The 144,179-nt window shown below is 43.5% G+C and overlaps 1 protein-coding gene and 1 long non-coding RNA gene across 4 annotated transcripts; one reads left to right on the plus strand and one right to left on the minus strand.

The window, feature by feature from the left end:
- The first annotated feature begins 9,019 nt into the window (after positions 1–9,019).
- On the plus strand, positions 9,020–93,044 carry stk40 (serine/threonine kinase 40). 3 transcript variants are annotated; one of them, XM_055656077.1, is made up of 11 exons: positions 9,020–9,246; positions 31,362–31,488; positions 36,887–36,972; positions 38,592–38,732; positions 40,054–40,275; positions 43,058–43,110; positions 59,632–59,747; positions 70,676–70,820; positions 78,346–78,465; positions 83,413–83,497; positions 88,711–93,044. In XM_055656077.1, the coding sequence occupies exons 1-11, from the start codon at positions 9,106–9,108 to the stop codon at positions 88,924–88,926; spliced, it is 1,452 nt and encodes a 483-aa protein (XP_055512052.1). In that variant the 5' UTR covers positions 9,020–9,105; the 3' UTR covers positions 88,927–93,044. The 3 variants fall into 3 exon arrangements, with proteins under 3 accessions (XP_055512052.1, XP_055512053.1, XP_055512054.1); XM_055656078.1 differs by lacking the exon at positions 9,020–9,246 and adding an exon at positions 10,900–11,172; XM_055656079.1 differs by lacking the exon at positions 9,020–9,246 and adding an exon at positions 10,900–11,065.
- Positions 93,045–113,314: 20,270 nt separating this feature from the next.
- LOC129709618 (uncharacterized) lies at positions 113,315–125,325 on the minus strand. Its single transcript, XR_008725533.1, has 2 exons — positions 124,474–125,325; positions 113,315–113,875 (listed from the first exon to the last, which is right to left on the minus strand). It is a non-coding gene; the product is annotated as an uncharacterized LOC129709618 (long non-coding RNA).
- Positions 125,326–144,179: the final 18,854 nt, after the last annotated feature.

Genomic DNA, 144,179 nt, shown 5'->3' on the forward strand with positions numbered 1-144,179 from the left:
TTTACTAGCATTTGGCAATGCAAGTATTTGATTAGATACTTCTAATCTCCCATCAGGCAAAAGGGAGATGTGAAAAGGAAGTGTGAAAACGCACACCCATAGATTCGGGGACAGTTTCTTCCCAGCAGCTATCAGGCAACGGGATCATCCTACCTCAACCAGAGAGCAGTGCTGAACTACTCTCTACCTCATTGATGACCCTCGGACTATCCTTGATTGGACTTTGCTGGCTTTACCTTGCACTAAACATTATTCCCTTATCATGTATCTATACAGTGAAATGGATCGAATGTAATCATGTGTTTTCTTTCTGCTGACTGGGGTTAGCATGTAACAAAAGCTTTTCACTGTACCTCGGTACACATGACCATAAACTGAACTGAATTGACTGAACTTATTAAATGGTGTGAGTTTCTGCTTCATCACCGCTTCAGGCAGTGTGTTCTGAAAAATCACATTAAAAACGACGTGATGTATGCTATTATTCTGGAATGAACTATTTGTTTTACATTATGTAATCTTTGAATTACTTTTTTCTGCATCTTGTACTGTAATGGAAATGAAGTGCTGGAGTAACTCAGTGGGTCAGGCGGCATCTGTGAAGGACAAGGACCAGTGACATTTCGGGTCATGATCCCCAGGGCTTTGTGTTCGACATAAGATTCCAGCAACTGCGTACAGTTGTGGCCTCCTAATCTGAGGAAAGACATTCTTGCCATAGAGGGAGTACAGAGAAGGTTCACCAGACTGATTCCTGGGATGTCAGGACTTTCATATGAAGAAAGACTGGATAGACTCGGTTTGTACTCGCTAGAATTTAGAAGATTGAGGGGGGATCTTATAGAAACTTACAAAATTCTTAAGGGGTTGGACAGGCTAGATGCAGGAAGATTGTTTCCGATGTTGGGGAAGTCCAGAACAAGGGGTCACAGCTTAAGGATAAGGGGGAAATCTTTTAGGACCGAGATGAGGAAAACATTTTTCATACAGAGAGTGGTGAATCTCTGGAATTCTCTGCCACAGAAGGTAGTTGAGGCCAGTTCATTGGCTATATTTAAGAGGGAGTTAGATATGGCCCTTGTGGCTAAAGGGACCAGGGGGTATGGAGAGAAGGCAGGTACAGGATACTGAGTTGGATGATCAGCCATGATCATATTGAATGGCGGTGCAGGCTCGAAGGGCCAAATGGCCTACGCCTGCACCTATTTTCTATGTTTCTATGTAGTTCCTTGTGTCTCCACTACTATGGACATACTTTTAAAATTATTTTAAAATTATATTTCTGCACTGAACACTAGATTTTTATGCACGGCCCTCTGTCTTTTACAATATTAGATGTAATTGATGCATAATTTAGACACAGTTTGTTTTCTTGGTGTGTTTGTCTATGTGCCCGTAATGCTGCTGCAAGCGAGATGTTTCATGTACCTGTCCCTCATTGTACACATGCACATGACAATAAACCTGAACTCAAACTTGAGGTTCACACAAAAAAACAAGATTCATTTCTACTGAGAAATAGGTGTCACAGACAAGGTTTGAATTGATTGAAAAGGCGGTGGTGAGCCACTGATCGAGGATACTCTTGTCCATTAACAATGCTACTGGAGAGTAGACAGACGTCTTACCTCAAATCTGGAGAACTTCTTAATGCCAGGGTGACCTAAGCCATTCTCACATAAATGCTGGCCTGACAATGGGGATCATGCTTTAATGGGAAAAGATGGTGTGGGAGAGGTAACCCATGACTTTGTGTTTCTTGCATTTGCTTTTTCAAGGATAATAAAGGCCATTGGAGCAAAGAAGCTATAAGTTCTACACCTTCTTGAATTGGAAATATATTGCCAGTTCTTCTTTGTTGCTGCTCCATCCACATTGCAATGGTGGGGGGGGGGGGGGGGGGGGGGGGGGGGGGGGGGATATGACCCCAGAGGGGGGCACATAAATGGCAAGAGTACTTTATTAAAAGACAGGTGTGAACATTACTGACTATATCACTATTGAATGTATAAACAAGGATATGTGGATTGTGGTTGACAAAAAAAGACACTAAGTGCTGGAGAATCTCAGCGGGTCAGGCAGCATCTCAGCACTGACACTGCTTGACCTGTTGAGTTACTCCAGCACTTTTTCAAGAGAGAGTTAGATAGATCTCTTGAAGATAGAGGAGTGAAGGGACATGGGGAGAAGGCAGGAACGGGGTACTGATTGTGGATGATCAGCCATGATCACAGTGAATGGCGGTGCTGGCTCGAAGGGCCGAATGGCCTACTCTTGCACCTATTGTCTATTGTCTATTTGTGTCTACTATTGAATGTCCAATCTGAGAATGTGTCAAGAGATTTTGCAGGGTTTTGTTTGTATATATTGTTGAATTTGAACAAAATTTAATTTTGAAATTGAAAAACAGACGCTAGGTTTGTAGGTTAATTGGCGACAGTAAATTGCCCCTAGTGTGTAGGATGTGAAAGTGGGATAACATGGAACTCGTATGCATGGGTGATCAATGGTCGGTGGGGACACGGAGGGCCGACAGGGCTTTTTCCATGCTGCATCTCTAAACTAAACTAAACCAAAGCATCGTAGATTTTGTCATTTTGGCTCCTGTTGCTTCTTTGGGTTTACATATTGTTCTAAAGGGTGGGTAGAGACCAGGATTACAAAGTCTGGGTAAATGTAGATGAAGGAAGGAAAAGTTGTCATGTTTCATACCAGAGAAGTTCCAAATGCATGGCGGGCATCTCTGCAACCAAGGCTGGCATTCACTTGAACCATAACTGAAAATGAAAAATTGTAAACCAGCACCTGCAGTTTGTTATGCCTAGAACTATGTCGCTCTGGTTGATGGAAGAATCTCCGATGCCTTCCAATTTGACCAGAGAGCTTGAGGAAAACACAAAGTGCTGGAGTAATTCAACGGGTCAGGCTGCATCTGGAGGGAATGGACAGATGTTACTTTGGGCTGGAACCCTTCCACAGACTCAGGAATTCTCCAAATACCTCAATTCCATCTTGTTTTCCCTCATCCAGTGCTTTCTGATCTACATCCGAGACACCTCACATACACTTCAATACCTTTCCATTCCTAGAACCCCGTTGCCTCAGCTTTACCATGGATGTTCATCCCTTAACATCCCCATTCCCCTCCAGAAAGGTCTTAGGGCCCTTTAGTTCTTGCCAGAACAGAGACCCAATTATTTTCCTCAACTAACACTCTCCTCTGCCTGGAGGAACTAACATACTCACAGGTAGTCAAAAGTGCTGGAGAAACTCAGCGGGTGCAGCAGCATCTATGGAGCGAAGGAAATAGGCAACGTTTCGTCCCGAAACGTTGCCTATTTCCTTCGCTCCATAGATGCTGCTGCACCCGTTGAGTTTCTCCAGCACTTATGTCTACCTTCGATTTTCCAGCATCTGCAGTTCCTTCTTAATAACTTATCCTCACCCTCACCAACCTCTCATTTGAATCCTCTCGTTTTCCTCAGGAATATCCAGGGCACTGTTGATCACAGGAATGTCTATCCTTGTGAATCCTCTCAATTATGTTTTTAAATGTCTTCTGGTTTAGCTTTCAAGGAAGACATTATATACTTATTTTCCAACCGCGATCATCCCGATGGTATGCCGCACAATTCAGCTTTGAGCCTGGGAGCAAGTTGAAAGCTCGCTGGATTTTGTTTACACGAATAATAGTTCTTTGTGCAACGGAGAAAAGAGAGGCATAAAAATGTAAGAAAAGATGAAAATAAGTAGGTGTGTTTCTGGAGCAACAAAATAGTCTTGCTAGTGATTCACGTTCCCCAGTCATTAATTTGTGGTTGAGCTACAACATATAATAACAGGCATGCTACAGCATATCTCAATGGGCTTAAAGGTCACTGCGCACAGTCAGAGGTCTTTAGATGTGGCTGAAACTCTCCCACATCCAAAATATGCCATGCTGCAAAGCCTGATTGAGTCAATTTGGTTATCAGTTTGGGCGTTGGACTATGTTTAGAGCCTGAATTGTCCCCTATCAACGATTACAGGCTATGTGCGGTTAACTTACTTATTCCCTTATTCTTATCGTGGTTTTCAAATTAGTCTGTACTGAGATGATAATACTCCAGTAGGAGTAAATGTCCATCAGAGTCTAAATCTGTAATGTCAATTACCAATTGTCAATTTAGCTCTGTATGGTTTGATATCTCGTCAGTACCTGTACTATGTTTCTGAGACTGAATTATCTATATTACTAAAACTCTGTTCTTGACCGGTTTCGGCTTTCTGTGCTGCGGTTTCTGAGAGTACGCCGCCACCTACGGCCGTCATTTTTGGCCACCTCGCTCAGAGCCCCCCTCCGCCGCGTATGTGCCGAGGATTTTTCCCGTCGATGAAAATTGACAGAGATATTAATGTCTTTACAACATTCCCCATTCTCTCTGCTGCCCCTGCTGGAGGGAGGGGGAGCGACTATAAAACCAGGAAGTGGTGTGCCTCAATCAGTCTCTGCAAGTGGTGTGCCTCAATCAGAGCTTTGAATGACACTGACAAATGTCTACAGCACGGTGAGTACCCTTAATTTGGTTTGAAAATGAAAATATGGTTAAAGGTAAAAAAAAGCACTGCCTGCTAATGGTTGTTTGGGTGTGGGTTGAAGTAAAAAGGCACTCTCTCTCTCTCTCCCCCCCCCCCTCCTCTCCTCTCCTCCCCCCCCCTCCCCTCCCCCCCCCCCCCCTCCCCTCTCCCCCCCCCCTCTCCCCTCCCCCCCCCCTCTCCTCTCCCCGATCCCTCTTCTCTCCTCCCCCCCCCTCTCCTCCTCCCCCTCCCTCTCCTACCCCCTCCCCCCTCCTCTCCCCCCCTCTCCTCCCCCTCCCTCCTCCTCCTCTCTCCCCCCCCCCCTCTCTCCTCCCCCCTCTCCCCTCCTCTTTCCCCCCTCTCTCTCTCTCTCTCCCCCCCCTCCTCCCCTCCATTAGCGTGAGTGCGGGGGGGGGGGTAGTTAGTGTGTGACGCTGCATGCCGCCCCCCCACATTGGGGGAACAGACCCAACGGGTCTGCAGTTGGTCTAGTATTTATCTATAAATTTACAGTTTTTCTTCAGGCCAAGAATGGAATGAATGAGGACAACTCAGATCATAACGTGTATCTCCTTTAGTCACTGAACGATCCTATTTATCATGGAATTTTCTCCGTTTAATTTCTTCATTCAGAATTCATTGGTTTACAAATAGAAGTAAAACCATTTATTTCCTTTTGCCATAACCTTATTGAATCAGCAGGATCGCATACCATCAGTTCTGTGCTTAGTTGCTTTAAATCAGAGTGTGTGCATTTCCAGGACACTTTTGATCACAGGAATGTCTATCATGAACATTCTCAATTATACTTTGAAGTGTCTTCTGGTGTGGTCTCACTTAAAATCTCACTTAAAGACTTGAGCACAAAAGCTAGGCTGACCCAGTGAAGTACTAGAGAGTTATATGGACACTTGGGAACTCAAAGGTTCAGGCCACATCTGTTCCTCCAGCACTTTGTGGTTTACTGAAGAATGATGTTGTATCGGAGATATGGTTGCAATAGAAAGACTGCATTTGGCATCTGAGGAAATGTAGAAGATTCCACTGCATAATTTTAGCAGGAGCAGGAAAGTTACCTCTGTGTTCTGCCCATGACCTCCAACATAAACCAAGACCCATCAACATAAAGTCATGATCATACTGGAGACCTTGCAGTGGGCAAATCACCTTTAAAAATTGACGTCTTCAAAAATATTTCACAGGTGATAAAGTGCTTTGGGGATATTCTGATGGTATAAAACTATCGGCTGGACACCAGATAACAATTAGTGGCAGGAATTTTTGCTAATCTTTACCTTGCCTCCTTCAGTGCCTGGTGTAACATGTCTGTGAAGCAATCCCATGATAGATTGGTAGAACCATGAACTTGCCTCTGTAGCATTCATTACTATATTGGTATGTGTATACACTGAATTGTATTGTTTACAGAGTGCTATGCAAAGTAAGAATTTAATTGTTCTGTCTTGGTTATAAATGAGAATAAAACATGCTTGACCCCTGACTCTTGATATAGGGCCATGTTCAGCAGGGTGTATTCATCAATAGTCAGTCAATGTTAAAGAATCATGGCTTTGCTCTCCACTGTCGCACAAACCCAGACACCAGGAGAGATTGAGCTAAAGTCCTCTCTATCCCTCCCGCTTGACGAAGAGCAACCAGGCCAGTTCAGAACCCGATGGATGCATTTAATTTATCATTCATGTGGGGTCAGTAGGGGAGGTTGCTCTTCTAAACCACATAGTAAAAGTGTAGGAATGGACTTTCCTCACTGTAAGAACCCCACCTCTGCTTCTTGAACAGAAGGCCTCTGCAATACCATAATTTTACCAAGTAACTTAATGGGTTGACATGAGTTTTCTCTTTCGTTCAATTTGGTTTAATGGTTCGATTGTACTTGACTGTCACATGTGCGTAGGTACAGTGACATTTCTTTTATGCATGCAGTTCAGTAAAAATCTTACTAAATGCAGGCACACTAGACATGCAGCATGGAGACAGGCCCTTTGGCCTACTGACCATTCATCTCCCATTCACACTCGTTCAATATTATTCCACTTTTGCATCCACTCCCTGCACACTGGGGGCAATTGTACAGAGGCCAATTGACTTGCACATCTTTCGGATGTAGTAGGAAACTGGAGCACCCAGAGGAAACACCATGCAGTCACAGGGAGAAAGTGCAAACTCCACACAGACAGCACCTGAGGTCAGGATTGAACATGGGTCTCTGGCGCTGTGAGATAGCAACTCTACCGCTGCGCCACCGTGCTGCCAAGAAGTAGGATTGTGGAAACGAATCGGCTAAATTGGGTAAATATAGTTAATTTAGTGTTATGGCTATTGATTTTTAGAGTTATGCCTGTGATTATCAATGAATGGATAGAATGGCGTGACAAGCATGAGGGATTAATTAGTCTACTCGCATTCTGACATTCTAAGTTGACTACTTACTCAATCATTAGTTCTTTTAATAGCTTTTTATTGCCTTACATATTCTTTTTTTCAATTTTTAATAAATATTTTCTCTTTACTTTAAGCAAGCTTACCTAAATGGACTTTAGCAGGGCCTTTGACAAGATCTTGCATGGTAAACTAGTCCAGAAGATTAGATCACATGGGCCTGTTTCCATTCTGTGTTACACTATGACTTTCTGGTACTTGTTTATCTGTTTATACTAGAAGTGAACTAGAAGATGTATACAGCATGTAAACAGGTCCGAAGATAGACACAAAATGCTGGAGTAACTCAGCGGGACAGGCAGCATCTCTGGAGAGAAAGAATGGGTGACGGTTCAGGTCAAGACCCTTCTTCAGAACTGGACTGAATCTCAGTCTGAAGAAGGGTCTCAACCCGAAAAGTAATCTATTCACACTGACAGTGGCGCTATGCCACATTAGTTGTAGAAGGGAGTAGCTTGTGATACAACCACTTGATTGCTGCAAACCATTAGCGTTATAGTCATGGAGTCATACCAATGTGTCCCATTTACACCAGTCACACCTGCCTGCATTTGGCATTATTTAAAAAAAATTCTCCAAGAAAATGAAACATTTATGATCTGAAATGTGAAATTCCGATTGCAATTCAGAGGGGGGTATTTTCAAACAAGAATTGGCATTACAAGCCAAGTAGTATTAGGTCAGCTGATAAGAAAACAGATCAAATTAAAAAAAAAAAAAGACCATTAAAAGCAAAGGCTTAAAGAGATTAGGAATTTTTGGAGTTTTCTTTAATGCATCCATTTTGCAGGTTCTGGTCATTGCTGGTGAGCCATGCAGTGATCGTGTGTTCCGGTGAAGGCGCTATGAACACGGCAGCCAGCCAACAGCCGCTTATCCTTTTCTTTCTGTTTTCACTTTTAATTTAAACTTCTTGTGTACCTTGTGTGTTGTCGGCAGAACAATTTCCCTCCGGGAATAAATAAAGTTGTATCGTATCCGATCGTATAAAGTTGAGGTGCTTAAGATGATGGAAGAACCTGATGAGGTAGAGAAATGCTATTTCTCCTGGTGGGAAATGGAGAACAATGAAGGAGAACCTTTAGGTAATAACTTGGTTATTCGGTGGAGATATTACAACAATTTAATATTTTCAGAAGTTAATGAAAATCTGCAAGTTGAGTCAATGTCTCTTCCTCTAAAAAGTAATTGTAGTTACAGTCATTATAAATCAAAGCTTGTATTAATAAATTATCGATTATGGTCAATACGATATTTGGAATCGAGGCAGGTAAAAAGTCAGTCAATTTTATTTATATAGCACATTTAAAAACAACTCACGTTGATCAAAGTGCTGTATATCAGTGCAGGTACTAATGTGCTACATACAATGGTACACAGACCCAATAGGGCTTTAAATACAGAATAACCAAATGCTGTTAAATTGCAGAATTGTGTTTTTATTTTTGTTTTGCAACTTCCACTATATTTTATTTTTGAACGCAGCTTCCATTGTTACCCTTGATGACTATATTGGAAGAGCTGATATCATTTTCACACCTTACACTTGTTCACACTTTACAGCCCCATGGAAACAAGCCCATTGGCTGAACGAGACCACACCAACCATTGATCTGCAGATGCTGGTTTACACCGAAGATAAGACGCACAATGCTGGAAAAACTCGGGTCAGGCAGCATCTATGGAGACAAGAAATGGGTGAAGTTTCAGGTTGAGAGTCCAGTCCATACACTTTAATATATAATATTAGTAAGTATTAGATAATATCAAATCCATCCATTAAAATGTGTTGACACATATAAGCTCGACCCCAGTGTCTGGGCTTGCACACAGCCTGCCTTGCAGTTCCAACAGGTTTCCGTTTTCAAATGCTGTATTTATCCAATGGTTATTTGATCTACCTGTTTTGTGGGGGTGGGCATAGTTGTTAAAGTCTCGCAGCTGACTGGATTGGTTCTCACTGTGTAACATCTCAGGATTGCCCATTGGCTGCGGGCGTCTGCTCTCTGGGTTGGCTGCGTGTCATCTGTGTGTGTGAGTGCTTTGTAACTAACTACCTGGTCAAAGGGAGGAAATGTGAGCGGATTCATGCGGCATCGCACACGCAAGGAAAATATCTGCGACCTTTCTAAGCCTCAGCAGACCTTGAGGGATCACGGAAAAAAATGGAAACACTGTCAAATGTCTGTGTCTAGACTCCAGCAAGCGCGGCGAGAGCGGCTCGTGGTGGTAGGTACAACAAACATTTCACCTTTCAACGCTTTGTGTTGTGTGTGTCTCTGTGTGGGAGGGGGAATTTGACTAATCTGCAAATATCTCAACCGGCTCAAATCGTGCAAGTTATTTATAAAAACAGTAGACGTTTGAGGTCGCGGCTGTTGTAGAAATCGTGAAATTTCCCCGATTCCCATCTTTTTCTCAACCACCCATATACAAACAAAGTTCCCATTCCGTTTAAAAGTTTTAAAGATGCAAATTACAACTTTAAAAAAAAACTAATTTTAATTCGCATGGATCTGGAAAACGAATGTGAACGAGGTTGGGACGAATTTCCCCCCATGAACATTATTTTAAAATCTGTTAAAGCGAAGTTTAAAAAGACCGTCGCTGACAACGTGGTGAGAGGTGTATCACGAAAACACTGCACCTCATTGTGACCGAATCGATATTTCATCACAATTCAGCCCATTCAATAGCGCTTGCGAGGAGGTATTAAACGTTAAATCAACCTTTAAATGATCCAATGTAAATATTAAGCGAAGGGCTTGTGGTTTTATACCTTGGTTAACATTAAGTATCGATTTTAATCGGAATTGCAATTGCTGTCTCTAGGCTACCAAACATACTTGAGTACAGTTATGAACTTTTTTTCCGTGACATTCACTGTATCCATGAAAAATTAGAACAGCACGGACAAGAACAGGCCCTTCGGCCCACAATGTCCGTACCGAATTTAATCCCAAAATAAACTAATCTCTCCCTGCACATATACCACATCTCTCCATTCCCTCCATATCAACATGTCTATCTAAAAGCCACTTAAACACTATTATCGTGTCTGCCTTCACCACTAACCCTGTCAGCGGGTCCCATGCACCCACCACCTGTGTGTAAAATAAATTGAAAAAAGTACAACTTTAAACTTTTCCCCATCTTAAAGCTACGCCCTATCGTCTTTGACATTTCCACCCTGGGTAAAAAAAGCCTGACTGTCTGTTCTGTCTGTATAAATTGCCTGGTTAAAGATGCTGATTCCCAGAATGAAAGGGTCAAATGCAAACTCTATTCCAGGCTGCTCCTGTCTTACTGCTATATTAAGACAGCAAATGGGAGTATAAGCCCACATTCATAAATCCCTGAAACTCGATGAAATGATTTTAAGTGCACCTCAATTGCAAATTAATGCATTCAATTAACATTTTGCAAAGGTGTAAAATGAGCTCAGCATGGTTTATTGTGTTTAAAACTGCGCATTGAGTAATTTAAATGCACAGGGCATCCTCGCAGCGCTTTCCCAGGTCTATTTCGGGAGAAGCAAATGCCCGCCCTCCTGGTCGTTATCCACCCGTGATTGGGTGAGTTCGCTGTCAAACTGCTCCATAGGTCCCGCCCCCGGGCCAATATACGCCTGTAATTGGGTGAAACCGGTATCAATCTGCAGCCCAGAAAGCCACAACCCTTCGGTTTGACCACCTGATTGGATGAGGCCGCTGTCAGTCCGTGGCCATGTCCCGCCCCAAATCCCATACTCGCCTCCGATTGGGTACTGTTGCTGTCAGTCTACAGCCGAGGAAGTCCCGCCCCGGAGCACCGGGCCGCTATTGGCTGTTCAGAGGGGGTCGCCCCGTCAATCAGAGGGGAGGGGGCGGGTCCAGTTCGTGTGCGTGCGTCACGTCCGTTGCCAGGCCGGGGGCTCGGGAGCAGCGGACGAAGCCGTGAGGGGATGGCGTCCACCGCCGACATCAACGCCGCCTCTCCCTCCGCGCCGCCTCCGCATGGATCCGCACTCCTTCTGCCCGCCGATCACCTCTAGTCGCAGGAGCGTTCGGTAAACGAGGGCCCGGCGGACAGATCGGATTAGACCGGACTGGTAGAGGGAGCCGCGGGCCTGGAATGAGTGGCGAGGAGCGGCGGTAGGGGGCAGGGGGAGCCGAGGTGAGGCGGTGGGAGAGGGAGAGGGCGGTCTGGGGAAGGAGGGGGGTTCGTGTCACCGCCGCTGCAGCTGACTGTCCCCCTCCCCCGCAGCTGACTCTCTGCAGCTGACTCCCCCCCCCACTGAAGCCTCCCCCCCCCCCTTGCAGCTGACTCCCCCCCCCCTTGCAGCTGACTCCCCCCTCACCCTTGCAGCCCCCACTCCCCCCCCCCTTGCAGCTGACTCCCCCCCCCCCCTTGCAGAGCTGACCCCCCCCCCCCCTTGCAGCCCCCCCCCCCCCCCCCCCCTTGCAGCCCCCCCCCCCCCCCCCCCCCCACCCTTGCAGCTGACTCCCCCCCCCCCCACCCTTGCAGCTCCCCCCCCACCTTGCAGCTGACCCCCCCCCCCCCCCACCCTTGCAGCTGACCCCCCCCCCACCCTTGCAGCTGACCCCCCCCCCCCACCTTGCAGCCCTCCCCCCACCCTTGCAGCTGACTCCCCCCCCCCCACCCTTTGCAGCCCCCCCCCCCCCTTGCAGCCCCCCCCCCCACCCTTGCAGCTGACCCCCCCCCCCCCCCCACCCTTGCAGCTGACTGCCCCCCCCCACCCTTGTGGATGTCTTCCCCCTCCCTCCCCACCTTGCGGCTGACTACCCCTCCCCACCCGTGGCTGGTTGAGCCCCCCCACCCTTATTGCTGACGCCCCCCTTTCCCCACCCATGCCCTGACTGACCCCCTCTGGTGTGTCCCCCTCCCCCAGTGCCCTAGGCTGGCCAGCATTCAAACCCCCCATCCCATGTCTCCTTTTTTTGTCATTGACAGCTCTCCTGGCTCACTCCCTGGGCATGTTTCTCACTGTGACAAAACATACCATTGCCAGTCCCTGCCTCCTTGTTCTTCTGCCAGCTCCAGCTCATCTTTCATTATGGTTTGCTGTGACCTCTCCTAATTAATATGTACTTTGAAATTGAATAATTTTGTATGTTGAATTTAATTGAAAGCGGAGAAGAATTAATGCAAGGCCAACATAATTAAAGCAGGTCTGCATTGAATCTTTCTTTGGTCTATAAATCCAGAGAGACAACCTTTGGAGAGACAACCTTTGGAGTGAGGGTGGTTCTTGTATCCGATGAATTCAAGTCAAATTTATCACATGCGCAAGTACGGTGATACAAAGGTGTGATGGAAAATCTTTCTTGCAGCAGCATCACGGGCACTTAGATTCAGACAAAGATGTAGAAACAAATTATATGTAAAAATTATTACAGAAAGTTAACTGCAACACAAGCCATTAGTGTGAAGCACTTTTAGAAAAAATGTTCATGATAGTGCAAGATATGGGTCATTGCGGTGGAAGGAATCCTACCTCAACAATGGAACATTACGGACCACGACTGGTGTCACCATGGATAAACATGGAACTACAAATGCTGGCTAATACAAAAAAAGGCACAGTACTGGAGTAACTCAGCTGGTCAGGTAGCATATCTGGAGAACACAAAGTGACATTTCGGATCAGGACTCTTCAGTCTAAAGAAGGGAGCTGACCCGCAACGTCGCCTATAGACTCTTCTCAGTGTTTTGCAATAATGTCTAGTTTTTTTTTTGGGGTACAATTTTTTAGAAACTTTGTTTTTGTGTACCAGTCTATATAAAACAGCTGCAAACACAATTTTTCAAGGACTTGATGGTGTAGCATAATATCTGTTCCTGAACCTGATGGTATGGGACACCAGGCTCCTGTACCTCCTGCTGGATGGTTGCAGTGAGATTTATGGTATGGGAGAGCTGTAACTACCATTTATTAGTGCATTTCTATTTATCAGCTATTATGGATATGTATCTGTATGAATATGTATGGCTATTGGCTCTCAGTCCTCTCAAATTGGATGGTCTCTTATTTTGTGGCAATGTAAGACGGAAGAGGGGCTTGCGTGCATTTGTGCGATCTCCTGATAGTCTCAGATGCTCACAGAGACAGTGTTAATTGTGCAATAAAGGGGGTGAACTTTTTCAGAGGAGTACCGTATTTCCCGGCAGAGAAGATGCTATTTTTTACCTGAAAATAAGGCCGTGCGTCTTGGAGGCCGAAGGTTAGATTGTTAGCCAAGAAAGATAGACTTGGTTATCCCTCAGTACAGAGGCGCAACCGATGGAGGTGGTGGTTGGCGGGTAGCTACTGGGGGAAGACTGGCTGCTGCGTCTCTCTCTCTCTCTTTTTTTTTCTCTCTTTTTTTTTTTCTTTTTTTTTCTCTCTCTTTTTTTTCTCTCTCTTTTTTTTTTCTCTCTCTTTTTCTCTCTCTCTTCTCTTTCCCCCCCCCCCCCCCCCCCCTCAAAATGGGGTTGTGTCTGCGACGCAGGTGCGTCTTAATTGCCGGTAACTACTGGTAGTTGAATCGAGGCTGCTTTGCACTTACAAATGAACATTAAATTGCAGGCTTCTATTTTAAAGATGAGCAGGGAGTTATCCCCGGTTTCCTGCATTCCATTTTTCCATTTATTCATTAACTTCATGAAAATGTTATTTGGTCAATATGGTTTGCATGAGCTTGCTTTGTGCTAAATGGCTGCCATGTTACAACAGTGACAACTGTTAAATACTTTTCATTCACAATAAAGTGTTTTAGGGCACCTTGAAGGGAAGATGAATACATTTCAAAACACTTGCAGATGAAGGGCATTGACGTGGGCCTATTTCAGATCACTGAAGTCTGGTCTATATCTGCTGTCCCATTTGTAGTTGAAAGCAGTGAATGACATAGAGTGACAGGTGCAATCTGAGTCCAACCTCAAAATACCATTGGAATATCAGGGCTTAATGATAGACTCCATAATTTGTCTTTTAGGAGCCCTTAAAATGAGATTTGTTTATTACGATTTTTCCCGATCCGGGTATAAAATTTGTTTTTAGATGTTTTATAGAACCATGGGCATTTTATTGATAGGGTATTATGGTTTGTGTCTGGATAAACATTTTTCACAAATGTACATAGTGGTATTTGGATTATCTACTGAGTGTTACGCCATTGCAAATACTATCTTATTTACATTGGCATTAGCTTCCATCTCTGGATTTGATGAGGGAGTTTTATTTGGAAGAATAAAGAAGGAATGTCTGTAATGCCTTTATAAACTTGGGGCATTGGCTGAGTGCATTGTATTCAGTCAAGTCATTTTTATGCAAACTGCAAATATCCTAAATAATGAGTCAATGAGAAAGAAAATTGATTTTCACATGCACTGTAGTTTTCTTTATTTGTAATTCACCAGCTTTGTGATGATAAACTATCTTTATGGTTCATCTGATCAATTTTTAGAGATTAACGTGGATATTAATTTTAGAATTTACATCAAGTAAAATCCAATGTGTTTTATGCTTGTGAATCTTTTTTTACTTAATCTTATCTATACTTCACCATGGTTGTAAATGGTATCTATAGTATTAGGCTCAATTTGTATGTGTGGTAGCAGGTACCATATCTCTTCCATGCTAGAAAAAGATTAAGTTGGTCTTCTGACAGGGAGAGTTAATATGTTCCCATGATTTGACTGCTTCCAGTTAGCAGGAGGGATTATTAATGTAATGACCTAGACCAGCAAATTAACTTTTACTGAGTATTGCTGTCTTTCCAGCTCGATGTATTGGTTTCAGGGAACTCAAAAGGAGGTGGAAATTAAAGATTCTGTACAAACAGGACCATAAAAGGAAGAGTGTTATAGGATGACACCAGTAGTCACAACCTTTCTTCCTTGCATGTGAAGCAGCAATTAATGTAAATCTTAAAGTTTGGTATATTGTTCACTATGTGCTCTCCACTTATTTGGAGGGGTGGAAGATTGCAACCTTCACGTGGTCTGTCCTGTTTCAATGAATGTAATCAGCCCGGCGTGCACAATCAAATAAGATCAAATAGAACAAGTTGCCTTACAACTTTAGGCTGTGCACGCCATACGCAAGAAGAAGACTTATTTGGAGAAACCCAAACATGGATTGGATTGGGTGGTTGCTTTGCTGAATACCTCTGTTCAGTTCACCTGTCACTTTTATCTCACTCACATTCTGACCCCCTAACTGGCCTTTTCCATTTCTTCAGCGGTGACCAACGTAAACTCGAGCAGTATTTCATTTTCCATCAGGGCATCTCATAGCCCTTGTGTCTCAATTTCAGGTTAACACCTTTTCCCCCCATTCTCTCTCCAAAGATGTGTCTGGCTGTATCTTTCTGCTTTAATTTGATTATTTTTCTCGTGTCTCTTTACTATTTTTGGGATAAATGTTACCTTGATGATTTTAGTCTACATCGGGGGTCGGCAACCTAGTTCTGCACAAGGGCCAGGACGCATGTCTGTGAGTGGATGGTGGGCCACATCTATCGCGTGCACACATGGATCCCGCCCCGAATGGCAGGCATCAAATCACTTGTTCACATAGATCCCGCCGCTTCGAGGACGCCACCCGGAGCACTGGCCCTAGATACGAGCGCTCACGAACATGGCGCTCCTACGGACCATTGCCTTGGCTCTGTCCTGAAGGCGGTGGATCAAATACTCACACCCACTCATCCCCGGTCTATTGACAGCCCCAATTCCAACATTGAAGCCCAGACGCATAAGGTGCGTGGCCCTGCCGGCGGCTTTATGCAGGTTGCGGTACAGCCAGAGCTCGGTGCTGCTCCGCTATTGCGGCCGCCAGCGCAGGCCTCCTTCCGTTGCTGCGCCCTCAGCCCAGGAGGTACCGGAGATGAAAGAAGTCTGTGGGCCGGATAATCACGGAGGGAAAAATACGCCTGTGGGCCGGATGATTTTGGGTTACGGGCCGCCTTTGGCCCGGGTGCCGTAGGTTGCTGACTCGTGGTCTACATCCTATCTCTGGCATAACCTCTGTTCTGTTGAAATTCATTCCTAATTCTTTCTCACTTTTCCAATAACAACCAATGCTTGACCTGAAATATTAATTCTGCTTTTCTCCCAATGGATACAGCTGACTGACATTACCTGTTTTATTTACAACCTTTTTTCATTTGACTTGGTTGAACTTTCACATGAAGAGCTCCTTTTAAACTGCCTTTCATAACTCCGCGCAAGGATCTCTGTGGTCTCTTTACATTGTCCTTATGAAATTTCTAATTTTATACTGCTTTCTACAATGTAGTTGAAGTCAATTTGGTGACTTACAGCAGTTGGCACGGTGCTTATTGCCTAATTAGACCAGCTATTGTATATTTTATGTACAGAAAATCAGACTGGAAATTTAAAACATCCATCCCCCTGCTTTTGTAAGATCATAATTCAAAGAATTGGAAGCTTCCTCCAGTCTCGACGGATCAGAGACTTAAAAATAGCATTATATTAAAGTGAGCCAAGTCTGAGGAATTTACCTTGCTTTGTCATTTCTTCGAGATTGCCTTCACATTTAAATGGGTGGGACCCTAACTGCCATTTTTGATTGCAATTATGCAATTTAAAATAATTACTTGGTGTTTTGCGGCATAATTTTTGTCTGAATCCAAGGGATGACAATGTAAATGTCTAGATATTTTGACTGGTGGAGAATCTTGAGAGAACATACCTGCAAAATAGGGGGCTGAGGTACATAAATGTTCCTTTTCTGAGAGACTGGTGAATCTCTGGGATTCCGTGCCCCTGATAAATGTGGGGGGATGCATCTGATCACATTTAATGGTGGGGTAGGTCTGAGGGGGCCAGTTGACTTCTTGTTTGTTCCTATTTCACAATGAAAGTTTCTTGCATATTACAAGTCACTAGTAAGCATGTTTTTTGTTTCTTTTAGCATTTGGCAACTTCTGCCTTCAATCATTACTTTTATAAAGCACTTTTCATGATGTCCGAAACTCCCAAAATAGTTTCCAGTCACTGATATGCATCTGAAGTGTTCAGTAACATTGTGCAAAAGCAAATAGGATAATGACTGAGGAATCAGTTTTGGTGATAATGCAACACCATTGGACTGGAATGTCTCTTCACATGTTGCCTGATTAGTTGAGTAGTTTTAGATACTGTATTGTATTTGGTGCTTTTTGTATTTTTACTTTGAATGTCCAGTATTGCAATATTTTCCTTTAGGATAACCTGCGTTAGTGCTTTAAATACCATATAGATATAACTGGATACACCTTTCCCTCGCTTTCCCTGCTGTTGTCTGGAATCATGATTATTTATTTGAGCCAACAGGCTATACGGTATTTAAACTCCTATTTAAACAGATTGTGATTGATAATGAAGCTGCCATAGAGCAAATGTACCCAATTCAGATGTGGCGTAAGCTTATCTGAAGGTTCGAGCAACAGTAGCCAGCATAGGTGTAAGCTAGTGAGGTGGATGTTCCTGGACTGCATATATGGATGTTCATATCTACAGTGCCCTCCATAATGTTTGGGCAAAAGATTTGCCTCTGTACTCCACAATTTGAGATTTGTAATAGAAAAAAAAAATCTAGTGAGGTGGATGTTCCTAGACTGCATATATGGATGTTCACATCTACAGTGCCCTCCATAATGTTTGGGCAAAAGATTTGCCAGGCCTGTATTGCTCCATCAATTTGAGATTTTGTAATCAGCCTAAAAAAAAATGCACATGTGGTTCAGAAGTGCACAAGATTGTGAGATTTTTTAGCTTTGAAAAAAAACTCCTCTGTTTTTAGCAGTATGTTTGGGGATTTCACTGCTGTAGAAAATTACATGCAGTGCTATTTGTATTACTTGAGCAGATAGGATGAAGATACACCCCAGAATTCAGGGCAGCCATCAATGAGGATTTGGGTACCTTCAGCAGTAATGTAACAACCCCAAATCATGGTGTGCTTTGGATTTGGGCTGTTGCATATCCTTTGCACTTGCCATCACTGTTATTCTTTGTCTCATCTGAAATTGTGGTCTGCGCAAACTTCATGGACATTTTTGCGGCACCAGTGGTTTGCATCTGGTGCAGTCTCTGTTTTCTGGTGATGCTCTGCAGACAGCGGCCTGACAAATTGCACCTGATTCCTGAAGATCTTTGAGCTATGCTTGTTTTAGAGAGGGGCTTCTTGTCACCTGTGGAGTTTTCTACTCAGCCTATAAACCAGGCATGCTCTTCTTTGGGTTCAGATCAGGTGATTGACTTGGCCACTCAAGAATTGATGATTTTTTAGCTTTCAAAAACTCCTCTGTTGCTTTAGCAGTATGTTTGGGATCATTGTCTTGCTGTAGAATGAACTGCCAGCCAATGAGTTTTGAGAAGCCATGTGTATTAACATTTGAGCACCCCGAAATAGGATGACTAGTATAAATGTTGTTGTAATTTCTTCATGGTGAAATGCTTTATTAAAACTATGTGCACATCAGCATTTTCTATACAAATCTCAATCAAGGAGTAGTGAGCAAATAAATAAACAATTTAGTCCCAAACATTATGGATGCACTGTAGTCCGAATAACAACCCCATTTGCCTGCAAGTCCTATGGGTTTCATGGGATGAAGGGCCTGGTGGCAGTGAAATCTCTGTTGGAAATCTTCAGTTGTGTTTGTGCTGTGAAATCCTTAGTGAAATCTCTTTCACTAAATCTGCAATTTAAAGGGTATTTAGGTTCCTCTTTCACTGTAGCAGAAATCTCTAACCATATATGCAAATGTTACTGCAATAGGGAGGTCGTTGAATTTGCTTGTGGCTTAGAAAGGGGCCTTTGCTGACACATTGGCACTGCTGACCACCCTATGCACTTAGAATTAGACAGAGTTTTGACAAGACGTAGAATAAAACTCACTAAACTCCAAGGAAGTATACTCACCGGCAACCCAGGGTAACAAGATCCCAAGCTTGGTGAAAAGCTTATCTTTGTTCAGCTCATCACAAGTTGGGGTTAGGAGGGAGAGATAGATCAGCCATGATTGAATGGCAGAGTGGCCTAATTCTACTCCTATCACTTATGATCTGATGCAATAAGAATAGTGAGAACATTCTTGCTTGCAAATCAATATGGTGATAAGTTTCACTGTTTCCAAATATTCAACTTGATATTTATTTGCTGCCTTTACCAGGCTGCAGACTGCTTGCATGTAGAGCATTTTTATTTTATAGAGGTGAGCATCTGGTTGATCTACACCAGGTATGGTAGATTGGGATTGGTTGAGAGAAAATGAAGAAGTAAATTTGTAAATCATGCTTGAAAATAACTCTAATATTGCTGGTCTGAAATAAAAATACTGTAATTGCCATTGAATCCAGCAGCATCTGCAGAAAGAATAGGTCATGATTTTGTCTTAGTCTTTTCATAACGACTTACTCAAAATATCCAAATTATAATTTTGTCATATCGTACTGAGTTTTGAGTTTTATTTTATTATTCGTTTGCTTTTGGAAGCAGAGCAGTGCTCCTTTGAAGTTGCTGCTTAATTTAGAATGATAGTATATGGCATAATATTATTGTGGCAGTTTTAGGAGGTGGTAAGATGTGAAATCTGAGTCATTCAGCCATAAGGGTGACAGTGATGTCACTTGTGGCACCTATTTAAACAGAGCTTCCTGGTACTAAACATGGAGATACCGTGGTTATCTTGTTGATAAACTTGAGCTATTTATCTCTTGAAATGTGTTCTATGTAAGGTACATGCTCCCTCGCCCACCCCTTCCCCATTGCAGCATTAATAGCTATTGTTTTAATATTGTTATTTTTCTATAAAAGAAAATCAAAAGTGCAGATGCTGAATGTCTGAAATAAAAGCGAAGTACAACGGGATCTGGGGGTCTGTCAATGAAAGGAAGCATGCAGGTATAACAGGCAGTGAAGTAAGCGAATGGGATGCTGGCCTTCATAACAAGAGGAGTTGAGTATAGGAGCAAAGAGGTCCATCTGCAATTGTACAGGACCCTAGTGAGACCACGCCTGGAGTATTGTGTGCAGTTTTGGTCCCCTAATTTGAGGAAGGACATTCTTGCTATTGAGGGAATGCAGGGCAATGTGCACTGAAGTTACAAGGAGGCTTAAAAGGGATATGGACAAGTTCAGGGACGGTGCAAGGACATGGCAGATAAAAAAGTTAAAACATTTTTTTGCCTTTTATTCCATCTGCTGTATCTTTACCCATTCCGTTAAACTGTCCAGATCTCCCTGAAGCACCTCTTCACCCCCCCTCATAGACTGATATTTCCTCTTAGTGTAGTACCATGGAATGTAACCTGGACAAAAGTGAGGACATGCACTTGTAGAAGACCGATGGGGGAACTCATTGAAACATACAAGTTCCTAAGGGGTTTGACACAGTCACTGTGGAATTTTCTTCTCTTGCTTGGGTGGGTTGTCTAAAACTTAGTGTTGGGGTCAACCATTCAAGATGGTAATTGGCTTCACCCAGATAGTTGTGTGACTTTGGGCAGCTCTTTCCAAGAGGGCTGTGGAGACCTTTACAATATTAAGGAAATTGAGAGAGAAGAGGGGTGAGTGGAAGTGCTGAGGTAAAGTCGGCCATGATTGTGCTGAATGGTGGAGCAGGCATGAAGGGTGGAATGATTTAGACTAACTTGTATTCTGATTTTACTGTCTTTTGCTGTCACCATCAACACCTTGCACAGCCTTTAAAGGACATATGTCGTGTGCTGCTGGGTATTTATAGATGTATGCAGTATAAATAGTTTACATACCCATGTTCAAATGTTACTGAAAACATAATGACACAATGAATGGGTATGATTGGATGCCAGTTACCTCCTGGAAAGCTGCTCATTTTCTTTCAGAATAAAAACTGGTCATGTAAGCATTAAACTATTGTAGCATCTGGTTCCAAATTGATATTTATATGACTATAATTATATATAATTATAACACTCTACTTTATGTGAAGCTTTGGGATAGTTCAGTGCTTACTGTTTCATGAAGGAAAATACTTTTATGTTGTAAAAGTGATGAAGTAACTTGACATCTGGCAGCATCTGTGGAGGGAATGGACAGGCAAAGTTTTGGGTCAGGACTGTTCTGAAGACTGAAGAAGATTCCATTATCTGCAGTTCCTTTGTGTCATATTTATATGGTACCTTGCAGACACTCAATGTAAAGCGGTTTACAAAATTGAAGTGCAGGGCTTGCAGTTAATTTGTATGAAGCAAAATCTCACACACAACATTGCAATAATGTTCTGATAATTTGGGTGATATTGATTGAGAAATAAGTACTTTCCTGCAGAAGGGGAAAACCATCCTCCCCTCTCTTCAAAATGAGTGAGACTGAATAGTACTTGCGATGTTTGTTTTAAAAAAAAAAAAAAAAAAAAATTTGGAGAGACCAACTTTTTTGGGGAGGATTTCACCTTCATCCCTTCCTATACCCTATGTTGGCTTAAAGCAAGCAGGAAGGGACAAGGTTGAATTTGTGAAAGTAAGTATTCATTTACATTTTGTTTCTCTGGTTGAGAACTGGTTGGGCAGCACGATGGCGCAGCAATAGAGTTGCTGCCTTATGGGCCTGTCCCACTGGCGATTTTTTTTTTTTTGGAGGACTACAGGTGACTGCTGCAAAATTTTCAACACGTTGAACATTTTTCGGCGACAGTGGTGACAGTTTTTGCAGTCGTAGGTTTACGTCGGTGTTGACGTAGGTTGTCGCCAAGTGTCACAGTTGAATTCCATTAAAACTAGTCCCTGGCAGTCGCCCAAAGAGTCGCCTTATTGGGACAGGCCCATTACAGCCCTTGCAGTGCTGTCTGTACGGAGATTGTACGTTCTCCCCGTAACCGCATGTGTTTTCTCTGAGATCTTTGGTATCCTGCCACACTCCAAAAACGTACAGGTTTGTAGGTTAATTGGCTTGGTAAAGTGTAAATTGTCCGTAATGTGTGGTGGTGAGAGTTACTGTGCGGGGATTGCTGGTCGGTGCGGGCTCAGTGGGCCGAAGGGCCTGTTTCCACGCTGTATCTCTGAACTAAACTAAACTATTTGAACTCAAAATTATATTGTGTTGAAATTAGAGTACATGGTATCGTGGGTAGGGTACTGACATTGATAGAAAATTGGTTGGCAAACAGGAAACAAAGTGTAGGGATTAACGGGTCCCTTTCAGAATGGCAGGCAGTGACTAGTGGGGTACCGCAAGGATTGGTGCTGCGACCGCAGCTATTTACAATATACATTAATGATTTAGATGAAGGGATTAAAAGTAGCATTAGCAAATTTGCAGATGACACAAAGCTGGGTGGCAGTGTGAACTGTGAGGAGGATGATACGAGGATGTAGGGTGACTTGGACTTGTTGGGCGAGTGGGCAGATGCATGGGAGAAGGCAGGAACGGGGTACTGATTGTGGTTGATCAGCGATGATCACAGTGAATGGCGGTGCTGGCTCGAAGGGTTAAATGGCCTACTCCTGCACCTATTGTCTATTGAAATTATATTGTACACGTACAGAAAATGCTGTATGCACTCAAATAGGTTTCATTCATTTAATTTCAATCTAATTTTTATTTTCTTTCTATTTACGTTGTAGTCATCACTAAATTTTCCAGTTAATGCTCAGTTTTAAGTTAAAAAAATTATTAACAATGTGCAGTTACCGTTCTGAATCTGTAGCACTGAATAATGGAATTGATCCCGAGCACTTTCAGTCTCAGGAACAGCCATGTTTAGTTTCTGGGCCCATTTCTCCCACCATCTTCCCTCCTCCTTTCCCCTCATTTCCCATCTCAGAGTGCTCTATTCCCTATTTGCCCCCCACTCTTTCCCTTCCCCTTGTCTCCTCCCATCCACATCCTTCTCTGCTTTACATTTTACTCTGCTCTTCATCTGGCACACTTAAATCCTTTTCACCTCTTACCTTTGTCACTGCTCTGCACCTGTCAATCCCCCCCCCCCCCCCCCAACTATAATCACCGTGCCAGGTTTCCTCCCGCCCTTCTTCCCTTTTCTAGCCTTCTATTTCCCCCCCCACTGCAAGAAGGGTCCCGACCTGAAATGTCGCCTGTCCATTCCGTCCTCAAATGCTGTCCGACCACCTGTAGCGCTTTGAGCTTTAACCATGATTCCATCATCTGTCTTTTCTTGTCTCCTGTTTACATTACCTATTAAGTTGAAAGATCATATTGTAAAATAACGTACGTGCTGTGCTGCGATTGCATTTAGAAATACCTGTTTTCGTCTGTGATAAATTTTCACTTGATAATTTAATGCCGTTTATTTTTGTGTGGGTTTGTAGTAGTTGATTAAAGGTTTTCAGTTTCAAAGAATTGCCACATCCACTATGCCTTCTGGTAGAGGTATGGGTATGTATTATTGCTTTGATGAAGCTGCAGCTGCATGCTTGCTTATGAATCTTGATTCTGGCTGCAGTAATTTACAGGTATCTGATATTACTCTCTTTCTTGTGAAGATGTGAATGATCTCCAGAAGTAGATAATGACTTCCCCCAGTATTTAATCTTTTGATTGTTTTGTGGTTAAATGAGATTGTGTATGCATTGCTACAAAGATGATGGGCTGATCCAGCCAGTAGTTATAAATAATGCCCTCAACGATTTTCAGGATATACTCCTGCAAAGTTGAGATTGCTGGCAAGGCTATACTTGCCTTGAGAATGTTGATGAGGCTTTTTTTCATGATGAGCTGATGCCTTCGTGGAAATGTGGGGACTGAAGTCTGGCAAGACTTGTGATAAATTCCAAGCAGTGTTAACTAAAGATATTTTTAAGACTCTTGTTTACTTTTTCACACTGCAAATCACTGGCTTCCATAAATTATTCTTCAATATTACAGAATGATGTTAATATTTTGAGATATGTTTGAATAATGTACGAAGGAGTTCCTCTTCTGTTATGTTAATGTGCTTCAGGGTTAGAGATAGACAATCATAATATTCAGATGTTAACGGTACAATAAACCAAATCAATGAAGGTGACAGATTTGTTTCCCTGTTCAGGTCGATCAGTGCAGCTGTGGAGGTATTCGGGTTGTGCATTGTGTGGAAGTGGAAGGAAGTTGAGCAGGATATTGAAATGTCTTCATGATGAATAGCCATTGATGCTTGTACTCTGGACTTGTGTCTGAGGAATGGTCATCTTGGGACTTTCATGACTATTCCTTGGTAGCCTATTAATACCCCAGCGCAATTTTACTTCACTTTACACTGCAGTATAGTAGATTTTCCAGTCAACTCCGTTTAAGAAGAGTGGGAAACAGACAAACGCTCAAGACCTGCTCTAGCCACAAACCTGCACTTTTCTCGACTTCTAATACATATCCCAACTCCAGCTACAGCTGACCCACAATCCATGCAGTGGCTGCAGCCTGTCTCTGACCGCACGTCCCTATTACACTCCAGCTCTCATTCTGCACCAGGTGTGCCACACACTGAACTATTAGGACTTTTGAACACTTGGGTGTTGAATTATCAAATTTCTACTTCAATGCATTTCATTACTTTTATGAATAGTGAATGAAATTCATGTTTCGTACAATTCTGTATCTAACACCATTTGAGTAAAATTTAGTGTCTGAGCTTATTTAGATTTGTGGAAATGGTTATTATCCTGACCTTTGACTGAGTATGATCCAGTTTATTTTTGATTTGGTTAGTAAAATATTTCTGTGGTAAAGTATATTGTAGGCATCCTTTTGTGGGCAAATGAGTTGCTTTAAATGAGCTTGAAACGCTGCTGTTCTTAAAAAAGAAAAATTATGTGGTTCCTGAGGATTGACTTCACAATGTGACTCATCAAAAGCAGTTTCTTTGAATTTAGAGTCAGTCATACAGCATGGAAATAAGACCTTTGGTCCATTGCATCTGCCAGCCATCAAAAGCCGATCAATTCCAATTTTATTTTCCAGCAGTCTGCTTTCTATATATCATGGTTCATGTTATCTATGCCCTTTATTCATTTTATTTATCTCGTTTAGGTCACACCTCAGATTTCCTTGTTCCTAGGCAAAGAAATGGCCTCTGTAGTCTCACCTTTGTAGCGGAAACACTCCATCCCAGCCAACATCTTGATAAATCATCTCCGCGCCCTCGAGTTCACTCATATTCTTCCAACATTGTGGCAAACAAAATTGCATATGATACTTCAGCTGCGGCCTAACTAATATTTAATATAGTGATTTTATATAATGTTTCATGCCATGATCTTGCTACTTTTATGCTTAGAGCTTATAAAATGATAGAGAGAGAGCGCGAGAGAGAGAGAGCGCGAGAGAGAGAGAGAGAGAGAGAGCGCGCGAGAGAAAGAGATATTAAAATAGGCTCCTTCTATGCTCTGTTATAATAGTCTGATGAAATCTCTCCCCTACGCAACACTATCTTTGGTTAATTTTTCATCAGATTTATTTGCTTTCATCTGTTTCAATAATGTTCTTGGCTGGTTCATTTAAACATCTATTTGAATTCTTCATATTTACTATTTGCATTTGCTGTTTCATAGTTGCTGGTTAGAATGTCAATTTCCATGCATGAGCTTTTCCATGATTGATAGGAGGTGGTGGATGTCTGGATAGTTTACTATCTTGTTTTTGTGGCTTAAATCTAATTCCTTTCTAGTTCTGTCTTTTAATGGTGTTCAATTTGAAGTGTTTTGGATAAAGAGAGGTCAGTTGTCAGTGTGATTGCTTCTGAAACGGTGGTTTTGTTTGGTGCCAAATCCCTTTTAAAACTGCTATTTTGCACGTTTCCTCTTGTATGTCTAAATTGTGAGTGATGGATATATATTTAGAATCCGAAGGACCGTCGTGTCTCTTTACATGAATGATGAAAAATTGATCTATAGGTAACGCAATTGATGAAGGCAAATGGTGTACCGTGCTTTATTCTTATTCTCATATCATCTTACAATAAAGATGTCCTGCAAAGGCTCAGACAGGGCTCTGGTGAGAGCGTACCTGTAATATCGTTACAGGTTTGCTCTACTGATCTAAAAAAGAGAATATAATGGCGGAAGTGCGAAGAAGCTTCGGCAGGTTGATTGCTGTAAACTTTAGAGACACAGTGTGGAAACAGGCCCTTCGGCCCACCGAGTCTGAGCCGACCGGTGATCATCCCGCACACTGTCACTATCCTACACACGAGGGACAATTTGTAATTTACTGAGCCCATTTAACTTTTAAACATGTATGTCCTTAGTGTGGGAGAAAACCGGAGCACCTGGAGAAAACTCCCATGGTCACAGGGAGAACTCCGTAAAGACTGCATCCATAGTTGGGATCAAACCTGGGTCTCTGGCGCTGTAAGGCAGCATTCTACTGCAGCGCCACTGTGCCAGCCCCAAGCAGTGGCTTTGTCATGTGAGATGAGATGAAGAAGACTGCGTTAATACTCTAAAGATAAATCCTTTCTTTGCCTTGAGGGAAGTAATTTTTGGAATTCTCTTTTCAAGAGGGCTGTGGAGACTTAATTGCTTTATATATTCAAGTGAGATAAAGAGGTAGATTATTAGGTATTAAGAGAATCAAGGAACATGGGATCATTGAAGGCGAGTGCTGCTTAGATAAAAACTAATGCTGTGATCTTATTGAATGCTCGAGCATCGGATTTTTTTCAGGCCAATTCTCGAGAACAGTTTTACCTTTGTATCCAAACCGTGTTATGCAGCATTGATCTTGACAATGGCTTTGAATTGACTGCTTACTGGGTTGGGGGTGGTTATGTGAACATAGTAACATAATAAATAGAGGCAGGCATTGTCCATGTGGCCCTTCAAGCTTGTTCTGCCATTCAGTCTGATCTCATCTGAAGTAGACACAAAATGCTGGAGTCTCTGGAGAGAAGGAATGGGTGACATTTCAGGTCGAGACCCTTCTTCAGATTGTCTACCTTCGATTCAAGCCAGCATCTGCAGTTCTTTCCTACACGTGATCTCACCTGATCTCAGCCTTAGCTCCATTTTCCTTCCTGTTCCCATAATTCTTATTTCTCTTGTAATCCAAAAAATCTATTTTGGGCTCTGAATATATTTAATAGTTGGCCCACCATAACTCTGGAGGGGTAGAGGTTTCCATTGTCACCCCAATCCAGTACATCAGGACTAGCATTTGTTTATTGTGAAAGAATTCTGAGTTGGCTTCCAAAGTCAGCTTGATTAGTAATTAGTAGCGCCCTGATGTCAGGGAAATACATTTAAATTAATGAAACACTGAAGTTGTATTCTGCATTTCAATATCTTGTAATGAATCGAAACAACCTCTGTTCAAGAGCTTTTCATCTTCTGGGATAAACAAATTATACTGTCTTTTCACGCGCCTGTTGAATGGAATGAATCATTCCATGTTCGATGGACAGCTCGGCTGGAGGTTTAATAAAATATTTAATTATTGCTGTCTCTGAAATAAATGATTAAACAATGCCTCAACAAACTTAACTTGAATTAAGTCAATCAGATTAGTGATTAACTGATTATTGCATGAGCATTACCCAACTCCCAAATCAGACAATCTATTCCATTCTGTAATCAGAAGAGGTTACCAGGCGGATAGACAGATGTTTCTAGGATATCCTCACCACCTCCCTGGACAATATCATGGCTCCACTGACCCTTCGGTATCAGTCACCCTTCACTGGTCAGGTTGGGGACGTGGTGTCGCTGGGTACCTAAACCATTGCTCAGGAACACATGGTATCCCAGCATAACGGACAGAAATGGCACACAGCCTTGTAGACCACTCACCCACGTGTCCTGTGTCAATCACCGGAGAAGTTGTAGAACTGAAGTAGTAGCAAGTCATCTTTGATCATGAGTCGCTCAAGAAGAAATTGGATGATAGTAAATCTGGTGAATTACTTAGACTAATATCCATCTGTGAATGACAAAAAATACTTTTTAACAGTTTAAATCAGTATATTAGGTTGGATAAGATTTTTTTTGGAGCTATGTCAAAGTATAAACATTTGTCCCACTGCAATTGTCTGATGCTGGATGTGCAGGAATGATTTTTTTCACTGTAACGAGTACAAATCATTAGAGTAGTTCCTTTTATGACCGCTACCATTTTTTGATTGATAGAGATTTTGGCTTTACAATGACATATTACACTCATGAAGTTCTCTATTCCATTGTAATTGTGAACATAATCTTGGATTTGTACCCCCTTCTCCTTTGTCTGTCTAAAATTTTATTCTCACATTGAATAACTTCTCCTTTAACTACACTCACTTCCTTTAGATTAAAGGTGTAACTGTGGGAATGTGTGACCAATCTATTCCTGTCACTTTGGGAAATGTGTGGCACATTTGTTCAATCCTTGCAAGTTGCTCTCAACACTGTCCAGTCCATTGATTAATTTTCAGTCACTTTAATTTTGTAGCGAACTCATCAGATTCATCACTTTGATGCCAGTCTCCACATTGCTCTCATTTTCAGCTGGTTTATCTTCCCCTTCCTTTCTTGAATTCCCCATTTCCATTTCAAGGCACAGGTTAGTGACCATTGTCCACTAAGTTCTCCTGCTCTCGGCTACCTTGACCACTATTTCTCGCCCTCCTTGTGAAGATTGTTGCTTTTCCGCAGTCTCTGTTGTGTCTGTTCTGATGTTACCACCATCCATGCAAATTATGCGGACATGTTTTTCCTTGATTAATTTACCCCCACCCTCCTCCATAGTCAGACAGACGGCTCTTAACCATATCTGCTCAATTTCCCACAGTTCTATTATCGTTCCTTTCCTCCCACCACAGTGACTGGAGTTTCCTTTGTCCCTGGCCTGGTATTTTCCCTTGTCTTTATTGCCCATTCCATTCCTGCTTTATTTTTCCGGTTCAGTTTGCTGTCTCTACTGATATCCGTTTTCCTCAGAGCACCTTCTCATGCAACAGCAAGCTGTGGAAACTTTATATACCACCTTACCTACTGTCCAGAGATCCAAGCCCTCTTTCCAGATGAAGTAGCAGTTTATTTGTACTTAAAATTGATCTACTGCATTTGGTTCTTGCAGTGTATCAAATTATATGAATCTATCTCACAATGGAAGAATCCACAGGCAGATTGGTTGACCACTGCAGAACATCTTAACTAATTTTGCAAGGTGAATCTGAGCCTGCAGTTGCTTCCCAATTTTTAATTCTCCATACTTTTACCACTGCTCCAGCCTCTTAGAGCATTATTTATGCAAATGGAGGAGCACCTCATCTTACAAGTTTGCATGTTTTAGGGCTTAGCATTGAATTGCACGGTTTCAGATAATCGAACAAGCTACTCTTTCATCTCCTGCTTTGATTTTTTTCGCCTCATTTGGTATTGAAGATTTCATTCATTGCTTTCTATTTACATCTTTAAACAAAAGTAGTGGCTTTCAGCCAGACAGACTGTAAATTCTATAATCTGGAGTAAAAAAAAACAAACAGCTGGAGGAGCATTGCATATTGTGCAGTCTCTGTGTTGCTCGGTCCACCAATCATTTACTGATCCACGTCTCACTTTCCCCTCTTTATATACAACCTTCAGCCTCCCCTCTCATTCCTAAAGTAGGATTTTGACCAAAACATTGGTAATTCCTTTCCCTTCACAGATGCTGCTCGATCCACTGTGTTACAATGGCAGTTTGATTTTTTTTTATTTCAGCTGGTATCACCATATTATTCAGTTTAAACTAGTGTCTGCCCTATCACTGACCCGTTTTGTTCTCTCCTCTGCTCGTATTTAAAACAATTAGATTCTGTTGCATTTCTAACTTTTGAGTTCTGATAAGTTATCGTGCTGAAATGTTAACGGTCTCCCCCACTCCACAAAGACACTGTCAGACATTTCTACTTTCAACATTTTCTGTTTATATAATTGCATGTCTGTCTTGGAATATTTTAATTGAATCATTGATCACACAAAAGGCACAGAATTAATGTAAATCAAAACTGCAGATGGTCAAAGTCAGAAAGAAATGCAGTTTACATTCCAGGTGAACGCGAAGTGTCTTCGACCAGAAAGATTAAGACCCTTTGTCTTTGACCTGATAATTTAGTTAATTTGTTTATCACTATTCTCCTGACCTGATGAATGGTTCCAGCATGTTGTGTTTTTATTATTAACTTACTATAGTTGACATTTGTTGCCTCTCCCTCTGAAATATTAAAGTTGCAATATATAAGACATTTCCAGCGAGCTGTACCATCTTTTCCACAGTAAAATGGTGGAAATAATAACTTAATCCACCTCCGAGGAGTAGGTGGAAAAATTTCAGTGCCAATTTGTTCTTCCCATCTTCCCTTCTACTTCCTTTTTGTCTTCACCAACCTCCTCATTCTTCCTATCTCTCTCGCTCTCTCTCCCCTTTATTTTAAGATGCAATGTAGATTTTTAAAACCACCACTGAACTCAAATGTTTTGTCAGAAATTGGGACGTACAAATATGGTAAACATTTGATTGCTTACAAAGGTTTAGTTTAGTTTAGAGATACAGCGCGGAAACAGGCCCTTTGTCTCACCTAGTCCGCACCGACCAGCGATCCCCGCACATTAACACTATCCTACACACATTAGGGACAAATTGCACTCATACCCAGGTAATTTACCTACATACCTGTACGTCTTTGGAGTGTGGAAGGAAACCGAAGATCTCGGAGAAAGCCCACGTGGACACGGGGAGAACGTACAAATTGTGTACAGACAGCACCTGTAGTCGGGATTGAACCCGGGTCTCCGGTGCTGCAAGCGATGTAAGGCAGCAACTCTACTGCTGCTCCACCGTGCTGCACTTTTAAAGCTTTTTTAAAACTCGGAATTTCTTAGTGAGGTAAACTATCTGCTTATATTTTGTCTTTATATTTGTAATAAGCTGCCTTTTAATGGTAAAGAAAGAACAGTGAGATGCACAATATGATTTAAGAAAGCAAGAATCTTGCATATTAAAGAAAATTGCTTTGGCATAAATACATATTTGTAGAAGGCAAGCTTCTCAGTAGCTTCTTGGATTTCTTTACTGAAAGCTAGTGTTTTCCTCCCACTGAATTTACAGTGACACAACTCGTTTCTCAGGATTTAAAAAAAAATCTATGTAAAGTGCTTTGGACACATTAACATGAAGGAGATTCTAAGCTGATTACTCACTTGTTTTCCCTATCTGGGAATCGTTTTTTTTTCATGCACACTAGCATCACGTCTCACACCCACTACTTTTAGAAGCTGGTAAGTAACAACATTCCTTTCGAGTGGGGAATAATTACACAATATCTATAAACTCCTGAGCAGCTCAACTGGTTATTTGTCTAAAAATGTCGATTGATTAGTTGGTTCTTGACCAGTAAATGGCTGTTTGTTTTCCCTAGAATTGGAGGAGGAAGATGAAGAGGCGAGCGGTAGACAGAGGAGCCGGCGAATCTTCAGCACAGTCCAAAGCTCTTTGCACAGGGATCGCTGGGACCAACAGTAAAAGGGCTGGGCCATTCATCCTCGGTGAGTTCCTTCAGTTAGAAACCTTCCGTGAGGGGGAAATGCTCTTTAGCCATTGAATATTTATTTGTACCACTTCTCTCATTATGAGCTTGTGTACGACTAAATTCAAGTACTTCTCTTGCTTTGTGCCTCCTCTGATGCTAGGTGCTGGATGTTAGCAAATTCATCCTCTTGTGTTTCGTTCAATCGTGCATTTAACTGCCCCGGGCGCTTTCGGGAGTTGGATTGCAATGAGGAATAGGATCTTGATTTTCCCAGTCGTATTCAGTAGTTCATGGCAGATTCCATTTGCAGCCTGGTGCACTGAAACTAATCACACCTGGTTAAGATTCAGTGCATTAAATCTGCAACATTTGTTTCTGTGGCTGGGTGACCAAACAGTTTTTGTCATTTGAGAAGCTAATGTGAAAATTGACAAGCAATTTTACTCCTGAATTTTACCCAGAGGCTGATGTGGGAAAATTACTGAAAGCACCCTCTCTCCAACCTCTTCAGCTGGGGGGGGGGGGGGGGGGGGGGGGGGAGGGGGGTGCAAATGAAATTGTATCTTTGTACAGATGATTTTCAATTCAGCAGGGGGAATTGCTTCAGCTGAATGCTCCTTCCAAAACAATATAAACACAATGGTGGGACTCATTTCAGTGGATAATAATGGTTGCTGCATCTCGTGATAAGGCATTTGCATCCATCTTCAGCCAGAAGTACGAAGTTTATGCATAGAATGGTACAGCACAGGAACAGGCTCTTAGGCCCACCATGTCTCTGAAAGTACACAAAATTGCTGGAGAAACTCAGCGGGTGCAGCAGCATCTATGGAGCAAAGGAAATGGGCGACGTTTCGGGCCGAAGCCCTTCTTCAGACTGTTGGGGGGGGTGGGGGGGAGAAGGAAGGAAAAAGGGAGAAGGAGGTGCCCGAGGGCGGGGGCATGGGAGGAGACAGCTCGAGGGTTAAGGAAGGGGAGGAGACAGCAAGGGCTAACAAAATTGGGAGAATTCAACGTTAATGCCATCAGGATGCAAACTGCCCAGGCGGAATATGAGGTGCTGTTCCTCCAATTTCCGGTGTTGCTCACTCTGGCAATGGAGGAGACGCAGGACAGAGAGGTCGGATTGGGAATGGGAGGGGAGTTGAAGTGCTGAGCCACCGGGAGTTCAGGTAGGTTCTTGCGGACTGAACGGAGGTGTTCGGCAAAACGATCGCCCAACCTACGCTTAGTCTCCCCGATGTAGATCAGCTGACATCTAGAGCAGCGGATGCAGTAGATGAGGTTGGAGGAGATACAGGTGAACCTTTGTCGCACCTGGAACGACTGCTTGGGTCCTTGAATGGAGTCGAGGGGGGAGGTGAAGGGACAGGTGTGGTATTTCTTGCGGTTGCAACGGAAAGTGCCCGGGGAGGAGGAGGTACGGGAGGGAAGGGAAGAATTGACAAGGGAGTTGCGGAGGGAGCGGTCTTTGCGGAAGGCAGACATGGGGGGAGATGGGAAGATGTGGCGAGTGGTGGGGTCACGTTGGAGGTGGCGGAAATGGCGGAGGATTATGTGTTGTATTTGCCGGCTGGTGGGGTGAAAGGTGAGGACCAGGGGGACTCTGCCTTTGTTGCGAGAGCGGGGATAGGGAGAGAGAGCAGTGTTGCGTGGTATGGTTGAGACCCTGGTGCGAGCCTCATCTATGGTGGCGGAGGGGAATCCCCGTTCCCTGAAGAACGAGGACATTTCCGATGCCCTGGTATGGAATGTCTCATCCTAGGAACAGATGCGGCGTAGGCGGAGGAATTGGGAGTAGGGGGCAGGGTGGGAAGACGTGTAGTCCAGATAGCCATGTGAGTCAGTTGGTTTGTAGTGTATGTCGGTCAGAAGTCTGTCCCCTGCGATGGAGATGGTGAGGTCAAGGAATGGTAGGGAAGTGTCAGAAATGGTCCAGGTGTATTGGCGTGCCGGATGGAAGTTGGTGGTAAAGTGGATGAAGTCAGTCAGTTGTGTGTAGGTGCAGGAGGTGGCCCCAAAGCAGTCGTCAATGTAACGGAGGTAGAGGTCGGGGATGGGGCCCTGGTACGTACTGAACAAGGATTGTTCGACGTACCCGACAAAGAGGCAGGCGTAACTGGGGCCCATGCGTGTGCCCATAGCTACGCCTTGTGTTTGGAGGAAATGGGAGGAGTCAAACGTAAAGTTGTTGAGGGTGAGGACCAACTCCGCTAGGCGGAGGAGAGTGTCAGTGGCTGGGTATAGGTTGCTCCTCTGGTCGAGGAAGAACCGAGGGGCTTTGAGGCCATCCTGATGGGGGATGGAGGTGTAGAGTGACTGGACATCCATGGTGAAGATGAGGGGGTGAGGGCCTAGAGAGTGGAATGCATGGAGGCGGCGGAGAGTGTCTGAGGTGTCTAGAACATAGGTGGGAAGGGATTTGACCAAGGGGGATAGTATGGAGTCAAGGTATGTGGAGATGAGTTCGGTGGGGCACGAACAGGCAGAGACAATGGGTCTGCTGGGAGAGCCGGGTTGTGCTGAACATGATTCCAAGTTAAACTAATCTCTGCCTGCAAGTGATCCATATCCCTCCATTCAATGCATATCAAGGAACTTACCTAAAAAGCCTTTAAAATGCCACAATTGCATCTGCTTCTACCACAACTCCCGGCTGCACAATCCAGGCATTTCACCACTCTTTTAAAAAAACGAACTTACCTCGCATGTCTCCTTAAATATCCCCCGCCCCGACCTTAAAGCATTGCCTTCTCGTTGTTGGCTTCTACCTGGGAAGAAGGTTATGACTATCAACCCCATCTATGCCTCTAATCATTTTACATTAGGTATTCCTTCAGCATCTGATGCTCCAGAGAAATCAATCGAAGCTGGTCTAACCTCCCCTTCTGGGGAATACCCTCTAATCCTGGCAGTATTCTGGTAAACCTGCACCCCTCACCGAAGCATCCATCTTGTCTTCCTACTGAGCAAACTGAGATTCTCAACTGAAAAGCCAATTCACAAACCATTTGACGATCTATGTAAACAGCAGGAAAGAGCAGAGTCCACTGGCACAACAAAAGAATATGGCATCAAGCTACATCCCAGCTGTTGTGCTGAATATTTGTTTCAGCCAAGCTTTGCCTCCTGCTGAGCAATTCCTGTACAGTTACAACATTGGCTTCCATCCAGCATGGAAGATTGCCCAGATGTATCCTGGCTGCAAAAAGCAGAACAAAGCCAATCTGGTTAATTAACATCTTAATCGTGGAAGTAGTTGTTTGATACTGTTATCAAGTAGGACTAACTCACTATTCACTGGGTTTGGATTTTATCAGGATTGCCTAGCTCCAAGCATTATTGTAGCCTAGGTCTAAATATTGACAAAGTCTAAATTCCCAAAATAAATTGAGAGGCACTTTAGTTTAGTTTAGAGATACAACACGGAAACAGATCCTTCAGCACTGACCCGCAATGCCCTCACATTAACACTACCCTACACCCACTAGGAACTAATTTTACATTTACCAAGCCAATTAACCTACAAACATGAACTTCTTTGGAGTGTGGAAGGAAACTGAAGTTCTTGGTGAAAACCCATGCGGTCATGGAGAGAACGTACAAACTACGTACAGACAGCGCCCGTAGTCGGGGTCGAACCTGGGACTCCGGCGCTGCATTCGCTGTAAGGCAGCAACTCTACCGCTGTGCCACCGTGACTGCCCTACCGTCCATGATAACATTGCAGCGTTTGAACAAGGATCAAATCAGTGAAAATGGAGAGTAGAAAGCTTCACAGTTGGAAGCATACTTAAGTGGATTGTTATGATTATTGGAGGACTATCATCCCATCCCCAAGACATTCACTGCAAATTCCTTGGCATTTTCCTGAGCACAGCTACGTTCAACTGGTACTTCAATGAACTTCCCCCATCGTAAGTTAAATAGTGTAGAAGCTGGCACATTATTAATTTCCAGGCATAATTCCTCAGATGTGAAATAGCCTATGCCTGCTTGCAGTCAGATGTAGACTGCATTTAGACATAGATTGATAGTGAGTAGTAAGTTACACTGATATTGTGCAAGTCCTCGGCAATCATTATGTCAACAATTACTTTGCTTTGCCATTCAAATGCATTATCTGGCTCGGGTTATAATTGACAAGAATGTCACTGGGATATGCACATAAATTCTATAGTTAAATTGTTTGGTCAGGCGCTGAGTAACGCGGACAGAACTTCCCATGCCTGCAGCATTACAGGTGATTTATGTCCTAAAGTCAAAATTTGCCACCATCTACATATTTCTGGGCAGGGGTGTTATTAAAAATATACTCCTTGTTCAGATGAGTGCAGCTATGACAACGCATGTAGCTTGACAACTTCCAGTAACAAGCAGGCTGCTTGATTGAAATCCAATCACTCAACCTAAACATTCAGTGGTTCTCCCACCAGAGTGCAAAAACTGCAATGTGACCCCAACAGCAAATTACACCACAGATATTCAAGCCAATTACTTCAGCGCTCACAGAAAGAAGGACATAGATAGTCGAGGAATGGACACATTGCCACTTGTTTATCTCTAGTAAACTGGTACACCTCCATTTCCTGATTTGGAAATGCATTGCAGTTCCTTCACTAGTGTGATTTAAGTCCTGGAGCTCCCAAGCTTGATCACCAGAAGGACTTTATTGTTTGAGGTTGTGTCTCATTTAAGAGGGCATATTTAGTTTGTGATAAGTACTGATCTCTGTCATGTCTTGTGACTCGAATAAAGATTAATAATCTATTTTCCTTGTGGAAATACAGATCTAATTTGGCAGAAAATGGCTGAATTTGATGCTCAATCTATGGTATTTAGCAGAATAATTGTAAATCTATACCAACTGTAGCTCCTGGGATAGGGAGGAGAAAATCATCTTGCCATTGGCCTCTGATGTGTCTCAAATAAACGCTGCTGTAAGATCTTGGATGATATTCAGGTTGATTATCAAATGTAGTAATGCAGTTTGCAAAACCTGTGGTGTCACAGAATTTGAGGGCAGCCTTTGTTGTCTGAGAAACTGATTGCTTTCAAGAGTGGGGGAAAGAAATGTATCCTGATTAGTTATTTAAACACTTCTGCACTGATATTTTTCCAGGAATGTTTGAACTAAATGACGCACCTTGCCTTGTATTGAGGATTGGAAATTGGGCTTTGGTCTCCAGCTGCATGTTTTTATGGTTTTATTCAGTGATTCAAGCGATTAGTCATACTGAGCTGTTCCCAGCAGGCTCCCACTTAATATACAAAATAACCTTGATTTTTAACATCAGCCCTGCACATTAGGGAAGTCTTTTATGCAATTGTTAGTCATAGGTCTTCCACTAACTTGAAAAGAATCTCCAGGGAATGCTTTTTTTCTTTTTAAATCATTTTATTTTCTTGATCAGGTCCTCGTTTAGGAAATTCACCTGTTCAGAGCATTGTTCAGTGTTTGGCGAGGAAAGATGGAACAGATGACTTCTATCAATTAAAAGTGAGTAAAACTTGCCTGGTAACATTTTACAAAATATTACCCAATAAACTGAAGGATATACTTGCATTTAAAAAAAAAAAAGTGTCCTTTATTAAAAATGAATCAGACCAGTATTTTTAATTGTGTTGCAAAAAAGTGATTTTCTTAAACTGCATTCACCTGAACTAAAAATGGCTAACTGCACAACCGGAGTGTCAAGGCTTTTAAAGATATCCTAAGAGGTACTTTGGGAATTAAGTATTACACATTTGTCACTGTCACCGGCACTAATAATTTTGGAAGTCTTCTTCTTCTTGCGTATGGCGTGCACAATCTAAAGTTGTAGGAAAACTTGTTCTATTTGATCTTCTTTGATTGTGCACGCCAGGTTGATTGCATTTGTCGAAACAGGGCAGACCACGTGAAGGTTGCAATCTCCCACCCCATTTTGGAAGTAAGTTAACAGTATTGGTAATTCGCTTCAAAGCTAAATGGTCCAGTGAGGCTAACATTAAAGCCCACGGCATTTTTTTTTAACAGCTAGGCCTTTATAATCCCTGGCCAGAAGGGATAGTCATGGGAGGCTTCACTTCAATCACTGGCATTTGTTTATCATTATATTCCATTGAATAGCTAACAGATTCAAATTATTCATAAGCTCTTGTATACATTTCTGTACTACTACTTCCTTCCCTCCACCATCTCCTCACTCCCACCTCTACAAACATTGAAAGTATACTTAGTTGAGGATTGAAGAATGCAACTGAGCTTGCACTTGGTGCTGTCAACATGTGCAGATGTGTTTGTTGTCTAGATCCTGTAGGATGACTGACTATTGAAGTGAGATAAGAGGCCGTGTCATTTAAAGTGCAGTAATGTAGGGTCCTGTTGGAAATCTATAAATGTGAGTGCAGTTTTAAAAGCATGTTATTATATTGCACTTAATTTGGCCTCCCAATTTCTATTCCTTCACCTGAAAATTGCAGTTTTCATTTCATTTCATTTCATCCAAGTTGTGCTGCAGTTTTCCTTTCTCCAGCATTGTGTATTAATGATTATCATGTCGGTTTCTTCAATCAACTGGTTTGCAAAACCTTTTAAGAACTTGTGAGATAACAAGCACACAGGTAAATGTTGACTTGGCAATTAGGCTGGAAAGCTGATCGGTGACTTTGAAACAGTCATGTTTTTATTGATTGAAGGAGCTCAAATGCCCCTATGGTCTACTAGCGTTTTTCTTAAGTATGATTGATAGAAGCAAACGGTGAAAAAGTTAGACTGTTTTCCACATGGGTTTTAAGGGATAGTAAATGGAGAAAGCTGGGGAATAACATTAATGCTGATGACTTCAATATTGTTGGCACAAGTCTGATTCCAAAGGTCACACACTGCAGAATTTATGACTGTTTTGATAGACGTGTGGAGTGACAAAAAGTTGTTGCCTCGAGTCAACGAGCTTGTTTGTTTTATATGTTAATAGCCTTGTGATTTTTTCCCCCCCCTTATATCTGACTGGAAAACCTAGTGTGCGTTTGTTTAGTAAATATTTTTGCTAGATGTCTAGGTATACATAAATGAATACACTCTGATTGGATTCTGATTTTTGCAAAAGCTTTGCTCAACCTTCGCTTCTACTTTAGATTCTGACTCTTGAGGACAGAGGTGAAGGAATGGAAACTCAGGAAGAAAGACAAGGAAAGATGCTTTTACATACAGAGTACTCCCTTCTGTCCCTGCTTCACAGTCAAGATGGAGTGGTGCATCACCATGGGCTATTTCAGGTAAAGCACAATGCAGGAGCACCCTCAGTAGACTTGTTGATCATTCAAATGCTTCTGGCAATATCGCCTATTGCCTTTTAAAAATTTTCTTGCAAACATTTTTTTGTTTAAGCCAGTATAAATTTGACAAAGTTCCATCATGCAGTAAAATATTAAGTGTGACCATTGGTTCATGTTTATGTGTATGCTTCCAAGTGTATGCTTCCAAGAAACCAGGCAGGATGCAGAAATTAATTTTAACTCCATCTACTCCCAAATCCCTTCTTGTGGCAAATGTTTATCAGGTGGGCGTCTGCCTAGTCAAGCAATTAACCATTGCTAGTTCACAAATTATGAACTGAATTTGTCAGGAATGCAAATTTGACATACTCTAATCTATGTTAGTCAGTGAAATTAATGCCTAAGGGCACATTTCCTTGGAAACCAAATCGATGTTTTCTTCAAATTATTATTTCCTCGATTAGGCTGGTTCCATCTGATTCTGGTTTACTGTGACGAGGGATCTGGGAGCAGATTTGTTAATGTGACTAATCTGGTAAACACATGGAAACATAAACATGAACCAATGCAAAGTAGTGCTAGAAATGCCATGTCAAGGTAACGCACTTTAAAAGTTATGTCTACCGGTAGTTTATCATTTTCTACACTTAAAGCAGAGATGATCTTATCCACATGCCATACAAAAGAGTATAATGTGTATCAATTGTGTGCAGATATAAAAGGACGTGAAAATTTGGGGATTTTAAATTGTCGGTTCTATACATGAATACAATTAAACCGTACGCAAGTATAATAGGTAGAGTGAAGAGAAAAATTGAATATTGTCAGTACAGCTGCAAATACTGAGTTTCCAAAGAGTGGAGCCATTGTGTTGGGATAATAGGTGGTCCTTTTCTGGGTCCAGCACTCAAAGAGTCACTCTGGTGCCATCTTGCCATCGATCACATTCATTTTTTTCAACAAGCAACAGTATCAGAACTTCTATAACATTTCAATCAAGGCATTTTTACTGTTGCTTCAATCGTAAAGTAATACTGTTAACTGAAAGGAGAACGGTTTCATAAATAACAGTGTAAAAGTATTTGCAGCCTGGAAAGCAGAGTTTGTTCGCGTATGTGGTGAGCCCGTGAGCGTCAAAAAGTGTGGAAGGAAAGTACATTTGTGTTTTTTCAGTAAATGAAAATAGGTGATCCTTACCAGTTTACAATTGTAAAGTCTATTTTTATTCACAGATATTATCAGGCTATAAGCAGAGAGAGACCCAGTGTTTCAGAATAAGTTAAATTACATGTGCTATTTCTGTGCATTTACCCTTTTACAGGACAGGGCTGTTGTGGAAGAGTTTGAATCAAACAAGATTATAAGGCGGATGAAGAAAAGAATCTGTTTAGTTCTGGACTGCCTCTGCGCCCATGACTTCAGTGACAAAACTGCTGATCTCATCAATCTACAGCATTACGTCATTAAAGAGAAGAGGCTGAGTGAACGTGAAACAATTGCAATATTTTATGATGTGGTACGGGTAGTGGAAGCTTTACACAAGGTAAGGGGATGTTGGCATTTAAAAAAAATTTGCAGTGGTGATATTTGTTGGAGAGGGCAAATTTTCATTGGTGTATGTCTATGGCACTCTGAGCAAGGTTCCTCAAGAATGCAATCCTCTGATTACCGGTGTAGTATTGGGCTGGGCTTGGGGGGGGTTAGGCTGGTAGGCTGCTAATTTGGTACAGTTATTTTAGAAAGATTCAAAGGCTAGATCAAGTAATTTCAGGGTAGACAGCCTTGCGTTTCAGTCGTGGTAAAAACTTAGATTAAAAAGGAAGATACCCATAACGTTGACCATACGGCTATTTAGAAAAGCATAGTGATTAGAAAAACTGAGAATTGAAGATTCAGGAAGGCAGTCAATGTAGGTATGTTTAGTCCACCGTGGCTGAGCATAATAATTGTGTGTGATTTTTTGTTTGAGGGGGCGTTTGCAAAGAATCCACATGTTCAGCCTAGTAAATCATATTTTGGAAAGAATTATTAGTCAATGGGTAAAATTTGAAGGAAAGTCATGTTCGCAGCCCCAGGGTTTTATAAACTGACGATTGGAACCTTATTTTTAACATTTAGTAAATTTATTGTTTGCAATGAGTCTTTTTGGGCATTTGAGGGTAAATATCAATTATTAAACCAGCGCGCATTTAAGTGTGGGAAATACTTTAATTGAAGATTGACCCAGCCATTTCACCGTTGTAAATGAGATAAAAATCACTTTACGGCTATGCAGTCTGGTGGCCCGTAGGATTTTGTTTAGGCAAGCATCAAGGAATGCAACAAATGCAAACAGTGACTGGTAAGATAAATAGAAAAACTCAATTAATAGATGGACAAGGAGAGAGACAATTGAAGATATCAGGAAGGGATAGTCAATGTTAAGAAGGTAAAATAAGAAGCTTTCCTTCACTATCTGATGTCTAAAATGTAGGTGTTTCAGCTTTCCTTCACTATCTTATGTCTAAAATGTAGGTGTTTCAATAATATCTATAGCATTGGCAGGAATTTCTATTGCTTTGCATGTAAATATTGTTTCCTGAATTAATTGCCAAATGTCCAGTTTTAATTTTAATATCTCTCTTTTTCGGGAGCCTATCTGTAGAGGGAATACATGTTATACCTTGCATTCTTTTACATAATGCAATTTAACACATAGGTTTAAACAAAGAAAAACTAGTGGTCCAGTTTATCCAAGGTAGCTATTGTGGAGCATTTATGAATCTAATTTAAAACCCATTTCACGCTGCGGTAAATAGGTGTAGTTTTAAAAAGGTGTTTGGGAGTCAGTCAGGTGCATCTTTTGAGTTGTCTGTAATGGTTGTCCAGATTCAGGGTCAGAATTTAATGGCAGTAATTTAACTTTCCAACTTTTTACTGACTTAATCAGCTTCGTATGGCTATCAATTGCTGAAGCTTATCATAAGAATGGCACTGGAAAGTAGTATTTGGTCTATCAAGTTCAGCCTGCCATTTTATCCAGCTTAAACTGCATTTCCTGGATTCCATGAGCACACTTTATTTAACTCCACTATAGGAATTAACAGATCATTCAAATCTTTCTTATTACTTGATAGAAAATCACCTTAACATTTGGAAAGGAGAGAGGGAGCAGTGTAACTAAGAGTAAACATAATTCTGCTGCCATTTTAAACTCTTTGTGTTTCAATCTAAAGTTGTGTGTTTTCAGAATGGCTTGCATAAACTGATCAGCATATCACTAAGCAGACAATATTTCATAAATCAGTGTGATCACAATGTTTTGGAACAAAACTTTGCGGTATGAAAATAATCCTTGATATGCTTGATATTATTGCAGTTTCAGAACTGCTGCAGAAAATAGAGTTAGCAAAATAATCTTACTTTTACTATAATCATAAAGTGCTTAAATTATGTGGGATGTTGCTATATTGGGAGTCAGAAGCCAGCTGCTTGGTGAACTGAGTTACTGACATAATACATGTAGTTTTCAATTGAGTTGGAAGCTGGTAAGGTGTATATCTAGATTCTGAGCAAAAAAGACTACTAAATGACCTGAGGAAAGCGAGATTATTTCTACAGAATCACAGTGAGAGGGTAGTTATCTCAAATGCACATGATCTCCCTGTCATTTATAGTGAGTGGTAGCAACACATTGACTCGAACATCTGTAACTGGAAATAATGTTGTCATAACAGCTTTTTAAAAATTCCTATTAAGCTTAATGTTAAGTCTCTCAAAGTCTGTAAACTAGCAATTAGTAGAGACTCTGGAAAAGGTCATTATTGCAGACAGTTGATGTTATACTAGGTAAAGTAGCTTGGGTCTTATGAGTTGCACAAATAATCCAGTTTAAGCAAACGGAAACTGGGATGTGATGTCTGATCTTCTTATGCTCTCCATACCTGCCGATTTGCTTCTCATCTTCTCCAGAATAAATGAGAAAGGATCAATAATAATTCTGTTAAAAAGAAATATGCTATTGCTTATATTTTCACTGTCGTTGGAATTTGGAATATGACTTTGCCCAACTTGCTACTCTTGAAATTCCTTCTCATTGTGTCCACCCACCCCATGGCCATAACCACATCTCCACCAAAATGGTGTGTCGTTTAGAAAGCCTTGAAAGCATACCAAATGTTCTTGGAATATTTTGACAAAGTAATATTTAAAAATATCGTACCACCAATAGTCCCTTTGCTTATGAATCTCGACCGATTGTCGGTCATTATCTTTAGTTCTCTGGCCTATTGAAGGCTGCTCTCTCACAGAAAGTAATCTACTTTTCTCCTTTTCTGTTACTGTAGAAGAACATTGTGCATAGGGATCTGAAGCTGGGGAACATGGTGCTAAATAAAAGGTAAGCTGAGACTGATTTTATTCCCTCGATTTTTGAAGTTGTGTTATTATACTATTCTGTTCTCAATAGATGAGTATTAATGCAGAGGCCTGGGACATATAACTGTTTGAGAGATTAATGTCAATATTAATGTTCTTGAATAATTATAGGACCATGCTGTTACCTCTTTTCTACCAATTTGCATTGTCTCAGATCTCATCCCCACTGAATTTATATTTACTTTCAATAGTACCTATAGCCTTTCTATTTGTTGTTATCCATTTAATAATAGATTGGGATAGCTTTGTAATACAGACCTATACACCAAACACCTTGGGGGTAATATTACTTAAAATAATATCTATTTAATAACAACAGTAGTCTAAAGCAGGTTTTGATTCTTATAACCTGGCCCCAATTTAATGTACACACTGCAATTCACTGCTTTTATTATTTGGCAATTTAAAGCTTTATTTTTCTGCAGACTGAAATAACCAGTTGCATCAGAATCGGTTTGAGTCATCCAGGAGGCATTAGTAACTCATCACCTTGGCAGTGATACGCTTCCTGATAATCAAGCAGCAAACATAACCTTGGAAGCATAACTTTGTGTGCCAATTTCATCAGCTTGTATTTGGCGAAAGGATTTTTGAGATTACAGTAGGAAACCTGAGAGCTAGAAATCTCCGGTTCAATCAGGTGCTGCACATGCATCCCTGGTCAGTGAAAGGAAGTGCAGTCCCATCATTTTTCATTTAAAGTGCTACGTATCTACCTTCACCCACTACCATTCATAGAGTATACATTATAGCTTTACAATGGGAATATTAGGCCAGATTGTGCAGCAAACCATGGAGTTACCCGGCAGTTGAATCGCCAGCCACCCACTCGCTCCACAGCTAGGAGCTGAAACTCCTGTCCTTGGTGCTGACAGGTAGCTTGCCAAGAATATTTGATGCACCTGATATATAATACACACACGGAACGTTTTTTTCTCTCGTGCATTATATTGTTCACAGTGTACTCTGTTTACATATTCTGTTGTGCTGCAGCAAGTAAGAATTTCATTGTTCTATCTGGGACATATGACAATAAAACACTCTTGACTGTTGACCATAACTGATTTTAAGCACTATCTGCCATTTCATAATTTGTGCTCCTGCCTATTCTGTCATTTATAATGTTGCTTTAAACAGATCAGATTTTCACACTTCTACATAAATGACAATTGCTTGCTGTGAATCCCGCTGTCCTGTCTAACACAGAATAAATGTCTTATTCACAAAGAGTGAAATCTGTGTATGCAGAGAGATGAAGTATTGAATTGATTCAATGATTGATTGAAAGATAGGGCATGGAAGTGAGTCCCTTGGTCACCAAACCCACCCGTTCACGTTAGTTCTATGTTGTCCCATTTTGCGTCCACTCCTTGCACACTTGGGGCAATTTACAGAGATCAATTGGCCTACAAACCTGCATGTCTTTGGGATATGGGACGAAACTGGAGCATCTGAGGAAACCCACACAGTCACAGGGAGTGAGTATAAACTCCACACTGACTGCACCTGAGGTCAGGATCGAATTCCGGTCTGGCGTGATGAGGTAACAGCTCTATAGTTGCAGCACAGTGATGCCCTCTGCTTCTAACCACAACCATTTAAATGGGTTAATGCAAACCATTTTAATTTTGTAATGCTTCATTAAAAATCTTATTATTGAAGGATGCAAGTGATCTTTTGAAAGCATGAATTTAAAAACCTCTCGACGCAAGTAACTGCAAATGCTGGTTTACAAAAAAGGCTATGTGCTGGAGTAACTCAGTGGGTCAGGCAACATCCCTGGAAAACATCCCTAGGTGACGTTTGGGTCGGTTCCCTTCGGACTGAGGTGGTGGGTTGGGGGGGGGGGGGGGATCCTGGAAGAAAGCACTAAACACTATTTTCCATGAATTGTCAGAGTGCAATTGTGCTCTCACTATAGTGTTGTGGTGGGCTACAGATTTGAATTCTTGTATGTAGCGAGAGGCTGGAGAAAGTCGGGAAAAGGGAGTGCTGCTTTAATGAGGAAGTTGCAAGGTTAAAGTTTATGTTGTCATCCAAAGGGAGTGTCTCTTCCAGTATTCATTATAAACAGACAATGTAATTTGGTGAAGAAACCATATTTGCGTGATTCATGCTGAGTAAAGTGTGTAATATGATGAGGCCTGCTCATACTTTATAATTTTTGATAAAGTGGCAGTGAATGTCCGATGCGTACTGTGTGTACATTATGGCTGTGCATTATTGTGCTTTATTTTTCTTAATGCAAATGCCACTTTCAGTTTAAATGACCGTGGGGTGAGAGAAAGGGAAGTAATCCGAGTTCTCAATGCCGAGATTAATTTAAGCATGTTGGGATCGAAGTGAGAATCTATTGTTGCAGTGTACACGAGAACACAAGGTAGGCCTTCAAGCCTGCCCCACCATTTAATCTGATCCTAGCCGATCAGTGGTAAACTTGACTCCTCTTCTGTACCATTTCTCATTGTTCTTCTGTTCCTCGATCTATCGAATATTTATCCACCTCGACTTCAAATGCTTCTGGTGCATCACCTGCTGGGACAGAACATTCCAGATATTCACCCCTTCTGTGAGAAGAAATGTCAATAAACATTTTTAAAGGATCTGCCCCTTGTTCGAGTCTACTTCACTAGTTAAAAAGCCCCCCTCGTGTTTGAACAAAGTCAGCCCTCCATCTTCTAAACTCAAAGGGATAAAGGCCCAAACTATTTTGTCTCTCTTGGCTATTTGCGTAATGGAAATTTGCCCTTACAGAATTCACTATGCATAAATCTGAGATACAGACTAAAAACATTAGCTCTTACAAACTTTATGTGGGGGGTAAAAAAGATATATAAACACTTTTTTTTCCAACTTTGATTACTTGTTGCATGCTTAGGTCATCAGCATTGAGTTAAGGAAAATTGCAACATAGCCAACAGGACTATTTGAAAAATATGATACGGCTAGTATTAAGGACAGGATTTTGTCTCACCAGAGTGCCTGAGATGGGGAAACCAGGAACTTATTAACTGGTAACATTTTTGGCACTATGAACACCAAATGCATGCTCCCACCTATCTCAGACACCAAGTGCTCTGTTTCAGATTGTTGCTGCCAATCTCAGCAGTGTGTCTTGGTAGAATTGGTGATATTGCCAACAAGTTGATCAGAAGATGAGCAATTAGATGCCCGTTCTTGTTTGCCAGTGCGTTGATAAGGAAACTCCTTATGCAAAAGTGTTGGCAGACATGGCCATCGTTGTCAACAAGACTTCTGGCTCGTACTATTCCTCAGTGCATGAGGAGCACCAGCAGCCAGAGGTATGTCGGGAATAGCTACAAGTATCTGGGCTTCAGGATGGTCCTCTGGGCCCGGAATTGAAATATTGCTTTGATGTATTACCATTAAAACTTTGAAGATTCTTTGGTGTAAAAGTAGAAAGGTCCTGTTCCCAACAATGATTTGCTTTGTTCCCCCAGTAAATGACCTTTTTTTTTCTTGACACAGCAAATTTTGTCAAACATATTTCTGCTGTGGTTTTTTTGTGTTGGCCCATGAACTTGAAGCTTCCTGTCAAAGCCTTGTTGAAATATTTCAAAGTAGTTCACACACTGAATTTGACTCGGTGACTTTGATGTAGACAAACAATGTCTTCAGACTGAGCTCTTTGCTGGGAAATGTTTACAGTTATTTTACTTTCTTTACTCCCTCTCTGTCCCTGACTGCTTGAATTTTCCCCAAAGTTCTACTTTTACTGATGAATACTTTGGTGGAGTATATCTGAAAGAGCCGTAATCTATTATTTTGAGTTAACTGTAAAACAGCATGGGATCTCTGTCCTCCTTCTGAAGGCAATTAGATTTTTTTTAAATCTGGAAAGTGTGAAATTTAAATTATCTTTGAAAAATGCTTGCACTATAGAAAGCAGGTCCAACACTGTGTCATTTGGCTGTTCGTTGTTGAAAATCAATTTTAATACCACACCTATCGGTATATATTGTCTCTGTTTCCCTATCTCCTACCCCTCAATGTAGTTATTAAAACTAAGTGGCATTGACATTACAGAAAAAGTATTTAACAGTGGATTCTTTCTGGGCTGCCTTTAAACCATGGATACTTAATGGCATGGAATTGGTGTTGTGAGGTTGGGAGAAAGAGCAGCGTGGTTATAGAGGTGTGGAGTAATAATCCAGTGAATGTGTTAAACCCCATGGCTGCTTGGATCAAGGTTACGTGATCAGGAAGCTTTTGTGGTGGTACTGCCATCTTATTATTGGGGGAAATGGACCTATTCTGATAACTCCACTGCATGACTCATCTGCATTATCCATTGATCAAACCTAGAATCTATGGCTCAGTATAATGTTTCACTTTGTTTTAAATGTGAAACAAATAGTGACTGTAAATTGTGACTGCATATGATGTAATTACGTCTACTTCTTTCCTTCCTGTCTAAACTGTTCCCTTCCCCCACATTCGCCCCCAAGAGAGAATTTGCTGACCTATTTAAACAAAGTTCAGTGTGTGTGTGTTTTCTCCCCATCTTGCATGCATACATGGATATTCATGCATACATAAGTATTCTTATGTAAGTTAGTCTATAGATCTGGAAACAATGAACCTTAAATGAATGTGTAGGAAAGAACTGCAGATGCTGGTTAAAATCAAAGGTAGACACAAAATGCTGGAGTACCTCAGCGGGACAGGCAGCATCTCTGGAAAATATGGATGGGTGACATTGTGGCTCAAGACCCTTCTTCAACTGGCTGGTTGTGTGATCTCTGGAGAGAAGGAATGGGTAACGTTTCAGGTCGAGACCCTTCTTCAGACTGATCTTTTTGGGTTGAGACCCATCTTCAAAGTCACCCATTCCTTCTCTCCAGAAATACTGCCTGTCCTGCTGAATTATTCCAGCATTTTGTGTCTACCTTCAACCTTAAATGAAATGCGTGCATGTTATAAATTCTGTGCTGTTCTCTTGTAACTCTGGCTTCATGCACATCCCATTGTTTGAGTTGGATTTGATGTGGAGTTTGTCTGTGTGCCTCAAACATTTTCATGTTTGGCATATATTGTTGAATCGATTTTTTGGAAAGTCCCATGTGTGCCGAAATTCTAAATATTTGTGATTTGTTTGCCAATTAAACCTACCTTGAAGATACAAAGTAAGACACAAACTGCTGGAGTAACTCAGCAGGTCAGGCAGCATCTCTGGAAAATATGGATGGGTGACATTGTGGCTCGAGATCCTTCTTCAACTGGCTAGTGGTGTGATTGCGTTGAAGGTGGCAGGAATGTCGGAGGATGATGCGCTGAATATGGAGGCTGGTTGGATGAAAAATAGGACCAAGGGAACTCTTAGCATCTTCTATCTGGGAGGAAGAGGCGAACTACAGGACACAGGAGACACTGGTGAGGGTTCCATCTATGAGAGCAGGGGAATCAATTTTTACTAAAGATAGAGGACATCTTGGATGTCTTAGACGAGATAGCCTCATTGTGGGAGCAGAAGTGGCAGGAACTGAAAATTTGAGAATAGGAGATAGCGTCCTTGCAAGAGGCAGGGTGGGAGGAGGAGAAGCACGGATAACTGGGAGTGGTATGTTTGTTGTAGACATCAGTTGATAGTGTGACCCCCGTGATGGAGACAGGTCAAGAAATGGGAGCTAGTTGTCAGATAGTCCAAGTGAAATTGAGTGCAGAGTGAAAGTTAGTGATAAAATTAAAGTTATCATTGAGGTCTGCACGGGTGCTAGAGGTAGTCCAATGCAGTCAGCAATGTAGTGGAGAAAGTGTTGGGGGATGGTGCCAATGTACTTTTGTACAAGGACTGTTCGACATAACCAACAAAAAGTCAGACATAGCTGGGACCCATGCGAGTGCCCATAACTACATCTTTAACTTGAAGAAAGTGAGAGAAGTCAAAGAGTAGTTGTTGGGGCTGAGAACAAATTCCACCAAGCAAAGGAGAGTGTTAGTCGGGGAAATCTGATTAGGTCTCTGGTTCAGGAAGAACTGGAGGGCCTTCAGGTTGGGGGTGGAGGTGTAAAGGGACTGGATGTTCATGGTACAGATGAGGCAATGTGTTAGATAGGCACTGGACAGATAGGCAAGTAAGTAGGCAAAATACACTTACAAAAGTAACTAACTTTGTTTAGTTATTAACGTTAGTTTACTATGATACTCGCATTGCCTCTTGATTTAACATGTAATTTCCCTCCTGGGACAAATAAAGTTCTATCGTATCGTAACTAACTCACATGGATCAACAGTGCATTTTTTAGTAGAGGGAGTAGATCTAGTTATAGTTCCTTTTGATTAGCCTATGGCACGTAAGTGCATATTTTAGATGGTGTAATCTAATACAGGTTCTCTGAAATTTCTCGTAAATTATTCCTCAATTTCCCATCTGTACCAGAATCTTGTGGAAATATGAATTTAGCTTAAGGCTAATGCTCTATATTTGGTGCAAGTTACTATTGTGCTAAAAGGTGAGTCATATTTAATTACAGCCATGTGTGGGTTCAGTTCCTTCGTAATACCTACCTGTTCCAGCCTTTGGGTGGGGTTGGAGATATTTGGAAAAAACAGTGTAGAATAGTTCAGTAGATTTCTCCTCTCTTAGGAAATGCTGCAATAAATTGGTCGTCTGGGCATGGTGCAAAGTAATGCAGGCAAACCCCCACTTTAAAGCTGTTCGTGTTATGGAAAATCACCAATCACAACCCAAAAGTCTGTGATACTGAATACTGTTTTCTTATAGGGAATTTATGTGGGGAAAAAATGCAAAGCAAACATTTCATTTTTGTGCTTTTTCACTCTCTACTTGAAGTATGCACTCATAATGTGGGTTTATCTTAGAATGATAGGTTCACTTTGTCCAGCAGTTTTGTCCATGCTTACGATGTTTGAAACAGCACCAGCAAGTGTAAGTGCAAGCTGTACACCTAAACAACCACTGTTCTGACATGCATTTAAAAGTGTATGTCCCTATTCCAACTGAAGGCTGTAAGGTGATGAGCACCTCTATTTACTTTTTTGTGTCTTCAAATACAGCTGTGAGAACTTTGCTTTGCAATCTGACAAGACAATCTCTTAGGTGATCTTTCACCATAAGCCTGCAGCTGCCGTATTTATTACACAAGAGAAAATCATCCCATAGGAACACATCCCTACTTGTAACATGGAATTCAATGACAAATATGATTTTGCGGAAGATCACTATACATTTTTCTAGCAATGCAATTCTCCTAATGAGAAGGGTTACCAGGTACTTGCAGTGTTGATGCTCAGATAGTATTTGGTAGATGCTGGTCTCCTGCTTTAACATGTTGGTGTATATGTTGGATAAAGTTTATCCTTCAATCCCAAGCATCTAACAAAATATCTTGTGTGTAATATAAGACTGGTGTCAGTAGGGTAAGATAGTATATGATTATGATTACTGATTCTCCTTCACATGGAGGCTCTATACCTGTGGAAGGCTCTATATCCATAAGCATCAGTACTGCAGAATGCACAGCTCGGACTACACCCGTGAGCACAGCTGAGTACGAATGGATTTTTAAAATTATTTTGAACTATAGCCAGTATCTGCAAAGTTTATATTTGTCGACCTTAATTGTCATTAAATTGGATGGTTTCCAAGGTCATTTCAGAGGCAGTTTGAATTAACTGCGTTACTGTGAGCTTGAAGTTGTTTAAGAGGCCAGGCGAGATTTAAAAAAAATCTTCACTGAAGGAAGTTTTGGGGTTATCATTGCTGCTGCCAGGTATTTAACTCCATATTTAGCTACTTTAAATTCCTCAGCTGCCTTGGTGGGATTTAAACTCTTGAATCTGGATGGATCCCAAAAAGCACATCCATTATGCCAGCATTTTCCAAAGAGGTCATTATGTGTCTGGGTTTAAAAAAAAAAAAAAAAAAATTCTTCACATTTTATAATTGAAGCATCTGTAAAATTTCCTGGATGAATTTTAATTTTCTCCAATTTTTTCTGCATTGGTTTTGATTCTGTCTTTCATCTGGCCTGGTAATTAAAATGTTCCCAATGGATTTCTGTTGTGAATAGGGAACTTAAAGTTTTTAATGGCGTGTTGGAAGCAGCCAATTTCTGAAGTGGAACATTGGCTTAATGCTGAATCTTTGAATTTGTGCAAATACTGCTTCTTTACAAATGTGTTATAAAAACTGTTGTTTGACATGTACCTAATATCCAAAATGCCAGCTCTCAAATGTTGGTTAGCAAAGTTCCAGCAAACTAGACTTTCAATGTGAAAGCATTCTATTTAACTTGCATTATTTAATGTTTTCAGTTTATGAATGCTGTTCCAAATATATTAACTTAAACGGATTGTGCAAAAGTAGTCGGATTAAAGACTCTTTGCAGTATGTTTTGCACTTAGTTGTGGAGTCAAGTGAGAAAGATTAGAGGCCAAAAAAACATTCTAAATTTGCATTCTTGTTCTTGAAGTGAAGGAAATATGAAAGCATATACATTTCAACTCTTTCCTCTTTTCCTCTCTCACACCCACTCCTTTTTTTCATTCCTCTCTGCATCTTGGTTCTATCCACCTCCTTCACATACATTTCACTAACTGGCTCAGCTGCTTCTTATGGGCCTATCCCACATTGGCTGTCAGTTACGCGACAGGTCGGTGGCGCGCAAAGATTTCGTTCAGGACGAAGTCCACTCCACACCACTCCATGTGCCCGTCCCGCGCTACCCACGCGCTACCAGGTCGCGTAAATGACGCGCGAATGACAGCCAAGTGGGACAGGCCCTTTACTCGCCAAGTTCGGGTTTTATGTACCATTTGCTTCTCGTCTAAAAGTTCGCATTATGAATTTCCTTACTTATCAAATTGCATCACTGGTCGTCTTTGTTCCTGCTTAACTACCTAGCTACCTCTACTTTCACCCTCCCCTCCTACTGGCCCGGTCTCAGCACTTCCCCTCTTCTTGTTGTACTGGCTAAATAGTCCCTCTCCGCATATCTTTGATTCGGGGTTTTTATTTAAAATTTACAATTGATAATTCCTCTTTCACTCCCTGCCCACAGATGTTGCTTGAACTGCTGAGTTCCTCCAGCAGATTGCCTGTTCAAACATTTTGTCTCCCTGGCTCTTCTCCACACTTTTCTGACACTTTTCTAAAACTTAAAACATGTTTGGTTACCATCTTTTAGTAAATTTTCTTTCCTTTCCTGATTTCTTATCACCATCTGCTCCATCTGCCATTGGCACATTGGCCTCATTACTCACATCAGAAGTAATGATTCTCAGTCCTGGATCAATGCCTAAGGAGAATAAGATCCTGTTCTCAACATCCTCCTTATTTAGAAATGCTCCTTGGCATTGTTTCCTTCTCCCGAAGTGGTGTCACTATCGAGTCTTCTACTTTTGCCATCTTATCATCCTCAGTTTCCAAGCCCTCATCGTCTGACAGAAACTTCAGCTACCTCTTGCACTATGGACGCTTCTGCCTACATTTTCCACTTTGCTCATCTATTCATCTTGAAAAGTCGCTTTGTAACAGTGTATATTTATAGTGTCTTGTATATAATTAAACACTCCAGGATTCTTCAGTGAGTATCATTGGCAAAATTTGACGAGCTGATGTGCAGTTAGCACATGTAACCTGAATCCCTGTCCAAAAGAGGAGTTTGGAGTAATGAAGTTGGACATGTTTTTAGCAAACTCAAGTGTGTGGCTTGAAGAATCCTCTCCAATAGCTTCCTAACTGACGTGAGGCTCACCGGCCAATAATTCCCTGGATTCACTCTACTTCCCTTCTTAAAGGAACAAAATTAGCTACTAACCAGTTCTCCGTGACCCCACCTGTTGTTAGAGCAGACACAAAAATATCAGTCAAATGTCCCACAGTCTCGTCTCTTACCCTCTTCTCAATAACCTGGGATATTTCCCATCAGCTCCTGTGGATTTATCTATGTTCACGCACTTAATTCCACAACACTATCTCCTCCTTAATCTCTAACTGTCCTTGCATATTGGTATTCCCCCTGATCTCACTGACCTCCATGTCCTTGGTGAAAACAGATGGAAAGTATAACACCTCGCCTACACCCCCAGCCTTCTTCCCTCATTTATCCTTGTGGTCCTACCTTCTCTCTGGTTATTCTCTTGTTTTAATAAACTTTGGGAATTTCTTTAAGCCGACTCACCAAAGTCATTTTGAGGCCCCTTTTAGCCCTCCATATCGCTCACTTGAGTTCTTTCCTCTTTTCTATATATTACTCAAAGGCCATGTCTGATACCAACTTCTTAAATCGTGCATGCACTTCCCTTTTTCATTTTGACCAAATTTACAACTTCTTTGGTCATTCAAGGTATCCTTACTTTGCCATCTTTATCCCTCCTTACTGAAACATGTTACTTGGGGAATGGTCCTAATCAATGCATTCCTGTAATTCCTTCACTTAAAAAGTTTAATTTTCACTAAAATTCCAATGCCATTTGTACTTGTGCTCAAGTTGCAATTCCAGGACATATTGCCATCATGGAGATTGTTGTTGTCATGTGGCACTATTTTGTGCAAAATAGCTTTGTGTGAAAGTTGTCTAGCAGTACTAAATATTACATGTCCCCCAAGCAATTATTGCAAGCTATATCTATTAGTAAAGTGTATACATTTAATGAAAGTTAAAAAAAGGTGAATGTTTGGACATTGGCCATTAATTAAATCCTCCTGTATCAATGAACAATCTTTAATGTAGATGAAATAAATGTACTACACAAACTGTTGCAGCTGGAGGTGGATTATATGTTACATCAGATTGTAACGGAAAGAATGGGGAAAGTGTTAAGTGTGTAATGAGAAGATTAGGGACACGTGCTGAGTTTGATAATGGTCCAGGAAAATGAGTGATCATTTTGGCAGGACAAGGAGTAGGGTGATGAATCTGCTGTAAATCCTGGAATCTTCGAGGCCAGCCGTGGCACATTTTTAATATCTTTGGAGAATGAGAAACCTGCATAATCACCTTGCAGAGGGGCAGTAAATACAAGGAATATGGTGGCAGAAAATATTCTCTGAAACATTAGATGTAAATGAGCTGGGGCTCTTTTGACTTTTAGACTTTTAGAGATATATTGTGGAAACAGGCCCTTCGACCCACTGAGTCCACGTCGATCAGCGATCTCCCCCTACGCTCTAGCACTGTCTTACACACTGGGGACAATTTACAATTTTTCTACCAAAGCCAAATAACCTACAAACCTGTACATCTTTGTAGTGTGGGAGGAAACCGGAGCATCCGGAGAAAACCCATGCAGTTACAGGGAGAACGTATAAACTCCGTACTGACAACACTTGGATCGGGATAGTCGCGATCGAACCCTGGTCTCTGCTTCGGTCAGGCAGCAACTCAACCACTGCGCCCCTGGGGCTGATGTCAAAGCTGCTCAAGGCTTCAAGTCAGTTAAACATCACCTTGTTTTTCTGCTTGGAGATAATGACTGAAGTTGAATCGCTATTAATCTTTTATTTGGCGAATTTGCTGAGTTGCAGGATAGATTTAATGACCATTCTTTAATGACCTGGCAATCTATCAAGATTCCTGGTGTGTCACAGCTCTTCCAAGGTCACATTATGTTGTTTCTTTTGATTGAACAATATTGTGTAAAGTTTAACGTGGGTAAGGACCCTCCTCCATTGACAGTACTCCTGGACATAAAGTTAACATCAAGGAAGTTTCAGCCAACATCAACCCAGCATTTTTACTTGCAAAACTTCATTGTTATACTCAGGGACCAGGATACTGTTTCTGCATTTAGGACTTGCAACCCTTGATGTGTCATTTTTGAGTCAAACAGCATTTCAGAAATTTGGATGAGGTATAATATGAAAGCCATATAACTATACAATGCCTCCTAGAATAAAGCGATCAATGCAACATTAAATAGTATATGAAGGTCATTTTGGGCAGTGTGTACATACATGGCTCCTATGTTTATGAATTGGAAACATTTTAGAAAACCAATTGTCGGGTTGGCAGATGTTGTTGGGTATGAGTCAGGAGTGTTTAATTGTTAACATGTACAGATAAGGGAACAATAAAATAATTTCTTGCAGCGGCATAACAGACCTGCAAACAGTACTCATAATATAATAAACAAAGAATTTTAATTCCCAGTATTCGTGCCAAAAGCCTGAATCTGTAGTGCGACTGAGACAGTTCATAGTTTGTAGTGTTGTTGAGCCTGATGGTGTTGGGAAGAAGCTGGTCTTGTATCTGGAGGTTACGGTTTTCAGACTTCAATACCACGTCACCATGGTCGGAGTGAAATTAGAGCGTGGCTGGGTTGGTGTGGGTCCTTGATGATGCTGCCTTGAGGTGCTCCCGTGCAATGGTGATTGAGGAGGAAGTGTTGTCAATTTGTACCAATTGTGGTCTGTTGATGGGGAAGTCAACGATGCAATTCCATTGGGATGCGCAGACACCCAGTTCTGAGCTTTATAACGGGTTTGGAGGGAGTGATGGTGTTGATTGCCGAGCTGTTATCAATAAACAAGAGCCAGATGTAAGTGTTCATATTGTCTAAGTGGTCCAAGTTCTTGCTAAGGTAGGAGCTGATATATGCCATTAATGAGCCTCAAAGCATTTTGTCACCACAGATGTCAATCCCACCAGTTGATAGTCATTATGGCATGTCACCTTGTTATTCTTGGGCACCAGTATTACTGATCTCAGACCTCAATAGAGGTTGAAGATGTCTGCAAAAACTCTCGCTAGATCGTTCATGCAGGAATTGAGAATGCGGCCAGGTACATCATCAGGTCCAGGCACTTTCTGCGGATTCGCCCACATGAAGATCTTCATATGTCGTCTTTGCTGACTGAGATTACCATGCTATGGGGCCCGAGAAGCCACATCAGTGTTTATCCTTTCGGAGTGTCATAGAATGCATTGAGTTCATCAGGAGTGATGCCTCACTTTCACCATGCGGTTTCCAGTTGGAGGAAGTGATGGCATGCAAGCTCCACCATGGCTGCCGAACATCTGTCTCATCCTCCAATTTCGAGCAAAAATGTATTTTTGCCTTTCTGATAGATTTACAGATGCGGTACTTGAACTTCCTGTATGAACCTGCGTTGCCAGACTTCAATGCCCAAAATCTGGTCTTTAGAAGATTGCCAACTTCGTAGTTCAACCAAGATTTCTGATTGGGGAACACTCATTGATTTGGTGGGAACACTTTACCACACACTTCCCCGCGAAGTCGGAGACAACCGTGGTGTATTTGTTGATGTCAGTGGCCGCCTCCTGGAACATCACCCAGTCTTCCAATTCTACAGTAATCGCAGTTTTTCCACTGCCTTTCCTGTCATGGTCTTCACCGCTGGAGCTTTGCTCTTCAGTCTGTGCCCAAACCAAGAAGGAGCACAGCCAAGTGGTCAGATTTCCCAAAGTGAGGCCGAGAGATGAAGTGATCTTTGGTCTATATGAAGAAATAGACCAGGAAAATGTTACTGGACTCCCGTACCAAAGGAAGATCTGTTGGAACTTGAGTAACAGATCATGAAGAAAAAAATAGTTTGTGACAAAGCTGCACAAAAAGGTGGTCACGGAGGAAAGGCTTTGGAGATATTTGTTCTCATTTTGAGCAAATGATAGCTATTTCTAAAGATGAAAACATTTGTAGGCAAATGCAGGAATGGAATACAAATACAAAATGGAAACAGAAAATTCTGGAACCCGTTGCAAATCAAACAACGCCTGCAAAAGAGAACCAGATTATTGCACTGTCAAATCTTTTATTGATGTGCAGTATTTTCCCAGCATTGTTTTCATTTAAAGATAATGATCCCGATATTGGCACTGTGTGAATGATGGAAAATGCTCCAAGAAATTATAAGAAGAGATGGCGTCCATATTTCCAGTAACAGTATCTTTCATTCTTATTCATCGGCCACCCAGACACCCAACATTGCGAGCTGCTTTAAACTCGGATTTAAATCTCCATCTTCTGAACACCAGTAATCACATCTTGTTCTCCCCACCGCCACCTATTCATGCAAAGCTACTGCTATCACTTGGATTTGATAATATGAAATAGGACAAAGAGGCAGGCCTTTGGAACCAAGAGCCTTCTGATGGCTGATCCAATTGCATCTCAACTCCATGTACCCGCTTACCCGTGCTAAACTTTTTGCCTGTTTACTTGTCAATAATCAAAATATCGCTGCCTTAAAAATTATTTTAAAAGGTAATTTTTGAGGAAGAGCTTTCTAAAGACATCCATTGAAAGATAAAATATTACCTCTCTGAGAGAATGGAGCAGCTGGGCTTGTAGACTTTGGAGTTTAGAAGGATGAGAGGTGTTCATTGAGACATATAAGATTGTTTAGGGTTTGGACACGCTAGAGGCAGGAAACATGTTCCCGATGTGGGGGGAGTCCGGAACCAGGGGCCACAGTTTAAGAATAAGGAGTAAGCCATTTAGAACTGAGACGAAGAAACACTTTTTCTCACAGTGGTGAGTCTGTGGAATTCTCTGCCTCGGAGGGCGGTGGAGGCAGGTTCTCTGGATGCTTTCAAGAGAGAGCTAGATAGGGCTCTTATAAATAGTGGAGTCAGGGGATATGGGGAGAAGGTAGGAACGGGGTACTGATTGGGGATGATCAGCCATGATCACATTGAATGGCGGTGCTGGCTTGAAGGCCGAATGGCCTACTCCTGCACCTATTGTCTATTATCTACCTAAATGAGCCACTGTTAATTCTAAAGAGTCCTTTAGTTCAAAATCCTCCTTCCTGCTATGACATCTGGGATCTTGTATCACTTTGTGACCCACCCCCACCCTCTCCCTCCTCACTCCATTCTCCTGCCTTAGGTGCCTCAGGTGTCATAACATCCGGCACCTGAACTAATCAAGAATCTACCTATCTCTACCTTAAAAATATCCACTGACTTGGCCTCCACAGCCTTCTGTAGCAAATAATTCCACAGATTCCCCACATTCTGACACAATAAATGTTTCCTCATCTCCTTCCTAAAAGAATACTAGCTTCCTTTAATTCAGAGGCTATGCCCTCTAATCCTAGACTCTCCCACTAGTGGAAACATCTTCTCCACATCCACTCTATCCAACCCTTTCACTATTCTGTATGTTTCATGAGGACCCCCCCTCATTCATGTAAACTCCAGCGAATACATGCCCAGTGCTGACAAACATTCATTATAGGCTAACCTACTAATTCCTGGGATCATTCTTATAAACCTCCTCTGGACCCTCTCCAGAGCCAGCACATCCTTCCTCTGATGGGGTGCCCACAATTGCTCACAATATTCCAAATGCGGCCTTACCATCGCCTTATAGAGCCTCAACATTACATCGCTATTTTTGTATACAAGCCCTCCTGGAATAAATGCTAGCAATGAGTTTGCTTTCTTTACAACCGATTCGACTTGCAGATTAACATTTTGGGAATCCTGCACCAGTACTTGCAAGTCCCTTTGCACCTCCGACCTCTGGATTATCAACCCATTCGGAAAATAGTCTACACCTTTATTCCTATTACCAAAATGCATGACTCCACACTTAGCTACACTATATTCCATCTGCCTCTTCGCTGCCCACTCTGCCAACCTGTCCTTCTGCAGAGTCCCTGCTTTCTCTACACTACCTGCCCCTCCACCTATTTTCGTATCAACCGCACACTTTGCCACAAAGCCTTTAATCCCCCTCATCCAAAACATTAATATACAACGTGAAGAGTAGCGGCCCCAGCACTAACCCTTGCGGAACTCCACTAGTTACTGGCAGCCAACCAGAAAAAGCCCCCTTTATTGCCACTCTTTGTCTTCTGTCATCCAGCCAACCTGCTATCCATGCTAGTATTTGCCCTTTGATACCGTGGGCTCTCCTCTTCCTAAGCAGCCTAACATGTGGCACTTTATCGAAGGCTTTCGCAAAATCTAAGTAAACAACATCTACTAATTCTCCTTTCCATCCTTCACTCTGTTCTGCTATTTACTTCAAAGAATCTCAGTAAATTTGTCGAGCAAATGGGCTTTTCAACTTTTGCTGTGTTAAAAACAAACTGCTGATGGAACTTTATGGGCCAAGCAGTATCTGAGGAAGGAAATGGACAAGAAATAGAAACCAGTCTTTTCAGAGGAAAGTTGTGTTTTTGGACACTTATGGGAGGGTGTTGGCTCTAACTGAAAGTAGTATTATTAATACTACATCAATTCAGCAACTTCTCAGCTTTGCAATTCTTAACTTGTATTCTCCAGAAACAAGGGCAAATATGCATAATATAATTGGAAGCAGCTTCTCTATCAGCAGAGTTGCTTTGTTACATTGTTTAATGACCTAGTTTACTGAATTAAAATTCTAGTTAGAAATTAATGGATTAATTGTACCTATGTAGCAACTTTTAATATGTTACATTTTTTTTACTGCCCTTTTTCTCAACCCAAAATGCCTGACGAGTATTGATATGCACACTAATTTGTTTTGTTCTTGCTTGCAGGACCCATAGAATCACCATCACAAACTTCTGTCTTGGAAAGCATCTAGTTAGTGAGGATGATTTACTCAAAGATCAGCGAGGGAGTCCTGCCTACATCAGCCCTGATGTATTGAGTGGTGAGCGCCCAATTCTGATTATTTCAGACTGTTGACAAGGGAATGGGTGAAATCATAGAGTGATACAGTGTGGAAACAGGCCAATCGGCCCAACTTGCCAACACCGCCAACATGTCCCAGTTACACTCGTCCCACCTGCCCACATTTAGTCCATATCCCTCCAAACCTGTCCATGTACCTATCTAACTGTTTCTTAAATGTTGGAATAGTTCCTGCCTCAACTACCTCCTCTGGCAGCTTGATCCATACATCCACCACCCTTTCACCACTGTGAAAAAGTTACCCCTCATTCCTATTAACTCTTTTCCCCTTCACCTTAAACCTATGGTTCTTGATTCACCTAGATCACTAAGGCTAACTGTGTTCTTGCTGAGCACATAATTGTGAGACAGGAACACTTCTAGTTTCTCTACTCTTGTGTTTGTTCTTGCATTGTCCATTTTGTTCAGCTCTTTCTGAAATCTTTCAGTGTCTTGAATGCTTAAGATCTTATGACAATAATTCCTAAATGAGGGATGGTCGTTAGTCGGAAGGATAGATTAGTCGAAAGTGGACTGTTTTCTTTGGAGTGAGTAATGGCTGAGGAGAGATTTAATAAATGTAAATAAAATTATGATTCTGAACAATGAATGGTGGGAGGCTGTTCTCTTTGGAGTCTTCGAGCAGATGAAGTCACAGGTACAAAATAAAGTGAAAGAAAGTCATGACAAAAGGAAAAAAACATTTTACATTTTTTGGAATATGGATTGCACTGCCTGCAGGTTGGCTGGAGACATGGCGGCTGCCATTTTGGCATCCAAGAGGGAATTGGATGAGTTTCTGGTGAAATAAATTAAAGAGTCAAGAGTGTTTTACTGTCATATGTCCCGGACGGGACAATGAAACTCATACTAGCTGCAGCACAGCAGAATATGTAAACATTGTACATAACGAGAAGCGAAAGAAAAAATAACAAAGATAGAGCGAATAACAAATAATAATATAGTCTTTTGCAGTTCAGAGCTCATAGCTTATTCAAGAGTTCAGTCTTTCCTTGGAACATCACAGAGGACACTATCAAGGTGTCCTATTTTAGGCCAACATAAACATTACAATTCGTCAGTATAAAAATTCTCATCCTATCACTGATGCTCACAATTTCACACTGCTTCACTTAAAAAAAAAAAACAGGGAAAAACACATCATTGTTAAGCAGGTAACGCAATTGAAAAAGAGTTCAGAGTCTTTCCTTTGAACATCACAGAATAGCCTGATGGCTGTGGGGAAGAAGCTGTTCTTGAACCTGGACGTTACAATCTTCAGGCTCCTGTACCTTCTTCCTGATGGCAGTGTGTAGCCAGGATGGTGTGGGTCCTTGATGGTTTTGGCTGCCTTTTTGAGGCAGCGACTACGATAGACCCCTTCGACAGTGGGGATGTCAAAGCCGGTGATGGACTGGGCAGTGGTCACAACTTTTTGTAGTATTTTCCGCAGAACAGAGTAATGTTCAAGAGATGGAATAGTTAAATTGCTTTAATGGAGAGATGGCACAGATACAATGTGATGAATAACCACTTCCTGTGCTGTAACCGTCCTATGCAAGTGCGATTACTTATGATTCCTTGAAATTCAGATTCTGAAATCTACCATGTCGACATCTGCAGAAAAATAAAAAGAAATTGGCCAGCAACAATCTCCAACAACAAAAAAACTCCCTCAACTTCAGTGGCACAGAACAGGGTCCCCTATATGTCCATGTCTTGTAGGACACTATTGAAGTGATAGTGGAAATGTGCTGTTTATGCCTCTCAACATGTGCTGTTTATCCCTCTCAACAGAAGTGATTTGTGGAAATGTGCTGTTTATGCTGTTATACTTCCTGATATCTGTTCTTGATTGTCAGAGCGAGAACTGTGATGGAAAATGTGCAGCATGAGCACCTTGCACATTGCTCACTGGTTGTTTTTCTCATCAGTCTTGGTTCAGTTACATGGTTGCAAAAATAGATTGATTTCCCAACCTGGTCTCTTGATTTATGATGGAAAATTTCATTGAAGTATAGAACCTACTGAATGTTGGTTATAGAAAAGATCTTGGCTGATGATCACAATAGTCTAACTGGAACCAGTTTAGTTATTTATCCTTGGAAGCTGGAATAATCCAAGTCACTTACTCAGCGGTATGCAAGCATGTGGAAATACGCTTTGATCTCTTAATCATTCCATGCATTGTTGCACATAAAGTGCAGGAAATATTCAGCAGGTTAGACAACATCTGTGGAGAGAAACTGTTACAGATTGAGTTGATGATATTTCATCAAAACCCTTAAACAAAAATCTGCACTGTTTTGATTTGGGACTTTGCTTCTTAGGATTTAACCAAAATTAACTGACACAGAGCATAAACATGTAGCTGAAGAAGGTTCCCTGGAGTTCTGACATGACAAAGCTACTAAGTGTTCTCTTCTCCCCTCTCTCTCCCTCTGCCCCCAACCCCTTGTGCATTTTGACAAAATATTGAATTAGCAAATGTTTATAACATGGTTAGAAAATAACTTTCTAACTTAATGTGCATCGTCTGGGTAGATAAATACTTTTGAAGTTAAAAACCCTGTAAACTCCCGATTCAGTCTTGATCTCTGTGCTTAATTGATATCAGCTAAGGTACAAGTTAGGATGCCATGCTTATGGGCTGGAGTGAAGGTTAGTCCTAATTATTGGATTCCATTGGCAAACACATGGACCGTCTGTAAGCTACTAAGTTTTGTTCCTCTGGTTAAAAAGAACAGGCTAATTTTTGTGGCAGTGCTGCAAAAAAATAAGGCTTATTACCGGAGGTCCACAGCCACTCCAGAGACCATAATGAAGCAAGGAATTTGCAGCTGTATAATTCTAGAAGTTGCTGTGCAGGAATAGTTAACTCGTCTCCTTTGTAAATGCTCTACATGAACTGTCTGTTCCCTGAATTTATCTTCTATTACACCTCTGGCTAGCTTCCATAGAAACTTAGAAACATAGAAATTAGCTGCAGGAGTAGGCCATTCGGCCCTTCGAGCCTGCACCGCCATTCAATATGATCATGGCAGATCATCCAACTCAGTAACCCGTACCTGCCTTCTCTGCATACCCTCTGATCCCCTTAGCCACAAGGGCCACATCTACCTCCCTCCTAAATATAGCCAATGAACTGGCCTCAACTACCTTCTGTGGCAGAGAGTTCCAGAGATTCACCACTCTCTGTGTGAAAAAAGTTCTTCTCATCTCGGTTTTAAAGGATTTCCCCTTATCCTTAAGCTGTGACCCCTTGTCCTGGACTTCCCCAGCATCAGGAACAATCTTCCTGCATCTAGCCTGTCCAATCCCGTAAGAATTTTGTAAGTTTCTATAAGATCCCCTCTCAATCTCCTAAATTCTAAGATATAAACCAAGTATATCCAGTCTTTCTTCATAAGACAGTCCTGACATCCCAGGAATCAGTCTGGTGAACCTTCTCTGCACTCCCTCTATGGCAATAATGTCCTTCCTCAGATTTGGAGACCAAAACTGTACGCAATACTCCAGGTGTGGTCTCACCAAGACCCTGTACAACTACAGTAGAACCTCCCTGCTCCTATACTCAAATCCTTTTGCAATGAAAGCTAACATACCATTCACTTTCTTTACTGCCTGCTGCACCTGCATGCCTACCTTCAATGACTGGTGTACCATGACACCCAGGTCTCGCTGCATCTCCCCCTTTCCCAATCTGCCACCATTTAGATAATAGTCTGCTTTCCTGTTTTTGCCACCAAAATGGATAACCTCACATTTATCCACATTATACTGCATCTGCCAAACATTTGCCCACTCACCCAGCCTATCCAAGTCACCTTGCAGTCTCCTAGCATCCTCCTCACAGCTAACACTGCCCCCCCAGCTTAGTGTCATCCGCAAACTTGGAGATATTGCCTTCAATTCCCTCCCTGTGGAAAAGGAATGTTATTCCAAAGGTGTCAAAGGTCTTTTATTGTCACGTGTACCAGTTAAGGTACAATGATATTCAACATTTTCAAGGAAAGATGCAAAATGCTGACTTAACTCAGTGGGTCGAGCAGTATCCCTGGAGAACATGGATAGGTGATGTTTCGGGTCCCATTCTCCAGGGATGCTGCCTGGCTCACTGAGTTCCTCCAGCATTTTGTCTTTCCTTTGTAAACTAGCATCTGCAGTGTTCTGTTGGTTCTGTTATTTCCAACTTTGATTTATCTCCTAGATATGGGCTAATCTTTGGGATACAAGCATTCTCCAGCTTCCACTGGGTTCACTTGTTATTTCTCTCCACCATGAATGCAATATGTGGAGGTATCAATTGTGTTTGTTCTCTTGAAAGGCTACTTTGAACTGAAACTAACATTAATACCAGATGAGGGATAATCTTCACCCATAGTGCGGTGTGTTGCCCTTCCTTCTATTCAGTGAAATTTGAAGTTGTGAAATACATATTCACACGACAAAAAAAAGTTACCCTGTTTTGATGTTCCTGTTTTATTTCTCTTTAACTTCAGAAATGAGTTGTGATTCACGTGCTATCTCATGCTGATGATTGGGGCCATATAAACCACAAAACCATCAGCTCTCCCATCATTTTTGGAATTAATTTGCATCATAAATAGCATTGGTAAATTGCAGTAATTTATTCCTGCCCTGGTTTTTCAAGGATAAATTTTCCTGTTAAAGCGAAACTTGACCTCTCAAGTTGTTCCAGTTCAATATTAAGCTGATATTGCCTTTCCACTGTATGTGCAGATTGCTTCAAGACATCCAAGTTTCTTTGCCTTCCGGCACTTTTCTCTCCTTTTTCGCCATCTTTAGTGAAAGCTCATGAAGATAATTAAGTGACCTCTGGCCCCAATATTTATTTCCCTCCTTTAATTTGAATTACGTCATGGCTCATCAATGTTATAACTTATTTATTAATCCAGCTGAATATTTTTCCTTCTCCTGCCGATCGCCTAACCTCACTTTTCCAACTTGCCCAAGAACCAATATCCATTTTCCCCTCCCATGTTTTTTCCAGCCCAATTTTCAACGTCTTGATTCAAACTTCCCACATCAAGAAGTGAAGCTTTGAAGCATGTGGATCTTGAAGCTGATTATGGCTCATGGATTTTCACTTCCAGAGTACTATGAATTGCTCCGACCATTGTGGGCTCCACCTTTCCTTTATCATCTTCCCTGGCTTTGATTTGTTCTTTTCATGCCTTTCATTAATTTGTTCTTTGTACCTTTACACACTTCTAGTTTCCCTCTCCCTTGACCCTCAGTCTGAAGAAGGGTCTCGACCCGAAAGATCACCTATTCCTTTTCTCTAGAGATGCTGTCTGACCCGCTGAGTTACTCCAGCATTTAATGATTATCCTTTTAAGAAGGCATTTAATCAAGTTCCCTATGGTAGGCTTTCCCAGAAGATTATGGTAAATGTGATCCATGGTCATGGCTTGGATTGAGAATATACCCATAGAAGATGGGGTAATAGTGGAATGAATGAGACTCTGCAGTTTCCATCAAAAACAATAAGCGTTGCCACTTAAAAATTCTTGCCAGACATGAGAATCTTTCCCTATTGGGCACAAACAAAATCTCTCAATGGAAGCTTTGATTTAAATGCCTAATGCTTTATGTAAATCTTAAATATTGTTCCCTTCAATAAGTTTTTTGAGATCTGGTCACCTCAGGAAAGCAAGGATATTTTGCCTATCTCAATTCACCCTTGAAGTAGTGGCGAGCCTCAACAATAGAAACATAGAAACATAGAAATTAGGTGCAGGAGTAGGCCATTCGGCCCTTCGAGCCTGCACCGCCATTCAATATGATCATGGCTGATCATCCAACTCAGTATCCCGTACCTGCCTTCTCTCCATACCCCCTGATCCCCTTAGCCACAAGGGCCACATCTAACTCCCTCTTAAATATAGCCAATGAACTGGCCTCAACTACCGTCTGTGGCAGAGAGTTCCAGAGATTCACCACTCTCTGTGTGAAAAAAGTTCTTCTCATCTCGGTTTTAAAGGATTTCCCCCTTATCCTTAAGCTGTGACCCCTTGTCCTGGACTTCCCCAACATCGGGAACAATCTTCCTGCAATGAACCGCCATTGTCCGTCCAGTGACCATAAAGCGGCCGACAGATGGCGCAATGCGGACGATAGATGGCGCAATGGGCTAAGTGTTCGGCTGGCGACCGGAAGGTAGCCGGTTCGAATCCCGCTTGGAGTGCATACTGTCGTTGTGTCCTTGGGCGAGACGCTTCACCCACCTTTGCCTGTGTGTGAATGTGTGTGAGTGATTGGTGGTGGTCGGAGGGGCCGTAGGCGCAGATTAGCAGCCACGCTTCCGTCAGTCTGCCCCAGGGCAGCTGTGGCTACAGAAGTAGCTCACCACCACCGAGTGTGACTGAGGAGTGAATGAATAATGCGATGTAAAGCGCCTTGAGTAACTAGAAAGGCGTTATATAAATCCCATCCATTATTCATTATTATTATTATTATTATAATTCTATTAATTTCAAAGTAGTTGTGGAGGATAAGACTGGCTCACAAGTTGGTACTAAATTGGGCCTGATTTTTTGAGGCATTAAACGGGAACTTGTAGAGGTGGATTGGGAGAGCGTTTGCAGGTAAGGGGATGGTTGGCAAGTGGGAGGCTTTCAAAAGTGAGGTAGCAAGAGTGAAGGGGCAGCAGGTTCCTGTCAGGGTGAAGCGCAAGGATGGTAAGTTTAGAGAACCCTGGTGGTTGATTGATGTTGAGGCTCTGGTCAAGTAACAGAGGGAGTGAATCCTTCACAGGTATAAGAAGTGTAGGAGTACACTTAAGAAGGCAATCAGGAGGGCAAAAAGTGGAAATTAAATAGAGCTGGCATTATGTTCAAATAGATTCTATAGGTATATTAAGAGTAAAAGGGTGGCTATGGAAAGAATAACTCCCTTTAAAGATCAGCATGGCCATTTTTGTGTGAAGCCACAAGATGTAGTGGTATATGAAATGAATACTTCTCATCTGTTTTTATAAAGAAGATCATGGAAGATGGGAATTGAGGCACGGGAGTTGTAATGTCTTAGATCATATGAATTACCAAAGAGGTGGTAATTGTGGTTTTAAAGCATATCGAGTTGGATAAATCCACGGGGCCTGACCAAGTGTAACCTCTGACCCTTTGGGAAGCCTGGGAGAAAATGTCGAGGTCTTGCAGAGATCTTTAAACATATCTTTGCATCATCCTTAACCACAAATGCAGGTCTGGAAGTCTGGAGTTTGGCCAGTGTTGCACTGTTGGTTAAGAAGGGCAGCAAGGACAAGCCAGGGAACTGCAGGTTGGTCGGCAGGCCCAGTGTCAGCGGTAGAAAGGTTGTTGGAGGGGGTTCTGAGGGGTAGAATATACTAGCATTTGGACAGGCACAAAATGATTAGGCGTAGTTGCTTTGCGTGGCAAATCATTTTTCACACATCTAGAGTTTTTACGGAGGTCCGATAGGACACAAAGGGAGCAAGGTAATGGACGTTGGCTATATGGACTTTAGCAAGGCCTTTGACAATGTCCCAGATGGTAAGCAAGTCTGGCAAGTTAGAGGACATTGAATCCAAGTTGAGCTAGCCAGTTGGATTCAAAATTGACTTGGAGGAAGGAGTCGGAGGGTAGTTAAAGAGGGTTTGTCTGATCGGAGGCGTGTGGCCAGTGGATTGTCACGGGGATCAGCTTGTTATAACATTGAAACATGGAATCCCCATCAACAAAGTGGAAAAGCTGGAAAGAATGATCAGCACACATGTGAAACAGTGGCTTGGACTTCCACGATGCTTAAGTGCTGTCGGACTATACGGGAGTGGAAAATTGGAATTACCCATTGCAGGACCTGTGGACGAGTTCAAATGCACTAAAGCAAGGTTTGTCATGACCCTCACTGAATCTGAAGATACTGTTATTCGAACAGCAGCCCCCAGTGTGGCAACAGGGAGGAAGTGGACCCCATCTTGTGGTTGTGGTTGGCCAAGTCCAACACGGGAGAGCCGGGCTCGGGCTCGTCCCAAAAGCTCCTCAATGACACGAGGCAACATCAGTGCAGAAGAGACGGCTCGTGGTGGTGGAGGTGAGAAGAGGTGGCAGGGCGACACGCCAAGGCCTTCTCAATGGCCAAGCAGGGCCAATCAACTAATTGGGAGCGCCTGGAAAAGAGGAAACTCAGCTGGTGTGACATTTGGCAAATGGAAGGATCTCGGCTAAGTTTTGTCATTAGAGCCACTTATGATGTTCTACCATCACCCCAGAACCTGAAGCAGTGGTTCGGAGCACCTGCGTCACTAAGGCACATTTTAACAGGATGCACTATGAGTCTCAGCCAAGGGCATAACCAAGTTCTCAGACAGCTGGCATCAATCTTGGAACAGAGGCGTAAGATCACAAATGCTTCCCCACAAACATCGGCAGGAAATGTCCACTTCACAACATTTGTACCAACAGGCCAACCTGAGGGGAGCACCAGATAACATCAAAGGATGCAAGCAATCTGCAGCCTGCTAGGGATTGGAAAATGGAAGTGGACTTAGGGGGAAAAAAAGCTTGTGATTCCCCCAGACATTGTGGCTACAACACTCCGGCCAGACATGGTCATGTGGTCCACAACAGCCAAGTGACAGTTTTCAATATGACAGTCGAGATATTGTTTAGTCTCATCCTCTGCTGTATCCAGTGTTAGCTATTTCTGTAGAGCACGTGGAATAAATTGAATTGATTGAAGACTTGCACCTTAATGGTGTGTGCTTCAAGTGGGTGTAGAGCTGAATCACCAAGTTAGCTCATTGAAAATGATGGAGAGTGCTTAAACCTTGTCTTCGCAACATGTGCCATTCCACACCATCGTTGTAGATGGGATTTGCTCTGCACCCCACCTGCAGTTTAGCTGTTTAATTGTCCACGACCGTTCATGTCTAGATGTGGCTGGATTTGAGACTGATCTGAGTTGTTTGTGGGATCGTTTAGCTTCTTGTGTGCTGCTCAGTGTACATGTAGTCCAGTGTTGCAACTTTACCATTTTGGCACTTTTAAATATACCTGATGGTACTTGGCCATGCTATTCTGCAGAGTTCACTAAATCAACATCTGTCCCCTAACTTGATTATAATAGTAATTGAAGGATCTCCCAGGCCATGAGATTACAGGTATCAAATATTTCTGTTACTAATGATCAACAGAGCCTTATGAAGGCCCAATTTTAAGCTGCCGTAACCGTGTATTGAATTGGTTGAAGACTGGCTCCTTAAGACTGGTGTGCATCTCAGGAGGGCAATCTCAAATGCCAATTATTTTTTATTATACTTTTGTTTGGTTTAAATGTGTGTGTGTGTGTCACGTGCCCATGAAGTACTCGGGTATTTATGTGGCAGGTTATTTAGACTTTTCAACTTTCACTTGTGTGACTTTTGTTGATCTTCCTCCTTTATATCAGCACTAGACTGCAATGTAGAAATGGTGGTAATGCACAGTAAATGGTAGGAATGCACAGTAAATGGTAGGAATATACAACAAATGGTAGGAAGCCAAGAGTTGAGGATTGGACAGAACCTGAAGCACAGATCCACAGATCATTAAAGAAACAAGACGGGTATATAATGTGTTCATAAAAACAGAGGTTAGGTTATGCAGTAATTTTGAGGTTGGGTTGTTTTTTCCTTTGAAACAGTAAAATGTTAGGGAGCTTCAAGATTTATAAAATCGAGATGTTGAAATAGTGTAATAGGGAGGACCAATGTATATTAACTGCAGGGCCTGTAACCATACAACATTGATTTGAAGTGACGTGTAGAAAGTTGGCATTGAAATGTTTCTGCCTCCAGGGGATTGCGATGTTCTGAAACTGGCTAGCTGTAAGTTTAGAAGCAACTTCATTGCACTGACATTTTAAATGCTTACATTTGTAAGTTTATGGACTTAGTTTGAAATTTAGATTTGCCTGAATAGCTTTTGTTTTTTGGGCTGATTGTTCACCTTTGATGCCTTGCCTTAAGTTTCACAATTGTTTACAGTATTAACTTGTTACACACAAGATGAAAAATGCAGTCCTACTTGCTCTATTACTATTTACTCATCTGTTAACCGAGACTTATAACGTCAGCTCAGACTTTTTTCCCAGGTCTTTAAAATTCTGGGATATCTTGCACCTGTCAACCTGCTGTTCTATAGTTTGAGGCTATGTGACCGCAAAGTGATTTGTCCAGTTTCCAGCTTCACTGGTTTCTTGCACGTTGGCTTTGGCTCTTTGCCTAAACAACAAAACTATTCTGACAACGTTGCTTATGGGTGTGATTGTCCAACGTTGGGGAAATGCAGTATTTTCTTCCATATATTCCTGAATAAAGTGTGAAGTACTTTGAAACTATTTGATATTGTAATAAAGTACAGTGAACATGTAAATATGGTGTCAGTGTATGTATGGCATATATATTTTCTTGTAGCACTCCATTCGTGCTGTATAAATAAGGATAGGTCACAATGCAGTGAAAAGTGTGGAATTTTATACTGAGCTTTGTGCTGAGAGCTGATGAGATATGTTTGTGGCTGCAATGATTTTATTGGACAAATCTGAGATGAGGTGGAATTGAAGATGTTTCTGAGATGGAAGCCAAAATGTCTGTAAAAGTGGACACTGCTGGAGTAACTCAATGGGTCAGGCAGCATCTTGGGAATATAAATAGGTGACATTTCTGGTTGGGGTCAGCATCTTCCGTTCCTTTTTATTATCTTTTGGAAAATTGTTCTCTGCCTTTTGCAACCTCAAATGCTAGAATTGCAATGGCAGAAATCTTGTCAATCTGAATCCCTAGGTTGATTAAGCAGGAACTCTTTTAATGTATTGGTATAATCAGTCGGCTTTTAAACCATTTGAAACAATGGCTAAAATAGAATGTGTTTTGTTTTCCAGGCCGGCCGTATAGGGGCAAACCAAGTGACATGTGGGCATTAGGTGTGGTGCTCTTCACAATGCTTTATGGGCAGTTCCCATTTTATGACAGCATACCTCAGGAGCTTTTCAGGAAAATCAAAGCAGCAGAATACACCATCCCTGAGTAAGTTTGTGTTTCTTTTGCAGATTCATCCTTGCCTTAACATTTATTTTTAGACTTGTGTTTGTATTGTGTTTAATTCTAGCTGTTTTGACTCCTTGGCTATCAATTAATCATGGAAAGGTTGGAAATAGTGTTGAGATCTTTCACTGTATTTCTTTATATTTACCAAGGCATTCAAATATTGGTTCTAACTGTGCAACTTATTTATTGAAAGTTAATCAGTATTGGTAAATTCAAAATGAAGGAGACTTCACTAAATGTAACTATTGGATCCTTACTTTTAAATATAGGTGCCAATTCTTCTTTAGTTTTGAGATATGGCATGGAAACAGGCCCTTCGGCCCACTGAGTCCATTGATCACCCATTCATACTAGTTCTATGTTATCACATTTTCCCATCCCTTACACACTAGGGGCAATTTGCAGAGGCCCATTAACCTACAAATCTGCATGTCACGGATGTGGGAGGGAACTGGAGCACCCGCCGAAAACCCATGTGGTCACAGGTAGAACCTGCAAACACCATGGAGACAGCACCCGAGATCAGGATTGAACCCGGGTCTCTGGTGCTGTGAGTCGGAGGCAGTTGTATCAACTGTACCATTGTGCTATTCTTCAGCTGCCCATCATCTCAGAACAGTTTCACTGTGGTAAACTAATGAAGACAGACCTTAAGGCTGACTGTGTGAAATTCAATTTAAATGATTCAATAACTCTTGCAACTTCTGCTTTGTGTAGGAGTGCCTCCCAATGTTTACATCACTCCCAAATCAATATTAAACTTTCCATCCACTAATTTAACTCTACAGTTGTATTTTGAATTTAAAGTAATTTTCTGAATTTCAACTTTTGAACTGTTACATATCTCTGCTTTAAAATACCATATCTGTGATACCACTTCAAAACTGAAGAGAAAACATTTTTCTGTAAGAGGCCTTGTGCTGCCTTCTGCTTACTGCTGCCAACAATAACTTAGTTGTTAATGTAGTTAAATAATTTATTGGGTACTTCACATGCGTGTTGGCAAAGTTTGATGGCCACAGGGACATTCAGGAAAATCTGCCACTGCCTTGAGATTGTTGGTTATCTACTCCCTGGTCCATGATTTCTTTCCGTGTGGTCCCACGTCTTATATTGGGAGGTCAGCTCCCAGTATACTAATGAGAGCATGTGGTTGCATTTGGAGTCAAGAACAAGCCCAGAGCTCCAACTTCCTGTCTCTCAATCCTGCAATTTAAATAAACAAAGTGCTGGAATAACTCCGCGACTCAGACAGCATCTCTGGAGGGAACGGAAAAGCAACTGGTCATGTCAGGGCCATCCTCCAAAGGAGGGTAGGGGTGGGAGAGGGGTGTTGATCCATTTCCTCCAGCTACCTGTTTAAGAAGGAACTGCAGATGCTGGAAAATCGAAGGTACACAAAAAGGCTGGAGAAACTCAGCGGGTGCAGCAGCATCTATGGAGCGAAGGAAATAGGCAACGTTTCGGGCCAAAACCCTTCTTCAGTCTACCTCCTCCAGCTAACTGACCCGCAAGTTATTCCAGCACTTTGTTTTACTCAAGATTCCAGTTGTGCAGTGCTATGTCAGTCTTTTAAATACGTGTACAAATCTCGTTGACTCTGGATCTATCAAAAAGGTTGCAGAAAGACATGCTCAGACACCCACAATTAAACATTTAAACTAAATTGGATTGGATTCACTTTGCTCCTGGCAGCCGATTTATAAAAAAAAATCAAAAAAAAATCCTCCCATTACTTTCAATGTAACTGCTGTATTTTTTGCCAGGTTATCTTGTCAAGGGTCCAGTGTGCGTGTTTCTCACACTAAGAGTTGGGAGATCAGTGCAGGTTTGCCATGAGGAGATCGAATGGCAGCAGAGGACTTCCATGGCCACCACTCTATTAGGCTGCAGCCTATGTGCTGAAATTGCACAGTTATGGGTGTGTCTACTCACTCTGGATATCAGTAGAAGATCTGTATCAAGACAGATTACCAGAATCTTGCTCAAATTGATAGTGGCTTAGTGACTTTTAAAATGGAAAGAGTAGAGAGGTTTGGAGAAGGAATACCAGAGCTCGAAGCATTGGCGGCAGAGTGCTCTGCCTCTGCCAGTTACTAAGGAGAGGGATCGTGTCAATGGCTCGGAAAAGTAGTCTGTGGTCAGAACTCCAAACAATGGAGCTTTTAAGACTTTCCTGTGTTTAGTTGCAGGAAATTTTAGTCAAGATCTTTTTTCTTTATTCAGTAGGAGGAAATTTCTGCTCATCCGGTACTTGCAGTCAGACGAGTATTGTTACATTTCAGAAATAGTTGGCGGATGAAGTCAGTGGGGGTGGTGTGGATTTTGAGGGAGACTTTGCTCAGTTTCATAGGCTTACACCTGGAACTTGCTGCAGTGTGTGTGTGTGTGTGTGTGATGGATACATGGAGCTCAATATTAATTTATTCAGGACATCGGTGGTAATTTTGAAGCTAGTGTTCATGATTCTTGCTACAAATTGATAATGATATCAATAGTTGGGAAACTCGGATCTGAATGGCTAATTTATCTCTATGTTCTGTGTGAATGGAGAACAAACAGATTTAGCTATCAGTTTTACTGTATGCCATTTGTGACTTTGAATTATCAAGGGTGGCAACTTGATTTTATTAATAATTCCAGGAGGGATGAGCACATATTTGGGATTAGTTTAGTTTAGAGTTTCAGGCCCGTTGGCCCACCGAGCCCACACTGACCAGCGATCCCCGCATGTTAACAATGTCCTGCACATACTCGGGACAATTTACACTTGTTCCAAGCCAATTTACCTATATACCTGTACGTCTTTGGAGTGTGGGAGAAAACCGAAGATCTCGGAGAAAACCCACGTGGTCATGGGGAGAATGTACAAACTCCATACAAACAGAACCCGTGGTCAGAATCGAACCCGGGTCTCTGGTGCTGTAAGGCAGCCACTCAACTGCAGCTGGTGCGTGTGCTCAAATACTTTGGAGAGGGAGTTTTCTCATTTCACATTTCCATATGACATTGAAGGCCACAGCCCTTCGAGTCTATTACAGCTGTGAGCAATTGCATCTTTCTTACTCGCTCATTTCTTTCCCTGACACTTATTTTCTCTCACCTCCCACTGTTCTGCCACCCATCTCGCTTGGGGCTGATTTACAGTGCCATTTAACCAACCAAGCCGCACCTCTTTGGAATATGGGACACAATTGGAACAATATTGCGGCAGGACAGGTGGTGAATGAGTAAACTGGTTGTTTGCCACAACGGTTCGAGTTTTTGTACCTAGGACCTGAAAGCAAAGGTGAGGACATGAGGGGCGATTCTTTTTGTGGGTATCAAACCAAGATGTGAGAGTTTAGTTGAGCTGGAGAAATGTTGTGACATATCCAGAATTGAAGTACATTATTGTCCAGAACTGTGTGTAGTATTTCAGGCACAGTCTGAACAGAGACTCTGTGATTTCAGTATGAGATTTGTTTGTACTTTGGTGCATTTGAATATTACTCGGTTGCATGTCCACAAAAGTTCCTTGATCCTGTGATTCAGCCCATTGCCATTTAACTTATTGTGTGACCAGCGCTTGCATTGTTCATTCCATTGATCAACCACTGAGTCAGCATCGTTTGCAAGAACAGAGCACTTGGACTCTTCCCTTTTCAATGTTTGTTTTTATTAAACTTACTCATGGATTGAATATTTTAATGAGGTGGAATGTTGATTTATAATGTTGTGGGGATTTTTGCTGAACATGCCATTATGAGGGAGTTGAAGTGAGCAAAGTTGCTGCATTATCTGAGAGTTGAGTTGCTGACTGCAGCTGTCCTGGTGAATTGGTGCCTCACATGTGCGGGACTCTCGAGCAGTCATTGTCAGCTTTCTGTTTATGATTCAGCTTTGAAACTAACGTACATCAAGTCAAATACAAAGAAAGCTGCTCAAATTTAAAATCTGCTTCCATTATTTAAGATAAAAATGCCAACATTTTTTTGGAAGTAATGGTTGGGAGTGATTAACTACCATATTGTTTTTAAGAAGGAACTGCTGATGCTGGAACAATCGAAGGTAGACAAAACTGCTGGAGAAACTGCAAGTGAGGCAGCCTCTATGGAGAATGGGCGACGTTTCTGGTCGAGACTCAGCCTCAAGAAGGGTCTCGACCTGAAAAGTCACCCATTATTTCGCTCCATAGATGCTGCCTCACCCGCTGAGCTTCTCCAGCATTTTTGTTTACCATATTGTTTTTTGTCTGATTAGAAGGATGGCAAATAATTTACGCCAGAGACACTGGATGCCAGCCCTTGTATTGGAACTTCATTCATGTATTCCCACAGAATTCCCTCTTTCCATTTCCAGTGATGGCCACTTCCACGTTGAAGATGGCATCCTTTGCCCATACGTTGCTAGCTGCTCCTGTGGGTGATCTCCCGCAGGCTACCAGCTCCCATGTTGAGCAACCTGCCAGCTGAGTGTGTGCCAGGTTAGGGTGCAAGTGCAGCAATCCCCTTCAAATAAATGTGAGCAGTTGGAAAAGTTATTTAATTTATAGTTTCGATGTTTATGCCGGAATGCTGCCTGAGTTAGAGGGTCTCGGCTACATTAAGAGATTGGATAGACTTGTTTTAGGTGGAATTGATTGTTTTTTTCTGGAGCATGAGAGGCAGATGGGAGGCTCGACAGAAGTACCGCTATGTAAAATTATGAGTTGTAGACAGTGAACCATATTCCCAAGGTGGTAATGTCCAACATTGGAGAGCATAGCTATAACGTGAGAGGGAGAATGTTTAATGGAGATTAGATGTGCGGGGCTAGTTTTTTTTGTTTACAGAGTGGTGAGGGCCTGGAACACATTGCCAGCGGTGATGATGGAGGCAGCTACGATAGTGGCATTTGAGGCTTTTGGATAGGCACACGGAAGTGCAGGGAATAGAGGGAGATGGATCAAGTACAGCCAGATGAGTCCAGTGTAACCAGGCATCATGTTCGGCACAAACCTTGGGGGTGAGGGGGCTGTGCCTGTGCAGTTCTATGTTCTATGTTTTAAATTGTTTACATGGGTATTTTTATACTATTTGAAAATATTTTTTTAAACCAGGTTTTCCCGGTGTTACTCAAATGTTACATATGTTGAATGGCTCTGGCCACATTGGCAGCCTTGATTGCCGGTAAGTCTAGAGAGGCTCCTGTGCCGAGACCCATCCCATCGCAGTCAACTGTGCTGAACTAACGGGCTCCCAACAAAAGACTACTCGAGTGGGTCTGCTGACACAGGCAATGTGGCTCGGGGCAGGCGAGCTGGGCAGTGGAATAAGCCCTGTTTCCTTCAAATACAGGATAAGGGTTAAGGATCAAAGTTAAAGCATGTGAAACTGGGAGTAGTTTGCTTAAGTGGACCAAGAGTTGGACAACAGGTTAAATAAAACTAGGAATAAATAGGTCTTTCCCGGATTGGCAGCCTGTGACAATTTGATATAAGGATAGGTACTTTGATCTCAAATTATTTATAATTTGGCTGCTGGGCTCAAATATAATAATACTTCCAAATTTGCTGTTGACACCAAACTGAGTGGCATTGAGAGTGGTGTTGAGGCTGTGAAGGACCAAAAGCTGAACTGAGTGAATGGAGTCCCATGTGGATCAATAGGATAGTTTCCACTAGTAGAAACAGAACACAGTAATTTTTCAATGTTAATAAATTGGAGAATGTTGATGTTCAAAGAGGTCTGGATGTTCCTGTAATAAATCACTGAAAGTTTGCAGGCAGGTGCCACATGGATGTGATGCATGGATGGGCTTTATTGCAAGAGGATTTGAGTACAGCAGTAAAGCTATTGTACTGTTGTTATATGGAATCATAGCTGGAATACTGCACACAGGCTGAGTAGTCTCATCCAATAAAGCATGTATTTACTTTTGAGGGAATGTAACAAGAACTAACCAGACTAGTTTCGGGGATGGGAGATCGATGATATAACGAGAAATATGCTAAGCTTATTACATAGATTACAAGACCTACACCAAACCCAAACCAATTAGGAGCAGACGAGGGCATTCGATCCAATTTGTGATTCCAGCTACAAAGACAGATGTATACAGCAATTCGTTCTTCCCCCGCACAATTAAAGCATGGAATAATCTCCACCCAACTATAGATACCCAAACAGATGCAACTAAATTTAAAGTAGCTCTTTCTTCCCAATAACTCTTTCTGGCTTAAGTCTTCCCTCCACCACCAGTTTAAATTCCATTTGGAATATTTTGGAGGACCAAGAAACCAAGAACCAAGCTCCATTTTCTAGAGTAGAAGCAAGGAACTGCAGATGCTGCTTTTCCAGACTACAGTGCAGGAGGAACTCAGCGGGTCACATAGATATGGAAAACATAGATCAGCTGATCCTTCCTCGGACCCGAAACATCACCTATCCATGTTCCCCAGAGATGTTTCCAGGCCTGCTGAGGTGCTCCAGCCCTTTGTGGCCTTTTTTTTGCAAGAGTTTAGGTGATCTTCTTGAAACCTACAAAGTTCTTGCACATCTTGACAAAAGAGGGTGGAGGATGTACCCCTAGCCTTGGGGTTTTGGGCTAGTGATTAAGGGATTTCCCATTTAGAACTGAGATGAGGATAAACGTCTTCACTGAAAGGGTGGTGAATCTTTGAATTCTGTATCTGGAGAGCTCTGATGATCCTCATCTGTGTTCACCTATTACCTGCCATGCTTTATCTCCTCTTTTCTCCCAGCTGTTTATGCTCTCCCCCCCCCCCCCCCCCCTCCAAACCCCCATCCCCCCATATGTCTGAAAAAGTGTCGCAACCCAAAATGTCACCAAGCCATATTCAGTTGAGTATGTTAGTTGCACTCCCTCAATGTTTTAAACGAGTGTTTGATGCTGTGGTACATTTAACATAATTTCAAAGTTGGCCAAGTTATGAGTGGAAATTCAAAGCCTGATGATTTGCCATTGCATTAACCTTTCGTTTCAACATATAACCAGTTTGTTTACATGATATTTGCTATTTGTTTTAGCCGCCCAAACATTGGGGGGGGGGGAAGGGTTGTTTGGGTCAATCCTCGTCCATTATATGATGAAAATCATCACGTTCTTGGTGGGAAATGTATGCCCTTTTGTTGATCATTGATTTCCTTCCTTTTCAGCCCTGTTCATATTGCATATATTGCTTTGCAGTGAATAACATTTTTCATTAGAGAATTAGTTTCCATTAACAATATAACATTGATCTCGCCAGTGTTTGTTTTTGAGTGTGGCTGCAGCTCAGATCTGTAGGATTAGTTTTATTTTGGGAGGTGGATTTTATGTGAGCATTACTCACTGGTTTTGTTGCTTGTCTTATGCCTAAGGTATTGGGTGTGCTGCTATATGACTCATGGTTTACATAGCTTTGTGTCAAATAGATTCAAGACTTTTATTGTGCAGCTGGCATAATGTTGTGGGTTCAGTGTGTTTTTGTAAAGGTGCCGTTCAGCAATATTAATTATTTTATATCTTTCCTCTCTGACAGAGACTGCCGTGTATCAGAAAACACAGTTTGTTTGATTCAGAAGTTGTTACTTCTGGATCCACAGCAAAGGCTGACAGCAACTGAAGTGTTGGATTCATTGAGCTCCATCATCGCTACGTGGTAAGTCTGCCGTTCAGTAAAGCATAGCTTCATACCTGCCTACCCCCCTCAAGTCCTATCAATGGAGCTTCAGAGTTCCCGTTCCTTCTTTACATCGCCATCACCATCACATACTTTAATCTTTGGATCAGAGTTCCTCTTGACCACTTCTCTTGCCTATCTGTTGCTGTAAGTGTGACTGACACTGTGCTTTCACATTGTCAGCAAGAGATGTGTCATCTTGGCGAGAAAATAACATTTGATTCTTGTTTTCCTCTACCCTTATAAAAAGCATTGCCTCATTTGTCTTTGAACTGTGAATTCTGTCAAATTCCAAACAGGCCTTTTACACTTAGACACTCCAAGATAACCCCATACAAAGTCAGGACCAGAAAATGAGCGAGTGAGAGTAATGATATTTTCATAAGAACTTGTGACACTGGAGTGGCCATTTGGCCCACTGTGTTGATGCTGGCCAAAAATTGAACTATTTGGGTTGCTCCCGTTTACCAGCTCTCTGGTCGTAGATGTGTAGTTTGAGGTCCCACATGTATCCAACCAGGTACCTTTTTAAAATGTGTCGCTCCACCATTGCCCCTGGCATCTTATCCGGCAGAGAGTTCCAGACCCTGAGTACTTGGTGTCATTTCTTTTTTAATCAACCCTCCTCCTCAGCTTTTTAATCAATTAGTTTAATTATATGCCCCTAGTTATCAATCTGCCAGAGGAAATAGATCATTCATGTTCACCCAGTTTCTTTCCTGTTAAAGGAAATAGGAGTTTTATTTTTAAAGGAAAGAACAACTGCAGTCTTGTCAGTTGCCCTCCCACACAGGAGTAATGTGATGATGGATAGAGAATTATTCGTTGGACAGTGGGAATAAAGTTACCCTTAACAGAATCAGAATCGCACTTTATTCGCCAAGTATGTTTTGCAACATACGAGGAATTTCATTGGCCAGATCAGTCATACAATTAAAAGCAACAGATCACTCAAAAAAACACATTTTAACATAAACATCCACCACGGTGACTCCTACACATTCCACACTGTGACGGAAGGCAAAATAAAGTTCAAGTCTCTTCCTTTTGTTCTTCCTCGGTCGTCGGCCTCGAGCTGCCATTGACGGGATGATCTTGACTCCCGTAGCCGGCGGCGTTCGGGCCCTCCACGTCGAGGCGATCAAGCTCCCGTAGTGGGGGGATATCAGCTCCCTCGCGCCGGGCGATCGAACCTCGGGTCAGGGCTGGTTGAACCTTCCGCGACGTCGGAGCTCCCGACTAGCCTCACCCGAGACTGCGAGCCCTTGATGGTGATTCCGCGGTGGGAGCGATCCCAGGCAAGGGATCAGCTCCGATGTTAAGTCCGCAACTAGTGGCGGGGCTCAGGACAGTCCAAGGAGGCTTCCAGCTCCATCGATGTTAGGCCGCAGAGCCCGGAGAATGTGATCTGAAAATTGATCACATCTGCGGGAAAGTAAGAGCTTGAATAAAAGTTTCCCATCGATCCCATCCCCCCCTCCCCCACATAAAATAAACCGAAGAACATTAAAACAAAGTTTTAACGCACTAAAAAACAACAAAAAGAAAGAAAATCCGAACAGACTGCCGGCAAGGCAGCCATCTCCCCGGCGCCCCTAGTGGCAGGTGAACACTAGTGGGGTCTCAGCTATTCCCTATTTGTGTCAATGCTGGGTGGTTGAAAAGTCAAATTCTCACATTTGCTAATGATAAAAAAAACTAGGTGGGATGTGAGTGCAGAGGAAGATGTGAGATGACTTCTAAGTCATACCGACAAACTGAGTGGGTGACAGCGTTGCAAAATGAATATAATGTAGAAAAATAAGAGATCATCCACAAATACAGAAGAAGAGTATTTGTTAAATGGCAACAATGTGGGTAATGTTGATATTCAAAAGGATCCAGGTGTGCTTCGAAGCAAGTTACTGAAGCCAACATACAGCTGAAGCAAGCGATTGAGGGAAAAATAGTATGTCAGTCTTTATTCCAGTGTATTTGCTTGTAGGCGCGAGAGAGTTGTTTTACTATTGTGTAAAGCCTACTGGGATCACACCTGGGTTATTGTCTGATGAAGGGTCCCAACCCAAAACGTCGTCTGCCCATTCTCATCATAGATGCTGCCTGGCCTGAGTTACTCCTGTCCTTTGTGTTATGTCAAGGGGTAAGCTGTGTATGATGGAGATGTGGGAAACATTTCTGCCCTTCCTTCCATTAATTCTAATAAAGGCAAGTATGCTGTCATAACTGGCTATCTGCTTGTGTCATGACCTGAAAACGTTGTGACTTCCCCAGTTCTCTACGCTGCTTAGTATCATGCATTCATACCCAAGCCTTGTTTTCCCTCCCCAGATTAATTACCTGACCATTTTAGCACAACATCTAATTACTTTCTTGGTGTCTTCCTGTGGCCTAGAACTTTCTTACTCACAAATAACTGCACCGTTGATTGCAGTATTATTGGTAAATCCTGGTTATAAAACCCAAGTCATTCATCTATAACCCGAAAAGCAAGGGACCTTGAAGGTCTCCACAGCACGCGAGTCCCCACTCCTAAAACTCCCAAAGCCTGATAGCTATTGCTTTCATTGAACTTCCTCTAGCCTCTCGTGGGCTTTAAACTTTTGCTTAAGGTGGACCTGGTGAAATATCTTGCCAAAATCCAATTCTGCAATCTGATTATTCTCCATGTTAATCTCTGGTTTAGAAAAACAGCCATCAATCAAAATTGATCTCACCATAACAAATTAATGCTGACAAGCCTTAATGTCCTCACGACATTGTCATTTCTGTGCTTCAATGTTATTAACAATAATTTGTTCATTATTAATTTTGGGCTGGCTGCCCTGCAGCAACATGGACTATTTGCTATTTTATAAACAGTACTACACATTAGCTGTCTCCCCTCAGCATTATGCACGACATTGAAGACTGGACAAATGATCAGATTGTGAGTTGTTTCCACACTTACATGCCTGTTCTTTTCCATTTAAAAAAATGCTATACATCTGTTTACTGCATTCTTCTTCAATATCGATGTTGATATCATCCACTGTCTTGGATAGGTTGGAAACAGGTTTGCCCACTCTTCAGTTACCTGTGGTACAAACTGAGTTAATTGAAAGGTACAGAGTGGAAACAGGCCCCACATCCCACTGAGTCCAAGCCATCCAGTGAGCACCAATTCACACAAATACTGTTTGCCCACTTTCGCATCCACTCCCTACACACAAGGGGCAATTTAGAGGCCAATTAACCGACAAACCCGCACGTCTTTGGGATGAGGGAGGCAACTGGAGCACCCGAAGGAAATGTGGTCACAGAGAGAACATGCAAACTCCACACAGAGCACCCAACGTCAAGCTCGAACCCGGCACTTTAGCGCTGAGAGACAGCAGCTCTACTGTTTAAAACAAAGTTCTTGCACGCTTTCAAAGATGCTACTCCTGTCCCTGGTTATTTCCAGACTTAAATATTCTAATGAACATTTTTCCAAGAATCTTGTTGTAACCATGGCAAGTTGGGAATAATGCATGCAGATTCAGATATAAGATGACATCGTCTGAGCTGAACAACACTTTGCCATTTCAATTCCAGCTATTCCCCTTCGCAAAATATTGATTGCTAAGTTGCTTTCGTCCTTCAAAGGGATCTTGTTGCCATGGGAATCTATTTATTGCACATGATTCACAGTCTTCGTGATGACTCAATGAGAGGGAAATGTTCTGCCCTGCCTCTTGCCCCAGGCCATATCATTTTAAAATCCTGGAAATCTACTACAGCTGCTGGAACTCCAAAATTAAAAAAAACAGTACATGCTGGAAACAGTTAACAGGTCCGGCAGTGTCTGTGGAAGAAGAAATAGACCATGTTTCAGGTCAAAGACCCTTCATCGGAATTTGGAAAGAAAGAAAATAAGTTTCTGGAGGACAGGGGAGAGATTGGTAAAAACAAAAGGTGTTTCTCTGATTGGGATTGACATTGTGATCCAGTTGGATTTTAATGCAGATAAGTGAGAGTGTTACATTTTGGAAAGTTAAACCAGAGCAGGACCTTCACAGTGAATGATGGGGCCCCAGGGAGCAGAGGGATCTACATTGTTCCCTGAAAGTGGCTTCACAGGTCAAGAAGGCTTTCATCAGTCAGGATGTTGGATAAGTTGGGATGTTCTCTTACATTGTATAATATGTTGGTGAGGCAGCATTTGGAGTATTGCGTTCAGTAATTGTCACCTTCAATTAGGAAGGATGTCATTAAGCTAGAAAGAGTGCAGAGATGATTTGCAAGCATGTTGCCAGGGCTCAAGAGCCTGAGTTACACGGATGGGTTGGACAGGCTAGACTTTATTCCTTGGAGCGCAGGAGGCTGAGGGATGATAATTTTGAGGTGTATAAAATCGTGAGGAGAGTAGATGGGATGAGTGCACAGTCTTTTACCCAGAATAGAGGAATCAAGAACCAGAAGACATAGATTCAAGGTGATGGTGGGGGTTCCATAGGTGGGTGGGACTTGCATCGATAGGGCATCTTGGTCGGCATGGACACTTTGGGCTGAAGGCCCGTTTCCGTGCTAAATGGCTGATTCTAAATCACCTCGTTAATAAATTAATGAGTACAGTTAAAAAGCAACCTTTTAAAAGCTGTGAAATGCGGGTCAATGGGTGTAGTTAATGCCCAACAACGACCAACATGTCCATGGAGAGAAAAAACAAAGTTAAGTTCTACAAATGGGCACAGCAGCAGAGCTGGATAGTTCTGATGCAGACTGAGAAAAAGTGAATTAAATCCTTTTTTTCTGGTAAGGGCCTTTTGGCTTACATTGAGACTCAAGATGCAATTGTCTCCCAGTACCTGCCACGATCTCGGCTAAATAACAGTCTTGTATTGTTTAAGAACAAGTATGTGAGTGGGTGTTTTTGTTTTGACAAAATACTTCTGGATTTATTTGCAGGCAGTCTCTTTCATCGCTTAGTGGTCCTTTGCAGGTGGTGCCAGATATTGATGACCAAGTCAACAATCCAGAAATCTTACAAGAGGTATGAAAGCATTTAGTCCAATGATCCTGTGCTACTGAAACATTAATCAATGCGATTAAAATCCAGATTGCCTAAATGCAATAATTTTGGTGTGTAGGGTTTAATTCCATAGCAGGGAGTTGTCTGGTTTGGGTTGGTGCTGTTGTGTAAACATATAGCAACCTCATCTTTGCAACTCAGTGACGTAATGATATTGTTTCAGAGCACCCACCCCATATTTGTGCACGAGTCCAAGTGTTTTATTTGGGTTTGCGAACCAAATGAAACATGTAAGCTTAATGAAGCTGCAGTGGGGCAAAGTGACTCACTTGCTCTCAAACTCATCACTCTTGTGGCTTCCACTAATTATTCTGATGTTTCAACTATTAATTTGACATTGCACGCCTGGCTTCAGTTACAATGAATCATGCAAGCTTCCAGCGCTGGGAATTAGCCAGCATGTGCACCAGAATTATTGTGTAGCCAGTCTATCTTGCAGTATCTCTTAGGCAATCATATGATTGTTTCATAAGATGGCTGCTGACTTTTTTATTTTTGCATCCCCTGGAAGCACTTTTTCTTTGGACAAACTGTTCAAAATAATGTTGTCCTCGGGCTTTGGCTACCAACCCCAGGGTGTGAATAACCATATTGTAATCCAACCAGTGCTAATATTATCTCAAAATCATGCACACATACTTTTTAACAAGCACCCATGAGTGGGTGTGTTTTCCTTCCATGTTAAGTCACATAGTTAGGCTAATGATGGCGTCTCAATTCAACAGAGACCAAAAAGAACATCTAGTTTGTTTGATCCTTCTGGCCATATCTTGCCCAGTTCCTGATGTCCTTGACTATTAAACATTTAGTCATTCAAGAAACTCGGAAGTCTAAGAGGTATAACATGGGCTACCATAATTACATCCTGTTTAATTCTCCATATATCCCTATCAACTCCTCTCAACTGAAACCCTGTTTCTACCCCTCCATGTACACACCAATGGCAACTTATGGTGGCCAATTTATTTACCAATCCGTGTGTCCTTGGGATGTGCGACGAAAGGCATTTGACAATGAACGTGTAGGCTGTGCCCGAGGTGCGGATTGAACCCGGGCCTCTGGTACTGTGAGGCTCCATCTCTGCTGCACCAACCATTTAGTTGAATGGAATGAAGAACATTAAGAGTAATCTATATATCCCTTTGTGTGTTCTGTACCTCATTTTATCATCTGTACCCTTGTCCAAATAAAATTCTAATCTCAATCTTGAATTGGTGTTAGGGTAATCCACAACAATTTAGAGTTTGGTACGTATTTCCAACAGTGTGTGGAGAAACTCTTGCAACTTCACTCTTAAGTAGCCTAGTTCTAATTACAAGATTTTATATCCCATTATTCTGGAAAATGCTCTCACCAGAGAAAATAGTTTATCTGTATTTATCCTGATTATATCAGGCTATGGTGCATCGGGATCAATGTGGGAGAAATATTGTTTTGGCAGTGGGCAAGGCAGGAAAATGGAGCAGAGGTACAGAACAGTTGCATCTAGTTAAACATATAAAAAGATTTGGAGGTCACTTCTATTCTAACGTCATTTACTTCCTTCAACTCAACTTGTCTTGCATGACACACAAGAATACTTTTTGATTCATTCTGACTTGGATTAGCAAGCCAATTAATTTCATATCCCCCTCCTTATTTCTTTGTACCCTTGTGACTTCCTCTTTCATACATATTCATCAGCAACCCTTCAATTTTTTCCCTATTAACTGAAGCAAAGAATAGTTTATCTAGGCTAATTAATTGGCATAAGTTAATTTATACAAGTAATTAATTAATAAAATAATTTAGATCAGATTACTAATCTAATTACTTAACTGCAGAACCCAGAGAAACCCTACAGAGTCAGGAAAAGCGTGCAAGTAACAATTTAATAGTTCCATTTTGGTACATATGACGATAAAACACTCGTAACTCTTTACAACCTCCATACATACAGCTTTCAGGTCCCCCACAGTTTTTAAGCAGCAGCACTAACCTCTGTGCCAAATTGCTACCTACTTGCGTAGTTTGTACCTGCTCTCAACATGAAGCCCTGGCATTATTTGGTGAATTTTTGCCCCTCCATGACCAATACATTTCAGTGAATCAGTGGTTAAATTGAGTTTGGTACTCCAGATGGTATTTGTTCTTGATAAATTGAATTTGCCTTTTGACCTTGCATTTCTAAACCTCTTGAAGTAACGACTGAGTTGACATGACTCTTGACCCAGTGACATCTGCAAGCATATCTGGAATTTGGTTACTTCAAGCATTTAGTGCATATTGTGTAATCCTGGGGCCCCACACAGATCATAAGATTTTTTATGGGGAAGAGGATTATTTGTTATTATTGAATTGATGTTTATCTTTCAATGGTATTTGAACTCGTGGTATGCATTTATGCTTGACGCATGGCATAACAGCCATTTGCTGGAGTTATTTGTGTGATGGAAGTGTCAGAGTTGGTTGTTCAGTGTTGAACTGTTATTGAAATTGCCATTTTAGTTGTTAACCACAGAAAATTTATGAAGCCAGACTCGAGGCACCAGTCATGATCTTGACTTGCTGTGTTTTTTTTTTCAGTGGCTATCCTTAGAATAACCAGCAAGGTTAGATCATGTGGGATCCATGAGGAGCTACTCTAGCCTAGGAGGCTGAGTGTGGTCGTGGATGGTTGTTTTTTTTAGACTGCATCTAAATCATTTAGAAATCAATCCTGCGCTCACTGTTCTTCGTTATATATATATTGATTTGTATGAGAGTGTAGTTGTCATGGTTAGTATGCTTGTGGATGACTCCAAAAATTGTTGGGATAGTGGATAGTGAGGAAGGTTAATTCAGATAGACGGGATCTATAGCAACTGAGAAAGTGGGCCATATGAAATTTAACACTGACAAATGTAGCGTTGCGTATTTGTAAATGAATGCAGGGCTAGACTTGCAGAGTAATGGCAAGATCCTAGGGACTCGTAAAATAGATACATAGCAGCACTTCGCATTTTCCACAGGGGTCGCCTTCTTGAAAAGCAGCGTGTAAGTCAATAACACATTTGCAACTACGCTGCCAGGTGGAAATTTAAGCACGTTACTCCAAAAATACAAGCGTGTAAATCAAGCTTTGGCATTGAATTAATACGTGCTTTATTTATAAAAACACACAAATCAAACACACAAAATGCAAGGTGCCTGTCCGTAGTTCCCTGAAAGTGGTGATGGTGGTGAAGGCATTTTGTCGGTTTGTCTTCATCAGTCAGGATATTCTGTGCAAGAATTGGAACGTCAGGTTTCAACTGTTCAAGATGTGAGAACATGATCCTGGAGGCGGTTTTGACCCGTGTCACCACGCCGGCGGCGCCCCAGTCATCTGAACAGGAAATAAGGTACAGCGCCAGAACAGGCAGTTCGCCAGTGGATAACGTCCGCACTTGGGTGTATTATGTGCCGTTCTAGACATCTAAGTATAGCAAGGATGTCATTAAGCTGACCCTTGGAGTAGGAAAAAAATGCGCCCAGGACTGAAAGGCTCCAGTTGTAACGAGAGACTGGATAGGCTGGAATTTTTTTTTTTCCCTGGAGCTTGGGCAATATTTCAAGTATATGAAATTATGATGAGCATAAATTAGGGGAATGGTCAATTTTTCCCCAGGGCACAGGAGTCTAATGGCCCTGTCCCACTTATGCGAATTTTTGGGGCGACTGCCACAATATTTTCAACATGTTGAACATTTTCGGCGGCAGTGGCAACAATTTTTGTTGTTGTAGGTTATCGCCAGGTGTCATAGGTGAATTCCATTAAAATTGGTCCCTGGCGGTCGCCTAAAGAGTCATCTAAGTGGGACGGGTCCATTAAGCAAGCGATTGTACATTTTTTTCAGGTGACTTTTAGGCACACTAGAGTTGGGAGGTAATGTTACAATTGTACAAGACATTGGTGAGGCCACATTTAGAGTATTGTGTTCAGTTTTGGTTACCCTGTTAGAGGAAAAATGGTGTTAAGCTGGAAAGGGTGCAGAGAAGATTTTCAAGCATGTTGCCAGGGCTCGAGGGCCTGAATTGTAAGGAGAGGTTGAGCAGGCTAGGACTTTATTTCTTGAGGCACAGGAGGATGCCACGTGATTTTAGAGGTGTGTAAGATCATGAGAGGAATAGTTAGGATAAATGCACAGTGTGGTGCGTGGGTCTCAAAAGGAGGGTTTAAAAGGCAGGGTTTGGGTGCCACCTTCCTCTGGTTTCGTCTTCCCTTCAACCGGGAGGAATATAATAAAGGTGCTTCTCAAACACTGGACTTCGTGCCTCCTTTTGAGACCCACGCACCACAACAGCCTCTTTTACACAGATTAGGGAAATCGAGAACCAGAGGACATAGGTTTAAGATGAGGTGGGAAAGACTTGTTAGGAACCTTGGGGCAATGTTTTTACACAAAGGGTGGTAATATATGGACAAGCTGCCAGAGTAGGAAGTTGAGGCAAGTTTTATCAGAACATTTTAAAAACATTTGGACAGGAACATGGAATAGGATAGGTTCAGAGAGATATGGGCCAAATGCAGACAGCTGGGGCTGGTATAGATGGGGCATGCTGGTCGGTGTGGGCAGATTGGGCTGAAGGACCTGTTTTCACACTGCTTGACACTGACTCGACTCCATCTATACCAACCTCAATTGCACTTGGTAGGGATAATTGAGTTATGGAAATAGAGAAGGGGTTCTACTTACAAGCCCAAAATTGCTATGAGAAAAAAAATCACCAAACAACTTTTTTTGCCAGGCTGCTGGCCTTGTGACAAACCCTGTAGCCGAATGACTGACTCTTACTACGAAGAGCTGTGGTTGTGGTCATAATTGTATTCTGAAGTGCCCTCTGGAGGAAGGTTATTTCAGTTGCATGTTTTATAGTGCCCATTTAAACAAATGTGCAGCAGACTATTCAGAGTGTTTAGTTCCAATTCTGGGGGGGGGGAGGGGGGCCTGAATGTGTCTTAAGTTGTATTCTGATGAGATGACCTGTTGTTTACAGCAATATAAAGTAACCATCTGATTTTTAAAGCTGATGATATTTACACCTTCACCCTATACTGCCATTTATGGTTTGGTCCATTAATTTTGAATTACATTGAAACAAATGTCATTATTTCTCTGTATTGAAAGTCAAATGTAGTGTATCTCTTTAACTGCGTTCTCTTTCTCGCACAGGCAAAAGTCACCGAAGAATCGTCACAGTATGAATTTGAAAACTACATGCGGCAGCAGTTAATGCTGGCTGAGGGAAACACTATGCACGAGGTGAAGAGTTTTGCACAGAAGAGACAGTTTAGTAACATCCCGCCAGTGCGGCGACTGGGCCATGACGCCCAGCCCATAAATCCTCTCGATGCAGCAATCCTTGCTCAGCGCTATTTGCGGAAATGACGGGCAGAAACGGGACGGGAATCTCCACGTGCCAAGTTCGCAGCACAGTAAAACTCATCGTGCCACGTACTACCAATCCGGAGCAATACAGTATTCTGTGACAGATATGTAGCATTGGACAGAATCTCTTCAAATGGTTAGCTGTAGATTTGAGACAACTGAAGATGGCTCTTTAAAAAGGACAATATTGCCGCATCTTCTGGGATAGTTGTAGATGTGTAGTTTTACTTTATATAATCTACCTCTTTATTCATTTAATCAAGACACTTCTCAGAACTGTATATTGAGAGACTGGGCTGAGGTATTCGTCCTCTATTGTGGCTCTGATAAGATCTTGTACTGTAAGGGATTTAACAGCATTAAGAATTGGGTGAGTTCATTGCTATGGAGTTCCAATGTGCCCACATTACCCATCAACTAATAGTGCAACATGTAGGCTTTTTTTTGTTTTGTTTTTTGTTACCTCCCCACCCACCCCCCATGTGTCTTTTTTTTGCCAAATTCAATGTGGTACAAAATGTTCATCAAGAGAAAATGTGAAGGAAAGAAAACCAATGTGATTCCCAGAACCGTTTATAATGCGTGCATCTGCAACGATTGGTTTAGTGAACCTTTCCCTGTTTTTTTGGTTTCATTTTTTTTATTTTTTTGAAATTTAAAGCTTTCATCTTGGAGCTTGATTTTCTTTTTTAAAACTACCAGTGGTTTGTGTTCCAAGGCCACTGGAATTTTCAGTTCACTGAGCTGCAGAACACTAGTGTCATTTCTATACTTTTAAACAAGCTCAGGGAGAACATTTAGTGTCTTCATTGGAATTCAGTGAAGCACAAAATATTTGTTGGTGTTCCTATGCTCGACAATGCATCGCTTTTGTGTGGAGTGAGTGTCTGAATTATCCAACAATAGTGTTTGAAGACCCAATGTTGATGCTGGCAGAAATTTGAGGTGAATTGGCCATGATGGTTCCTAGTGTACCAGTGTAGCACCTGATTAACTTGGTCCAGGGCCATCAATAACTTTGCTGCAATTGAGTCCATTAACCCCTAAAGTTATGCCACCAGGCTTCTAAATTTTTGCAACTGCAAACTGTATTTCACCGGTGAAATTGACTGGCAAGGAGATGGAATATGGGTGGTGGCAGAGTCTTGCCTGATTATGATCATTGTGCTGATCATATACTGTAGCACATTTCATTTGTACCTTTTCCTTTGGTGGAACCGTTTTTTTTTCCTGCAGCAAGAGATTAGTTAATCTTGAAATATAAAGGCGGTGAGTGAGTGCTGGCAATAGCCAGGGTCAATCACACCCCCTCTTGAAACCTCGTTGGGGAACAGTTAACTGCTTCATTGGTCTGGGTTAAATACAATGCTTCCCTCCTGGTTAGTTGTGGATATATCAAACTCACTTGTGATCTGGCGACATGTCGTGCCAGCAGAATAGGTAAATAAGCTTCACCAGCTATTTCCAAAATCTTCACCGGTGACGAATATCCATTGACTCTAAGATTTGGGCAATAGATTCCATCCTACATGGGATTCTCCACCATTTTTGAAAGACAGTTGAGACTGTTAAATATTGCTCACCCTCCCAAGACCAAGATGTGGATGCTGTCTGATTATCTAAAACTTATTTTAAGAGGTCTTCAGAGAGTTGTTTAACTGTAGCACAATCATGTCAGCCAGTTATTGCCTCAGTGACTTCAGTGTGGCTTTGAGTTATCTTAAGCCTAAAAGGGTATATAAAATGATTCTGATGTGGTCACCAATGATATAGAGGTCTTGTGTACATATTTTTTTATGTGGTAGGTTTTGGGCTTCATTGGACTCTAAAATTGTTGAGAAATTCATTTGATATTAATACCCTAAATAAAATGCCTGTCTTGCCTAAATATACTTAACCTGTGAAAATACAGCTCTCCACTATTTAGTGGAAGGCTTAGGTTCCTAAAGAATCTTTGTTGCGCAAAGATTTGTGTCGCGGGAGGTACAGTAACCTTTGAACCTTCGTGGGCAATATCAGTTGCTTTGAATAGTTCAAGTCAAAAGCTAGTCGTTGTCCTACCTGTAAGCTTGTGCTGAATCAAAAGCAGATCGAAATAGTTCTGAGGAACTGAAGCAAACAAGTTCGTCATTCATCCCAGTGGAGATTGTTACCAGCTGGAAGAGCGCAGGTATTCAGGATTTTTTCCATTTTTAATGACTTGTTTATTTTGCAAACTCCTTTCCTTTGATCCAATCTCAAAAGTCTGTTAAACGCTTCTAGCTTTCTCAGACCAATGATTGAACGATGGTCTCCAAATGTGTTCCTACCCTTTGTTGCAGTGAACAAAGCCTTTGTTATACAAAAATGTAATTAAACTTTGTCATGAAGATTTGGGAAGTATATATTCACTGACTAGGGTAGAGCTGTATAGAAGGAATCGAGCAGATTCAAATGCTTTTATTTTCAGTTTGTACTATGGAAATACTTGGGTCTTTGCATGATATTGTACAGGGAATTTGCCACCATTGGCCAGTGTGATCTTGTGATTGACGTCTTGTACAAAAGAAGATTCATGCAATTGAAAGTTCTTTTTATTAAGTTTGTGATTTCCCCTCAAGCTTTTATGCTGTGTATGTGTGTGTGTCTGACTATACCAATGTACTTGTGTTTGGGTTGGTAAGGCAAGGTGGGTGGGTGGTGACGAGTTTGGATTGAAGATTTGCGACAGTGAAGATTTTTTGGGGGCCCCTCAGGGATTAGTGTTGTGGGATTAGTGTGCTATGTAGATGCTTTCCTATTCCCCACCATTATGCGACACACAAGGTACGTGCGCAGGGTTGCAAATCCTCAACCCTGCTGTGTGGAGGTCTTCCTGTATTGGTGAGACAAGTCTTCATTGTGGCTCACAAAGATGCGTTTGTAAGCCCCGTCTCTGCCGTGTGCTGGGATCCACAGCTGAGGGATAGATCCCATATTATCTGAGCTAATTTAATGGAACATAAAGTAGCAATTTCTGATGAAACTCGAGAATGGGTGGGTTAAAGTATAGAAGGTCTTTCTTATATTAAAATTAATTAATTGGTCTTTTAAGGCCAAGGTAGCTTTATAAACGTGACATGAGGTTTGTTGAACTAATTCTTGACTTTTGCTGGCCAGTTAACACTGCATCAGAAGATGGTGTGATTGTGGGTTCTCAAATACAGGTCTTGACTCGTATGTGGTGTTCACCGTTTTTTTTAACGTAACCTGTCACACTTGGACTTGTCTCTTGAGCTTGTTGGAGCCTTGTGTAACACATCCAGCTGTAAACTATAAGTCTCAGGGTCTATAACTGATTCCAAGCATGTCGGATGTGTAAAATGACACCTTGTAATGGGTGGATTCAGTGGTAAGAGCACAGTGGCTCCTCTAAAGAATATTTTGGCGTAAATAAAGTGTCGACATGACGTAATCAATAGGGGGACATGGTCTTCAGCACGTCTGACTGTTTCTCTTGGACCTTGTTCATTGGATAACTACTGCTTTACGGAGCACTGAGACCCATTGTAGTCCTGACCTGTTTTCTCTCTTTCCTTCTCTACCTCTCCTATTCCACCATCCTTCGCAGATGAAGGGCTACACCTTTACCTGCTCCATTTTAAACCTAGTGAACACCTGGGGATAAAAACAAACTGCTTTTCAAATGTTTCTCACACTTGGTCGAGTTTTCTGAGCCTGACCCTAGTTTGGATACTCCAGTTATTTTTTTTGTTGTAAATTGTTGATAATTTAAAAAAAAACTAATTTCGTGAAGACACTTAAGTATTACCATTTGTCGCAATTAAAGCCATGGATTTTTAGTTCATCCTGGGGAATCTGCTTTATTGTTGAGCATTTTTTCTTTAGTTGCCTCTAATTATGTGCTTATGGTATATGTGATTGGCTAATCAGACTGGAACAATACAGCAGCCTGTGAATGGCTGTGATTTGTGTGTTTAAGCTGCCTCTGGGTGTACCAATTGAAGTAGGTTGTATGAGATGTCAATAGCAAGGAATTGTGATCATTGTATACAAATTTATATAAAATAAAGATGACATATTTTTGTACTTCATTAAATCTTGCATGTCAGCAATAAATTTCATACTGTAGAGAAACTCATTCTGATGTGTGGTTACATGGGTTTATAATCTGGTTACCTGTTATAATCTAGTTTAATGCCAAACCGGTTTAGTTTAGAGATACAGCGCGGAAAAAGGCACTTCGGTCCACAGACCAGCGATCCCCGCACATTCACACTTTCCTACACCCACACATTTATACCAAGCCAATTAACCTACAAACCTGTACGTCTTTGTAGTATGGGAGGAAACCGAAGATCTTGGAGAAAACGCAAGCAGTCATGGGGAGAACGTACAAACTTTGTGCAGACAGCACCCATGGTCACGATCGAACCCGGGTCTCCGGAGCTGTAACGCAGCAACTCTACCGCTGCGCCACTGTGCCACCTGACATGAAATTATGAACATTACAAGGATATATTTTCTCTGTGATAGACACAAAATAGCTATTCGAAGAAGGGTCTCGACCCGAAAAGCCAACTATTCCTTTTCACCAGAGATGCTGCCTGCCCCACTGAGTTATTCCGTGTTTTGTGTCTACAGTTTAACCAGTATCTGCAGTTCCTTCCTATGCAGATATACAGTGCATTCAGAAAATATAGAGACCCCTTCACTTTTTCCACATTTTGTTACGTTACAGCCTTATTCTAAAATAGATGACATTTTTTTTAAATCATCAATCTACACACAATACCCCATAATTAAAAAAGCGAAAAAGGCTGTTTTAAAAAATCGTTGCAAAGTAATTAAAAAGAAATAAATGAAATATCACATTTACATAAGTATTCAGACCCTTTACTCAGTACTTTGTTGAGGCAGCGATTACAGCCTAAGTCTTCTTGGGTATGATGCTACAAGCTTGGCACTCCTGTATTTGGGTAATTTATTCCATTCTCTTCAGATCCTCTCAAGCTCTGTCAGGTTGGATGGGGAGTGTCGATGCGCAGCTATTTTCAGGTCCATCCAGAGATGTTCGATCGGGTTCAAGTCCGGGCTCGGGCTGGGCCACTCAAGGACATTCACAGATCTGAGGTCCAGAATGCTCTGGAGCAGGTTTTCATCAAGGATCTCTTTGTACTTTGCTCCGTTCATCTTTCCCTCAATCCTGACTAGTCTCCCAGTTCCTGCCGCTGAAAAACATCCCTACAGCAAGATGCTGCCTCCACCATGCTTCACCGTAGGTATGGTATTGGCCAGGTGATGAGCGGTGCCTGGTTTCCTCCAGATGTGAGGCTTGGCATTTAAGTCAAAGAATTCAATCTTGGTTTCATCAGACCAGAGAATCTTGTTTCTCATGGTCTGAGAGTCCTTTAGGTGCCTTTTGGCAAACTACAAGCGGGCTGTCATGTGCCTTTTACTGAGGAGTGGCTTCCGTCTGGCCATTCTACCATAAAGGCCTGATTGGTTGAGTGCTGCAGATATAGTTGTCCTGCTGGAAGGTTCTCCCATCTCCACAGAGAAACTGGAGCTCTAATCGGGTTCTTGGTCACCTCCCTGACCAAGGCCCTTCTCCCCCGATTGCTCAGTTTGGCCGGCGGCTAGCTCTGTGAAGAGTCCCAGTGGTTCCAAAGTTCCATTTAAGAATGACGGAAGCCACTGTGCTCTTCGGGACCTGCAATGCGGCAGAAATTGTTTTATACCCTTCCCTAGATCTGCGTTTCGACACAGTCCTGTCTCGTAGGTCTACGGACAATTCCTTCATCTTCATGGCTTGGTTTTTGCTCTGACGTGCACTGTCAACTGTGGGACATAATATAGACAGGTGTGTGCGTTTCCAAATCATGTCCAATCAGTTTAATTTACCACTGGTGAACTCCAATCAAGTTGTAGAATCATCTCAAGGATAATCAATGGAAACAGGATGAACTTAAGCTCAATTTTGAGTGTCATTGCCAAGGGTCTGAATAATTATGTAAATGTTATATTTTAGTTATTTCAGGGCTGCCAACTCTCACGCTTTGAGCGTGAGACTCACGCCCTCAAGCAAACTCACGCCCTCACGCCGATCAGAAATGTCTCACGCTCTGTGATGAAAAAATCTGTGATCAACGAAAATTTCAAAACTGGGATAAACTGCATGGTCCGCGGGTGTTGGAGAGCCGGGGCTGCGGGAAGGTTGGGAGCAGAACCAGTGGCCGGAACAGATGCGGGGAGCCGGGACGGACGAGTGTTTGCCGGGGCCGGCGTGTCGCTCGCTGCAGCTCAGGCCATGGAGCAATCCGGACAGTGCATGTCGGGGGCGTCGGAAGTGTTGTGCTGCTGCCGCGAGAGGGGAGAGACGGGGGAGTGAATGGAGAGAGAGAGAGAGGGGGGGGGGGGGGGGGAGGGAGGAGGGGGGGAGGGAGGGGGGGAGAGGGGGGGGGGGGGGGGAAGTGAGGGGTGAGAGGGAAGAGAGGGGGGAGAATGGGGAAGGGAGAGGGGAAATAAACGGGGGAAAGAGAGAGATAGGGGGGCAAAGAAATAGAGACAGAGGGGAGAGAGGGCAAGGGGAAGAGTGAGGTAGGACGGAGAAATGGGGAAGAGGAGGAGAGAGGGGAAGAGAGAGGTGAGAGGAGACAGAGAAGGGAGAGGAGAGGGAGATAGCGGGAGGGAGAAAGGTTGGGGGGAAGCGAGGGGGAGAGAGAAGAAGGAGGGGGAGAGAGAGGAAGTGTGGAGGGCACGTAATCCCTCATCGTAACTCCTCATAAAATACAGATCAAACTTCAAACTGGTAAGTTTTCGTTTAATCTTACTATTTTACTTCAGAGTCACGTGATTGACTAAGTGAAGATTTCAAAGCTCTGTGATTTCATGCCGTGGAAACGAGTCCATGCACACGTCTGCCTTGACTGGGAGGAATAGTGTTAACATAATTGCACATGATTCGTTATTGAAATCATAACATTTATTAACACAAATTATAACCCCATTTATGGGTTTTTAATTAATTTACAGAATTAAAAAAAATTTCTGCAAATGTTCCAGTTTTCCTCACTGGCTTATTATAAAATAACTGGAAAGTTCTTTCCCCTGACCACCCTGCTGCTTCGAGGACTTGGTCCATGGGCACATCCAGTTGTACTGCTGCCGATGTAGCTGCGGCCCTGGTGGAATGAGATTTGAACACGTTAGTATCTACCCCAGCCTGCGTCAGTACCTGTTTCAGCCATCTCGAGATCGTCTGGACCATCATTTTTTTGTGAGGTTTCTCATGGCTGATCAGCAGTCCCTTCTCATTGCCTCTTAGGATTTTTGTTTTCTCCATGTATAGTGATAGATGTTTAACTATACAGAGGCGGTCATCTGCGGGGTATGACCTAAATTGGATATTGAGGCCTGCTGATCCCTGTCTGTTCTGTTTTACTAGTTCGTAAATATGGAACGTAATATCATCAGGTGAGGAGGTCATGTTGTCCAGTCTGAGTTTGTGCAATGACTGAACACTCTGTGCCGTGACCAGTGCCATTAACATGACTGTTTTTAACGTTAGTCTGTATAGGGACAGGGTAGATGCTGGTGACCAGTTCCTGAGTGCTTTCAGGACAATGCTTACATCCCATATATGGGAGTACCTGTTTTTTGGGGGGTTTGTGTTAAATATTCCCCTCATGAGCTTGGTTACCAGAGGGCGAGTCCCTACCGTGTAACGCTCTGTCCCTTGCCATAGGTATGTCGACAGGGCACTTCTGGCGCTGTTGATGGCACTGTAGCTGAGCCCCTCATCATAGTGGAGGCCTGCCAGATATTCCAGGACAGATGAGATGTTGATATTTCTGTTGGTGATTTTGTTCTTATGACAGTACGTTTCCCACTTTCTGATGTAGACCAGATATTGTTTCTTGGTTGATTCTCTTTGGGCCGCCGAGATGATGTTTGCTGTTCGGTCCGTGAGTCCCAGTTGTAGAAGCGGTGTCTTTAAACTCTACAAATTAACAGGTTCAAGCTTTTATGGCTTGGATGGCTATCCCCTGTCACGGGATGTAGTAGTAGATCTGGTCTGTGTGGGATTGTAATACATGGTTCCAATACCATGTTTTGCACCACTGGGAACCATGGTTGAGTAGGCCAATCGGGTACTACCAAAATACCAGAAGCAGAGTTGTTGTATTTTCCTTAACACCCGACTGATGAGGCAGAAGGGAGGGAATGCGTAAATAAACCATTTCCCCCAATGCAACGAAAATGCATCTGTGGCCGCTGCCCCAGGGTCTGGTTCCCATGAAACATAGTTAGATATCTGGTTGTTTAGTCTGGATGCGAAAAGATCGATATCCGGTGTACCATATTTTGCTGTAATATCAGAAAACACCGTTTTGTTTAACATCCATTCGGTGTTTTCATTAAATTTGCGTGACCTGGTGTCTGCCACTAAATTTAGTCTCCCTGGTAGGTAAGTGGCTGATATCCAATATTTCTCTGGATGTACCATTGCCAAATTGAAATAGCGAGATTGTCACATAATATTGATTTGTTGCCGCCAATGTGGTTGATGTATGCTACCACAGTGGTATCAGTCTGAAGAAGGGTTTTGGCACGAATCGTCGCCTATTTCCCTTGCTCCATAGATGCTGCTGCACCCGCTGAGTTTCTCCAGCAATTTTGTGTACCTACCACAGTGGTATTGTCTATTTGTAATCTAACATGCTGGTGGTGTGATCCAGTACAATATGACTTAAGGCCATGAAATGCACCCAACATTTCCAAGTAGTTTATACCCAGTGTGAGTAAGAAGGATGCCTCCTGCGCTGTCCATCTATCTCCACAGCTGGTGATGGTATTGGCGGCTCCCCACCCTAGAGCACTGGCATCAGTTTGTAGTACCATCGAAGGGTTACTGACAATGATTGGGTTGGAACAAAGCCAGATGTTATCTATCCACCATTTTAATTCCGTTTTGGCTTGGATTGGTAGTCTCATAGGTCTGTCAAACTGACCTGCATTAATTTTTAGAGCTGGAATTTTGGCTCTCTGTAAGTTTTGGTAATGTAGGGGTCAAAATTGTATGGCTGGGAAAGCAGCCACCATTTTACCAATTACTTTAGCTACCAATCTGATGGATGGGTTTCTGATGTCAATGAGGTTGCTGCATACCTCCATTATTTCTCTGGCTTTTTCCTTAGGTAGTGTCACTGTCATGTGAACTGAATCAATGGTAAATCCCAAGTAGTCCATAGTAGTGGACGGTGTTAGTTTAGATTTAACTGGATGGATGATAAATCCCAGTTGTTCAAACAACTGTTTTGTGGCTGTTACAGTTAGTATGGCCAATTCCCAAGTTATGCCCACAATGAGTATGTCATCTAAATATGCCATAATCATGTGTTTGCGTTTTCGTAGAAACGCTAGGGCTGGTTTCAAGATTTTTGTGAACAGCCTGGGGGCTGATGTTAGCCCATTTGGCAGTGCTTTATATTGCCAATTTGTCCCATCCAGTTGAATTTTAAGTAACATCTGTGGTCACCTCGTATGGGTACTGAATAGTAAGCATCTTTTAAATCGATGCTAGCCATGAAGTACCCTTTGGAAATTAGTTGTTTAGCAATAACAAAAGTTTCAATTTTAAAGTGAATATATTGTACAAATGTATTCAATTTTGTCAGATCTATGATGATGCGACAACCACCATCTTTTTTGGTTTTGGTAAATATATTGGACACGAATTCTAATGGTTCGTGTCACGTTTGCTCAATTACACCTTTTATGTAAAGCCGTTCCAGTTCAGCTTGTGCTTCTGTTTTTTCCCTATCAGAGAGCACAAACTTTCGGTTTGAACTGGAGGGCTGTTTTCGTGTATAAACTCTATGGTATATCCCTGGATACTGTTTAAGACGTAAGTATCGGTTGTTAGCATGCTCCATGCATTCAAGAACCAGTATAGTCTTCCCCCAACCTCCATGCTTCCCATATTATTTGGCGAACCAGGCCCACCTCCTTCCATTGTTACCAGTGGCAGGACTACTTCTTCCTGAAGTTCTTCCATTGCTGTTGTGCTGGTGCTTGGTTTTTCGGGTTGGTTGCTGGTGTTGTTGGGGTTCCCCGCATTTTCCAGGAAGGCCAGCCTGGGCCATGGCCTAAAAAAGACTCATGTTTAGAGTGCCGTGCCCTCGAGCTCTCACCAGTTCTGCTGGTGGGTGCGTAGGGGTGCTGTCGTAGGCTGTGGTGGGTTTTTGCAGGGTGGGTTGTTCCTTTTATTAACCCCAAAGTTTTTGCTTCTTTGTCTAGCCCCTTTACCTGCTTCGACAAGTTGCCTCCGAACAGGAGAATGGATGGTTTGGTGGCTCCAGGTTTACACAGTCCCGCGAATTTAGGATTGAGTGTCGGCTGTATGGCACTTTTCTGATGTTGTTTAATTTGTGCTGCGTATTGCAGAACAGTGCCAGCACGTCCTGTTGATCTTGGGACATAACCCTGTCATCCACAGTGCGGGCAAATGCCGTTATTCCTGCAGTCAGCAATTTTAGGACTTTTTGGATTTTCACATCCATGCTTCTGACCCCTGGTCCGATATGTTTCCAGATGCAGCTGTTAATAATTGGGACGTTTAGGGAAATGCAGTTGCCTGGTGCCATATGTCTTCCTGTCGTATCCACTACAGCCTGTTCTTGTAGCTGGTGCAGTGACATATAGTCAATGCTGGCAGCAAGCTTTGGCTCCAGGTTTGCCCCAGTTTGTTCTGGCTGTATGAAGTTTGCCACCATATCCAGCAAGTTTTCTTTGTCCTGCACCCCATGCACACTTGTTTCTTCCGCGGACCCCTCTTCCAAGTCAGCCCAGAACTGAGGTGCTCCCCTCTGATAACCATATAATAACCATATAACAATTACAGCACGGAAACAGGCCATCTCGACCCTTCTAGTCCGTGCCGAACACATAATCTCCCCTAGTCCCATATACCTGCGCTCAGACCATAACCCTCCATTCCCTTCCCATCCATATAACTATCCAATTTATTTTTAAATGATAAAAAACGAACCTGCCTCCACCACCTTCACTGGAAGCTCATTCCACACAGCTACCACTCTCCGAGTAAAGAAGTTCCCCCTCATGTTACCCCTAAACTTCAGTCCCTTAATTCTCATGTCATGTCCCCTTGTTTGAATCTTCCCTACTCTCAGTGGGAAAAGCTTTTCCACGTCAACTCTGTCTATCCCTCTCATCATTTTAAAAACCTCTATCATGTCCCCCCTTAACCTTCTGTGCTCCAAAGAATAAAGCCCTAACTTGTTCAACCTTTCTCTGTAACTTAGTTGCTGAAACCCAGGCAACATTCTAGTAAATCTCCTCTGTACTGTCTCTATTTTGTTGACATCCTTCCTATCATTAGGCGACCAAAATTGTACACCATACTCCAGAATTGGCCTCACCAATGCCTTGTACAATTTTAACATTACATCCCAACTTCTATACTCAATGCTCTGATTTATAAAGGCCAGCACACCAAAAGCTTTCTTTACCACCCTATCTACATGAGATTCTACTTTCAGGGAACTGTGCACAGTTATTCCCAGATCCCTCTGTTCACCTACATTCTTCAATTCCCTACCATTTACCATGTACGTCCTATTTTGATTTGTCCTGCCAAGATGTAGCACCTCACACTTATCAGCATTAAACTCCATCTGCCATCTTTCAGCCCACTCTTCCAACTGGCATAAATCTCTCTGTAGACTTTGAAACTCTACTTCATTACCCGCAACCCCACCTATCTTAGTATCATCTGCATACTTACTAATCCAATTTACCACACCATCATCCAGATCATTGATGTACATGACAAACAACAGTGGACCCAACACAGATCCCTGTGGCACCCCACTCGTCACTGGCCTCCAACCTGACAAACAACCATCCACCATTACTCTCTGGCATCTCCCATTCAGCCACTGTTGAATCCATCTTGCTACTCCACCATTAATACCCAACCATTGAACCTTCTTAACCAACCTTCCATGAGGAACCTTGTCAAAGGCCTTACTGAAGTCCATATACACAACATCCACTGCTTTACCCTCATCAATTTCCCGAGTAACATCTTCAAAAAATTCAAGAAGATTAGTTAAACATGACCTTCCAGGCACAAATCCATGTTGACTGTTCCTAATCAGACCCTGTTTATCCAGATGCTTATATATATTATCTCTAAGTATTCTTTCCATTAATTTGCCCACCACTGACGTCAAACTAACAGGTCTATAATTGCTAGGTTTACTCTTAGACCCCCTTTTTAAACAATGGAACAACATGCGCAGTACGCCAATCCTCCGGCACTATTCCCGTTTCTAATGACATTTGAAATATTTCTGCCATAGCCCCTGCTATTTCTACACTAACTTCCCTCAATGTCCTAGGGAATATCCTGTCCGGACCTGGAGACTTATCCACTTTTATATTTCTCAAAAGTGTCAGTACTTCCTCTTCTTTGATCCTCATAGTTTCCATAGCTACTCTACTTGTTTCCCTTACCTCACATAATTCAATATCCTTCTCCTTGGTGAATACCGAAGAAAAGAAACTGTTCAATATCTCCCCCATCTCTTTTGGCTCTGCAGATAGTTGTCCACTCTGACTCTCTAATGGACCAATTTTATCCCTCGTTATCCTTTTGCTATTAATATAGTGGTAGAAACCCTTTGGATTTACTTTCACCTTACTTGCCAAAGCAACCTCATATCTTCTTTTAGCTTTTCTAATTTCTTTCTTAAGATTATTTTTACATTTTTTATACTCCTCAAGCATCTCATTTACTCCATGCTGCCTATAATTATTGTAGATCTCCCTCTTTTTCCGAACCAAGTGTCCAATTTCCCTTTAAAACCATGGCTCTTTACAATTTTTACGATTTTCTTTCAACCGAAACAGGGACATAAAGATTCTGTACTCTTAAAATTTCACCTTTAAATGTACTCCATTTCTCTTCCACATCTTTCCCATAAAACAAACTGTCCCAATTTACTCCTTTTAAATCCTTTCGCATCTCATCAAAGTTAGCCTTTCTCCAATCAAAAATCTCAACCCTAGGTCCAGTTTTGTCCCTCTCCATAATTATATTGAAACTAATGGTATTGTGATCACTGGACCCGAACTGTTCCCCAACACATACCTCTGCCACCTGACCCATCTCATTTCCTAACAGGAGGTCCAGCACCGCCCCTTCTCTAGTAGGTGCTTCTATGTATTGTTGCAAAAAACTATCCTGCACACATTTTACAAACTCCAACCCATCCAGCCCATTTACAGAATGTGTTTCCCAGTCTATGTGTGGAAAATTGAAATCTCCCACAATCACTACCTTGTGCTTACTACTAATATCTGCAATCTCCTTACATATTTGCTCTTCCAATTCTAGCTCCCCATTTGGCGGTCTATAATACACCCCTAAGTATAAGTGTTGCTACCCCTTTCCCATTTCTCAGTTCCACCCAAATAGCCTCCCTAGATGAGCCCTCTAATCTATCCTGCCAAAGCACTGCTGTAATATCTTCCCTGATAAGCAATGCAACACCTCCACCTCTTGCCCCTCCAATTCTATCACACCTGAAGCAACGAATAGATAAGGTGGAGACACTGTGCAGCCCTTGGAAAGGTGCTGCTGTGGGTTTGATATAGGGCCCACAGTGGCCTGACTCCAAATCCCGGAGCTGGTCATGCTGGAGCAGATGCTCCAAACACCGTACCATACGGGTCCAGCGCTCTTGGTCGCTGGCCTCCCGTGGTGTATCAGAGTCGGACTCCTCCGAGTCCACGACTGTTTGTTTTGTGTTTTGCCTTGCCGCCCGGCTGCGTTGATTTGGCTGGCGCGGCGGCTACACAGGGCACAGCTGATCCCACTACGGGTAATCTTAGTGCCGACGGCTGCTTTTGCTGGCTGTCCGCTGCTCCGCGGTCCTCGCTGACCAGCTTCGTCGCAGCCCTCGTTGTTTTTTTGCCTTTCTCCATTCTCTCTGTAGTGGGCAAAAAGACCGCAGAGTAAGAACCTTACCTGCAATAGCGGCTTTTTAATTTGCCGCCACGGGGGAACGTCCTTCCACTGCGTCTGACGTTTCGCAATGCGTGTAGCGCAATGACACGCATGCGTCCTTGCGGGCTTCTTCACGTAGTCACTCACGTGACTCCGAAGTAAAATACCTTTATTGTCATTCAGACCTTATGGTCTGAACAAAATTTTGTGCCTGCAGTCATACATACAATCATACAATAATAAACACAAATTAACATCCACCACAGTGTATCCTCCAAGCACCTCCTCACTGTGGTGGAGGCAAAAATCTTAGGGCTGCAGTCTCTTCCCCCCTCTTCTCCCTCTGTGCTGAGGCGATTCCCCACCGGGCGATGGCACAAACAGTCCCGCGGCTCACCGAACCCCGCAAACGGGCCGGCTCAAACACCGCGGCCCGGGGTGGTCGCAGCTGCCGCCGTCCAGTCCAATGGACGCAGTCGCTGGCCCGCGGCTGAACCTCGGACTCAGGTCACCGCCGCCAGAACGCCATCCCAGCCACCGGAGCACCGTTCCAGCCCCGAGCCAGATCGCCCTCACGTCAGTGCTGTTCCTCCCTCGAGCTGGGCTGGGCCGCTCCGATGGGAGTGCCGTACCTTCCTTGAGCTGGGCAGCCCCGACGGTAGCGCCACAGCCCCTCACGGGAGAGTCTCAGCCCCTCGCCAGGCCGCCCTCACGGGAGCGTCACAACCCCACACGGGAGCGCCGTTCCAGCCCCGAGCTGGACCGCCCTCACGGGAGCGAGCCCAGGGCTGCCCTCTGGCAGACGGTACAGGTCTTTCAAAACTCACACAAGCAGACTCAGAGACAGCTTCTACCCCATAGCCATACGTGAACTTAACAATGCAAAATAAGAAATAACACTCACATTCAACTGAATGGTTCTACCTCAGCTGCTATTGTTATTTATCTGTAATTTTTTTCATATGTATATAATTTTACCTTTTCTTATATATTTAAAATTGCTCTTGTGAATCGCACCGTGGGATTGACTTTTAAATTTCGTTGTACCATGTGCAATGACAATAAAGAGATTCATTCATTCACTCTCTCAACATCGGGAACATGTTTCCTGCCTCTAGTGTGTCCAATCCATTAATAATCATATATGTTTCAATACGATCCCTTCTCGTCCTTCTAAATTCCAGCGTATACAATCCCAGTCGCTCCATTCTATCAACATATGACAGTCCCGCCATCCTAGGCATTATCCTCATCAACCAATGCTGCACTCCCTCAATAGCAAAAATGTCCTTCCTCGAATTTGGAGATCAAAACTGCACACAATACTCCAGATGTGGTCTCACTAGGGCCCTGTACAACTACAGAAGGAGCTTTCTTCACTGCCAGCTGTACCTGCATGCTTACTTTCAGTGACAGGTGAACAAGGACCCCCAGATCCTGTTGTACTTCCCCTTTTCCCAACTTGACACCATTCAGATAATATTCTTCCTGCCTGTTCTTGCCACCAAAGTGGATAACCTCACATTTATCCACATTAAACTGCATCTGCCATGCATCTCCCCACTCACCCAACCTGTCCAAGTCACCCTGCATTCTCATAGCATCCTCCTCACAGTTCACACTGCCCCCCAGCTTTGTGTCATCTGCAAATTTGGTAATGTCACTTTTAATCTCTTGATCTAAATCAGTAATGTATATTGTAAATAGCTGCGGTCCCAGCACCGAGACATGCGGTACCCCACTAGTCACTGCCTGCCTTTCTGAAAGGGACACATTAATCCCTACTCTTTGTTTCCAGTCTGCCAACCAATTTTCTAACCATGTCAGTAGCCTACCCCCAATACCATGTGCTCTAATTTTGCCCACTAATCTCCTATGTGGGACCGTAAAGGTTTTATGAAAGTCCAGGTACACTACATCCACTGGTTCTCCCTTGTCCATTTTCCTAGTTACATCCTTAAAACATTCCAGATGTTAAATCGAGCATGATTTCCCCTTCGTAAATCCATGCTGACTCGGATCGATCCTGTTACTGCTATCCAAGTGTGCCGCTGCTTCATCTTTTATAATTGATTCCAACATCTTCCCCACCACCAATGTCAGGCTAACTGGTCTAGAATTCCCTGTTTTCTCTCTCCCGCGTTTCGTACCCTCCAATCCACAGGAACTGATCCTTAATCTACAGGACATTGGAAAATTATCACCAATGCATCCGCGATTTCTAGAGCCACTTCCTTAAGCACCCTGGGATGCAAACCATCAGGCCCTGGGGATTTATCAGCCTTCAGTCCCATCAGTCTATTCAACACCATTCCCTGCCTATTGTGAATTCCCTTCAGTTCCTCTGTCACCCTTGGTCCTCTGGCCACAAGTACATCTGGGAGATTGTTTGTGTCTTCCCTAGTGAAGACAGATTCAAAGTACCTATTCAACTCGTCTGCCATTTCCTTGTTCCCCATAATAAATTCACCTGTTTCTGTCTTCAAGGGTCCAACTATGGTTTTAACTAATTTTTACCTCTTCATATACATAAAGATGCTTTAACTATCCTCCTTTGTATTCTTGGCTAGCTTACCTTCGTACCTCATCTTTTCTCCCCGTATTGCCTTTGTAGTTATCTTCTGTTGCTCTTTAAAAGTTTCCTAATACTCTGGCTTCCCGCTCATCTTTGCTATGTTATACTTCTCTTGTATTTTTATACTGTCCTTGACTTCCCTTGTCAACCACGGTCGCTCCTTACTCCCCTTGGAATCTTCCTTCCTCTTTGGAATGAACTGATCCTGCACCTTCTGTATTATTCCTAGAAATACCTGCCATCGTTGTTCCACTGTCATCCCTGCTAGGGACTCTTTCCAGTCAACTTTGGCCAGCTTCTCTCTCATGCCTCCATTGTCCCCTTTGTTCAACTGTAACACTGACACTTCCAATTTTCCCTTCTCATTGTAATTGTAGATTAAAACTTATCATATTATGGTCACTACCTCCTAACGGCTCCTTTACCTCGAGTTCCTTTATCAAATCCGGTTCATTACACGCCACTAAATCCAGTATTGCCTTCTCCCTGGTAGGCTCCAAACTGCCCTAAGAATCCATCTCGGAGGCATTCCACAAACTGCCTTTCTTGGTGTCCAGTACCAACCTGATTTTCCCAGTCTACCTGCCTGTTGAAATATCCCATAACAACCATAGCATTACTTTTGCAACATGCCAATTTTAACTCTTGATTCAACTTACACCCTATACCCAGGCTACTGTTTGGGGGCCTGTAGATAACTCCCATTAGGGTCTTTTTACCCTTACAATTCCTCAGTTCTATCCATACTGACCACATCTCCTGATTCTATGTCGACCCTCGCAAGGGGCTGAATTTCATTCCTCACCAAAAAGATACCCCACCCCCTCTGCCCAACTGTCTGTCTTTTCGATAGGATGTATACCCTTGAATATTCAGTTCCCATCTTTGGTCCTCTTGCAGCCATGTCTCATGTAAAAGGCTTAAGAAGTCTGCATGTCCCCAACTGCTCTCACCAACTTCTACACCTGTGCCGTAGAACGCAGCTTATCAGGATAAATCACAGCTTGATTTGGGAACAGCTCCATCCAAGACTGCACGAAATTGCAGAGAATTGTGGACGCATGCCCAGACCATCACACAAACTAACCTCGCTTATGTTGACTCCATTTATACCTCACGCAGCCTCGGCAAGGCCAGCAGCAGTTTCAAGGACGAGTCGCACCCTGGCAAAGGGTACAGAAATGTGAAAATGCACACCTCCAGATTCAGGGACAGTTTCCAGCTGAACTGAACCATCCTACCACAATTAGAGAGCAGTCCTGAACTACTATCCATCCATAAACTCCAATTGGTCCAGAACTCAGCTGCCCGCATTATCACCAGAACCCCATCCACCGAACACATCACTCCCATCCTCAAACAACTGCCGGCTGCCTGTCCAATACCCCATTGATTTTATGATTCTCCTCCTCACTTTCAAAGCCCTCCACAATCTCGCTCCTCCATACCTCTCTGAACTCCTCCAGCCTTACACTCCATCCCGAACTCTCCGATCCTCTTCTTCCTCCGTTCTCCACTCCATCTGTCCGCCTGTCCACGATGGGGTTCAGAGCCTTCAGCCGTTCTGCCTCTCGCCTCTGGAACTCTCTCCCACACATTGTCTTCCCGCTGTCTATTGAGCTTGCAACAAAAGCTTTTCACCTCGGTACACATGACAATAAATAAACTACTATCCAGGTTTTTAACTGTGATGAGAGTTCCTGTTTAATCTGTCCTTTATAGTGAGTTGTGGACCCCACTTTCATTGGGTGGGAAAATAACTTCCTTCAGCACATGTCCACTTGTTATCCCCAGCTACGCACAATAAATAGGTCCTTCTGAGTTCACCTTGTGCTGTATCTTTTTATAACTCAGTGCTGCACATTTTAGTTCAGCTGCATCACAGCATCAGCTACCTGGGTTTGATCCTCGCCCCCTAGTGCTGCCATGGGCTCCCTAAGACTGCCTGTGTTTCTCACCCTTCTCCCCACTCCACATGTAGGGGCACAAACCTTTCTCCCAGATCCCAACGCCATGCTGGCGGGTTAATCGGATACTGTAAATTACCCCTTGGTGTAGTGGATGACAGGAACATAGGGAGTTAAGGGCATATGGGAGGTGCAGGGGCATAGGGAAATGCTTTGAGAGCCAGCACAGACTTGGTGGATTAATGGCTGCCATCTATCTTGTAAGGGGGAAAAATTGAACTTTTTCAATTTTATACAGCATGATGAAAGTTAATTCAACCATCTCCATTTGAAAGTCAGCCAAGCCAATTGTCCATAAATTGTCCGTAAATTCCTTAATGGGTCTATCAACATCTTTATACATCTCCTCCACTCCTCTTCTGTTTTTATATTGGCCTAGATCTTTCAATGGCCTGCAATTACATATATATATACCTTTAAAATCTTGGTCCTCGACATCAACTTTGAACATAGAACAATACAGCACTGGACCAGGCTTGTCAGGCTACAATGTCTGTGTCAAATCTGATGCCAAGTTAAACTAATCTTGTCTGTCTACATATTCCTCCATTTGTTGCATATCCATGTGTCCATCTCAAAGCCCATTAAACGCCCCTTAATTGCTTTAAATAATCTAAACACTGAAACATTTCAACACACAAATTGATTAGCTCGGGTGCAACAGTTGCTGCATTTTTGAACTACATAATTGTCTGTAAAATGCTGTTACAAATAATATTCCTTGCATCAGCCATTCGGTTTATTTATCTGTTAAAATTGGAACGCAGTAAAATAAACTGCCTGCAGCCGCTCAATGATTGTTTGAATGAGTTTTTTGGTGCAAAAGTACCGTCTAGGTGCAAGGGGTATTATGACATGCGGAGATGAATGGAAATGTGCACTCCAATTTTTAATGGTGCAAACAAAATGCAACAAGATAATTTGCACCATAGTGTATGTGTGGATTAACTCAGTCCCATCGGTCTCTAATACTTTGAATAACCAATATTTCTCATTTTAAACCATTTGAGAAAGATTGTTTTATCCTTTCCAGTTTTAAAGTGGATAACAACATACCAATACGGAAATGCATTTGCCAAAGCTTATATATTAATCTAGTAATAATTATGAATTCAATATCACACCATCCTTGATTTTAATGAATGACCGAGCTGGCTTGAGGGATGTGTCGCCTTGTCATTCCTGTTAATTCCGCTTAATGTTCTTCCAAAAGTTTTTATGCTGGCGTTTTGTTTACCACAATTCACCATGCAGTGGCACTGTTGGGCTTCAAGAGAGCATTGTGTTCATCAGTGCGTGCCCTTGGCAATTGAGGCTGATTTTGTGTAATATTTTCCAGTTGTTCAAGTGAAGAGCTAACTTATTGCAGGACAGTTGTAGCGGCACCTAATGGTGGCTTGGGGAAGTTCAAACCCTCGTCATTGGTTGGCTCATGACCTTGGGGGTTCGTTCGTGGGCTTTCCAGTCAGTCGACAGCGCTCCTCCCAGCAGCCAAGAGCGGAACTCGCTATCAAAACATGGAGGGGACGGGGGACACAATTTTTTGGCGGCCACGAGCGCGCACACACACACGCACACGCGCGCACACACACACACGCACACGCACGCACACGCGCGGCTTCGGAGGCTCAATCCAGCGCTAAAAACGGAGATTTTAAAATCGGGATCAGAAAAACTTGGGGGGGATGTCCCCCACCTCTCAAAACATGGGGGACGTGTCCCCTCTGCCCCCCCCCCCCCCCCCCCCCCCCCCCCCCTCCACCCCCTACGGGTTTTCCACCTCCGCCAGCAGCAGGAGCTATTCTAGAGTTAGTTGACCGGGCACGTGTGCACTGAATTCAATTCTCGATTTTTTGTTTGTCAATAAAAAATCATTTAACTCAACCTGCCTGTCGCGCTAAACAGTGTTCATTTTCATTATGTATTGAGAGTCGAACAACACAGAGGTCCACGTGGACCAGCAAGTAACTACAAATCACTTTTATCATCACTTAGCCTCTAACCTTATACTATGCCTTGAAGATTCAATTGCTTGATAAAGGGATAAAGAGACTTAATATTGTGAGAATCACTGTCTCCACGCAGTGGGTTTTAGGTTCCAACCACAAAAAGAAAAATTCAGGTTCTCTCTAAATCTTCAGGTTCTCTCTTAAACTGAGATTCTCTGGTGTTAGCGACACAAAAGACTGTAGAATCTTGAGGTAACACAAACTGCTGCAGGAACTCGGCAGGTTAAGCAGCATCTGGGGATAGTCAATGTTTGTGGTTGGAACCCTTTTTCCGATCATCCTAGAGTTTCAATAGAATTTGTTGTTAATGTCACCAATGTCATGGGCTAGCCCCCAATGAAACGGCAGCCAAGACGATACACCCATACCTCCACTTCCAGAGGTGAGTGAGGAAATTCGCCATGTCTCCAATGATTCTTACAAACGTCTACAGATGCACCATAGAAAGCACATGGCCAGGTGGCATCACGGCTTGCTTTTGGGACAGCTCTTCCCAAAACCGCAAGAAATTACAGAGAGTAGCCACCGTTGATTCCATCTACATTTTCACTGCCTCAGGAAAGCAGCCAACAAACTCAAAGATATGTCCCGCCCCAGTCACTAGGCAGAAGATGCAGAAGCTTGAAAACAAGCACCAGACTTGGGAAACCACCAGACTTGGAAACATTTTTGTCTCCTCTGTAATCTCACTACTGAGCAGTCATACCTTTTTATAGAGCACTGTTCGATTCTCCTCTTCCCCATTGCGGGCATTGGACTTTGTCTATGGAACTGTTGCGCTATAGTGCTGAGAACTATATTCTGTACTCTGTATCTTCCTCTGTGCTCTACCTGTTGTACTTGAGTTTGACTTGATTGTACTTTTGTACGGTATTATCTGCTTGTTAAAGTAAAGTATCCTTTATTGTCATTCAGACTTTTCAGTCTGAACGAAATTTTGTGCCTTGCAGTCATAACATAAAATAAAATACAAATCACACAATAAACATTGATTTAACATCCACCACAGTGAGTCCACCAGGCACCTCCTCACTGTGATGGAAGGCAAAAGTCTTAAAGTCCTTGTCTCTTCTCTCCCTCTGCGTTGAGGCGATCCAGGTTTCCGATGTTGCGACCCCGCCGGGTGATGGTAAGTTAGTCCTGCGGCTGATCTGAGCTCCGCGAACGGGCCGGTTCAAACTCCGCGGCCCGAGGCAGTCGAAGCTGCCGAAGCTGCCACCCTCCAGTCCGTTGGATGAAGCTGTTGCCGTGGGAGCTCCGGAAAACAGGTCACCAAACTGGGACCTGCAAGCTCCCGACGTTGCCATCCACTGGGCCCGCGGCTGAGCCTCCGAGGCTCGGAAGTCGGGTCGCCGCCACCACAGTCGGCCAGCCTCGCGTTGGTAAGTCCTGGCTCTGCCTCCGGAGCCTCGAGGTCTGTCCCAGTTGGAGGCCGCCAGCTCCGCCATTAGACCTAAACCTGTATGGGACAACTATAACTGCCCAATGTACACATCATGTTCTACAGATTGGGGAATTCACACTGTAACATCCACCCAGTCTCTTTTCTTATTTATTATATTTACCGCAGGACTCGGTGTAAGTTGGGATCTAGGTACCAGAATTTTGGATTAAGAAGCAATTAATCTATTCATAGGTTGAGTAGGCTGGGTTTCTATTCCTTGGAGGGCAGGAGGATGAGGGGTGATGTTATAGATGTGTATAAAATCATGAGAGGAATAGATTGGGTAGATGCGCAGAGTCTCTTGCCCAGAGTAGGTGAATAGGGGATCGGAGGACATAGGTTTAAGGTGAAGGGGAAAAGATTTAAGTAATCTGAGGGGTATCTTTTTCACACAAAGAGTGGTGGGTGTATGGAACAAGCTGCCAGAGGAGGTCGTTTAGGCTGGGACTATCCCAACATTGAAGAAACATGGATAGGACAGGGATATGGCCAAACATGGGCAGGTGGTACTAGTGCAGCTGGGACATGTTGGCCAATGTGGGCAAGTGGGCCGAAGGGCCTGTTTCAATGCTGTATTGTTCTATGACTATATTATACCTAAAGGCATCTCAGGTCTTTTAAGCCACTTTCAAAATGGTGCATCTTTGGGGAAATTGTCAATTATATTTATATTACTAAAAATCAAATCTTGACCACTTCCTGTTTTTCTGTTTCATGATTTTAGAAAAAGGCTGCCACTTGCGGCTGTGATTTTTGGTCATCTTACTCAGTCCCCCTCCTGCTGTGCAGGACAAGATGATTTTTCCCATTGATGAAAAATAAAAGAGTTATTAATGTTTAAAATATGTTGAGACTCTCTCTGCTGCCCCTGCCAGGGGGGAAGGACTATAAAACTCGGAAGTGTTGTGCCTCAGTCAGCCTCTGCAAGATGGAGGAAGCAAAAGGGTCACGTCTCTCTGAGCTGTGAAGAACACTGAACACATGTCTACTCAACTGTGAGTGCCCTTAATGTGGTTTGAAAATGGAAAGGTGGTTGCTTTGAAATGCTGCCTGCAAATGGTTGTTGGTGGAAAATTAACTTCCTGTTTGCACTGTATATTGATTTTAGATAAAATGCTACCACTTACGGCTGTTATTTTTGGCCATCTTACTCAGTCCCCTTCCGCTTATCAGGTGCAGAGGATTCTTCCCATCAATGAAAAAATAAAAGTGTCATTAGTGTTTAAAAAAATGTTGAGAATCTCCCTACTGTCAATCACGCCATGAAGGCCATGCCCCTTCCGGTGGGAGTGGGAAGGGATTATAAAACCAGGAAGTGTGGGTGTGGCTCAGTCTCCACAAGATGGGGGAGGGAGAGGTCACGACTCTGTCTGAGCTGTGAATCAACTGAACACACTGAATGTCCACTGAACTGTGAGTGTGGTGTTTATGTGGTGTTTTGTGTGGTTTTATGGAGGTTTCACCCTGCTTGAAATGGTATAAAACTGCATTTGAATGTGGTGGCCTTGCACCCTGCATGAAATGGTATGAAACTGCACTTGAATTTGGTTGTCTTGCACCCTGATTGAAGTGGTAGGAAACTGCAATTGAATTTGGTGGCCTTGCACCCTGCTCGAAATGGAATTTCAAGGAATCACCGCGATTCATTTCTAGCCCACCAGCTGTGAGTGAGCTGCCAGCACTTTAGGCTTGAGTGACTGAGCTGCCACCCCAAGAATCCATTTGGCCTGCAATGTCCATATAAGCCCTCTGGAAACCAGTCCCTTCATATACCCATACTATCGTTCCCAGCCCCCCCCCCCCCCCCCCCCCCACTGGCCCACAATATTATTGGTGGAGAGGTGGAATATTGTATCGGGGGACCAGCCCTCCCATGTGAACATGGGACCCAACGGGTCCCACTTAGTCTAGTTGTAAATGGAAATAAGGAAATTGTAGACATTTAAAATAATTTATTTACTTCAGTATTTATAGCACAGGAAGGAAAGAGCCTGCCACACATCCTGAGGGACTATCCCTGAACCCTGAATCATTTTCCACCAAATGAATAATCTAAACATATTTATAATAAATAGTAAATAACATTCTGGAAAATCTCCAGCACCAGATGGTTTTCATCCGAAAGTTTGAAAGGAAGTATCTGTGAACGTTGTAGATGACCCAACTATGATCCTTTCTCGAGTTGCTTCTTTAGATTGGAAAATTGGAGAAATTACTGCTACTGGAGAAAGGTGATAGGGGGCAAGCACCAAATCCTGGGGCTATTAGGCTGACAGCTGCTGACAGCAAATTACTGGCGTTTGTAATTACAGATAAAGTAGCAGAACATCTTGAAACATTTCAGATAATCAGAGAGCCAGTGTGGTCTATCGTGTTCTATAATCATAATCATATTTTATTAGCCAAGTATTTCGCAACATACGAGGAATTTGATTTGCCACACAGTCATACTAATAAAAAGCAACAGAACACACAAAATACATTGTAACATGAACATCCACCACAGTGACTTCTCCACACTCTTCACTGTATTGGAAGGCGAAAAAAAGTTCAATCTCTTCCCTTCTTTGTTCTCCAGCAGTCGGGAGCCTTGAGCCTTCTGTTGACGGGATGATCCTGACCCGTAGCCGCGGCGGGCCATCCACATCGGGGGGATCAAACTCCTGCATCGGGGGGATGTCAGCTCCCCCAATTCGGCGAGCTGACCCCGGGTCAGGGGTAGTTGATTCTTCTGTGTTGTTGGAGCTCCCGACTCGGTCTCTACCCGAGACTGAGAGCTCCATGATGTTAAAGTCCGCAGGCTGCGATTGGAGCATCGATCCCAGGCAAGGAATCGGCTACGATGCAAGTCCACGGCCCGCGGTCGGGCTCAAAGTCAGTCCTGAGCAAGGCCTCCAGCTCCATGATGTTAGACCGCAGAGCAACCGGAGATACCACCTGGAAAGCAATCGCAACTCCGGCAAGGTAAGAGGGTTTGAAATAAAGTTTCCCCTGACCCTCTCCCCACCCCCCACATAAAACAAATCAGAGAACATTAACATAAACTTTTGAAACACAATAAAACAATTTAAAAAAAAAAGACAAAGGGCCAGACTGTTGGCGAGGCTGCCATCGCAGCGCCACCCGGTGGAAAGTTCTGACTGAATTTCCTTGAATGGGTGATTAAAGGGATGGACAGGGGTCAGTACGGAGTTCCAGAGCTCATCTGCCATAGTCCCTTATTAAAATCAATGATAATATTCAAATGTATGATGCCGAAAGGAATTGCAGGTGCTGATTTACACCGAATAGGCTGTGGGCTGTGTCTAGAAATCGCACTCACACTAACACAGAAATCGCGACATCGCACTCACACTAACCAACCCCCCAAACACACGGGGGTGGGGGAGGGGGGGGAGAGGGAGATGGGGTGGGGAGAGGGGAGGGTGAGAAGAGGGGAGGGAGGAGAGGAAACGGGGAGAGATTTGGGAGGGAGAGGAGAGTGGGGTAGGGGGAGGGAGGAAGGGCGGTGGGGGGGGGGGAGGGGGGTGGGGAGAAAGGGAAGGAGGGGTGGAGGTGGGGAAGGGGGGGGAGGGAAGGGGAAGGGGGCTGGGGAGAGGGAGGGATGGGAGGAGGGGGAGGAGGGGGGGAGAGGGAGGGGAGAGGGGGTGAGGAGGAGGGAGGAGATGAAGGGAGGGTGAGAGGAGGCGAGGGGGGGGGGAAGAGAGGTGTGGGGGAGAGAGGAGGGAGGCGAGGAGGGAGATAGGGGTAGGGGGTAGAGGGGGGATAGGGAGTGTGGATGGAGGGGGAAGAGGGGAGAGAGGAAGGGGGGGGGGGGGAGAGAAGGGGGTGGGGGAGGGGACGGAAGAAGGGGTGGGGGGAGGGGGAGGGGAGAGGGGTGGGGGGGAGAGAGAGGGGTGGGGGTGGGAGGGGGGAGGGGGAGGGGAAGGAGGGAAGAGGGGGAGGGGGAGGGGGGGGAGGGGGGGAGAGGGGGAGAGGTTTGGGGTGGAGGGGGTGGGGGAGGGGGGGGGGGAGAGGGAAGGGGGTGGGGGGAGGGAGGGGAGTGGATGGGGGGAGGGGGATGGGGGGGGAGGGGGGAGGGAGGGTAGGGATGAGGGGGGGGAGGGAGGATGGAGAGGGGGAGGGGGGAGAGGGGAGGGAGAGGGGGTAGGGTAGGGGGAGAGAGCTGTGGGGGAGGAGGGAGATGGGGTAGGGGAGGGAGGGGGAAGAGTGTGGAGGGGGGGGGAGAGGGGTGGGGGGAGAGAGGAGAAATAGTAGGGAGGGAGAGTTGAAGGGGGAGGGGTAGGGACAGTCCATCTGTTCCCCATTCCCAATCACCCCCAATCCTCTTTCTCTATTCCCACACACGTGATGACGTGCTTCGACACAGGCTGCGGGGGTGGGGGGGAGGGGCTGGGGCTGGCTGAGGCTGGGGCTGCGGGGTTGGTGCAAAGGCATATGTAAATGGATCCATTCCGATTGGACATCTGTGAGCATTGGGCATTGTGACATCACACGATGGAACGTTGCATTGTGACATCACAGGATGGAACGTTCACCAACATTCTATGGGTGAGAAGCTGGTTTTATTTTGAAATTTTGGAGGGGGGGGGGGGGGTGTGGGGGAGAGAAAGATTTTATTAAAAATGTGTTCATAAACACGACAAAATTTAATCAGAAGTGGATACTTGGAATGAAAAGTGAAATCTCTGAAATGGAAAAAATCTGGGCGTTTCTGCGTCTGACGTTGGCGTAGCAACGAATCAAAGGCTGGCAGCCACACAGCCAGACACACACACAGTTTTAATATATTATAGATAGAAGATAGATATAATTGAGAAGGAAGTCATAACTCGTCATTGCCAAACGTTGCACATTAATTAATTAAAGTAATTAGAAAATGAAATCGGGAAAGTAAGCGCCATCTAGTGACCAATGCCCATGTTACACCATGGGCAGCCTATTTCCGTTTTGCAGTCCATTTAAACGATATATTATTCTACCTATATATGTAATATGACTGTAATCATATATAATTAAGTATAATTATATTATATAAAAATATTATGATGAATATAATAGTGAGTGTGTTTTTTAATGACACTGGAGGCTGCAGAATAGCTAGAGAAAGAAAAATCTCATAGTACCTAGGTCTGCATGAACTTCAATTCATAAAATGTCAACCTCTATTTAATGTCAATGAGACTTACACTGTAATTTACTACAATTGATAAGTTATTTCAAGTGGAAGGTCAGGCAGAGGCTACAGAAAAAAAATCTCATAGTTATTAAGTCTGCATGGACTTCAATTCATAACATTTCAACCTCTTCAAACTTAAAGCACATGGTATTGGGGGTTCAGTATTGATGTGGATAGAGAACTGGCTGGCAGACAGGAAGCAAAGAGTAGGAGTAAACGGGTCCTTTTCAGAATGGCAGGCAGTAACTAGTGGGGTACCACAAGGCTCAGTGCTGGGACCCCAGCTATTTACAATATATATTAATGATCTGGATGAGGGAATTGAATGCAACATCTCCAAGTTTGCGGATGACACAAAGCTGGGGGGCAGTGTTAGCTGTGAGGAGGATGCTAGGAGGCTGCAAGGTGACTTGTATAGGTTGGGTGAGTGGGCAAATGCATGGCAGATGCAGTATAATGTGGATAAATGTGAGGTTATCCACTTTGGTGGCAAAAACAGGAAAATAGACTTTTATCTGAATGAAGGCCGATTAGGAAAAGGGGAGATGCAACGAGATCTGGGTGTCATGGTACACCAGTCATTGAAAGTAGGAATGCAGATGCAGCAGGCAGTGAAGAAAGCGAATGGTATGTTAGCATTCATAGCAAAAGGATTTGAGTATAGGAGCAGGGAGGTTCTACTGCAGTTGTACAGGGTCTTGGTGAGACCACACCTGGAGTATTGCGTACAGTTTTGGTCTCCAAATCTGAGGAAGGACATTATTGCCATAGAGGGAGTGCAGAGAAGGTTCACCAGACTGATTACTGGGATGTCAGGACTTTCATATGAAGAAAGACTGGATAGACTCGGTTTGCACACGCTGGAATGCAGAAGATTGAGGGGGGATCTTATAGAAACTTACAAAATTCTTAAGGGGTTGGACAGGCTAGATGCAGGAAGATTATTCCTGATGTTGGGGAAGTCCAGAACTAGGGGTCACAGTTTAAGGATAAGAGGGAAGTCTTTTAGGACAGAGATGAGAAAATCATTTTTTTACACAGAGAGTGGTGAATCTGTGGAATTCTATGCCACAGAAGGTAGTTGAGGCCAGTTCATTGGCTATATTTAAGAGGGAGTTAGATGTGGCCCTTGTGGCTAAAGGGATCAGGGGGTATGGAGAGAAGGCATGGATGGGATACTGAGTTGGATGATCAGCCATGATCATATCGAATGGCGGTGCAGGCTCGAAGGGCCGAATGGCCTACTCCAGCACCTATTTTCTATGTTTCTTAATGTTAATGAGAATAACAATAGGTTACTACCATAGAAAAATTAGTTTAAGTTCACATACCAATTTATTTCTACAGAAACATCAACCATTTCTGACCATTTCTCACTCCAATGAAAGCCTATAAAGTGCGATCAATATCCCTCCGTTTTTTTCCCGTGGTCGAGGCCTGGAAATTGGCTGCTGCGGACGGCACTATGTACAGCTTTTCTCACTAAATTCAATTATCCTGCTGCAAGTTTCCACGACGTATTCCACAGAACTAGAGAGAACCTTCATCGGAATCTCCAGTAAAACAGACATCAGTGAAGTCCTCTCAGCCATGTTATGTGCTCCCTGCCTAGCTAGTCTGAAACAAAGCGCGTGATTGTCCAACTGGCATACAACTCAATGTTAAAAGTGTTTTGATTGGACTAAAAATACCCGATATTTTTCCGTTTTTTCTCTACTTTAATAAAAAATGTGCAAGTCTTGTTCATGACGAGTTTCAGGGGTGATTTATATCATATTTTCACACATGTGAAAATTTCATGTAGTTCTGTGATTTGGGTCATGAAACACTGGAATAAAGCTCCTCGGCCCACAGCCTAGAAGATAGACACAAAAATGCTGGTGTAACTCAGCGGGTCAGGCAGCATCACTGGAGAAAAGGAATACGTGACGTTTTGGGTTGAGTCCTTTGCCAGAAGATGGAGGCGCAGGCAAGCAACGTGAAAACCCGCGTGGCTGTGGTAGCGAGTCCAGGTTAAAACCTGGCCGGAGAGCAGGAGGAATCACAGAGGGGGAGCAGTGAGAGAGGGTGTTGCAGAAATCACGTCGGAGAGATGAGGAGAACTTCATCAAAGTGAGCATTCCTTGATGAGATTGCACAGTGGAGCAGACCTAATGTGCAGGAAGGAGCAGCAAATGCTGTTTGCTGATTGACTCAAAGTGATGGAATAACTCAGCGGGTCAGGCATCATCTCCGGAGAAAATGCCTGAGGGAGTGCCATAGAGGGAGTGCAGAGACGGTTCACCAGACTGATTCCTGGGATGTCAGGACTGTCTTATGAAGAAAGACTGGATAGACTTGGTTTATACTCTCTAGAATTTAGAAGATTGAGAGGGGATCTTATAGAAACTTACAAAATTCTTAAGGGGTTGGACAGGCTAGATGCAGGAAGATTGTTCCCGATGTTGGGGAAGTCCAGGACAAGGGGTCACAGCTTAAGGATAATGGGGAAATCCTTTTTAAAACCGAGATGAGAAGAACTTTTTTTTCACGCAGAGAGTGGTGAATCTCTGGAACTCTCTGCCACAGAGGGTAGTTGAGGCCAGTTCATTGGCTATATTTAAGAGGGAGTTAGATGTGGCCCTTGTGGCTAAGGGGATCAGGGGGTATGGAGAGAAGGCAGGTACGGGATACTGAGTTGGATGATCAGCCATGATCATATTGAATGGCGGTGCAGGCCGAAGGGAAGGGCCGAATGGCCTACTCCTGCACCTAATTTCTATGTTTCTATGTTTCTATGTTTCTAAAAGGAATTGGTGACGTTTCTGGTCAAGACTCATGTATGGACCTGATCCATCTTGTTCACCTGGTTGGAGTGGGCAGCAGACAGTGTGGGTGAAAGGGACGGGGATGGTCATTTTCGGGCACGTGACGTTCTGCAGCAAGTGAGCAGCAGAAGGGTCCAGAGAGGGGCCGTGTGTAGAAGGACGGAGGTCTGGCTCAGAGTGAGGACTCAGTGATAGGTTTGGGGTTAACATGGACCAGTTGGGTTGTGGGAACTGAACTGATCGCTGATGGAGACTACCTGGCCCACAACTCTTTGTTTGTTTCACTTCTGGAAAGTGACTGGGTAAAGTTGACATACACGACCCATCATTCATTGCCCTTGTGAAGATGGTAACCCTGACTGCTGCCTCCCTTCCAAACCCTATCCCGCACACCGTCAATCAAAACCCCCCCCCCCCCACCATCATTCTCACATCCTGTCATAACCCCCCCTTCCTAATCCCCCCCCCCCAGCCGTAACAACCTAAAGCAAACCCCACCCCCCCCAGCCTAGCCCTAAAACTATCCCCAACCCTAGCCCATCATCCCTCCCTCTGTAACCCTAATCCTAATACGACTTTAACCAATAACCACAAATATTAAACTATATCTTCCCTGCAAAGGGAACCAACACAAATTATTTTAACCAGGGGTAGACAACTAGGTGTAATCCTACACTATAATTAAGAACCTTTATAGTACAAGAAAATAAACCATGTTAACACCATTTCAAGTCCTGCACTGTACATGACCCTATGACTAGATATGTTACAATACTCACCTTCAGCGGCGTTGCAGTTCTGCCACTGGCCGTGTGCACGACTTTGGCACCTTTGAGGGGTGAAGGAAGGGGGGGGGGGGGGGGATTAAAATGCCTGTCCGAGATATATTTTCTCGGGCTGCTAGCTGATGCTGAAAAATCGTTCTGACTTGCGTTCTCGGAAGCTTTTTTTTAAAATCGCGGGACAATTTAATCGCTGGAGTAAAATAAAAAAGTGACTTCTAACGCCGTCAAAGCCGACAACGGGACAGATCTCACGTAGGGGACAAAAAATAATGTAAGTTGTGTATTTTACATATAGACTTGCTTCTTAGGATGACTTTAATCAAAATTTCCTTGGCGAAAATGTGATTATGTAAATATACGAACTGGCAGTGTTTTTCCTGCCGATATGGGGTTTAAATTCACTGCAACCACAACGTTCTAATCGATCGCGTTCCACAAAAAACCCACCCGCAAGATGATTTAAATGGCCATTAGTTTACGGGAATTAAACATTAAATTCCTTCCATTTGGCCTATAAATTCATGACAATGAGATTTAAAAATCGTGTTATATTGTGAATTCTTGTGTGAATGTTATTTGGACACTTAGGCTATTTAAAAATGTTAATATTTTCTTAAGAAATGGATAGATCTTTATATTCTTCACTCTGTGCTTTTCCCTCCACCTGAGTTTGGCTTGATTGGTTTCCATATAGTCTATGATTGGACAGCATACAAAACAATCCTTTCACAGTTTTGGCTTTTTCTCGTCCCCCCCCACCCCCCTGCCCATATCCCCCCCCCATATCTCCCCCATATACCCCACATATACCCCCTCCCCCCACCCCCCCCCCCATATCCACCCCCCCCCCTCACTTCTATTTTTCAGTCAGAAGAAGCGTTCTGATCCGAAACGTCACCTATTGCTTTTCCCCAGAGATTCTGCCTGTCCCACTGAGTTACTACAACACTTTGTGTCTATTTTCGGTATAAACCAACATCCGCAATTCCTTCCTACACGATCCTTTCACTGTACCTCGGTACTCGTGACAGTAATAAACTCGATACAATAATAAATCTTTATTAACTCAATGTCAGTTTCCATACTGAGCCAGGCGCAGACACCGGAGTTGAGTGTGCCGGGACTGAATTTGCAGAAATGTAGTGCCCGCACACCAAGGAGACATACAGTATGGAAACAGGCCCTTCATTCCAACTTGCCCATGCTACCAAGATGCCCTATTTACTATAGTTCCATCTGTACACATTTGGCCCATCTCCCTTTAAACCTTTCCTATCCATGTACCTGTCCAAATGTCTTTTAACTGTTGATATAGTACCTGCTTCAACTACCTCTGGCAGCTTGTTTCATACACCCAACACTGCTGTGAAAGGCTGGTATTTCTGAACGGTGGAAGCCTGAAGCACACATTCTAACTCTGCAGGTATTTCCCTCTCTCCCCTTGCACCGGGGTCTGGCACGGTCCACCGCCCACATAAGGGGCAACCTGCTGCCACTTTATTTCACATTTTATCCCTTGCCTTGCAAACCAGGCTCACAGATATCGCAGGGTGGTGGGCAATGTCTCGCTGATGTTGAAAGGAGCTCTCTGTTGGAGAAGATTGGCCCATGTGTGAACCAGATGTTGCCATTTGAAGGACAAGCTGAACAGCCAGGGAACAGTCTCATCACAATTTTCTGTCTGAATAGTGAGTCATAGAGTTATACAGCAACAAAACCGACCCTCCAGAGGTACCTTCCCATACCGACCAAGTTGCCTACTTGAGCTAGTCCCATTTGCCTGTTTGGCCCATATCCCTCTAAACCTTACCTATCTGTGTACCTGTCAAGATGATTTTTAACATTGTAATTGAATGTTTCTGTACCATTTCCTCTGGCAACTAGTTCCATGCACCCACCACACTTTGTGCAAACAAATTGCATAGTGCTGGAGTAACTCAGTTGGTCAGGCAGCATCCGTGGAGGGAATAGACAGGCGATCCTTCTTCAGTCTGAAGTTCCTCCAGCATTTTGCGATTTGCTCAAGATTTCAGCATCTGCAGTTCCTTGTCTCCACAATCTGTGTGAAAATGTTGTTGCTCGCAGACCTATTTAAATCTTTCGCCTCTCAGCTTAAAACTATGCCTCTAGTTTTAGCTTCCCTTCCCCTGGAAAAAGACTGTGACCATTTACCTTATCTAAGCCGCTCCTGATTTTATAAATCTCCATAAGGTAGGTATGTTACAAAACTTACCTTCAGCGGCGCTGCAGTTCTGTCACTGCCCGTGTGCGCGACTTTGGCGCCTTTGAGAGGGGAGCAGGTTTAAAATGCCGTTTTTTCCCAGCCTGTTCAAATCGATTTTTGTCAGGCTGTTTAGATGCTGAAGAATAATCGCTCTGACATTGGTTTTATTACGGTTTTTTTTAAACTGCACTGGATATATTTTAAAAGCAGGAGTAATTTAAAAATCAACTTCTAAATCCGTCAACACCGACAACGGGGACGGATTTCACGTACGGGACAGGTAAAGGAAAGCCGTTTATTTTACATATAAACGTGCTTCTTAGGATGCCTTTAATCAAAATTTTACGTTGTGAAAAGGTGATTTAGGACCCATACGAACCGGCAGTATTTTTCCTGCCGATATGGGGTTTAAATTCACAACAACCGCAACGTTCCAAACGATCGCGTTCCACAAAATCTCACTCGCAAGATGATTTAAATATCCATTAATTTACGGGAATTAATCACAAAATTCCTTCCATTTGACCTATAAATTCATGACAATGAGATTTAAAAATCATGTTATATTGTGAATTCTTGTGTGAATGTTATTTGGATACTTAGGCTATTTAAAAGTGTTAACCTTTTCTTAAGAAATCCATAGATGTTTAGATCTAGTAATTGCATTTTGTAATTAGCTGCAATTAGGTAACTAACTAATTATATGCTTTAATTTCAGGTCATCCAAGTAAGATTGTTTCATATTTGTTTCAGAATGCTTCAATCTATAAAAACTGAAAATTTCATTCAGTTCTCTTAATTTTTTAAGAAAGTTATGGGCTTTTGACTGTCCTTGATCATAGCTTTTGAGTTAAGTCAATGGAAAAGCAATAGGGAACAAGATGCTAATTTCCGAGTATGAAAATGGCCATAACGTTTTTTAATACTGAAGATATGAAAGTGAATTAGGTGTCAAATTAAAATGCTTTTTATGCTTTATCTGATGGGATAAATTGCAGACTTGATTTTTAAAATCTCAAAATGTTGTAACATTGCTACATAAGGTCACCACTTAGCCTCCTATGCTCTGGACGAAAGAAGCCCCAACCTATCCTTATCAAACTTCAGTCCTGGTAACATCCTTGTGAATCTTTTCTGAACCCTTTCCAAGTTATTGACATCCATCCTGTAACTGGGCCACATCCCTAGTTCTCCAACACCCCAGCTTTCCCTCCATCTCCATCCCTCCCCCACCAGAGTTCTCCGACTAGTTTCACTCTTCCTGATTAATTTTACTGACTCTATGCCTCTTTGTCACATCCTCAGCCAACAACGAGCCATTCTACATTTCCTGAATCATCGTCTGCTTTGATCTGTTGTTTTCACACCTTACCCTTCCATATCTCTAATTTCCCTATCCCCTGAATCTCAGTCTAAAGAAGTGTCTCGACCCAAAACGTCATCCATTCCTTCCCTCCAGAGATGCTGCCTGCCCTGCTGAGTTACTCCAGCATCTTGTGTCTATCCACATAACCTGTGAGATGTTCAAAGGTAATGTTTCCTGCTGTTGCCTTGAACAATGCCACTTGCATTCACTCGATCAGAGAGTTTACCGAGGTTCCTACCACATTTCATTGCTGCTCAGGCTAACATCTTGCAGGTTTGATGAAGGGTCCCTCATCAGAACCATTTCTCCCTCCACAGATGCAGCCTGACCTGTTTTGCAGGTCAAAGCTCGGCAAATGATAGATAAATAATACCCCCACCAAAGTGTGCACCTATTTCTCCCACTATCCTAGCCCAGCTACCCTGCTCTGCACCCCTCCTTCATACACTCATCTCCCACTCTGTTATTCCCCCTATTTCCCCTCCACCCTGATCTCTTCCACCTACAGAATATCCCACCCTTTAACTTTCACTCTACGCTCCTAATCAGGCACCATTTTGTTTCCATTTAATCTCTGGCCTTTGTCACTTACACCACCCAACTGCCAATCCAAACCCTCCCTCCCACCTCTATCCACCTCTCACTCACCAAGTTTTGTCCTGCCACCACGGTCTCTCTTTTCCAGCTTTCTCCCCTTCGAAGAAGGGTCTTGACCCAAAATGCCACCTGTCCATTCCCTCCGCAGATGCTGCCTGACCTGCTGCGTTCCTCCAGCACTTTGCGTTTTGCTCAAGATTCCAGCATCTGCAATTCCTCGTGCCTCGGGGGAAGTAATGTGATGACTTCCGGGAAGTGAAGAAACTGGTTGGAAAATCAGGAAGGGAAAGGTAACGAAATATCACACAGTGGTTGTGTGGAATGAGTTGCCGGAGGAGGTAGTTCAGGCAGGTACTATCACAATGTTTAAAAGACATTTGGACAGGTACGTGGATAGGAAAGGTTTAGAGGGATATGGGCCAAACGCAGGCAGGTGGGACTGGTGTTTATGGGGCATCTTGGCCGGTCTGGGCAAGTTGGGCTGAAGGGCCTGTTTCCATGCTGTAAGACTCTGTGACTGTTACTCCTCAGCCGTTGACAACTTCAACTAGTTAACCTTTGAGCAGACAGCGCCCACCTTTTCCTCACTCAGGCTTTATATGCTGAAGGAATGTGCTGAGTAAATATGCTTTCTCTTAGTTTATAATGCTGTGGTAACAAGCTGTAGGCATAAGAAGGTTTGAGGCATCATCAGCAGCTTAAAGTACATAGTTGACCGGCCTTGTGGCTGCACGACAAGAGACTGCATTGTGTGAGGAGAGGGGAAGCAATGTCCTCTGATCTCTGTACAGCGACTGATGGAGGAAATGATGTGATCAGCGGTCAGGCTGGGAGGCCCCCTCTGGGCCAGCTTCAGCAAGTATCTAACTTGATGCAGGAGGGATAACTAATGCTTGAGATCATGCAGGCACAGAGGCCCACAGGTTAGTGCGGCTCTCTCACAGCCCTAGCGATCGCGGTTTTATTTTAGATTTAGATTTTAGAGATACTGCGTTGAAACAGGCCCTTCGGCCCACCGAGTCCATGCCGACCAGTGATCCCCATAAACTAGTTCTATCCAACAGACTGGAGACAATTTACAGAAAGCCAATTAACCTGCACGTCTTTGGGATGTGGGAGGAAACCGGAGCACCCGGATAAAAAACCCAGGCGGTCACAGGGAGGGGCCGGGTACTTTTCGGCGCTGCCGTTCCAGCGCCGCCGTTTCGGTGCCTCCGTTTTTGAGGGTTAGGGTTAGGTCGAATACTTATCGGCGCTGCAAATACTTATTAGCGCAGTCAGTGCTAATGCTACATACATATGACAAAATAAATTCAAGAGCATGCTGTAGTGTGAATAGAAAACATATTCAATGAAACGCAGGTCAGTAAATTTTGATGAACTTTCTAAAACGTTAAAACCCCCCATCGGCCATCCCTCATGAAAAGCAGTCCTGTATGTGAACCCTAACCCTAACCCTAACCCTCCAAAATGAAACGGAGGCGCCGAAACGACAGCGCCGAAACAGCGGCGACAAAAGGTACCATTCCGACAGGGAGAACGTAAAAACTCCGTACAGACAGCCCCCTTATTCAAGATTGAATCCGTGTGTTTGGTGCTGTAAGGCAGCAACTCTACCGCTGCGCCCATTCATGAAGGCATTAGTCTTCATTGGGAAGGGTATGGAGTGCAAAGGCTGGCACGTCAGATGACATTGCTGAGACCACATGATGTGCAGTTCTAGTCACCCAGCCACTGGATGGATGTCATTAAGTTGGAAAAGGTGCAGAAGAGATTCAACAAGGCTTTAAACTGGGATAACGGGCTTGATTTATAAGGAGAGGTTGGATAGGCTGTGGACTTTTATCTTTGGAGTATAACAGAGCTGCCGACTCTCACGCATTGAGCGTGAGACTCACGCATTTCGCCCAATTCTCACGCTCTCACGCTGATCACAGAATTTCTCATGCTCTGTCATGAGAAATTATGTGATCAATGAGAATTTCAAAACTAATATCAACTGCTTGTGTGCAGGTCTGTTGACAAGACAGCAGCACTCTTATTCTCTGTTATTCTCACTTGGCCGCACCGTCACACACCTCCAAAGCATGTCCCCATGCAAATTTACATTGAAAGACATGGACCGGGCAGTGAATGAGTGTCACCCAGCGCAGCAAGTGAGGCCATGTCCTACTGCCGGCGGCAGTCGGAATTTAAGGATTTGCAGGAAGCAGCTGACATGGGCAGGAGAGGTGTTTCATTATCTCCGGCTTTGGCTGAGGCGCTGCTGTGCTCTGAGCAACCTGGTCTTGGGTGTTGGAGAGCCGGGGCAGAGGGAGGTATGGAAGCAGAAGCAGCGGTGGGGGAAGATGCGGACGGGGAGTCGGGGCTGGCGACTGTTTGCCGGGCTGGCGAGTGTTTGCCGGGCTGGCGAGTCGCTCACTGCAGCTCCAGCCATGGAGCAGCCTCAGTGCAAGTCCTGGGCCGTCGGCGGCATCAGAAGCATTGCGCCGCAGCCGTCAGAGTCTCTGTGCCGAATTCGCCCTGGTGACCGGCATGGACCACGCTGCGGCTCAGTGCAAACAGTGACTGCTGGAAGTAGGTACTAAGCATGGGTAGAAGCGGTGGAAGACAGTGGCCTTCAAATGGGGGTGGTTGGAGAAAGCATCCTGCTTGCCTGCTAGATTGCAGGAAAAATGTTCAGAACCAGCGGTCACAGTTTAAGAATAAGGGGGGGGGGGGGCATTTAGAACTGAAATGAGGACAAACTTTCTTCACCCAGAGAATTGCGAATCTGTGGAATTCTCTGCCACAGGAGCCAGTGGAGGCCAATTCACTGGATGTTTTCAAGTGAGAGTTACATTTGGGGCTAGCAAAATCAAGGGAAATGGAGAAAAAACAGGAAAGAGATACTGATTTTAGATGAACAGCCATGATCATATTGAATGGCAGTGCTGGCTCGAAGGGCCGAATGGCCTATTCCTGCACATATTTTCTATGTTTCTATGCTTAGGTTTCTGGCAATAAAACTCGACCACTTGATTTTGAAGCATTCATGCAAGGTAGTCATAGAGTGATACAGTGTGAAAACAGGCCCTTCGGCGCAACTTGCCCACACCCGCAAACATGTCCCAGCTACACATGTCCCATCCCCGCACTCGCAACAAGGGCAGAGTCCCCCTGGTCCTCACCTTTCACCCCACCAGCCGGCAAATACAACACATAATCCTCCGCCATTTCCGCCACCTCCAACGTGACCCCACCACTCGCCACATCTTCCCATCTCCCCCTATGTCTGCCTTCCACAAAGACCGCTCCCTCCGCAACTCCCTTGTCAATTTTTCCCTTCCTTCCCGTACCACCCCCTCCCCGGGCACTTTCCGTTGCAACCGCAAGAAATGCAACACCTGTCCCTTCACCTCCTCTCTCAACTCCATTCAAGGTCCCAAGCAGTCGTTCCAGGTGCGACAAAGGTTCACCTGTATCTCCTCCAACCTCATCTACTGCATCCGCTGCTCTAGATGTCAGCTAATTTACATCAGGGAGACTAAGCGGAGGTTGGGCGATCGTTTCGCCGAACACCTCCGCTCGGTCCACAATAACCAACCTGACCTCCCGGTGGCTCAGCACTTCAACTCCCCCTCCCATTCTCAATCCGACCTCTCTGTCCTGGGTCTCCTCCATTGCCAGAGGGAGCAACACTGGAAATTGAAAGAACAGCACCTCATATTCCGCCTGGGCAGCTTGCGTCCTGATGGCATGAACGTTGAATTCTCCCAATTTTGCTAGCCCTTGCTGTCTCCTCCCCTTCGTTAACCCTCGAACTGTCTCCTCCCATCCCCCTGCCCTCAGGCTCCTCCTCCTCCCTTTTTCCTTCCTTCTCCCCCCCACCCCTCATCAGTCTGAAGAAGGGTTTCGGCCAGAAACATCGCCTATTTCCTCCATAGATGCTGCTGCACCTGCTGAGTTTCTCCAGCAATTTTGTGTACCTTGTCCCAGCTACACTACCTGCTTTTGGTCCATATCCTTCCAAACCTGTCCTATCCATGTATTAGTCTAACTGTTTATTAAATGTTGGGATAGTCCCTGCCTCAGCTACCTCCTCTGGCAGCTTGTTCCATACACCCACTACCCTTTGTGTGGTAAAAGTTACCCCTTAAAGAGTCACCTCTTAAAAATACTTCAAACAAAAAACATTTAAATCAGACTTCTACAATGCACTAAAACATGATTTGAATACATCAAATTTCAAAATGTCCCTCCCCTGCCTCGCCAGGTACCAAGGCCAGTGATCAGTGATCCCTCCCCCCCCCCCCCCCCCCCCCCCCCCCCCCCCACCCCCTCAGCCCCCCCCCCACGGCCCCCGGTTCAGAGAGCATTGCCAGATGTGAGCGGGGAACTGAGGCCTGTTTTTAATTCAGGGTGATGGGGAGAAGGCAGAAGAATGGGGTTGAGAGGGAAAGATAGATCAGCCATGATTGAATGGCGTAGTAGACATGATGGGCCGAGTGGCATAATTCTGCTCCGACAACATGACCTTAGGTCCCCTGACGTACCCGCCGCTCCACTGGTGCGGAGATAGACAGGAAGTTGCGGAGTTCAAGTTCCTGATCACACCTTCTCTGCTGTTAAATCAACTCTCCGCCTCCTGGTCCTGGGAGAAAGTTGCTGAACATTCTGTGCCCTGTAAACACTCCACAGAACACAAACAATTGACTTTGATCTGGCTACGGACAAGGATCAGCAGTTTTTGGGAGTTTTTACGCTGCTAAAAGTTAACTTTAATTGCTGCAAGGCTTTGCTGGTGAGGCAAAACTCACAGCCTTCAGGGCTACTGCCCTCAGCAGTGTACGACTTATTTATAGTTCCAACCAGTGCCCTGTGGCTATTTTACTGCCCCCCCCCTTCCAAGAACATTTGTTACTTCATTTTTTTCCCCCATTCACAGTTCATACCTAACCCAAAGACCACTTGTGTTTAATCTTTGTCTGATTAATTGGGCAGACTGAGTCATAGACATGGAGTTGGCTGTGGCTTCATGTAGAAGGCAATCCTCAGTCAGATGACCACACTGTTGCAAACAGTGGAGTCCTGGACGTACATTTTAAAATGAAAAAAATAAACTATATTCATATTAAAATTCAGTGGTACTAGTTTCACTGTCATCCTGTTGAGTTTCACTGTGTGTATATAACACGTTATCACCTACCCCATAGCCCACAATGCACCATTTGGTCCATACTTCTATTTGGTCTATGTACCTTCTATATATCTCTCGTTTCCCACTCCCCTGACTCTCATTCTGAAGAAGGGTCTCGACCCGAAACGTCACGTGTCCTTCTCTCCAGAGATGCTGCCTGTCCCGCTGAGTTACTCCAGCATTTTGTCTGTCCTCTGTGTAAATCAGCATCTACTTTGCTTCCCTCTCACCTGCTTAACATGTGCAGGTTGGTTGATTGATTGGCCCAAGTGTAGGGGACAATATGATGGCAACTGGGAAATCGGATTGATGGATTGCACTGAGAGCTGCCATTGACATGATGGACCAAATGGCCTTATATATTTAGGTTTAAGCAGATTATTGTCATATGTACTGAGATACAGAGAAAAGCTTTTGTTTGCATGCTATATAATCAAATCAGACAATACTAAACATGAATACAATCTATTCAAATTCAAGTACAATAGGTAGCATGAAGAGATAACCATCAGGGTGCAGAATATAGTTCTCAGCACAAAGTAACAGTTCCATAGACAAAGAGCTACGTCTGCAATGGTGGAAGAGGTGAATCAGACAGTGGCTTTGCTTATGGAAGGGCCGTTCAGCAGCCCCTCGAGGAAACCCAGGCGGTCACTGGGAGAACGTGCAAACTCCACACAGGCAGCTGCCAAGGACAGGATCAAAGCTGGGTCTCTGGCGCTGTGAGGCAGCAGCTCTACCAACTGCTCCACCGTGCTGCTAATGTAGGTTCCCTCACTTAGTGCGAGTTGATGAGTGATCTGCCGGGAAGGGTGGGGAAGGAGCAGATCTTGGCAGAGATCGATCTGTAGTCCCTGCTCCTGGAAGCTCATAAACCTGATGTGGAAGGTCAACAGCTGTGTGCAGGTGATTCCTTCCTGCAGTTCTCCCCTGAGTCCATACATCTCTGCTAGGATCAGCAATGTCTCAGCCAAAGCTGAACAGCACCGTTTGTAAAGGCCCACTGTAGTTTCCGCAGACACAAACTGCTGTAATCACTCGGACTCCTCCAGCCACCAGTGGCTGTGTTACAGGTCAGCAAAGCTGTTGCAGGTACAATTTTGTTAATAGATCACTAGAACTATAAGTGGACAGTGTCTACACAGACAGAGCAACTCTTTGGTGGCTGAAGGAGGCCCTGGTGTTGATTTTCCCTCCAGCTGATATCAGGGAGATCCCACAGTCAGACTATCTCCTTCCTTGGAGAGCCAGCATTACAACATCTCTCAGGGGAAACAAAAGACTCGTGACCTTTCAGCTCTGCCGGCCCCCCAACCAACACATTATGGCCATTCAGCGATGTGTCCCAACTCTGGAAGGAGATGTGAGGTCAAGATAGATCAGTGTCCCAAATGAGAAATCCTCAGTCCAGAGGCAACTGATCCTCCTTGGCAACCATCAGGAGCCAAAGTTGGAAGGGACGTTACCCTCTGGGAAGGCAGGGTGGACAAGGAGGGAGAAGGGGAAGCCAACTCCACTGGAGTCCTGGGTAAGAAGGGTTTTGGCCCGAAACGTTGCCTATTTCCTTCGCTCCATAGATGCCGCTGCACCCGCTGAGTTTCTCCAGCTTTTTTGTGTTTCCACTGGAGGCCTGTTGTTGATAAAACCCCAGTCGTGACCAACATTCTGGTTCATCAGAGACAAACACGGGTTTTGTGGCAACACCCCCAAACCAGGCCTTGGATTGATAACTTCATCCATGAAGGCATCGATAGATAATTTTATCCATGAAAACCTATCGCACAATTCAGGGATACACCAATGTCATGCTGCTGCCAAATATATTTCAGAGTAACTGTGCTGTTTTCTAAACATCCCTTTTATTTGCATGGGTGCCATGGTGACGCAGCGATAGATTTGCTGCCTAATAGCGTCAGAGTCCCGGGTTCAATCCTGACTACAGGTGCTGTTTGTACGGAGTGTGTACGTTCTCCCTGTGACCTGTGTGGGTTTTCTCCGGATGCACCAGATTCCTCCCACACTCCAAAGACGTACAGATTTGTATGTTAATTCGCTTCTGTTAATTGTAAAATGTCCCTAGAGTGTAGGATAGTGCTAGTGTTTGGGGTGATCACTGGTTGGCGCAGACTCGATGGGCCAAAGGGCCCGTTTCCATGCCGTATCTCTTAATGTCTTCTGACCTTTGTTGCCCAAACCTCTAACAATCAAAAAAGTGCAGATGCTAAAAATCTGACATAAACACAGAACATGCTGGAAACCCCTCAGTGGGGAATGTAGCATCTGTGGAGAAAGAAACAGTCATCGTTTTGAGTCGAGCACTCTTCTATTTGGAATTGGAGTTAAACATTTTTTTTAATCTCTAACCTTTTTTCTATCAGTGGCTCTCCAGGCCACGGGCTGGTGCTGGAGGCAGATACAATCGTGGCGTTTAAGAGGCTATTGGAAAGGCACATGGATATGCAGGAGATGGAGGGATAGGGATCGCGTGCAGACACATGAGATTAGTCTAGCATGGCATCATGTCCGGCATGGACTTTGTGGGCCAAAGGGCTTGTTCCTGTTCTGTACTGTTCCATGATCGATGATCTATGTTCTTGGGCAATATTAGACCATCATCCCCAAACGCTCTTCAGTAACCTTACACATGGTGCTGAATGAGTGACTTCTGGAAGTCTGAATAACTGCAAATACTCAATCTATATTTATCCTGTTACATCTCTTCAAAGAATTTGAGCAAATTTGTCAAACGTGATTTATCTTGCATAAAAATGTTGGCTCAGTTTCATTGTCTTTTAATTCCCTAAATGTTCTGTCATTACTCTCAATTTATAGATTCCAACATGTTCCCAGTGGCTGCATTCTTTTGCCCTCGAATAATAACGTTACAGTTTGATCATCCACTCCTCTGGGACCTCTTCAGAATCCAAGGAATGTTTGGGAGACATTGCACAGAAACAAGCCCTTTGGCTCACCGAGTCCACACCAATCAGACACACATTCATATTAATCCTATATTAATGCCATTGTTTATAATCCTCCTCATATTCTCATCATTATCTCCTCAGATTCTACCACCCACCTGCACACTTGCGGCAATGTGTTGCGGCCAATTAATCTACCAATTAGCATTAGCCGGGACATCCCGTATATTGGGCTAAAATGGTTTGTCTCATACGGGTCTGCCCTTGTCCTGTATTTGACTGCTACTACTCGGGTGGGTCGAGGGGACTGTCGGGTCGGAGCTCCACGCTTGGCCCTGCCTCACACGTCCCAACATAGTGCAGCCCATGGAGTGCAGCAGCAGCGCACTGGACCACACTGAGGAAACCCACGCAGTAACTAGAAGTATGCGCAGACTCCTCACAGAGAACATCGGAGACCAGGACTGAACCCGGGTCTCCAGCACTGTAAGGCAACGGATCTACCAGCTGCGCTACTGTGCCACCCTTGGTAGATCGCAACCAATGCATCCTTTTCTGGGGCAGAAGCCTTCATGACCAGAGGACTCGTAAGCCTTTCATTATAATAGTTTGCCTTGTTCTTTTTCTACAGATTTTCAATCTTTTTTTAATTGCCTCTCTTCAAAGAGCTTTTGATAGCATTTGGTCTGAAGAAGGGTCTCAACCTGAAACATCGCCCATTCCTTCTCTCCATAGATGCTGCCTGTTCCGCTGAGTTAATCAACATTTTGTGTCTATCTCTGGTGTAAACAAAAATCTGCTGTTCCTTCCTACAAATACTCCGAAGTATTTATTATTTGCATTGGCAGTATTGTTTACACGCTGGGCTATCTATCCCACCTGCTCCTTGAGTGACCAGCAGTAGGTGTGGTCCTGCTTTAGTAGAAGGGGTCCCATGGTCCCATCGACTGTGGCAGTAGCTGCAGCCAGTGTGACGGTCTACCCCCACCATGACTGCCAGCAGACTCTCTGCACGTCTGGGACCGTTGGCCGAGGCGCAAAATCAAACTCCTGGAATTCCAACTCAAAACCAGGACGTGTTGGAAACACTGCATCAGGCTGCATCTGCGGGGGGAGAGAGAAAAGGACAGCAGAGACTCTACCTTTTGGTTTCACTTTAGAAATACAGCACGGAAAAAGGCTCTTCGGCCCACCAAGTCCACGTCGACCAGCGATCCCCACACACTAAAGGGCCTGTCCCACTTTCACGACCTAATTCACGACCTCTGCCGAGTTTGCTCTTGACTCATACTCGCAGCATGGTCGTCACAAGGTCGTAGGGGGTCGTAGGAGGTCATAGGTAAGTCGTAGCAGGCCGCGAGGCCAGTCGTAGGTACTCGTGGTACAGTAGGTCAGGGTGTTTTTCTAGCCTGATGAAAAATGTCCATGAGTAAAAAAAGGTTGTGAATTAGGTCGTGAAAGTGGGATTCTTTATGCTATTCTACTTACACTAGGAACAATTTACAATGATACCAATCCAATTAACCTACAAATCTGTACGTCTTTTGAGTGTGGGAGGAAATCGGAGATCCCGGAGAAAACGCACGCAGGTCACGGGGAGAACGTACAAACTCCATACACACAGCACCCGTAGTCAGGATGGAAGCCGGATCCCCGGCGCTGTAAGGCAGCAACTCTACTGATGCCCCACTGGTGTCTCTCTCTAAAGACACTGTTTCCAACGTTTTCCAACGTTTTCTGTTTTTAATTCAGGGATGAGGGTGAAGTAAAAGATCAAATTAACTCGTACATTTGACGCGTACATTCGGACAGGTCCATGGATATGAAAGGTTTAGATACGAATGGGCCAAATGGGGCTAGCTTAGATGGGCATCCTGTCGGCATGGACAAGTTGGGCTGAAGTGTTTGGTTCCATGCTGTATGACAATGGACAATAGACAATAGGTGCAGGAGTAGGCCATTTGGCCCTTTGAGCCAGCACCGCCATTCAATGTGATCATGGCTGATCATCCCCAATCAGTACCCCCGTTCCTGCCTTCTCCCCATATCCCCTGACTCCGCTATTTTTAAGAGCCCTATCTAGCTCTCTCTTGAAAGCATCCAGAGAACCTGCCTCCACCACCCTCTGAGGCAGAGAATTCCACAGACTCACAACTCACTGTGAGAAAAAGTGTTTGCTCGTCTCCGTTCTAAATGGCTTACCCCTTATTCTTAAACTGTGGCCCCTGGTTCTGGATGATTCTATATCCGGTAACTGTGATGTGTAACATCTCTAACCTGTTCTACCTTTCAGATCTTCCTGTGTTCAATGGGAGTAATTCCTAATTCTACAGATTCTGCTAACTTTACAGATGTCATTTTATGGGGGTATGAATGAATGAATGAAAACTTTATTGTCATTCAGATATACACCTAAACACAGTGCACCTTGAACGAAATTTCATTGCAATTAACTCTCCAAAATCAGGTAATAGTTAAAAGTTCTAGGTGCGTCCATAAAAATGCCTCATGTGCATGGTTCTGTAAAATAAATATATAAAAAGTTTTTAAAAAGTGTCGATATTTAAAAAGTTCTAGCCTCGGTTTTGTTGATTGTTCAGTAATCTTATGGCCTGGGGGATGAAGCTGTTTCAGAACCTGGTTGTCCCGCTCTTCATGCTGCGGGAGTGCAGAGTTAAGGTTCAGCCAAATTGTGGGTGTGTGGGAGCTGATAATGACCTTAGCTCTAATGACAGGACTGTCCCATGTCCATGATGGAAGGAACTGGATAGACTTGGTTTATATTCTCTAGAATTTAGGAGATTGAGAGGGGATCTTATAGAAACTTACAAAATTCTTAAGGGGCTGGACAGGCTAGATGCAAGAAGATTGCTCCCGATGTTGGGGAAGTCCAGGACAGTGGGTCACAGCTTAAGGATAAGGGGGAAATCCTTTAAAACCGAGATGAGAAGAACTTTTTCAACGCAGAGAGTGGTGAATCTCTGGAACTCTCTGCCGCAGAGGGTAATGTTCGAGGACCAGGTTAAGGTGGCTATATGCACCCCCAGGAACTTGATGCTTTTCACCTGCTCCACTGCTGAGTTGTTGATGCAAAGTGGAGTGTGACTGGGCTGAATTTTCCTTCTGAAATCGACGACAATCTCCTTGGTTTTGTTCACATTTAGGAGAAGGTTGTTCCTGCTGCACCAGCTCACCAGCTGTTCCACCTCCTCTCTATATGCCTGGTCGTCGTTATTGCGGATGAGGCCCACTACTGTAGAAGTATGAAATAGTGATGGATCAGTCATATTGCCTTGAACGGACACATTAAAGAAAGTCCTAAGATATGCTTTATATGACTGAAGGAAATACTGGGAAAATATATTTACTGTCTTGTGAGGCCAAGAATTAGGTGGGAAAAGTTAAAAAAGCTGCAGGCATAATCTTAGAGAGGACATCTTCACAAACAAGCATGGGAACTGGGAATAGACGATATACTTTCTCAGTGTGCTACTGCTATCGTCGTCATCATGGCTATCCCATGAGGTCGAGGATGATGGTCTACATTGCGTTAGAAGTTTTGTGCTGCTCACAGAAGGAAGGTGCCTGTGCGTGTGTTTGTTTAACGTGATGTTACACTCCAAGAAGCACATGGTCCTTCACAAATCAATCAACTCATTCCAATGGCAAGGGAACCAAGACGATTGGAGCTGATAGATCTGTTGCAGCCTTCATCCGCCTTCACAGACGTTGCGTTCAAGATAACTTTGTCCGCCTGGTCCGCCGTTGAGGCCTTGTAGGTTGAATCGTTCTGAGTCTGGACCCTCACCCTCGACCTTATCGCCATGGGTGGCCCTACCAGAAGCTGGTGCTTCCGACGGCATTGTACTGTATCTGAGATGCTTATCTAAGATGTATCTAAGTGCTTATATATAGTGATACTCACACTGAACTGTATACAAAAATAAATTTCACTGTACCTCGGTACCAAAGTACCATTGAATCATAGACACAAAATGCTGGTGTAACTCAGTGGGTCAGGCAGCATCTCTGGAGCAAAAGATTAGGTGGCATTTCGGGTGGAGACCCTTCATCTACAGTTCCTTCTCACATATGAGAATTGTTTTATTTCTTTATTTACCTTTCAGAGCCTTGGCTTCATGGATATACTGCCCACCTCTGACAGCCTTTGAACAGAGTGGCTGCCTTACTCACTACATGGTGCAACACCATTCTTGGGTCAGGCTGACTTACAGACGGATATCAGTGATGGGTCATCCACAGTGATACAACAGAGTTATTGCCATCATACTAATGTCCAGTTTTAAAATGAATTCCCGATTATGTATCTCAATTTAAATGCCACTGCAAGCACTGGTAGGTTAGACTTTGGGTATTGAGTTGCTGATCTGGTGCATGTGTTATATCCCTGCATTTCTCCCTCAAAGAAACTGCTGAAGTTTGAAAATTAATATTCATTTTTGTTTATAATCGTGAAGATTAGAGGACAGAAAATTGGTAGATTACAGCTCAATGTAGCAAAGCCATAAGCATCATCAGCTACATTCATAAATTCACAAGTTCCTAAGTTATAGGAGCAGAATTAGGCCATTCAGCCCATCAAGTCTACTCCGCCATTCAATTATGGCTGATCTATCTTTCCCACTCAACCCCATAACCCATGATACCCACAACTGATGATCTTGGCATGTTGTTTGGCATAGACATTGTGAACTGCAGGATTTGTTCCTGTGCTACACACTAGGTGAATTTACCTTTTTTTAATCAAAGTCAATTAACTGACAAACCTGTACTTCCTGGAAGTGTGGGAGGAAACCAGCGCATCCGGAGAAAACGCACGCAGTTCACACAGAGAACGTACAAACGCCGTACAGACAGCACCTGTGGTCAGGATTGAACCCGGGTCTCTACTGCAGCGCACTGTGTCGCTCCGGTGATTTGTGTCATTTTATTAACTGCGTGCTGGCGTGTTCAAACGTGGGCTATCAGCAGTGATGTCGACCCTGCCGCTGGAGACTCTCCGATAACGGATCAGAGCATTCCACAATGATCACCCACCATCAGCTTACAGATGGATTGTTTGTTGAGGAAAACGATCATTGTGTGCAGAAATATCATCTTTATTTACGTTGGGAAATTCCATGATGTGTGAATCTACGCCGACAATGGTTCGGCTGGGATTGTATTCACTGGAATTTAGGATGAGAGGGGGATCTTATAGAAACATATATATTCCTTAAGGGATTGGACAGGCTAGATGCAGGACACATGTTCCCGATGTTGGGAGAGTCTAGAACCAGGGGTCACAGTTTAAGAATAAGGGGTAGGCCATTTAGGGCTGAGATGAGGAAAAATCTTTTCACCAAGAGAGTTGCGAATCTGTGGAATGTCTCTGCCACAGAAGGCAGTGGAGGCCAATTCACTGGATGTTTTCAAGAGAGAGTTAAAGCCTTGTCCCACTGTACGAGTTCATTCCAAGAGCTCTCCCGAGTTTGCCCTGATTTGAACTCGGAGATTTATGGTAATGGCCACTTGTTGGCACTCGGGGCTCTCGTGGTCACAAGGCTTACCTGCCCTTAACGAGTCTTCCCAAGTACCTGCCATTAGCGTTACGAGCCGCTAAGAGACGTCCCCGAGCTCCGACGTACCCGCTACGTTCATTCTCCGTGCTTACCACGCGTTTGATTTTTTTAAAACTTAGGAGAACTCTTGGAATGAACTTGTACCATGGGACAGGGCTATTAGATTTAGCTCTTAGGGCGAACGGAATCAATGGATATGGGGAGAAAGCAGGAACTGGGTACTGATTTTGGATGATCAGCCATGATCATATTGAATGGTGGTGCTAGCTCGATGGGCTGAATGGCCTACTTCTGCATCTATTTTCTATGTTTCTATGACAATTTTCCTGGGTTATAGAATGTATTTGAATGCTGCTCTCCCACAGCTAGAAGGTGACTTTTAAGGGCCTGTCGCACTTGGGCGTCATTTATGCGACATCATTTACACGTCACGATGCATGAGGAGCGAGTGATGCACGCATGGTGCGCGTGATGTACGCATGGTGCGTGGTGACTTATGCAGTGACGTGCGGTTGCGTGCAGCACGCCAGGATTTTGGGATGTACAAAATCATTGCTCGTCACCTGCGTTACACACAAATGACGCTCAAGTGGGACAGGCCCTTTAGACTGACCACTTTAGGTTTAGGTTTGTTATTATCACATGTACCGAGGTACAGTGAACAACTTTGTTTTGTATACTATCCAATTAAATCAGATAATGCTACACATAAATATAATGAAACCAAACTCAAGTTTAATAGGTAGAGCACCAGGAAAGATACAGAGTGCAGAATATAGTTCTCAGCCTTGCAGCATAACAGTTCCAGTGACAAAGTCCAAAGTCTGCAACGAGGTAGCGGTAAATTAGATAGTACCCTAGCTCATGGAACCATTCTGAACCCTGATATAAGAGGGGAAGTGTTCCTGAGTCTGATGGTGTGTGCTTTCAAGATTTGTGTACCGTCCTAACCGTTCCACTGATGATGCCATAGCAACAGCACTCCACCTAAGCCTGGCTCATCTGGAAAACAATACCAGTTACGTGCGGATGCTGTTTATCGACTTCAGCTCCGCCTTCAACACAGTCATCCCCCAACACCTGGTGAATAAACTCGGCGAAATAGGCATCAGCACCCCACTATGCAACTGGTTACTGGACTTCCTCACTGACAGACCACAGACGGTAAGAGTTGGAAAAAACTCATCAGAGACCACCATCATGAACACCGTGGTCCCACAGGGATGTGTGCTGAGCCCTCTGTTGTTCACGCTGATGACACATGACCGTTGTGCCAAACACAATTCGAACCACATCATCAAGTTCGCTGATGACACAACAGTGGTAGGTCTCATCAGCCACGATGACGACTCAGCCTACAGAGAGGAGGTACAACAACTCATCAACTGGTGTGTCATCAATAACCTTCAACTCAATGTCAATAAAACAAAATAAATAACTGTGGACTTCAGGAAGAAACAGACAGCACACACCCCACTCACCATCAATGGCGAGTGCTTTCACCCGCACCATGCGTGCCCCACTCACCATAAATGGCGACTTCCGCCCAGTTGCACTTACCCCCATCATCACCAAGTGCTTCGAGAGGCTGGTCCTGGCACACCTCAAAAGCTGCCTACCCCCCACACTGGATCCCTATCAGTTTGCCTACCGCAAGAACAGGAGTACGGAGGATGCCATCTCAACGGCACTTCACTCCGCCCTCTCCCACCTTGACAACAGAGACACTTATGTAAGAATGCTGTTCATCAATTACAGCTCAGCATGCATTCAACACCATTATTCCATCAAAACTGATCACCAAACTCGGTAACCTGGGCATCGACCCCTCCCTCTGCAACTGGATACTGGACTTTCTAACCAACAGACCCCAGTCTGTGAGGTTAGACAAGCACACCTCTTCAACCCTCACCCTGAACACCGGCGTTCCTCAGGGCTGTGTGCTGAGCCCCCTCCTCTACTCCCTCTTCACCTATGACTGCACACCTGTACATGGTACTAACACCATCATCAAGTATGCAGATGATACGACGGTGATTGGCCTCATCAGCAACAACGATGAGCTGGCCTACAGGGAGGAGGTCCAGCACTTAGCAGCATGGTGCGCTGACAACAACCTGGCCCTTAACTCCAAGAAGACCAAGGAGCTCATTGTAGACTTCAGGAAGTCCAGAGGTGGCACGCACACCCCCATCCACATTAACGGGACGGAGGTGGAACGTGTTTCTAGCTTCAGGTTCCTGGGAGTCAACATCTCCGATGACCTCTCTTGGACCCACAATACCTCTACTCTGATCAAGAAGGCTCATCAGCGTCTCTTCTTCCTGAGGAGACTGAAGAAGGTCCATCTGTCTCCTCAAATCCTGGTGAACTTCTAACGCTGCACCATCGAGAGCATCCTTACCAACTGCATCACAGTATGGTATGGCAACTGCTCTGTCTCCGACCGGAAGGCACTGCAGAGGGTGGTGAAAATTGCCCAACGCATCACCGGTTCCACGCTCCCCTCCATTGAGTCTGTCCAAAGCAAGCGCTGTCTGCGGAGGGAGCTCAGCATCGCCAAAGACTGCTCTCACCCCAACCATGGACTGTTTACCCTCCTACCATCCGGGAGGCGCTACAGGTCTCTCCGTTGCCGAACCAGCAGGTCGAGGAACAGCTTCTTTCCGGCGGCTGTCACTCTACTAAACAACGTACCTCGGTGACTGCCAATCACCCCCCCCCCGGACACTTATTATTTATTTTTTATTCAAATCGTTTGCTATGTCGCTCTTCAAGGGGAGATGCTAAATGCATTTCGTTGTCTCTGTACTGTACACTGACAATGACAATTAAAATTGAATCTGAATCTGAATCTGAATCTGATGGCAGTGCAGTGGAGTCTTAAAAGCACCAAGTTCCTGGGAGTGCACATCACAGATGATCAGACATGGTCCACCAATACCATCTCCCTAGTCAAGAAAGCTCAGCAACGCCTCCACTTCCTTCGACGGATGAGGAGAGCCGACCTCCCCCCTTCTGCCCTCACCACTTTTTACAGGGGTGCCATTGAGAGCATTCTTACCAGCAGTCTCTCAGTCTGGTATTGCAGTTGCTCTGCTGCTGACCAGAAGGTACTACAGAGAATGGTGAGGACAGCGGAGAAGATCACCAGATCACCCCAACCTGCAATCCAGGACTTATACCCATCTCGCTGTCGCAAGAGAGCAACCAATATCATCAAAGACACCACCCACCCAGCACACAAACTGTCCACTCTCCTACCATCTGGCAAGCGCTACCGCAGCATGCGGAGCAAAACCACCAGATTCAAAAACAGCTTTTTTCCTCAGGCCATCAGACTACTCAACACACTCAAGAAAATTCCATGAACATTTAACTTTAACTCAATGTCTGCAGTATGCTATTTGCACTTTTCTATATTGCACCTTTATTATTGCACTTTAATAACATACCTCAACATTTTACTACAGTCTGGCACACTGTGAATATTTTAAATAATGTATATTGTCTATCTTATTGGTAGATTGTCTTGTCTGTGTTATAAATATTACTTGCACATTTGGAGTATGGGGAAACGCAATTTCAATCCAATTTATTTGAATTGACAATAAAGTTTACTTTGAACTTTGAACTTTGAACTTTGTGCCTACAGCCTTAGTGGAGCAGGGAGAGGAGGGTATGACCAGGGTGTTACAAGTCCTGAGACAGCGTGACATGCAGATGGAGTCAGTGGTGGGGATTGGCTGGGCTACACCTACAATGTAATTTCTTGCGGTCTTGGGCAGAGCTGTTCCCAAACCACAGGGTGTATTCTACAGAGTATCTGTGGGAGTTTGTAAGAGTCATTGGAGAGATGCCACATTTCCTCATTCTCCTGAGGGAGTAGAAGTGCTGGTTTTCCCTCTTGGCTTCACTTCAATGTGGTTGATCTGCATCAGATCTTTGGTAATATTAATGCCGAGGAACTTGAAGTTCTCAACCATTTCCACTCCAGCACCATTGATGCTGATCGGGGCGTGTGCGTCACCAGTCTTTCTGAAGTCAATATCTATCTCCTTCATCTTGCTGACATTGAGGGAGAGGTCTGTTGTCCTGAAACCATGTTTCTAAACTCACTATCTCCTTCCTGTACTCGGTTTCATCATTGTTTATGCTCCGGCCCACTATGGTGTTGTCATCTGCAAACTTGTACATGGAGTTCGAGCCAAGTTTGGTCACACTGTGGTGAGTGTGTGGGGAGTAGCGGACTGAGAGCACACACCTTGTGGGGCACCCGGGTGTTGAACGTTACTGTGGAGGAGTTGTTGTCACGTATCCTCACTGACTGAGGTCTGTGGCTCAGGATAGCTCTGTTGGTAATCACTGCTTTTGTTCAGCTGTCTATCTTTGTGCACTGTCAGTGATGGGAGCAGAACATAGCTGATGGCTGAGAAATTGGGGACCATTAGTTGAAAGTCTGCTGAGGAACAAAGGAAAACATTCAGATTTACCGCACAAAACCAGACCCTTCAGCCCATCGAGTCTGTACCATGCACTTTTTTAAAAGTGCCTTTAAAAAAAAAGTTTTTTGAAAGTGACACGACAGGAGGAAAGGATGGCCAAAAAGGCTTTTGCACAATAGCCTTCATCTGTCAAAGCATTGTATAGATATTGGGATGTCAAGTTACAGTTATATAAACCGTTGGTGAGGCCGCATTAAGAGAATTGTGTTCAGTTCTAGGCATTACCTATGTTATCAGAGAGATGCTGTCAAGCTGGAAGTGGTGCAGAGAAGATTTATGAGTATGTTGCTGGGACTGGAGGGTCTAGCTGTTGAACGAGGACACCCAGATCTCGTTGTACTTCCCCTTTTCCTAACTTGACACTATTCAGATTATAGACAGAAAATGCTGGAGTAACAGCGGGTGAGGCAGCATCTCTGGAGAGAAGGAATGGGTGACGTTTAGGGTCGAGACCGTTCTTCAGCCTGATTTCAGACTGATCAGAAGGGTCTCGGCCCGAAACGTCAGCCATTCCTTCCCTCCAAAGATGTTGCCTCACCCGCTGAGTTACTCCAGCATTTAGTGTCTACCTTCGATTTAAACCAGCATCTGAAGTTCTTTCTTACACCATTCAGATAATAATCTGCCTTCCTGTTCTTGTCACCAAAGTGGATAACCTCACATTTATCCACATTAAAGTGCATCTGCCATGCATCTGCCCACTCACTCAACCCGTCCAAGTCACCCTGCATCCTCATAGCATCCTCCTCACAGTTCACACTGCCACCCAGCTTTGTGTCATCTGTTACTTTTAATTCCTTCATCTAAATCATCATTGATGTATATTGTAAATAGCTGTGGTCCCAGCATCGAGACTTGCGGTACCCCACTAGTCACTGCCTGCCATTCTGAAAGGGATCTGTTTATTCCTACTCTTTATTTCCTGTCTGCCAACCAATTTTCTATCCATGTCAGTACCCTACCCCCAATACCATGTGCTCTAAGTTTTCCCACTAATCTCCTATGTGGGACCTTATCAAAGTCTTTGATAAGCCCAGGTACACTACATCCATTGGCTCTCCCTTGTCCATTTTCCTAGTTACAGCCTCAAAAGATTCCAGAAGATTAGTCAAGCATGATTTCCCCTTCGTAAATCCATGCTGTCTCGGGCCGATCCTGTTACTGCGATCCTACTGTTCCTTTGCTGTACTGTTCTATGTTCCATGTTCTAAGTACTTGCAAATCTCATAATAACCTCAGTGAGGCTGCTCCAGCTCAGGAAGCTTGTTAGGAGCAATATTACAGGAAATGGACAAGAGTTTATGAAAACATTGCATTCATCGCTGTGATCTCCGTGCGTGCCGAGAGAGAGGAATGTGTTCCTCCTGTTCCAAAAATAGCCCTGACCCTTTTCCTGCTGTAAATCCAAACCGTGCTCTTTGCCATTGACCTTCGAGAGGCTGCGAAGAGGAACAGCAGTTGCCCGGGGGAACTGAGCATCTGGTTCACATCTCCCAAATGTATCCAAACTCAAAACAGTTTGATGAGAAACGAGAGCTCTCTACATGGAGCCAAGCATTTTTACATTCAATTATTTACAAGTTTTAAAAAAAAATCTTCCCAGCTGAAGCCTCCATATAAGGGGATGCCAGATATGCATGTGAACGTGAAGTGCCGGAGCTATAGAAATACTAGAGGGCATAGATTTAAGTTGAAAGGGGACAAGTTTAAAGGAAGTGTGTGGGCAATGTGGTGGTGGGTGCCTGGAACATGGTGGTGGAGTCAGATACAGTAGTGGCGTTTAAGAGGCTTTTAGATGGGTACATTGATATGTAGGTACTGGAGAGATATGGATCACGCACAGACAGAGGAGATGAGTTGAATTTGGCATCATGTTGGGCACGGACATTGTGGGCCTTGGGGCTTAATCCGTGTGGGTCTAAAGTGGTGGTGAATCTGAGGAATTCATTGTCAATGGATATATTTAAGGCGGAGATTGATAGGTTTAATCTTGATTAGTACAGGTGCCAGGGATTATGGGGAGATGACAGGAGAATGGGGTTGAGAAGGAAAGAAACATCAGCCATGATTGAATGACGAAGTAGACTTGAAGGGTC

This window comes from Leucoraja erinacea, chromosome 26 (genome assembly GCF_028641065.1).
Source record: "Leucoraja erinacea ecotype New England chromosome 26, Leri_hhj_1, whole genome shotgun sequence".
Taxonomy (NCBI): domain Eukaryota; kingdom Metazoa; phylum Chordata; class Chondrichthyes; order Rajiformes; family Rajidae; genus Leucoraja; species Leucoraja erinaceus.

What these genes read in the sequence shown, in the direction of transcription:
- stk40 (XM_055656077.1), top strand. Translation starts at nt 9,106, where the DNA reads ATGCGGCATCGCACACGCAAGGAAAATATCTGCGACCTTTCTAAGCCT. An exon ending in ATCACCATGGGCTATTTCAG is followed by an intron (nt 38,733 to 40,053) that starts GTAAAGCACAAT and finishes ACCCTTTTACAG; the next exon opens with GACAGGGCTGTTGTGGAAGA. An exon ending in ATCCAGAAATCTTACAAGAG is followed by an intron (nt 83,498 to 88,710) that starts GTATGAAAGCAT and finishes TTTCTCGCACAG; the next exon opens with GCAAAAGTCACCGAAGAATC.